Genomic DNA, 144,179 nt, shown 5'->3' on the forward strand with positions numbered 1-144,179 from the left:
GCTTACATAGCAGTCGCTATGTAGGTTTATGCGCATTTTTATTGAATGCAATTTAATAAAATATTTACGTAAATTGCATAAAAAATGCGTCTAGCCTACATAGTGACTAATTATTTGCCAAGCTGCAACGAAAACCATGAGCTAACAGCCCAGCTAGTCAATGTTAGCTATACCTTGACCTAGTGTTAATGTTGGTTAGCTACGTTCGCGCCATAAAAGTCGGAGCCACTTTCATACCCCCAACTTGCACTAACTTACAGGACATGATAAATAATTTCTGTTGTTGTCCTAATTAATAATGCTTAATTTAATTCGAGTTCTGAATTCTTTCTTTTCGTTTCATCTGGAGGGAAGCACATGTCGAAGGAACTAACTTACACGAACAAAGTTTAAACGGACCGATAATAATCAACATAATTCAGCAACAGTTCTAAGTAGAGTTAGAATGTTACGGGAACTCGATTGAAACTATGCTTGGCGTGAAATGTTGATGCTTTTTAAGGAAATGGAACACAAGACTTACCTCAAGTTCACCGCAATTGCGCAGGATCAAAAAGGGATGATTCTAAATCAGGCGTTGAGTTTCATCTCACCCAAAGTTGTGCACACGTCACTCCAGTGACGAACTGAGCATGCGTGCTTGGCGCTTGCTGCAGTAACCGTTGAAATCGGCTTCATACGGGTAAAAAGGGTCTGAGCCGAGCGCCCAGAGTTAAACATTAAAAATCACCGGTGAAAGCTGGTAAAACATTTTTTTTTTTGAATTTGTCAGTAAACTTAATTGCAGACTTAGTATGTTGCTAGCAAGACGTTGTACATGTAGGATACCATCCAATCCCATGTAAACACAGGATTGTCTTTAAAAAAAAACATCTTAAAAATTATGTTGGCCGGTAGAAAAATATCTCGGCCAGCATTTTGTTACTCTTTGGTAGACGAGCCAAACGTTAACAAAGTTGTATGTGTGGTAGCTGCTGCAGGTGTCAAAATTACTTGGCCTAATTGCGGTTGCCACGACTCAGCCGATGCCGCCACTCAGCCGTCTGCGCCGCAGGTTTTACGGAAGTGGCCCGCTCCTAATTGCTAGCTGGGCCTTTTCTGAGATTCGCGTTCGAGGGACAGTCTTACCAGTACACAGTACTTCCGTTCGGCCTGTCCCTGGCTCCCCGTATATTCACGAAATGTATGGATGCAGCACTTTCCCCCTTGAGACGAAGGGGAGTGCGAATACTGAATTACCTCGACGATTGGCTGGTCCTAGCACAATCAGAGAGTCAGGTAATAACACACAGATCTTGGATTATCAGCCATCTAGAATGCCTGGGTCTAAGAATCAATTTTGCAAAAAGTATACTATCTCCCAGCCAGAAGATTTCTTTCCTGGGAATAGTTCTAGACTCGATGCAAATGACAGCTCGTCTCTCATCAGAACGCGCGCTCACCATCCGGTGCCTTGCAACATCATTCAGGGCGGGCGCGCGCGCCCCCGTCAAGCGGTTTCAGAGGATGCTGGGTCTCATGGCCTCAGCATCGGCCGTACTCCAGCTAGGATTGTTGCATATGCGTCCTCTCCAACGCTGGCTCAAGAGCCTAGTCCCTGCTCACGCGTGGCGTTAGGGCCACCTTTTAATCAGAGCGAACCACAGCTGTATAAAAGCCCTGACACACTGGAAAGCCGCCGACTGGTACCAGTCAGGCGTGAGCCTGGGTGTGAACACAAGGAGAAAGATGATCACAACAGATGCCTCCAAAATAGGTTGGGGGGCCCTTTACGAGGGCAGGCCTGTCTCCGGCTTTTGGTCAAACCCGGAGAAGCGCCTACACATAAACTGTCTGGAGATGAAAGCGGTCGCTTTGGCTCTCAGAGCCCTGCTTCCACATCTAAAAAACGAACACGTCCTGGTCCGAACGGACAACATGACGGTAGTGTCGTACATAAATCGCCAGGGTGGACTCAGGTCGAGCTCCATGCATTCAATGGCCAGGAGACTCATCTTATGGTCCCAGCACAACTTGCGCTCGCTGAGAGCAGCGCATGTGCCAGGCGCGCTGAACCAAGGGGCAGACATGCTATCCAGAGACAAGATTCTCCCAGGAGAATGGGCTCTCAACCTGCTGACGATGGAAAATCTTCGGCGAGGCGGAGGTCGACCTCTTCGCCTCCAAGGAGAATGCACACTGCCCTCTTTTCTTCACGAAAAGCACGGATGCGCTCGCCCAGAGCTGGCCGAGCCGCCCCTTATATGCTTTTCCCCCGATCGCGATGCTGCCACAGGTCATCAGTCGGGTCAGAGAGGAGAAAAACGCAGTGCTCCTGATAGCCCCACTCTGGAAGAACCAAACATGGTTTCCAGAATTGATGCAAATGCAATCTGCACCACGGCCGATTCCACTGAGGCCAGACCTCCTCAGTCAGGCCAGCGGGATGATATTTCATCCCCGCCCCGATCTGTGGGCCCTTCATGCATGGCCCCTCAACGGGTTCGCAGGAACCTCACGAGTGGAGCGCTAAAAACCATCGCTGAGGCGCGGGCGCCCTCCACGAGACGCTTATATGCCCAGAAATGTAAAGTGTTCAGTGACTGGTGTAACGCCGAGGGCCTGAACCCTGAAACATGCGAGATTACGAACGTACTCTTTTTTTTACAAGGGCTTCTGGAGGCGGGCCGCTCCCCCTCCACGCTCAAAGTATATGTGGCGGCCATCACAGCGTCACACGACCCTGTGATGGAACGTCCATTGGGAAGAAACGACCTAATTATTCGTTTCCTAAGGGGCGCTAGGAGGATGAACCCTTCACGCCCCCCCTGAGTGCCGATCTGGGACCTAGCTATTGTCCTAGACGCTCTTAAAGGGCCCCCGTTCGAACCACTCCGAACCGTGCACCTTAAGCAGCTCTCGCTTAAAACTGCGCTCTGGCTGGCACTCGCCTCGGTCAAGAGAGTGGGCGATCTGCACGCGCTTTCGGCAAGCGCTGCCTGCTTGGAATTCGGACCTAACGACTGCAGGGTCGTCCTTAGGCCAAAACATGGGTATATTCCTAAAGTGCTCACCACTCCCTTCAGAGCACAGGTTATCTCCCTAACTGCGCTATCGTCTCCAGCAGACGAACACGACGCTAACCTACTCTGCCCCGTTAGGGCTCTCAGAGTGTATTTGGAGCGTTCTGCCCTATTCAGACAGACAGAACAACTGTTTGTATGCTTTGGCGGCCGTACGAAGGGTTCCGCCATTTCAAAGCAGAGAATCTCTCACTGGATAGTTGAGGCTATAGCTCTGGCTTATGAAGCCAAGGGACTTCAATGCCCCTGGGGAGTCAAAGCACACTCCACCAGGAGTGTGGCTTCTTCCTGGGCGTGGTCGAGCGGGATACCGATCAAGGATATTAATAGTCTTAATAGTCCCAATAGTCTTTGCCAGTGCTTAAATAATCCTGTGTGGATTGTTTGAACTACTGGTACTGCTGATTTAGCGCGAAGGGTTTGTCGTACGCAAGGATTTGTATTTGCTGGTATAGAATATCAGTGGTTTATCTGTGTTTACTTTAAGTATAGCATGCGCACAGATGGTTAACTTCCGGTTACCGTTTTGTTAAAGATTTAACAAAAGTCTGCTCGGGGAAGTTATGTTTAGCTTAACAGTTTACCGCCTCGAATAGCGAGGGACTGCTCGGGTTAAGCTAAATCCTATGGAATAGGGGAGTTAAAAGTGTTACTGAAGTGAATCTTTAATGTATTGCTTATAAAATAATTTAGTAAAACTGACAGGGAGTGAGTAAAGAAGAGCTTGTGTGTGTGTGTGAATGTGTGTGGAGCTCTGGATGTCAGTGGTTAAAATTAAGCTCTGCTCCTTGTGAACTTTGATCCCTTGCTGACTGTCACAGACTGTATGGTGGTGAGGTGAAATTGTTCACTGGAGAAGAGATAAGGAGTGTATGATGAGTCCTGAGGATAAAGTAATAAGCCTCGGGAACAAAGAGTGAATGAATAAAAATTGTCGCCATTAATTAATAAATGGACTGATATAGTGTTATATATTAATGGATAAATAAATAAGAATGCACGTGCTTAATATATTATATCTTATATCTGAAGACGTCTAAAATTTGTATCTCATTATCCCTGAAGACAAAGTGAGAAAAAAAAAATGATTCCATTGTAGATAATTAAGTTTGTGCTAAGGAAAAAATAATTTGTGCAGTGTGCTAAAAGTGAACAAGATTGAGTGACAAACAGTCATAAATAATTTACAGCAATCTTAGCACTGTAGTAATGGGAATAGTTGGTAATGGCTGAGCAAAATTGTATTCACCATGTGAGTTATTTTGAGCACAGCATGCAAATATAGGAAAAAGATTGATGTCTGATTTTATGATAGGGAAAATTATTTAATTGTATTATACTCAGAAAATCAAAAGTTAGATTTTTGATGATATTGCAAAGAAGAGATAGCTTGCTTTTTCCTGCAACGAAGAACTTGCTTTACTAAAAACAGAATGGGAGAACTGCTGTTGTCAACCAGTGATTATTATATAGTATAAAAGAACTAGGAAAAAGATGGTTAAAAGTGGAATTTAGATAAAGAGCTAATAGCTCAGGAACAAATATTTATAAAGACTAATTTGATCTATGCAGCTCTCTGAGTGTTCAAGTTTCAGATGGCTTCAGTGTCGAATGGAAGAGGTGAAAGGTCAAAGACGACTGCAGAGAGAAGAAGAAGAGTGGGTGAGGGGCTTTCAGCTCCCCTTCTGAAGATGACCACTTTCTGGACAACTCAGCATGGAGAAAGACTGATTTAATGCTGGAAAAGGTGAAACTTTCACTATTTCACTGGAGACTTTTTCCTGAGGACAAAGAGGAAAATCTTGAGATGCAAAACTGTGTCAAAATCTATCAAAAGCCCAAACTGAGAAGGGGCAGAGAAACAACAGAGCCTATATTCCAGTCTACAAGCCTTTGAGTGACAGGCTGACGACACATGCAGAGCGACAGCTAAGAAGCTTCAAAAGACTGTTAATCTAAAAACAGAAGAATTGACCGACATCCTTCCCTTACGGGCAACACAGGTGTGGCAACTCCGATGATCCCTCTAGAGACTGCTTCAAATTTAGTCATTATATTAACTTTATTCATTCTGATTATTCACTGGTCTCATAAGCAATTCTTTATATTCTCTGCTAAACTAACCCTCTCTGCTTTTCCAGTAGGTTCAAGTCCAACCATATAAAAAAGAAAATACACTGAAAGTTGGTGCTCAACTCACTAAATAGTTCAAACTGAGGCTGGATTTGGTATAGTGAGGGCTATTACATGAAACGACTATAGGGCTCTAAAGCATGAGAAAAAATATTCTGTAGCAAAGAAAAAGATAGGGAAAAAATGTAAAAGAATTATCATTATTGTTTACAAAACAATGATACTGGTCACTCCATTTTGTTTTGATAAGTTTTTAGAGATATAGATTGGAGAAAAAATTACTCCAAAAGTCCAAAATTATGAAATCGCAAAAAATGCTGTCAAAACTGGGATAATGAGATGGAAATGTTGTTGGCCATGGATCCAAGATTATGCAGAGATCTCCAATTTATTTCATAAAGCAGCTCATGAGCAAAAAAAAAAAAAGAATAGGAAAAATCAGAAAAACAAATGACAAAATGTATTTGAAAAATTACAATTGGCAGGCTTATTATTCTAAAATACTTAGTCTATTAGAATTTGTAAAAAAAAAGAAGAAAAAAAAGGATTATAACAATGGTGTTAAACTAAACCTTATGATCATTGACACTTCTCAGTAGTGTTTGACATAGCTGTGTTGACCTGATCAACCCTTGGCTAAAATTATAGGATTCCACATTTAGAGCACAACCTGCAAGAGTGTATGCTGGACAGTGTGTGTGAGAGAGACACTGAGTGTGAATGAGTGAGAGATGGTGCCTGAAGAGACACTAAGGCAAATCAATTATTTTGCCAATACAGCTGTATTTAAAATTTAACATGTGGGCCCACAGGGCAAATTCTGCCCAATAAAATAATGACCATGGATGGATTTGGTTAAATTTCCTGGTCAGGAACTGAAGTAACAATAAGAAAAAACAAAGAATGAAAAGAGAAAAATAAAAATAGAAAAAACAGTGCCACATTTGCGCAGCGCATAACATATCTGCCTTTCTTTTCAGCATATCGTGATGGAGCTGATCTTTGTCAAAAGTATGAAATATTGTCTTGTAACTTTTGTCAAAGTGGGTTGAGTATTGTCCAAGATGCCTAATAAATAGTGGGTTGATAGTGGAACTCAAGACAAAGAGATAACTGAGTTGAATTGACTAATTATAAGAGTACATTGGAAATTTATTGTGAGAAAAATGCAAAAAGTTGCAAATAATGATGAAAAGTCAAATTTATGAAAAACAAATGAGAATATATGGATTAAAGCACTGCTGTTAATGAAAGCAGAAAGGACACCACTCAGCCCACATGACCTTTCTACAGGTAACATCGAGAAGGACAATACACCAACTAACTTCAGCAACCCCCCCCCCCCCCCCCCCCCCCCAACTGAACTGAGGGATCAAGGACATGCTGACAATGAGAGAAAGAGTCCATTGCAACGAACGACTCAAGAGTCACCCTGGTGAAAGATGTAAAGATGACAAGACTAACAGAATGATCAAATCATGAATGGAAAAAGAAAACAAACTTGACCAGAAACACAGTAATGAGAGGAACTGTGCAAAGAAAAGAGAATCAACAGAGATGAGTACAAGCTCAAACAATAGTCAACATCAACCAACTTTCCTATGATTGAATGTTCAGCCCTTGAATAGATTCAGTAGCAACTTAATAATAACCCCACCATAAAAAAAAATGATTGAACAGAAAAATATATTAAAGCAACATAGAAAACAATGATAATGAAAAAAAGAAAAGGAACTAAAAGAATGTTAACAATTAATTTAAGAAATTGATATAGCATAGTGGGAATTAAGACAATTCATGAAGGAAAAATTAGAACTAAAAATAACTTTTAAAATAAATCTTATACTCAGATGAAATTTGTCAATACAAGGGTATACAAAATTAATGTAAGGCTACAGTTGAAATTGAAGCAAGTATTAACATTGGGTATTAACAAATATTAGATTTAAATTAAGAATTGATTCAATATGCAATTGATTAGTTAAAATTATATCAAGTAGTGCTCGATAGAAAGTTTATAGACTTACAAGAACTTATTGAAATCCAATAACTAACAGGCCCTTATGAACACTCTATGTGGTATCAGAGAGGGGCCAAAAAAGATGTACAAAACATTTGGCGTTCACATGAAGGACAAATTGTTGCACCAACAGCGTTTTTAAATATTCTCATTGCAGATGCGCTCGAATTTGATCACTGCGCGAGAGGGGAAGTAATTAGAAAAATTAAAAACCAGGGATATTGGTCCCCATATTTGTATGCAATGGTTGACAATTTTCTGTCCACATGTGAAATTTGTGCCAAATATAATGTTAGCAAAGGAACAGCGACACCAATAGGCCACATACCAGTACCAGAAGGACCATTCAAACACTTGGTAATGGATTATGTGGATATGATAAAGCGAGTACAAGGCAAAAGGTACATGCTTGTGATAATAGATAGATTTAGTAGATGGGTAGAGGCGGTACCATCAGCAGATGAGGGGTCAGGAACAGTGATTACATTTTTGACAAGAGAAGTAATTCCTAGATTTGGAATACCATCAGAAATAAGTTCTGATAATGGGTCGGCATTTATTCAAAAGACTGTAAAACAAGTTCTACAACAATTGCGAATAAAACAGAGATTAGGTTGCATTTATAGGCCGCAATCGCAAGGGATAGTTGAGAAATCTCAAGGTATTCTCAAGGCCAAAATTGAGAAAAACAAAAATGTCGAATGGATTAATTACATTTACTATAATCAGCAGAGATTTATTAATTACACCGATGATGCATTATCTGCATAAGGAGAACAGTTAGAGGCAACAAGTAAAATGACATGGCAAAATAGACAAGCGCTTAATTGGTTATTGGCAGACAAAGGAGGTGTATGTGTTATGTTTGGAGATCAGTGCTGTACTTTTATACCAAATAATACCGCTCCAGAAGGAAAATTTACTGAAGCTATGAATAGAATAAAAAGCTTAAGAGCAGAAGTTAAAGCAAATGCAGGAAGAGATGGGCAAATGTGGGACTGGCTTGATTTAAACTTCGGAGCACTGGGAGCATGGTTTGCAAAATTAGGAATGTTTTTGGGTGCTGCAATATTAATAGGAGGATTACTATTCTGTTGTGTACTTCCCATATTAAGATCACTAGTTGTCAAATCCACCGTGAAGCATATGGAGGTGCTAAAATGCCAAGAAAATGGAAAAATAACTTTAGAGGACAGCCAAGGTATATGCTTTCAAGACACAAATTGGATTTTACAAGCACTGGACAATGTTTCAAGTACCTCATTTGAGGACGAAAAAGATGATTGATGAGCCAGACCCTGGGTGTATGTACTAGCCTGCCCTCTCCCCAGTGGTGACCCTCTACGATGCGCAAAGTGTCTGGGTCGAAGAGAAAGTCTATGCTACAAGAAAAACTTCAATAGTATATTGCATGGTTTGATGTTTGATGTATTTTACATAACTGTGAAAACCACAGGCAAGGCTGAACAAAGTACACGCTCACGCTTATAGCAATGTTTAATTTTTGTTTGACTAGGGAGCAGAGAATCTTTTACTTTTTCCATAGAAAGAAAAGCAAAATAACTGAAAGAAATAAAAATGTATGGAGAAAGATGTTTGGTTCTTATGCTCCTCCGGAGTGTTGTGGCATAATCCAGTCATTGGAAAGGTGAATGGGTGACTAATTTAGTCACTAGATAGTATTTTTGAAGGGGCGGGATTTTGAAACTACACTCTGGAAAAGGAAAAGGAAAGTGGGGCTTCAGTAAGCCCCAGAGAGGGGAATGTTGAAGATTTTATTAGTTAGAAAATAAGTAATTTAGCTATATATTAGGACACTATTATTTCCTCTGTGTGGGTATGTGTGACTTTATGATTGACTTTGGAAGCCTGCCAGAAAGCTGAGACAACAGAGAGTGCTATTTTTATGTCACATGGTACAAAAGTATTTCTCAAAATATCTATAGAAAGTATTACCATTTTTGGAAAGGATGAAGATATATATTGAGGAGCCAGCCACTGGACTGGAGTGCTTTTCTGCAGAGGGCGCTCGGCTTTGTTTGTGAATAAAGTCTAATATTTCTGGCATCAAAGATCTCAGAGAAATCATTTAAAAAAGGACTGAAACCACTTCAGATGCTAGTAGAACTATGAGTTCGTATCTAGATTATGTATGTGCTTGTGTTACACTGAGCGCCTTCTGGCCGCTCTTTACTTTTTTCCCACATATAAAGCTCGCCTCTGCCGGCTGGTTGGATGATAACTTTGCTTTTTTAGCTCAGGCACCTGCCTCTGGCTATCATAAGGCGAAGTTCAGCACGCACAGCGTTTTGCATGGTGTTCCCATAGCGTAAGCTACTTACGCAATAGGAGAGACCTCCCGAAAGGGAACGACTCGGTTATTGACGTAACCTCGGTTCCCTGAGAGGAGGGAACGAGTATTGCGTAAGCTGCCGTGCTTGTGCTTGGTTAGTTCGCTTCAGTCGTTTTAACCTAAAGAACTCTCATGACGGGTCGCCCAATATATAGCTCTTGGCCACGCCCATCTTGGCGGGCTCTGACGCGCGCGGGCGCGAGGTGCGCTCATTGGTCGCGCATTCAGAGTCGCCCCGTCATTGGTTCGAGCAATGTTGCCGCAGCACAGCCAATGACCGAGCTCCATCGCTCATTGCTGTCTGCTGTGCAGCTGCAATGCGTTTTACATAAAGACTTCAATATTCTCGAGAAAAGGAGTTTTCCCATAGCGTAAGCTACTTACGCAATACTCGTTCCCTCATAATTAGATGCATTATGTAAAGCGTAATCCTTATATGTATTTTGGATTATGTATTTATCATTTATAGGTTATTTCTTTTATATTTTTAGGGTGACCAGTTTACCACCAGTTCAGGACTGTAGATGTACAATAGTGGTGCAAATTGTACATTTATGTATTATTGATGTAGATTGTCCTTGTCAAATAAACCTGAAATAAATAAATAAACAAACAACAAAGCTCAATTAAACAATACAATATATATTGTAATAGTGTAAGTATATATTTTACCTGTGTAACAATAATTAAATCTGATGACTCAATAAGTGCAATTCACTTTATTTCACTCAAAATTACCACAGACATAAAACAAAAGAATACACAAGTATCAATGAATTTTACTACGAACGTGACAGAATATGAAAGCTGCAGCAGATTTCATTAAAATATCTCTTAAATAAAGTCTTACGGGTTTAGAACAACAAGAGGGCGAGTGAAATCTGAAACTCTTTCCTCAGTGATGACAGGTCTAAGGCTTCTCTCAAATGTGAATCCTCATGTGCCTGTTAAAGCTTCCTTTTTGAGCGAAACTCTTTCCACACTGAGAGCATGTGTACGGCTTCTCTCCAGTATGTATTCTCATGTGGCTGTCAAGGCTTCCTTTTTTAGTGAAACTTTTTTCACATTGTCGGCAGGTGAAAGGCTTATCCCCCGTGTGAATTCTCATGTGAACTACAAGATTTCCTTGTTGATCAAAACTCTTTCCACACTGAGGGCATATGAATGGCTTTTCTCCCGTGTGAACTCTCATATGGACTTCAAGGTTTCCTTTTTTAGTGAAACTCTTATCACACTGTCGGCAGGTGAAAGGCTTCTCTCCAGTGTGAATTCTTATGTGGACTATAAGGTTTCTATTTTGATCAAAACTTTTTCCACACTGAGGGCATATGAATGGCTTTTCTCCAGTGTGAATTCTCATGTGCCTGTTAAGGCTACCTTTTTGAATAAAACTTTTTCCACACTGATCACATGTGAAAGGCTTCTCTCCATTATGAAATCTCATGTGCCTTTTAAGGGTTCCTTTTTGAACAAAACTCGTTCCACACTGAGTGCAAATGAATGGCCTTTCTCCAGTGTGAATTCTCATGTGGACTCTAAGGTTTTTGTTTCGAATAAAATTCTTTCCACACTGTTGGCAGGTGAAATGACTTTTAGCTCCTGTCTGATGAGCTCTTATTAGTGAGGAAGTTTTTTCAGTCTGTGAGCAACTAAAGTCTTTTATGAAATTATGATGTTTCTCATAATGATCTTTCTCTTCCATTTCATTCAGTTCTGGAGTCTCCCCTTTCAGCGCCATCAGGTCTACGACAAAAAGAGACCAATACAAGTTAACCCCAGTTTAATGGCACCAAGCAACATACATTAAAAACAATTAGACATGTAAAACATCAAAACAAAAAACATATAGGCTAGATCCTACCAACTTGCAGCCAAGAATAAACTACATCGGTGACAAGGGGTCACACATTAGACACAATTTCAATAAGAAGAATCGTTGACAGCTTTGTCTGGTCTACAAAGTACGTTTCACAACCAAACACACGATACAGGAGTGATTAGTGATGCAGGAAATAATGGAAGATCAAGAGATTGGATTTCTTCCTTTTAAAAATGGTAGCCATCAAGAAGCTTGCGATCCAAATTTGTCTGCGCTGAAATACAGCGAAAAAGAAAAAAGAATAAGAAGGAGAGAATGGTTGCTCGCAGAAGCCCTCCTCGCCATGAACATTCCCTTGCCCTGTATCTTGCTCTCTTATGCTGGGTACACAACAAAAGTTTTCTTACATCTTATAAAAAATCCTAAATTTAACAGTTTTTCTCCTGTAGTGTGTGGTGTGCCATGATGTGACAAAGACAGCACACCACACCACACACAAACAGACTTTCAACCAGTTCTCGACTGTGAACACAGGAAATCTCACAAAATCTTGTAAGAATTCAGAATAAGGGTAGCGGACGATATGCAGGAAGAAATTGCGATGATAGTGTTTGGAATGATTTTCACAGAAAATTCATGGGGGAAAAAGAAAAGGGTTTGGGTGAAGTCTCTCTCACACACACACATCATGTTTACTGGTACACCTATCCTTATATGGAATGGTTTTCATACTGAGCTAATTACATTTTCTAAAAGAAGAGTCATTTAAAATTGCTCACAAAATATATCACATGAAAGACACATTAGAGTGTTTTCATCTGGATACTGATTACAATTGCACTTTTTGTAATTGTGAAAGACAGTCTATAGTGCACTTATTTTTTTAATGTCTCATCAATCTGTTGGTACACTGAAAAAAAAGGAAAGCAGCTTTATTGAGAATACTAAAATAATACACTTACAATCTACTTAATGCATTTATGTTTGAGATGCAAACATAATTACATTGCATAAACTCCAAATGAAATTCAGCACAGTCATCAAAAAGTGATATGATCATGTTGCAATAAAATGTTCAAATCAATTCAGGCTCAATTTACCATCAAACAGATGGTGTTCACGCAAAATGATTTTACTGCTGTTCCATTTACTTAATTAAAATTAGCTAATACAACACAATTGTGTTGTATTTTGGCACTTAATTTCATCATGTATAATTAACCTAATTCAGTTGTTGAAACATGTAAATATTGCATCAGTGTATTTCTGAAACTACATTAAACAAGAGAGGTACATGTTTGTTTCAGCTTATTCCATTTTATTTTATCATTTTTATATGATAAAAACAAGACGTTTTGGCGTCCATGTGTTCTCAATCTGAATATTTAGCAAATGCGGGTTTCTGGGTAGTGTCATGTCAATGCTGGGAAAAAACATATTTTTAGACTTATGTTGAAATGCTGCACACAAAGTCAATTAGGCTTTTATTGAACAAAGGAAGAAGAAAAAAATGCCCGCACATTTTTTTTTTTGGTCTGTCTTTTTTGAGGTTTTTATTTATTTTTAAATTTTCGTGTGCGCGCACTGCGCGGGAGTATTTGGACGAGAGCGACCGCCCACGCGCTATATGCACGAGGACCGTTGGTCTGGAGAAGGACATCTGAGGGGATTGACTTTAAGAGGTAAGAATATCATTACAAATGTAATATTATTTTCTAAAGATTTCTGTCCATCTAACTTTAAATACAATAAATAGTTTTTTTTAAGATAATCCCACACGTTTTAAATCATGTCGACTGTTTATTTCGTCGAGTGTTGTAACATTAGCCGCTTGGTCAGGGTTTGAAAACTACGAGGTTTTCCGCCTGACCGACTCCATCAAATTTCGTCCCACTATATTCAAAGTTATCTAAAGCCATTCTATAGACCATTTCAAGGACGTAAACAATAACAAATGCGTTGGAACGCTACTGCGCATGTCTGGCCCTGAAGCACTTCCGGTGTCTCCATTTTTAAACCACGGAGCTGTCAAAACAAAATGACTAGCGCATACTTTTTAAGTCTAGCTAAACCAGAACAGTTAAGATATTTAAAAAAAATTCAAATAGACGATAGCGTGGAATTACCGGATCCTTTAAATCAGACGCTGAGGCGACAACTATTCACTCAGAACGTAAAACATTTACCTGAAGTGTCGTATCCAGACGTGTACCATTATCTGGTTGAGACCGAGTGTGTATACACTAGAGAAGCGGTCAAGGCATATCGTAGCCTAGATGCTTACAACTATTTCCTTAGTGGAAAAGTTGGAAACATTTGTTCCTACAATGTGGACGACATTTGTCTTGTATTTGGCGAAGTTGGAGCAAGTCAGACATTGTCAAAAACGTACTCTGCGTGGTTCGTTGCTAAGGTGACCGGGGAGGTTATTAGTGGGCATTGCACTTGCATGGCTGGGTAAATATGTCTATTCAAATAATAAATCACATTGCTAATCCTCTAGTAAACGAATTGTTGTATTATATTATTACCTATTGCCTATTGCATAGCCTAATTAATTATTTCATACGTTTGGAAATATTTGTGGTTAGGTTAGGTGAAGTGTGTAGCCATGTTGCTGCCATCCTGGTTGCTGTGGAACAGTGTGTTAGAGAAGGTTTGAATGCTCCATCTGTGACATCTGAGCCCTGCATGTGATCACGAATAAACAAGAAGGTGCATGCAATTCAATTCTGGCTAACGTGTTTTTGTTGTTGTTCTTGGTCTAATTCATATTAAATTAAACATTCTAATCACATCCCTTATGAAAATGAACTATGGTTTTACTGCAAATAGAAAACATGGTTATTGTAGTTAAACCATGGTAACCACAAAATGAACCATAGTTTTGCAACACTAACCATAGTTTAACCATGGCATTTATAATAAAACTGTGGTTATACAAATGAGTATCAAAAAACGAAACAAAACGTGGTTACTAGACTTTTATTTGGTTAATAACCATAGTTAATTTTCATAAGGGGTGTGTTGCTGCTTTTATATAAAAGTAGATACTCGCAGTAAATGTATAATCCCACTTTGTTTTAGATTGATCCAAAACCAGTAGCAGACATAGACTTTTCCAAGCCTGTCAGACAAAGAGCAATTCAGAGTAGGGAGCCCATCTTACACAGTGTAGTCACACCGGTCTCACCAAGCATGCTTTTTAAGTCATTGAAGGTAAGGAATTTGCAGAAACCTGATGACAATATATGCAAAACACATGTTCCTATATGGTTTGCATGGATATAGTCACATACATGAATACATATATGGATATAGTCACCATACAAGTATCTAACTATATCTGTGAAATAAATAAATACCGTAAGTACACATTTCATGTTTTTCCATACACATACAGTATATATGTGTGCATTTGTATAGATTGAATCGTCAAATAAGAACTTTTTAAGGACAAACCAGGTCATAGAAAAGTAGTTTTTATAAGCTACTAGATTGTTAATATTGTGTTACTCATTTGTTCCTGTGTAGGTATTCATTAACGAAGGAACCATATTCTAAAAAGTGTTATCATATAATGTAAACCAATTGCAATACAGATATGCAAATACTGTCCTCAACATATACATTCACTCTTTTATGTTTTTTTTTGGAAATTATCTGTATTGAGAGATGTGCTACACTGTAGGTAGTGATACAGACACTGCATCTGAGGGAGAGCAGGAGAACACAGACAGGGTTGATGTTCTGACTACAGCTGAGGCAGATTCTAGGGAGGAATCACACACAGCAGTTCCGGGTGACGCACCTTGTACCGACAGCACTGTAGATGCAACAAACTTGCCAAAGCCCCTCACACAGTTTTTTGATGAGAAGCACAGTTTATTGTCACAATATGAACTACAAAATGAGCTAGATAAAATCATGCAAACCATCCCTACTTACTTTAATGAACTGAATTGTAAGCACCTCCAAGAAAATACACTGGGGCAGTCCTCTTGTGAACAGTGGTTTGAGCAGAGACAGGGCAGAATCACCGCTAGCCACTTTAATGAAGTGTTAAGAAGCAAGACAAGTCAAGCTAGCGTGACATCTAAAATCATGGGCTACACATCCAGCAGAAATGTACCAGCCTTAGCTTGGGGAAAGAATAATGAAAAACTAGCTAGAGAAGCATTTACTTCAAACCAGATGACTTGTCATGACAGCTTGATAGTAGAAGAAATAGGGTTAGTAGTAAATCCAAAGTTTCCTCATTTAGGAGCCAGCCCAGATGGAATAGTCCATTGCAAGTGCTGCCCACGTGCAACACTTGAAATAAAATGCCCCTTAAAGTATGCAAATATGTCCATAACTGATGCTATCAAGAACAAAGATTTCTGTCTGGGAAAAAACTTTGAGCTTAAACATAACCATGCATACTATGCACAAGTTCAGGGGCAAATGGCAGTGTGTGAACTGGAAACATCTTTCTTTGTCATTTGGACAAAAGAGGACTGCCACATTCAGAAAGTAGAGTTCTCTAAAGAGTACTGGGCTCAGATCAGAACAAAACTGGACCTCTTCTACAGACAGCACATTCTCACAGAAATTTGCACACACAAACTGATGAAACAATTTCTGATCGCAGAGACTTCCTGTTTGTGTAAAAGGAGGTCTAAAACATGTGTCACACAGTGCTCTGTCTGTCACAAGGTGTTTCATCTGAGATGTGTAGGCTTAAAAAGGCACCCTGGTGAGCAATTGTTTTGTTCTGTGTGTTCACCATAATCTAAATAAATGTGAATCCATACACAACCTTCCAAGTAATTTGTTAGAATTGTTATTTTAATAATTGTAATACATTCAATCAATTGCAGGACAACAAATATTCTCATTAACACATTTTTTTTTAATAATTGTAGATAGTAGAAAAAAAAAAAAATATTTAAAGACCAAACATAAATCCAATAGAAATCTATATACAACAGATATACATAATTCTGTACACAATCATTTAATAACAAAATAAAAGGTTTTCAACCACTTGTATTTGAATTGTCTCATGTATTTTTTTTTACCGAATTAATGATTTGTCCAAATTAGATAATGCAGAACAAACCAAAAGAATTTTATCTACAGTTGCCACTGTGTCTTTTGATCTTCGCTTCACCAAGTTTATGGGGAGTGTTTGTCTTAAAATGCAGTACTTTTTAATTCGACCAATAGCTCTTTCCACGTGAATCCTCAACCTTGACATTTGACGTGACACAGACACTTCTTGTCCTGAAAGCTGCGTCTTTCCACGGGTTGAAGCTGGTATGAGTAGCTGGACTCCTTTCGCAGCAAAATACTCAGGGAAACTGAACCCTCTGTCAGCCATGACAATGTCTCCCTCTTCCAAAAGATCAATTAAACCAGATGATTTTGTGATTGTTTTGTCACTGGCTCTACCACCCCAAGACTGGGAAAGGAATGTGATTGACCCTGTTGGACTGATGCCAACCAGGAATTTGATGGTGTTGTGGGACTTATAGTTGGAGTATGTCATTGTTCTTGCACTGAGAGATGTTGGTCGGTCAATAAAAATCTCGCTGCAGTCTATGATACACCTCACTGAATTGAACGGGGGGCTTTTGAACAGGGCAGGAAGATTTTTTTTAATCTCTTCCCTAGAAGGCCAATGAATTAGAGAGCTGAAACGCTGTGTCATCACATTCAACCAGTCATGAAATATTGCAGAGATTGTTGCACAACTGCAATGAAACCTGAAGGCAAGATCTTTATGAGTGAGGCCAAGTCTCAGTTTCATTAATACCAAGTAAAACTGGAGAGGTGTTGGAGGACTCTGTGTTCTCGGACTCCAAGCAGTGGTGAGATATGTCAAAAGGGCAAAAAACACTTTGGATGAGCGAAGGCCAGTGTAGAAGTGAATGATTTGATCATTGTTTAAATCCACATCAGATTTCAGTTGTTTCCTCTCACAGGTGAGAGTTTGTACCTTTGAATCTAGGCTTCTCACTTGCTCTTTGTAAGATGTGTTCAGTTTCTGCATATCTTCAATATCACTCATAGTGAGATCTGTTCCAACACACATATCATTGAAGGACTTAACTTGTGTTACATCTATGTCCATGTCCTGCACTTCCTCAGTAGGCTGAACTCCAATGCTCATCTCAGAGACCTCTGATGCTCGTCTCAGAGACCTCTGATATCGGTCCATTTTTCTGGAGGTGTCAGGTCTATGAGGAAGCTTTGATGGTATGTAATCTGGATTTAGAGGATCATCTGATGGCTTTCCTAAAGACACAAGTAGAAAAACATTATTGGGACAGGTTATATATTTTGTACATCACTGGTTAAGGATAGATAAAGACCATGAGCACTTTTAATGTAATCATCAATAAACTAGCTAGCTAGCTATCAGTATTACCACTGCATACTGCACTGTAACACTTTAAAAAGGGTCTTGTATTAGTAATATTTTAGGGATCATGAACAAACAATTAACATTTTACAGCAAGTCTAATAACGTTACATGCAAAATTGTTCACAAGTTCATAATGTACAGCTTTGTTAGTGCCCTATGGCAAAATCGGGTTAAAGCTTTAAAACACAATAATTAAAAACAGATTTGTAATAAAAGTGTATTACTTTAATACTTAATATAAGATGATTTGACAGCTTTTATTGCTCTCTTCATTTATAAGTCGCTTTGGATAAAAGCATCTGCTAATGATTAAATGTAAATGTTTAAATTAACCAGGTTAATGAGCAATGAAAAAAATAACCATACTGTTATTGTTTAATGCATTAGTGCATGTTGGAATTAACATTAAACAAGCTTAATAAGTGATGAAAAATTATGTTTATCGTTATATTTTGTGAAATAATGCAGTTAGCTAATGTTACACAATAAAACATTATTTGTAAAGTGTTATACACTGCTGTCAGCTGAATGGATAGCTATAGATAACTAATGTACGGCTAACGTTACTTTACTAATTATAGCCCACAGAACATTTAGAAATGAAACGGAAATAAAAATCTGGCTTTTTCACTGCAAACGTATCAAAACGCTAACGTTAGCTATTTAACGTTACATGCTATCTACGTTACATATGAAAACCATGATGGAGCCAAACTGCTAGCTCAATAATTATTCACCATAGTTAAATAGTTAACGTATAGAAATACAAATTATTTAGTGACACAAATGCCGTTTAAGTTACTTACCAGAGATAAAATGTGTGCTGCATATCCTAGAGTTGCTAGTTGGTATCCAGCCTTCTCTCTTCACTGCCGCAATCCAGGCGTCACGGTGGTTTTTGGTTTTCGGAAATCTAAACGCTTTGATTTCCGAAAGCAAGTTAGTTCCGGGCCTGAGAGAACAGCCAACAACCGAACAGCACGCCCCTAATTTAAATTTTGACATGTTTTATCAAATGAAAAAGAAAATAATCGAACAATTGCCATAAAAAACGCCTCCCGTCTGTTGTTTTGAATGTGCGCGGTAACTAACCGGAAACGTCTGAGGGCCAAACACGTCACTTCCTTCCATCTACAAATAGCCGTTGAAATGGTTTATAGATTAATGTGAGGGACAGAAGAATATTAACATCCTAAAATTAAAGTTCACGGAAACTTGTCTTCCGTCTGCTGAGGATGTCAATCATTCTCCGTTCAGCTGCAGCATTCCAGCGTGCCTCATACGGTTACGACAGTCGGCACGGTAAAACCGGGTAAAACTCTCTCTGATATGATATAATCCCATTATAATGCTTGATCTGCATTTAAAGGGCTGTGGATCTGCATAAAATCACTTCGTCTTGCTGAAGTGTAATGACTTGTGGTGTCTAAACGATGTCGTCACCGCTAACGTTACGTTACTGGTGTCTCTAAGGCCTCGTTCAGACTTTCAGTCCATCACACTACATTAATTGGCATCATACGCAGAACAACTGTAATTTAATTTAAATGTAATATTTAAATGTAATAATGATCTATAAACTGTTGGATAGATATACACTAGGATGTGTTTTTTTTCCATACATTTCAATGCGCACTGTGACTCCATGGGCAAATTGCAAACAGCAATATAACTTAAATTGTTTTTAATGAATGTATTTCAAAAGTATATAGTAATTTGTATTTTATTATTAACATGTGAAGATTTTATAAAATTACTGTCCAAAGATTTTTTCAAGAATTGCTGAATTATACACTCACCTAGTTAAATATATAATTTGTCATATCTTGTGATTATATAATTTTATTGTTTTTATTTATGACTAATTGTTGCTCTTTCTCTCTTTTCAGTAACATTTGCTGTACATGTGGACTTGCAAGGCCTGTTCAGTAGTTGTAACAAGTAGGTTGAAACTATTGCAGCATTATAGGCTGAAACATAGACATTTTGGACGTAATAGTTGTTTTCCATGTGTATATTTAAACTGCCCATGCTCGTTTAGAACGTGGAATGCTCTTAAGATTCATTTGAATAGATTCCATGTGACTCAAACTAGGCAGAGACAGTCTAAAAATAGCATATTTAATTGCCATATATGTAATTGTGGAGATCTGTACTCCGAGAAAGATTATTGGGCTCATATTAATGCACATTTGAAAAAAAATGAATTGATAACGTGCATGTTTTCACATTGTAACTTTAAAACAAACATCTGTGGTACGTTTAAATCTCATAAAAACAGAAAACATAATTCTTTTTCACTTAAAGATTTTAAACCTGGGATAGTAACTACTACCACAGTAGTTTCACAGGAATCAGATGTTGAAGAGGATGATGAGGTAGAGGCATGTCATGATATAGAATCTGCTTCTGATGTCTGTTCCACAAAGGACCTACCAAATATTATCAAACACAATTTTGCAGCAGCGTTGTTAAAGCTTGAACATTTGTCCCATGTACCAAGTTCACAAATTGATGAATTTCTACAAGAGCTTTACAACCTAAATAGCACATTATCAATTCCTCTTAATACAGATGTTCTTTGTGATGCTTTTCAGGAGCATAATCTTCAAGTTGAGAAATCTGTACTGAAAGAAATAGCTACTACACTGTGCACAGTTAACCCTATACACAAAGCTATACAAAAAGGTGGCTCCCTTAGTTCTGCTTATCAGCGTAGGCAGTATTATAAGGCTAACTTTAATGTAGTTGATCCAGTTGAATGTATCTTGGATGCTAAAAACAAGAAGACTTTTCAGTACATTCCTATTCTTGATTCTCTAAAAGTGATTTTGAATAGGAAAGATATTTTAGACAACATATCACAGGATCTGAAAACACAAGAAACTGAGGCGGAAGGTCTGTATCGGTCTTTTAGAGATGGTCTTCATTTTAAGCAAAATAGCTTCTTCTCAGGACAGGACTTAAGACTGTTTGTGGGTTTATATATTGATGATTTTGAGCTCTGCAACCCCCTGGGGACATCCCGCAAAAAACACAAGCTTTGTGCAGTCTATTGGGTGCTGAGTAACCTACCTCCTGGGTCCAATTCATCATTGTCCTCCATATACTTGGCCCTACTATGTAAAACTGATGATGTCAAAACATATGGCTATAACACAGTGTTAGAACCACTCCTAAAAGACCTCAAATCCTTGGAAGAAAATGGAATTTTTATACCACAGCTAGGAAAATCACTGAAGGGTACAGTTATCACTGTTGCTGCTGACAATTTAGAAGCTCATGCTTTAGCAGGCTTTAATGAAAGTTTTTCAGGGCATTATAGTTGTCGATTTTGTACTGCAAGCAAACTAGACATTCAGTCAAAAGAGGTAAGAACAGGTGCTTTCAGCCTCAGAACAAAAGATCTCCACATTGCTCACGTGAGGTCAGCTGAAGATAATAGTACTAGTTGTTTTGGAGTGAAAAAAGCTTGCCCTCTTACTAAAGCTCTTTCACATTTTGATGTTCTAACTGGATACCCTCCAGACATTGCTCATGATATTTTTGAGGGTATTGTACCTGTTGAGCTTGCAAAGTGTCTCACATTGATAATATCAAAAAAGTACATTACTTTGAATGAAATCAACAAATCAATTTTAGATTTCCCATACAAGTGGACTGATAAGACTGATAAGCCACATGTTTTGCCTCAACATCTCTCAAGCAGAAATACAATAGGAGGTAATGCTCATGAGAACTGGAGCTTGTTACGTTTGCTTCCATTTATAATTGGTCCTCAGATTCCTGAACATGAGCCTGCATGGCAGATTCTCTTGGAATTGAAAGATATTGTAGAACTCGTTGTTGCCCCAGTTCACAATGACGAGTCTATTGCATACCTAGAATGTAAAATATCGGAGCACAGACAAAGATATAAAGAGCTATTTTCTGAAGAGAGATTGCTGCCCAAACACCACTACTTGGAGCATTACCCGCAAATAATCAGGCTGTTTGGTCCTCTTGTGGGATATTGGACAATCAGGTTTGAAGCAAAGCACAGCTTCTTTAAACGGGTCATTAGACATACCAGTTGTTTTAAAAATGTCCCACTCTCCTTGGCTACAAAACATCAGCTAATGATTGGGTACCAGCTGACATTGCCAAGTCTTGATAAGTCAGAGCTAGATGTGTCAAGCGCATCTGCAGTCCCAGGTCATATTTTGAAGGACGAAATAGCTCAGGTTGTGAGGCAGAGATATCCTCATCTATCTGAAATCCATATCACAAATAACGTTTGGAGCAAGGGTATCAACTACAGGACAGGAATGATTGTAGTTCATGGATCTGAAGGTGGATTACCTGAATTTGGTCAAATTGAACAAATTTGTGTTTTGCATCAGAAGTTGTTCTTCATTTTGAAAGAGCTGTGTGGGTGGTATAGAGAACATTACAGAGCTTACGAGCTAAGTCAGTCCCCTACGCAAGCACTTAGTCTTGTAGAAGTCAGTGAATTAACTGATGAATACCCCTTGGCTGACTATTTGGTTGGACGTGTGCAGATGGTAACACTGAAGAGATTTGTCTGTGGTAAAGGTAAGAAATAGAAACCTAAAAATATATTGAAAAACGAAATAAATTAGGGCTGGGCGATAAAACGATAATGATAGTTATCGCGATATAATTTTTCTCAATAAAACGATATCAAGAGTTCGATAAATGTTCGATAATGTTTATGCGCCAAAAGCAGAACGAAACTCATTTGAACCACGCATCACACGGACCATTAACTGCTGTGGCTCAAAGTCCAAACGGCAGCGCAGCGCGAGCTCACTGGAGCAGATGCTCTGATCGGTCTCGGTCATGAGATCTAGTGAGAAGTGCTTGAATTCAGCGAAGAACACAAATGTCTCAGTGATTTAAACCAGTTTAAAGGCAGATGAAACGGCGCTGACGAGAAACACTGTGCAACGATAAAGTCAGAAACCTTTTCCGTCTACTAAATAAGCTATGTATTAATATTAATAAAAAATATATATATTAAAAAAAAACATCCTCCCCATCAGCATTGGCGTGTTCCACCTCAACATGTCATGTCCGACGAGGATGTTGGTGGGCTGTCCATCAAGCAAGACGCGTACATACACGATCACACACTCCTTGACAGACAGGTCGGTGTCTCCATCGATAATGAAAGAGATGTACAGAGCTGATGATACTTTAACTGCGGATAGTATCTGCTATCACCCGGATGATATTGGCACATAATTTGTCATTTGCATATGTCATGTTAATCGCAACTCCGTTCTTTTTCATGACCTGCAATATAGGTTTAAATTGAGCGAAGGCAGTCAGCTCCCTGTCACGTGACAACGGAGCGCAGTGAAAGGGAGTGGGAGTGATTGACAGCTAATATTAACCAATTTAAAATCTGCTTTAAAGTTAAGAACGTAAGGATGAAGTTTGATTGGTTATGTAACGTAACGGATAGAATGGTGGTCCGGCCAACGCGTATCAGCGCACATAAGGTACACACTGTGCAGTAATTTGCGAACGTTTTGTAGAGAAATGAAAACAGGTCGCACCACAACCATTATTTGCACTCGCACAAATGCTCCAAAATATATTTTTAGGTCGCACAGATTAAATTTCAGGAGCATATGCGATCAAAATGGTCGCAATTTCGAGCCTTGCTGCACTAACTAACTGCTTGTATAGAACAAGCAGTGCTGATACTGGTGAAATAGTCAGATTCAAGGATCGGAACTGTTAGACAAACAATAGCCCAACAAGCTTATTGTCAGGTTTATGTTCTGTTCTGTTATGTGGACCCTTATTTTATGATTCTGTTCTGTTTCCTTTAGTTCCTATATATAAAAAATGTTGAAAAGTACTGTAGCCAAACTTGTTTCACCATCAACATGATTTTTTTTAGTTTTTTTTAGTTTGCCCACAGTTATATTATGTGTTCACTATTTGTTTGTTTTTCTCCTTATGCAGACAAAGACATTGGACTATGACATCTGTACTCAGAGTAATTTTAGGCAAGGACAGCTGCCAGAGAGTTGTTTTTCCAACTGGCTTGCCTGAGACAATGACCGAACTGGAGGATGTGGTAAGGAGTCAATGTAAACTTCAAGGTGCCTTTCGCCTGCAGTTCATGGACACACTTTTTGAGGACCAGTTTATGAACTTAACTTCAGTTAATGAAATAAAGAACAAAGACACAATCAAGATAATACAACTGACTGACTCCCTCACACCTCTGTCTGGCACAATGAACACTTCAGATTCTGCTTCAGGACATTCTGAACTTCCATCCTGTTCTTCCGATACTATCGTCCTCTCATCTCCAGAGTCCACAACCACACGATCCTCTTGGCCTGATACATTTAGCATTCCACATTTCTCCTTCGATGCAGAATTTAAACTTGAACAGGCCAATGGTGTCTTGAGAGAAAAAGGAACACTTCTTATTCCTGACATTAAACTCAAGTCTGACATACTCGAGGGGTTGATCCAAAAAATTGTTCAATACAAACTCTATGTCACAGACAGGGAGTTTGAACAGGTCGCAGAGGCACTCACGAAGAGGCATCCATGTTTAGCAGAGAGGGGCTCAGACACTGGCTATGGGGGCTGGAAAGTGAGTCTAAAGTACAAATTATCGAACTATCGCACACATCTCAGAAAAATTGGTTGTCCTGAAGTTACTGTAAATGCATTAAAACACAAGCCAGATGGAAAACAAAGTCCTGCCTACAATGTCAAGAAACCCAGGAGAGGTGAAGTGGACTACTGCCCTTCCTACCCCATTGGAGAGAATGACCAGACGCTGGAGACTGCAAGAGAAGAGCTCCTTTCTGATGTTAAAAAAAGAAACAACAGAGAGACCATTAAGACTAAAATGCAGCGAACATTTGCACTTAGAAGACGTGAAGTTCTTCGTGGTGCTCCTATGATCAGCGACTTCCTAACAAGATGGCCAGCTCTCTTTGATGTGACTGAGGTTTGTGACAGGTGTTTACTACTTGGTGAATATGTATTGTAATGAGGCATAGCTTATTGTTGAAACTGCTTTGTGCTTTCACGTTAATTTTCTACTTTCAGGTGAATACAGAGTTTAAAAGAATCACGACCATTCCTCTACAGTCAAAATTTCTATCACAGCTTGACCTTCACTATGAAAATTTGCTGAAGGTTTTTGAAAGGCGACCAGGACAGCAAGGCAGAATGCTGAAAGAAATGATGTCAGCGGTAATCCAAGTAAGAACAACAGATAGTTAAAGGTTTTTTTTTGTGTGTGCTGGGTTCAGGCTACGCAATGTTTTTGTCTACTATAGTCACTGTGTCTGATTATGATTTTGACTCCTAAATTCTTGCCATGTAGTAGACATGAAACATGTCAGTCTACGCGTTGCAGTGGCGGTTGTTGTGCACTATGACACTATTTGAGATGAAACAATTGATTCTTGCATCCTGACACTCATTGTAGTTTACAAATCAATACAACACCCTATGTCAAACAGATCAGGCTGATATCAAATGTTAGAAATGAGGCAGAAATATTTCATTAATATTTTCAATAAAATTCTTAGTTAATGAGACCCATTTAGCTTTTTTATTTAGTGTTGAGTATCAGTGTCTATAGCTGACCTTTTTCCGTTTCTGCTCTGACTTCTTTTTAAGGATGACATTGATGCATCTCGAGAACTTGCCATCAGAGGACTCTGCATCTATCTTAATGAAGACCCTAAAGATCTTATGCAGGAGTATGTGGTAAGTGGCTTATAGCTGCATAGACTGAACTTGTTTGTTCTAGATTTAACAGGCAAGCGGCTTCGACCTTAGACATTCAAACAAGAAAACCATTCAAGGGATAAGTCATAACACTTATTAGGCGCCATTCACATATAGCGCCTAAAAACATGTAGGAAAACACGTTTTTTTCCAAAGCGCTAGGGCGGTTGCGCTCCGGAGGCGTCTGTCATTGCTGTGCTTGGTTGTTGTCACGTGACCTATGGTGCGCTTGCGGCATTCTGAAAAGTTGAGATGTTTTTATCTCGATGCGGCGCGGACGCGCTTGGAAAAAAACGAGCGCGTCGCACCGCGACCGCGTTGCTTCCATTATGAGCGAGCATACCGTGCGCCTACATTTGAAATAACTAACTTGAGCGCGCAAAAGACGCGATATAGGACTGCCCGATTGCCCGGGGCCAGCGTGAAAGAAACTCGGGTCAGTTGACGGAACTGTCACTTGAGCGCGTCGAGTATAAATGCCTTGTCCGTCTGGGGAGGTGCGCGTGCAGTCAAGGTGTGGAGCGAGGCGAAAGTATAAACAGCTGAAGAGCCATGCATTATTTTGCCGCTATTATGAGAGTGGCTTGATGCAGCACATGAGATGCAGGTAATCATGAAAAAAAAAAATGATCTAATATACACTCATTTGACAAGCAGATTTTCTCTCAATTTTCTCAAGTTTATATCGTGCACCACTACAAATTATTATATAATTTAAATTATATCACACCGAGAGTGAGGGCGGGGCCTTTATTTTGCGGCTTTACTTCCTGCTCACTACTGCGCAGATCTAGTCCCGAAATCGCTACTGTGCAGACTCAAGTCCCAAGATGTCAGCGCCATATCGGGACACTGGCGGCTTCAGTTTTCACCATGGAAGAGAACGAAGGGGCGTCGTCCAAATTTTTTTACAGTCTATGGTCAGGACGTTCACATGCAGTGAGCTCTTTTTTTGTCTTGTCACGTAGGAATGGTGTACAAACATTTGCATGAATAAGAGCGGGATTATGTAACAATAGCCAAAGGATGACAAAAATTAACAAATGATGCTGCATTAATTGCTTTAACAGGCCAAATTTGTTTAGTTCATATAAAATCGCAGCATTTTGTGTTATATAATTGCGTAGGCTTGAAAAAATCGATTCGTGGCGTTTGAGAATCGTTTTTGACCACATATTAAAAAACGATAAATCAAAAAATCTATTTTTTTGCCCAGCCCTGCTAGACAAGTAATTGGCAATGTCACTTTGTAAAGAAAGACTACGCGCCCACCCATATACGCATCCAAACGTGCATGCCTATAGATTAAACACATAATATGTGCATGCCGTACAGCCAAAACAATCTTTGTTGCATTAATTTCCTGTTGTCACTGTAAAACTGTTTTGAAACCATCTGTATTAGATTAGTGTTTATGTACTGCAAATTATTAAAAATGCACTTGCCCAGTAAAAACTCTAAAAGCTACCCCTTATGGTTTGTGTTAGTGTTTTAATTATATACCCATCTAATCTATTAATACTTTCTTCAGGACATGGATGAGGATCTGTTTCACAGTGCCATTGAGAAGACCACCATGGGGATCTTTGTGATAAAGCACATTGCTGAGAATGAACCCCGAGATGTGGGAATTGTCCTTGAGGGTGTGATTGTGCTTCAGGACCTTGAGAATGTGGCTTTTGCAACTGCAATGTTGTTTGGTCTCATTTATTCTCTTAACCTGAAGTACCCCACAACGTTACGGTACACTTTTGAGATTTTGCAAAAAATCATCATGGAGTTGGATGGGGGTGAGCTCTCTATCAAGGCCCAAAACTTCAAATCCAAACTTCACCTGTGAGAGTTCGCAAGATGCATGAACTAACAGTTCTGAGTACTGCCTTTTCTTAGGCACTTAAAGTTTTGAGGTTTCTTCTAGACAATCAGCACAAGTTCTACACATTCAAGTTGTGCAGAGGAGTCACAGGACATTTTTTTTTATTTCATGAAATCAAATTATTTGTGCTTCAATGTTCTATTTGTTTATAAAGACACAGTCATGAATGCAGGTATGATATATAACTCATGTTCATGATCTTGTTAAAACATTTCTTAAAACATTTCTTATGAAGAGTTCACATCTTCGCTCTAAAATGGGCATGTATGCGTATTGCATAGAACAGTACGGGTTTTTACATACTACCGGTAGTTTAAGTCTTGTTGATATTTAATCACCAAAGAGATGTTATTTCATTGTCATTTCAAGATGTCATAAAAAAAAATTCAGTGCTGGACTGACCCTTTTTAGGTCTGCACATTAAATGTTTCGGAGATAACTAATTTCTCTTTGAATTGTGCAAAATTCAGTTTTCACAGAAATACGAGATGTTATATTGCTTACAATCTTATCTATCTATGATATGAATCTGATGGTCTTCATAAATGAGATTATATGTCTAGCTAGAAAATAAAGACCATCACTGCATACATCATTCAGTACTTTTTGTACGTTTTTACATGCATAATTTTGAATTGAAGTGAATGAATGAATGTTCAATAAATGAAATAAATGGTTTAAATGAATGCTTTTTTATTGTTTAGTACAAAAACACATTTAAGTAACAACATAAACCATTAAAAATGTAACAAAAAAATTATGTAAAGATAACTTGATTAGATTTTGTAGAATTAACATGATCCAGTCATGTATCTAAAATAAAAGAATAAAATTCAGCTAACATGACTGAATTATGTAATGTTAACTTAAACAGAGCATGTACACATTACTTAAATAAAATACATGTGATTAACACAAAACTATTGTACAGAAACGATGTGAATGTGTTGGATACTGTGAACCCAAACAAATTATGTGGAACCAGTGTCCATAATTCAATTGAGTAAATCCAATGACATTTTTTTTTCAGTGTATGAGATGTCTCAATTTCTAGGTGTTAAAATGAACTGCAACCTTGTCTTAAATTTGTCATCAGTCTTACTTCACACAAATAAATATAACTTTTCCAAAAGAAAAATACATGTCATCGATTTGTTTTTGTTATTAGGAAACCAAATGGAGTAACTCAAAACCCAAGTTTGCTAATTTTTAAACAGCCTTTAAAATGTATTTATACCATGGTCTGGGTGAATACTCGATTCTGATTGGCTGCAGGGTGTCCGTTAAAAAGTGATAGAGGACACCTAGTAAAGTAGTTCTGGTGAAACTGCCTGTTTACCATTCGAAATTAATAAATAAATGCACTGCCTACAACAGCTGTGAGTAACCATAGCAACATGCAGTCAAAGTATCCGTTAACAATTTGCTCTATCAAAACAAACGTCTAACGTTAGTTAGATATTACATAGCCAGCCTACTAATACAACAATGAGCGACTTCGTTATTTCTTTTAACATTTATGTAGAATATGACAACTTTGACGACTGGGATGCTGCTGAAGAAAGAAAAAATGTAAATAAAACGGAGAAACGACACAAAGAGATAACACCGGGAGAATTGAATCAAATAGAAGACGAAAAAGATGAGATCAACACGAAAAAAAATACGAAATGGGCAGTAAATACACTCAGAGACTTTATTGTTCAAAAAGAAATGGACTCCAGCTTTGAAAATTACACCGCTGCTGCTCTGAATGAGACCCTGCGGGAGTTTTACGCAGCTGTCCAGACAACCAAGGCAGGAGGAGATTACAGCGTTTCAAGCCTAAGGAGCCTGAGAGCCGGTATCAACCGCCATATAAGGGAATTCAATATTATAACTGACATCAGATTCATGACCTGTAATGCTGTGTTTAAAGCAATAATTAAGCGTTACAGAAAAAGCGGTAAAGATACCAGCGTTCACCATCCACGTATTTCTGAGTCTGATCTTGAAATCATAAAGAATTCACCTGTACTGTCTCCCGATACGCCCCTTGGCCTGGTCAGAAAAGTCTGGTTTGACATCCAGCTGTGTTTGGCTCGGCGTGGCAGGGAGGGCAACCGGAGCTCCCCATGCAGTCTTTTAAAGTCCAGAGAGACGAGGATGGGGTTGAGTTTGTCACCCTGGCTTACAATCCGCACACCAAAAACCACAACGATCCGAATGACCCAGATAAGGAAAACTTCCGAGGTTTTATGTTTGCCAGACCCGGGGATCCGCTGTGTCCGGTAAAAAGTTTCACGTCCTATGTGTCCAAATGTCCATCTGACGCAAAAGCTTTCTACCACCATCCGAAGCGCACCGTGACATCTGCTTCCGAAGTGTGGTACAGCCGGGAGCCGATGGGTATCCACTACCTCGGGAACATGATGAAAAAGATCAGCGAAGATGTATTTACAATTTATGTCAATATAAATGTATTATTAGGCCTAGTAGACCTACTTTTATTATAATTATAACTATTATCATCATCGTATTATCATAGGTGGTGGGTCTTTCGAAGGTCTACACTAACCACAGCCTCCGAAGCACCGCTGTAGGTCGACTCTCCGATGCTGGACTGGAGAGCGTCAAATAATGTCGGTGACAGGCCATCGATGCGAGAGCAGTCTGAGGGCTTACTGGGCTCCGTCAGTCCGTGAGAGACGAAGCTGGAGCAACGTACTGTGTGCATCAAGTGCCCATCATGGGCAGTACCCAGCTTTTGTGGATCCTCATTCAAAGGCCCCTATGTCTGACTGGCCGACTTTTTCAAATTGCACTATAAATGGAAACGTTGAAATTAATTGTAAATAAAAAAGCTAGCATGTAGGCAAATGACCCTCTCTTTGATCTGATTAATTTATTGCCCTCTAAAAGCGCAAATCGCTGGAGGGCAGAACTAATTGGTTTTTTGTTTGTTTGATTGTTGTTTGATTAATTGTTTTATGTGTAATAAAAAAATAACTATGCCTACCTTTGTGTTTCATGAGTTAAAAAATGCATTTTTGAACCTGAAGGGTTCTACAAGCTGAGCGGACTATAAATATCTCCGGTTGCAAAATAAACCGTCAGGCAAGTTATTATTTGTAAAAACTAGATTTAGCCTAATTAAAATATAAACTAATGTTTTAAAAATGTTTTAATTGGCAAGTGACCATGGTATAAGCGGGTTAATGCCCTCCGAGGTGTCCATTGTCAGGTTTTAATGGACTTCGGCGGAGGCAACCGTCCTCCGCTGCGCGTCGGCCGGTTCACGCCTCGCCGTCGTCCATTAAAACCTGACAATGGACACCTCGTCGGGCATTAAGCCTTACTTAGAGTCTGTAAAGTTTTTTTAAAAATCGAAAAGCCCTAAGATCTGTATCTCTGCTAAATGAATTTTTACATATATTTGTGATGCCCTTTATTTTTAAGTTTCTTTTTTCCCCTTGTTTCAAGTTGTACTTACCAAATGTGAAATGACACTCTTAACACACCTCACACCACAGGAATATCTGATAAGATAATCTGTAGAGCCATCAAGATAATTGGGGCATAGCTAGGATTGTCGGAAGGGGCCAAAAATCAGCCCGATTATCTTTTGGTGTTTACCCAGCATTATGGCTCGTTTCCACCAAGCGTTACACTACAGTACAGCATCGGTTCCCAACAGGAGCGTCTCGGCCCACAAGGGGGCCTCAGAGAGCTCTTTGGGGGTCGCGTCACTTTTCCGTAACTTTTTTGTGTTCAAAATTGACTAAATTTATATAATAAGCGAGTACATCATGAATCCATTTTCCAAACCGTGTTTTTGTCTTATCCTGAGTCACTATGGTACACCTATAATAAGTGTTTATATTGGGACTATTTTACACTGGTTCGGGTCGTACCGCTACGGTGTAGCCCAATCCCTGCGTGACTCGTCATAGACATAAACAGAGAGAAGTAGCTCCGGCTACAATGTTCTTCCGCGAAACGCATTATTCTGTTAATAAATGCATGTTTATTAATTGCTAGAGCGCCAAACGATCATATTACATTAGCTAATTTTATTCACGATCCCCTGGCTGACCAAAAAATGTGTTTTCAATAAGGTCCCAGACACCAGTCATTTTGTAATAGCCTATATTAATTATTTTTTCCCTACACACCAGTGTGAATACTGATATTTTTGTAATTGCATATCAAATAGGGACAATTAATAGGCTACTCTTAGGCTTATGTTTTTAAATTACAAATGGCCTACTGATGTTTTTGTTATAGTATTTTCAATATTATACGCTATTCTTTGTGCATAAACATATCTGGTTATAGTAATAAACATACTGTTTGTTTAAAAACAAAAAAAATGTCATCCTTGCTGCAAGCTTACAAGAGCGACAATATCATTAAAGGGGTGGTAAACTGCCCTTTTCACAATATGTAAAATAAATCTCTGATTTCCCCAGAGTGTGTGTGTGAAGTTTTAGCACAAAATGCCCCACAGATATTTTTATATAGCATGTTAAAGTTGTCACTTTTTGAGGGTTAGCAAAAATGCACCGTTTTGTGCCTGGCCCTTTAAATGCAAATGAGCTGCTTCAGAGGGCGGGGTTTCAAGAGCTCTTGTGTGTGCAGCTGGATTACCTCACACAGAGACACACTAAAATTACAGAAACTGTTCTGCCTTTAATGTTAAAACAGAGTCAGACAAAGATGGAGAGACTCAAGAAGAAGTGACAACGTGTAGAATGCAACAAGACGTCTCTGAATGGTTAGTTGATGAATTTATTTTGCTGATGTGGAGTTAACTATCAATTAGTATATTCTGTCATGATAATCTATAAATCGCTCTTATAGGAACTGTTGTGAGATGCACACAGAGTGACTTTATTGCATGTGAAAAGAAGGATGCTAAAGTTTGAGCTGACTCTCAAATGTACTCTTATACAACAACTTTTCCTCTTCACATCATGGACTGCCTGTCCCGGGGGCGGGGTTTATGCACATTTTAGAGTTGCTGATGTCACTAACCCCGGAGGAATGTCGTGTAGTTCCTACCAGCCGTTTGTTGTAGTCCTTTTCTTCAAAAGCAAACATCTCCCTTTGCTTTGAACTTTGAGCACTGTAACTTTGCAGATGTTGTTTATACTCAAACAGCAACATTTCACACTATCTAAAGTTAGAAAAGTGAAATTGTGTTTTACCACCCCTTTAAATGTGAAGGCCCTAAAATATTTTCGTGGGAAAAAGGGGGTCTCAGACAAAAAAAGGTTGGGAACCACTGCAGTACAGTACGCAATTATTTCCGTTTTGACTGTCGGAAGTTGTGAATGGTACCAAAAAAACGAACCGTACCACTTTTTTGGGACCCTTCCTTTCTTGCAGAACGTTGATTGGTTGACAGACAATCATCACTTGTGCGTGCTACAAGGGAAATGACAACACAAGAGTCGCCATTTTTTAATATACAGTTAATATACACAACACAATGCCATTGCAACAGTCTTCTTCTTGTGACAAACAGCCAAATGCCGAGAAACAAAAACAAGATCTGCTGTGTGTCCTCCATTGTTGTTTACGGTGCCGCTTTCTTCTTTGTGTGAGAATGAGGTGGATCACTACACCACGCCTATCAAGTAAGGGTACTGTTGGTGTTGGAAACACAAGCTCAATCAGGATTCACCATCCCGTAATGTACTGTACTGAACTTCACTGTACCGTTATTATTGGCTGTAGGTCGTCATTTCCAGACAAAATACATTTCACACTGCAGGAGTCTGAGTTGCAGATAGATCCAGATATTTTTAGCATGCTAAATATTTCACAGATATCAGTGTCAGATTGTCTTTGATTGTACACATTATGCGGTTTTCAGATTTGGGGCATTTGTCAGTGATTTCAACAAAACTTTCTAAGAGTGAAAATTGGGGCTAAAATATTGCCGTGTGTACCCAGTATAGGATCCTGAAAGTGGTGGATCCTGAAAGTGGGGGGAGGGGAATAGGAGGGCAGTTCTCCTCTGGCCAATGAACGAACAGTGTATGATATTTTGCAGAGTTACAGTATATGGGAACAATTTCAGCCTTCATTTAAAGCCAATCGTAGCACAGAAACGAAAAATAAATTATTAAAATTGCATCTCTCTTCTAGTGCTATTAGTTCCCTTTCGAACTATCTACCATCTTTTGGAAACCGTCCCAATGCTCATCCCCTTCAAACATAACAAAAATGGCTTAGGTCTGCGTCATGTCGTCCAGCCTGTAGCCACTTACCTCAGCAGCGCACTCTATGATCTATTTCATAAACAGAAAGGATTGGGTGGCTATGAGAGTAGCTAGATGGCATTCCAGCTGGATCTAGCGGTGGAGGAGCAATTTTTTGGTCGGGCAATTTGCACTACATCGAGGCAGTATGCGTCATCCCTGGGTGTTTGCTCGACCAATCTGAACAGTTTAACTGGGCTCAGCTTTCTTGGTCCAGTCAGTGCTAACAGTGCTCCTCCTCCTTGGGAGACGTGGATAAAGAACGACTTGGGGAGGAATTGGTCAAGATTCTACTGTCTGGCTTGAAACAACCACCTTCCGTTGGATTCTTTGAAAGGGCCTCAGCATCCAATCGGGTCAATTAGTGGACTCCCGGACAGTTGGGGAGTTAGCCAGGGAAGTGTGGGAGCATAAAAGTTCCGTTACCCCCACACTTTCGGGAGGACAGCAGAGATGGTGATGTCGATGAGTTTGGATCCCGTCCATTGCTTGGAGCTCGGGTTAGCCAAATTCAAGTTCTTTCCACACATTAAATACTGGGATGAGAAAAGGACCCAGAAGGCCTGGTGGAACTTAAAAGATTTCGTCGAGCTGTACTGTCCCAGTCATGTTCCATCCGCAGTGGCTCGGACAGCAGCCAAAATTGGACCTGTCCTTCTCCCGGAACCTCACTAAATATTGCGAGCATGAGATGCTGTGGCTGGAGACTTGTATTGACCGTCTACCAAAGGGCATGCCGAAAGAGAGAATGATGACTGTTCTGGCCTTCCTCAGCTGCATGTGGATAATCCAGAATGCCGCAGAGCATCTGGCAGAGCATTATTTTTTCACACAGCATTGTTTCAGTAGCTGAAGCTATGCAGAGACTCCTTACTCCAAGTCAGGTTCCTCCATTATTTAAGGTGGTGCTAAACGTTATTCGCTAAGAATCTTTCTCCTTCAAGTCAAGTCAAGTCATCCTCATTTATATATATTTAAGGTAACAGAGATTGGTTTGCTTTTATAGTGGCTCTTGAAAAATGTTTTTCCAGCTAAAGTTAGTTTTGATTGATTCACTTCCGTCTAAATGATCATTTGTTATTAAATTAGGGGCCGCTAAGACGACACCGTTCTCTCTAAACAGACTTTAAACGTGAACCTGTGATAGACGCTGATGGCGTTCACATGCGCATTAAGAATTGATTCTATAGTTATGTGCTTTTGAATATATGTGCGCAGGTTTGTAATTCCTTACAAACCATGCCTAAACAAACTACTTGTCTATAAATTTTGATGCAGAATTTTTATTTTATCTTATCACTTCGGGTAGGTACGCGAACCGAAAAATTCCACAACGCTTTATCTGTAGAGTGGTATAGGGATCCTCCATAGGGAGAGGCTAGTTGGCACTTAAGCACTGCATTGTCATCGGGTCCAGGCGAAAGTCCTTCGTCAGATCTGGAAACGGCCTGGATCCAGCAGGCTGCGGGAATAACCTCGGGATAAACAAAGACACTAAAATTAGTGTAGATGCCATTCTTCTTATGATGTAACGAGTACATCAGGATATGTGGGAAGTGTTCCCAGTTCCGGCTGACCTAATCTAAGCAGCCTAATATTGAATTATAGAAGGCTATAGAGTGTTATGTGAATGCTAGGTCAAAGAGATGTGTTTTTAGTCTAGCTTTGAACTGACAGACTGTGTCTGCTTCCCGGACAATGTTAGGAAGATTGTTCCAAAGTTTTGGTGCTAAATAGGAAAAGGATCTACCGCCAGCAGTCGATTTATATATTCTAGGTATTATCAACTGGCCGGAGTTTTGAGATCGCAATAGACGTGAAGGACTATAATGCGTTAAGAGCTCGCTCAAGTACTGGGGAGCTAAACCATTTAGTGCTTTGTAAGTAATCAGCAATATTTTAAAATTTATACGATGTTTAATAGGGAGCCAATGCAGTGTTGACAGAACCGGGCTAATATGGTCGTACTTCCTGGTTCTGGTAAGAACTCTAGCGGCTGCGTTTTGAACTAGCTGTAGTTTGTTTATTAAGCGTGCAGGGCAACCACCCAGTAGAGCATTACAATAATCTAGCCTTGATGTCATGAACGCATGAACTAGTTGTTCCGCATTTGTCAATGAGAGCATATGACGTAATTTAGATATATTTTTAAGATGGAAAAATGCGGTTTTACTAGGGCTGTCGCGGTGAAGGAATTTCCCTTGCGGTAATTTTGAGTGGCTCAATAGCGCGTTATGCGGTTTTACCGCCATTTATTTATTTATATTTATTTGTTGCTATATAAATACGTGTTATGATGTGGTCAGCATACACAAAAACAATGTAACCAATGTAACTGAAACTAAACAGCGTCTCTGCGCATTGAAAGACTGTCACTCAGCGCGCAGTTGTTATGCCAACGGACTGTCTTTGAGTGAGTCATTAAACCGTTCATTCAACGAAAACGTTCAAAAAAGCTGATTCCTTAAATGATAGATGTAATGAAACAAGGTGTTAATTATTTTTTAACTTTGAGCTCAACTTTTCAAGGCTCAGCTGGCCAGCAATGCTTCACTTTTGGGCAAAGCTGAAGCAATGCTTCACTTAATAGAGACCAATGGCATTGATTCAATGCGTGACTCGCTGCTTTCCCCCCACGGCTTCCTCGCGCTGTGTAATGCTGACCAGCGCTGACGCCATTCATGGTAAATACCCTTACACGTTAAAAGGATGATAGCCTACGACAAATATTTCGCTTTCCTTGGAAACGGCAACCTTTTCACGAATATACATGACTTTACTTCAAAGACAGACGCAGGTAATCGCACGCGCTCAGTCGAACACATTCACTGTCTGTTTAGGCTTAAGTCCAAATCCACGAATCCTCTGTACAAATCACCATGATAAACAGTCTTTTTATCATTATCAACTTATTTAACATTCAATACACATGGTACGAACTACGAAGGGTGGCCTTATGAAAAAAGAAAACGCGGTTCGCGGTTGCTGCGGTTACTTGCATTCCTCTGAAGTTGGCCTGTCAGTAGCGCGGCACTGCGATATTGCGGTTATCCCAACAGCCCTAGGTTTTACAGACACTAGACACGTGACTTTCAAATGAAAGATTGGTATCAAAGAGCACACCCAGGTTCCTAACTGACGACAAAGACTTAACAGAGCAGCCATCAAGTGTTAGACGGTATTCTAGGTTATTACGTGTGGAAGTTTTTTGTCCAATAATTAGAATCTGTTTTTTCAGAATTTAGTAGTAGGAAATTACTAGTCATCCAATTTTTGATATCAACTATGCATTCCGATAATTTTGTGAATTATCGGAATGCATAAAGCTTCATAAAGCTACGTTGTCAAGTCAAGTCACCTTCATTTATATAGCGCTTTTTACCAATATAGATTGTTTCAAAGCAGCTTTACAGTAATAGGAATAGGAAATAATAGGAAATTAAAGTAACAGAGATTGTTTTGACTTTACAGCAGCTCAGGAATAAAGTTATTGTCCAGCTAAAGTTTTGATTGATTCACTTCCGTTGCAAAGATCATTAGTTATTGGGCCGCTAACACGAAACAGTTCTAATAGAAAACCCTTAACGCGTTGCGGCCGCTCATTCACACAACAGTGCCTGGTGGCTCGAGAATGCAAATCTTGAAAAAACCCGCAAACCTGTGAAAACGTTGATAGCGTGCACATGCGTAATACGTGTTTAGTCTATAGGTATGGGCATTTGAATATATATATATATATATATATATATATATATGTGTGTGTGTGTGTGTGTGTGTGTGTGTGCGCAGGCATGTAGTCTTTCTTTCCAAATTGACCTCAACAAATTACTTGTCTGGCCTTAATTTATAATACAGAAATATTTATCGCTTTCATATAGCCATGTGAACTGGATTATTTTGATGGTTTATCTGTACAGAGGTAAAGGGAAGGGAAGGAGGCCTTCACAGGGGAGAGACTAGTTGACACTTCAGAACTGCGTTGTGTTCATGAAGCCATCTAACAGCTCATCGTTGAATTTCCTTCCCAGAGGACGATCCCCAACGCTGCTCACCTGCAGAATTCCAGTGAGGATAACATTTTCCTTCTATAATTATTGCATCTCACTGATGCCCTCCTGCAATGAACAAATACGCAGAAGTCTGTCTGTTTGCCCTCAACCAAAAAAGGGTTACGGCTGTATAACTGTTAGTGATATGAGTGCCAAGAGCAATGGCCAGCTCCACTGGTGCACTCTCACTCTTTCTCTGCACAGTGCTCTGCGTAGCATTGTCTAGCTCCGCCTCAGCCCCTTGCATTAACCCTTTCACATGTTTTTTTTTTTTTACCATTATTTCAATCCGCTATCAAATGATTCCACAGAATAAGCAGTGAGCTTATCGAATGACTCTCTGCGCTGGAGAGTCTGAAGGAGAGCATGTAGGTAATTTAGCACGTTTAGCTCTGTTTCACTTAAAAATTTACTGATATGGGTTTTTCTCTGGCCGATGCCGATATTTAGAAACCAGGGCAGCCGATGGATGACATATGATCAATTGTTTTGGGATGATGTGTTTGTCTGATTTTCTTTTTTCCCCTTTACCTCACAAAATCTAACAGTTAAGTAATAAGAAGTGATACAGAAAACTGCTTAAATTAAACATTCATTGAACAGTACACAAGCCACTCCAATCAGTGCACTTGTATAATTTTAATTAAAAATAATACATATGTTAAATATTAAATACACAAAACAGGCAATCAAAAAATGTAGACCTAGTTAAATACACTTTTGGATGAAAAAAAGTGCACAAAATTGTCTATCGGTCCTCTTATCAGCATGAAAAACTAGTTTTATTCAATGGATTATATAGAAGCCTCGAAAATGACCCAAGAGCGGTCCCTTTACGATCACTAAAATGCTGTCGCTTTGTCAGTTTATCACGATCTCATAAAGTTCCGTTATGATCAGTGAAACTGCCAACAATGCACAATAAATCTCTTACTTGCATCATGTCTACACTTTAGCTGCATCCCAAAAGACGCACTATGTACTAATCAGTGTAGTGTATGAATTTTTAAGGTTATTTTGTCACTCAACATCGGAGTCTGATGCCCATGCCCCTCTCCCTCCGCTGCGAGGGAATTTTCTTTTTGGAATTTTCAGTGTGAACACACTACTCACACTATTTATACTTAAAAACATCATAATAGTGCATAAGTATGAGAATTGGGATGCACCATTTGTTTGTTAATTAGAGGTTTCGCGAGCCTGCATAACTCAACACAGAATGCTCAGGCGTTTTGAGCAGTTAGAGTCTGACTAACTTAAACGCTTCTGATTGACCATTGCGTTCAAGAAATCAACAACTATATCTGTGATTGGCTACATTGTTCACCACTGCAAAAACACCCTGAAAATAGATTCATTTGACGTTCTCCATAGCACAAATAAAAATGCACAGGAGCGTTTTCCAAATCTGTTTCGCCAATATATTATTACATTATCAGCTGAGGATTCCCTTGCTTGTGTTTGAGGGTGGTTAGCATCCTCTAGCACCCCCGCAGAACCGGGCCTGGCTAAAGCTGTGTGGGGCTAAGGCACGGCTGCAGAGTATGAGTTGCTCCGTCTCACACGCAGCCTCAGAGGGACAGAAATTCTCCGGTACAGAAACAGAATTGATAAAATCTGAGTTTATCTATACAACATAGGCTACTATAATAATTTAGCAGCTGGGCTTGTTATCAGGTTTTTTTTTTTTCACACGTTCCACAACAATGCTTAGATGCGCCTGCCTATTATTCTATTATTATCCTATTATTATTCTGCCTACTTTGCAGCACAATCAGCCAATGTCGATTAAAAGTATGCCAGAAATCAGCCCGATCAATCAGTCGACATCTATTTAAAACCTCACAAAATTAACGGCAAACATTTATAAACTATAAAAACACATCAATCAACACTTTATGCAGACGTTTTGTTTCACTTTTAATTGCCCTGCATTACATGAGCACACGAGGACTAGTTGGCGAGTAAATGTTTAGATTCTGCCCAAATTATTTGTAGACATGCATGGACTATAGAAATGCCTTAACAAAATTTAATTGTAATTCTCTGACATCAGAGTTGTTGTACTAACTTGCAATAGTACAATACTAAATTGCAATAGTGTCCTTTTGTACTATTTTAGCGAATCTGATCAACACATTGTAATGAACGTCAGCTAATGTTTAATTTTTCGTGTGCAGTTTCAGGTTTGGTTTTTGTCTTTTATTTTCACAGACTGTTGTAGCACAATCATAATACCAGTTTGTAGCGTATGCGTCTGGATGAATCATGATTCGTGTAAGCCGAATCATCGTTGTTAATGAACACATTTTTGCTAAGTTTCCTTAAACTGCAAACTCTGACTCTGTCTAATAATTAACCAGCTCAGCGCCAAAAAGTCTGGGGAAGATGGCCCTTTCGACACTTTTATGGCACTCAGAGCGATGCCAGAACGGTCTACACATTCCCCCCAGCTCTAGGTCCGAGCTTGAGAGAGATATTAATCGCCCCCCGAAGAGACTGAGAAAGCTCTCTCCAAAACGCACACACAGAAACAGACATTCCTTCATTGAAATCTGTAACTTGACTAATTCTGGAAAGAATACGATATATTCCTTCATACCCAGGTGTTTTATTGCCATTTTAGTGTAATCATGACTTCTCTAGATGTGTTAGACAAACTCTGAATGACTATATTCATGCACATGAATGTAAACATGATGTATTCCTGTATGTTTGAATTTTATACTGTTTTATACTATCGAGTCTATCTAGGACTGTTAGTTATGTAGCTGAACCTAGCTGACTTCTATAAAAGTCTAAGACTATATATATATCCCTGTATGCGTAACAAACACAGAGTGGTATCAAACGACATCTCTCGACTCGGCCAAGCCATATATGTATATGAACATACCGTAAAATGTATTTTACTATGCTGTACCATATTTAGAGTGATTCTGACTAAATTCTGACACTGTCATAAACCATGCAAATGTGCCTCCCGACAGGACAAAGGAACTTTCCCGCTCAAGGTTTGCTGAATGATTATTGGTCAGTGGCACTCCACAGAGGAGTGGACTGAGTTCCTTAAAGAGAACAGTTCATCGCTCTCCCCTCTCTCTTACTTCTCCTCTCTTCGCATCATGTAACTGCTCCGCGTGATCCCCCCTCCGGGGATCTTTTCTTTTTTTTGTTTGTTTAAGTTTTTATTTTCCATTTTCGAATTGGCTTGGTTCATTTCCACCGACGAGTGAAATGAACTTAGTCTGAATTATCAACCGGCAACTTCACCTCAAACGGACATTCAAAATCGTCGCGCTTGGCTCGCTCTGGAAGAACGAGTGAACACGTGACGCTCCCAGGATCGAGACACACACGCTTTCTTCATATCAGCCACACAATAGAGCTATAAATGTGCAAGTATTTGGTTTACTAAGCTTTCATTGCAGTAAGATTTGATGTTGATTTCTTGTGGTCTCTCAGAGGGTTTTGTCCAGGTGAATTTTACAGAACTGTGATCCATACGGATCTCTCTCTCTCTCTCTCTCTCTCTCTCTCTCTCTCTCTCTCTCATTCTCCCTCTTTATTGATGCATTCTCTTTCATTGTCGTTGTAAATACATTTTATTCCTTGTAACGTTAGTAACCGGTATACGTAACTATGCCTTTATTAAATGCATTATATTCATTTATTGATTCTGTCTTTTCGCTCATATACAAGTCCCTTTAATGTATATACGATCCAAAGCTATGTGCTTTACAAATTTATTGATAGCCTAGTTAAAGAATCATTATAGAACAGGAAGGCTGTTCCTTCTGGCCAGAAAAATAGCTTCTCCTGAAAGTCTATAAAGTAGGATAATTTTGTGAGGTTTGATTGAGATCGAATGATCAGGTTTTTGCTGGACAAAAAGATGATTCGGTCACAAATTAATCCCCTTTAAGATTATCCCGACGATCGATCTATGATAGGCATAATTGATATATTAAATATTTAATTATAATCCGTTTCCATTGAGTATTGATATACAATTGAGCTAATTTTAACCTGTTGGTAAAATATAGTCTACTTATGCACTTAATTATAATCCTTTGTGTTAATTGCCTAAGTACATATATGAATGCAGATGCAGCAGTGGCGGAACTAGAGTTTTATCCAGGGGGTGGTCACTGCTACTTTCGGGGGTACACAGTACACACACACACACACACACACAGTGGAAAAGCTTGTGGAAGGAATTGGGTCACTCTGTTTGTGTCTATAAGTGTTGAACATCCAAAATATTTGCAGAAAACAAAGCTGAAGCACCAAGTAAATAAGATACCGCCTGTGTCTGTTATGAACTGCTGCATTTATTTACAAAAAAAATTAAAACAAATATATTTTATCTTTTATTAGATATAGCAGGCATCAAGCAGACATGTCCTTGAAAAAGTTAAACAATTTTATTGCCCATCAATATAAAATCTTATCCTGGGAAGATTAAATACAACATAATTCTTTCTTTATAATAATTTATAATAATTCTAATTCTAATTATTTAATTTATAATAATTTTTTGTGTGTTCATTTTTGGGTGAACTATCCTTTTAATCTGGCAAAATCATCTCAACTTAAATTCCTGAATTGGGTATGTGATTGACTGCCTGTGTCTGGTAGATGCTCTGACCTGTTGCTGGTTCTGAAGTCTGACCACACTGACTCTGACTAGCCAGTGGTGATGCAAGGGCTGGGGGGTCTGTTTGCACCTGATCTGCCTGTTAGTCCAGTCATTTTAAGCCAAAATGGGGGTCAACCTTGAACAAATTGCATTTTGTATTCTCAATATGTCCTGAGTAAGGAAAAAAAGTCCCAAAGAATCCCATTAGGGAAAGTTTAGAAAAAAACACAAATTTAGCCTATTTATACGCCTATTCATTCTTTTTCTTACGAGAATAGGGTAAAAGGTTTAACCATTAGATATCACCATGAAAATTACTGAGTTGATTACTTACATCAAGACAAACAAAAAATGTATTCCAAGTTTTTTTAAATTGTTTGTTAAGATGGACAAACGGTGCATAATTACGTATGTGGTAATTTGCATAAATACCACAACAGATCTAAACATTGGGTCTAGCCAGGTGAAAATGTCTTGTTGAATCTTGTTGACACATAACAGTAAAAGACTTAATGTTAAGGTCTGAATGGAACCCATTTAGGCTACTCATGAGCATTAATACATAGATGCAGGAAGAAGTACTTTAGAAACCAGCCTTTTTTAATTATTAAGAGATGGGGTTTGGGGCCGGGTCAGTGCGACTGTTTCTGGGGGACGAGTCTAAGGGAAGAACAGGAGACAAGGGTAAGGAGAATGCAGAAGACAAAAGGTAAGTAAAATAAAAAGTGAATCCCCAGAAACATATTTCGAAACTTTCCCCTAATGGGATTCTTAGGGACTTTGTTTCCTTACTCAGGACATAATGAGGATACAAAATTATTTGAGTTTGCTTCTGTTGCAATTTGTTCAACCTTTTTTTCATAAAATGACTGGACTATGTTTGTGCTTATTTTAAAATAACTGATATCTCTCCCTTTCTTTTCATGTTTAATTGACCCTGTTCGAAAATATGACAAATTTAAAATATGATTCCAATCATATTCACATTCTAATAATCATCCAATTACCAACATTTAATTCTTTCTCGCCAGTATAAAAAAAAATGTGGTTTTGGTCATTTTCACAATTTCATGGCACCCCAGAAATTTTGTTGTATGAATATCTGAACATACCAAAAGAAAGAACAAACCCTGTGCTTTTAAAACAAAAAAATTATGTTATTCTAGCTTCGTGCATCTTTTTTTTAATCAACACTTGAATGTTGGCAAGTTTCATAAAAAGCAACATGAGCTGAGAAAATCTCATTTTTATCAAAGACTAAATCTAGATAAGATTCATAATGATGATCAAAACACAGTAGATCGAGTCCATCAACAACAACCTACACCCATAAAGCTTCATAGTCCTATAGTGATCGCATTATGATATTGCTTGTTTCTGCTCTTCTTTGCCTGCGTTTTGATCTCCTATCCTCACATTAGCTAGGACATTTGTATACTGTAACGTACACACGGCAAGGTACTGTATATGCGTGTATTAGGCCTAATGTAGGCTATTGGGACCACCCTGATGCTAAACCTTAAAAGCTTACTTCAAATATGATGTTTTCTTATTCGGTGAAGTTCGGTATCTTGCAACCATCTCTCGTCCTCTGCTCGTCCGTTTGAAAACTGCGCGCGCAGCGCTGCCGGCGAACGTAATTAAAAAAAAAAATCAGCATCAGCAACTGCCAGTAGCAAATACAATTTTGGGGTGGCACCCGGGGTGGCCAATCGCATGTCAGGGGTGTCCAGTGCCACCCCAGACCCCCCTCTGGCTCCGCCACTGAGATGCAGGAAATTTTTATCCCTTTTTGGGAGATTTAACATGCATGATTATCTTGGTCAAGCCGTATTAATAATTATTAATTGTGATATTACTAATTTTAAAATACATATCCCCAAAGCCTGACCCACGTTTTCGTTACAGGTTGTATCCTTTACTTATTCACCATTAGCTGCTAAAATGCATTCAATAAAGGGAAAGAGTGTACATGATGTCAAATCTACACTGTGGGGTTGCTTTGCTTTGTTAGTAACAAACATAATATATTATATTCAGTTTTATTACAAATATTGAACCGCACAATGCATGAAATGGTGACCATGTTCGTTTAATGTCAACTATTTTAACATAGGGAACACTACTATTTGTATAAAACTGCATAAAACTAAATGATTGATGAATGACAAAGTATTTACAAAGTACATAGTAAAAACAATATCAATGCAAATATTTTAACAGGAATGATTGAGTAAAAAAAAACGTTCCCTGAAACAAATGAAAACTTATTGAAAATTATGATAATTATTGATGTCATTGATGTGCTTTTTTTTTCTTTCAGTAATTTTTTAGAGTGTGGTACTCCTCGAAACATGGAGTAACACACAAGGGAGTGTTGCATGGCGCACACATGTACTTTGTGAGACGCCTCTTCTTGGTCTTCCGAGAGCTGGAGAGGCAGACCTTGCAGTGGCGTCTTGTCCTGCTGCCCTGAGCGATGGTCTGCGGGACTTTGGTGGGGAAATGCCTCGCTGTTAACCGCAGAGAAGTGTCCAGAGCAGGACGGCCCCCTTTGGGTGGACACCGGGTTGTGTCAAACTCTTTCAGCAGCATCAGGTTTGTCCTGAACTCCAGGGAAGAGATGACCTTTCCTGTTGATAGTAAATTATATTTGTGGGGAGTTAGAAAGCATGTAGAGTGTAAGTATATGACCATATGGTTGTGGACTTGAACACAACACTGTAATGTGCATTGTAAATATGTGCATGAAATATAAGATATGGTTATTTTAGATGGCTGTGTAAATTTCTAACCTGACAGTTGGCGGTGAACAATGTGGCTGTTCAGCACAGAAGTGTCAAGTAGATAAAAGATGATCTTCTTGTACCACTTTGTTGTTTTTCACTCAAGAATGCCTTTTTGTTGTATTCAAGGACACAGTAAGGCTTGACCTTCCTCTCACCAGTATAAGAACATCTCTCTCATTGTGCCATTTTACCACTAGTCGTGTTCCGTTCTGTCTGCACTCAACTTGCCCTTTCGTCATTTTCCCTAGGAAAACTGGCATTCCTTTCCTGTTCTGCAGTAACGGGTTGGTGCTCCAGTAATCGCGGAGGAATCGTTTTCTGAGAACTCCCATCAGAAGAATTGCCACCAGGAACAAGTACATTTCTTTGATGGTAGTTGACACCCACCTTGCCATCTTTCCCTGCACTCCTGGAGTTCTGAGGCAAACCGGTTTGTTTCCTCCATAATTTATCCAACAAGCTCCTCTGTAAAAAACATATTGAAGCTCTGGACCTTAATGGGAGATGCTGGAGGGTTTTGCACTCCAAAATTCAAGCTGTAAAAGGTGATACAAGGTCCAGGAGGGGTAAAGTTATTGGTATCTACCCAGGTAGAGCTTTCCTACTCGGCTAAATTGGATGTTCTCTCCCTGGATACCAGTTGTGGCAGAGAGACCAACATCATCACCCTTTCCAAGAGTCTGGAGGTTGGATGGGAGCTCATCATCAGAGTCGCTCACACTCGCCTCACTGTCAAAATCTTCCTCTTCATCAGAATTAAAAAAATATTTCTCTGATCTCATCTGACCGATTTATTCCTAAACATTTTGACAATTATTTTGAGGTTCTGATATTTTGGGTCAAATATAGTTCCTCTGGTAATTGCACCGTCAATGTGTTGACGCGAGTCTGACTGAACTGAGGTAAAAGTAACGCCACAAAAATAGCGTTGACTTCGCTAAATGTAACATTTAATTTAATATTCAACAATAATATTGATCTGTCTGCATTGACACCATTATATGAGAACTGGGGCCTGTACCATGATGGTTGTTGAACAAACTCAGAGTTGACAAAACCAAACCAATCCAACCAGGCTTTGTCGGTATCATGATGCTGATCATCAACTTTCTCTGTCAACTCAGGCTTTGATCCTGAGTTTAGGAGTTTAGGTGTGACATCAGTAGCGAACAGCCAATCACATGCTGAGAAAGAGTGAAACTGAGATTAATTTCTCACGAGAGAAGCAGCGCGATTCACTTCTCTCTTCTGCAGGATATTACGAGATTGAAAAAATATTAAGAATTTAAACAAATTTACACAGCAAGAAGAAAATAGCTGTCTATGAAAGAGGACAACTAAAAGAAAAAGTCTTGCTATATCAGTGCAAGTAAAAGTTGTGAAGTTAGTTTATTCAGTTGATAAAGGTATAGTGAGAATTGAACATTTAAGCTCACATGTAGTTATTTTATAGCTTTATCTATTGATTCTAAAGCATGTTTAGATTACCTTTATATATTTATTCATTTAAACTGTGCGTAATAATAATAATTCATAAACTAAAATTGTACATGTGTGATCAATTAAGGGTGTAATAATAACATAAATAATATCTATATCATACAAAAATATTATTCCAAATAAGCATTACTAAAAGCCAGACGATTTTGTCTTTAAAAATCATTTGCTATGTAGTGACCTTTAATTTGGAGAAGAAACAGGTGGTGTCACTTTGCTCACAGCTGATTGGCCCAAGTTCGGTTTGTAACCTCTTACCTGGAACATAACCTGCCCTGGACCAGGTTAGCCGTAGAGCGTTAGTTACTATGGCGATAAAAGCCAAACCACTTTATGTTGCCTAAAAACAAGGGTTGGGGCAAACTAGGGTAAAACATACCTGGCTAGCCACCTAAACCGGCTTCATGGTATAGGCCCCTGAACTGAGCTGGACGATGACAATCAATGTTTACTCCAGAGCGGCTATAAGCTATATAAATTAACTAAATGAATAACTTTTTTACAACAAAATTGAAACATCACTGAACTTACTTAAGCTGGACTGTGACGCTATTTTCTTCTGGAAACAAAACTTTGTTACTTTGTTTTCCTGTTATCTCTGTAATGCTGCTTTGAAACAATCTGTATTGTAAATAGCGATATAAATAAATGTGACTTGACTTGTCTGTCAAGTTAGTTCACCATGTTAGATCGTACCGCAATTCAGAGAATCATATCTGCCGGATTTATAACACGTAAATTCGTACACTTCTCCCAAATTACATGAAACACGTGTTTGTGTTGGAGACTCATTGTCCATGGAAGAGAATTTATGCCATGCAAAAATTCATAAAATTACATAGGAATGATGATCCAGTTTTTAGGCCGTGTTTGGTGAGGTGCAATTACATGAAATTCGTTTTATGCGTTCCATTCCACATTCGCTTTAAGGTATTCGACGCAGGCTTTACGCAATCACAGTTAGATGGATATTAAATTCGTTTCTCTAGATTTTAAGCAGGATTTTTTAAGCAGAATTTTTGACCTCCCCAAAGAAATTGCTGTCTTACCAGGCCACCCCTGAAAAAAAGCCCGTCACTGCCCTTACAGACCTGCTGCGGCTGTTTAGATGTAAAAAATCTGCTCGCATCATATGAGCATATTAAAGGGAAAAAACAGATGCTTTAACCTGTTCCACTCTGATCGCCCGTGGGCGGGCAAAAGAGCTACGTCATTATATTTAAACTTATTTTTTTTATGTTTCTGGAGATACTATCACCCCATATATAGTATCATTTTAAATCTTAAAATCTCATCTTTACACAGAATATAATTGTATGTGTGTATATGGAACACAAATAATTAATATAAAGCTTTAAAAAACAACCGTCACAAAATCGCTCCTCCCCCAAAATGGCGATGCAGAAATGTAAATATGAATATGTATTTTTTACGTATTTCACAAAACAGGAAAATCATACATCAAAAGAAAGCTCTCATTCTAAGAAATGTGACTGTGTAGTTTGTTTTATTGTTTTAACATCATAGTTCACATTATCTCCAAAAGAATCGGGCAGTAAAATATGATTTCAGTGAAAAAACAAAGACAAACGTCTCATTTCTACTTCGATTACAGGTGCTCTAAGCTAAAATCAGCCACAAACTCTATATCATCTTTTACCTTAGGATGTTTTCTTTCAAATGAGCCCATTTGTACTTTTCTGTGAGCTCCTCTTGGTAAATAATCCACTGTTATGTCGCGGATGTCGAGAACACAAAAAGCACTCGACCGGAGAAACACGCGATCTACACATCATCATCAAAACGTGCAAGCGTCCTCTAATCATGACGATGATATACATATCAGGCACATGTTGAAAGCTGAGGTTGACAGCTTTCCAATCACATGTCAATCATGTATCTAGTCCAGTCACATGCTGAATCAGCCAACGAATCAGTGGAGTAGGTGGGCGGGATCACGACCGGTTTTTATGAATGTATGTTGTATCACGACGTTGTTGATGATAGGCGAGTAGACAGTAACAAGTGAATGACAAGTGACGAAGACGACTGACAGGAAATTTGTGGATATTTTTGTATTTTTCGAGCGTTTTGATTAAAAAATGGCATCTGGAGAGGGAAAACCAGCTAATAAGCTGTTCTCTTGCGTCGAAGCAATATTAGAAGAGCTTGAAAGAGAAAGTGACGGTGCATCGTGTAACTTTAGCGATGCTAGTTTTGACTCTGAAGTGGAAGCCGCTTTTCTTGAGGGAGAAGACCCTGCGTTTGACGGGTAAGTTCATATAATTTTGCATTTACAATGCTGTTAAGTATTTTACCATTTATATTTTTATTTTGAAATTGAAAAGTACAGTAATTGAGCCAGCTAACGTTAATTATAACTTGAGAGAATATTTGGAAACTTGATTTAGCATTTTTTTTTGACTAAATCTGTTTTGATACATACATATATGTATGTGTGTATGTATGTGCATATATATATAAATATATATATATATATATATAAAATTTACTTTGTGTTACAGCCAAGATGCATCTGAACTAGCAAACATAGATGGGCCTGAGATCCCCACACCCACCCTTCCTTCACAACATCAACATGCTGTGCGACAGCAGAGGAGAGCACAGGAGACCAAGAGATCTGCCAGTGTTGTGTTTGGTGACCCAGATTTTGATGAGTATGTATAAAAATAATCATTTGAATTGTGTTTTCATGTGCTATAGTGGTTATAAGTTTTACTTTGCTTTTTCTAATAACTTGATGAATTTACGAAAGCCGCTTTTGAAACTATGTGTATTGTGAAAAGCACAATACATTTATATTGTATTGTTCACTAAATTAATTTTGAAGTATAAAATGATTCTGTTCGAGTAAATAAGCATTTTGAAATTATTTTGAAATGCATGTTATTATTACAGTGAAAACAACCAAATGTTTACAAAACTGCTTATTTCTTTGTGATACAGTGCAGATTCTGATGAGGAATATGAGGCACCTGAGAGGGCTCAGACTTTCAGGAGGAAGACCAGAGGAAAGTCTTCTATACAGGGGATGAAATATCCAGACGAGGCACTAAAGTGGAATGATCTAAATGTGGAGGATGTAGATCCTGTTCTGCCACCTTTCCAACCGAAGAGAATTCCAGGACCACAGCTGGCTATGGACAGGTCGTATTCACCGCTGCAACTGTTCCAGCTCTTTTTTACGAACTCTGTTTTAGAGACCATTGTTAAAAATACAAATAGCTATGGTGCAATGAGATCTTCGGCAGGAAAGAAATTCCACTGGGTGCCTCTGACCGTTTCTGAGTTCCTTGCATACATCTCTCTGGTTCTCTACATGGGTCTTGTGAAGGTGAAGACCTATGCTGATTACTGGGCTAGGAAACCTATCTACAATTTTCCGTACCCACAGTCAGTGATGTCCAGATGCAGATTTCAGGCCATCTCATGGAATCTCCATCTGTGCAATCTAGAAGAGGATCTGCAAAATTCGCGGAAAAGAGGAACCCCAGATTATGACAAACTATTCAAAATCAAGCCACTTTACTCTGACATACTGACATCATGCATGACATACTTTCAACCAGGTCGACGAGTGTCAGTGGATGAAAGGATGGTGGCTTCCAAAGCACGTGTAGGCTTCAAGCAGTACATGAAGGACAAGCCTACTAAGTGGGGCTTCAAACTCTTTGTCCTTGCCGACTCAACATGTGGGTACACTTGGAACTTCTTTGTGTACGAAGGTAAAGATTCACTAGTCAAAGGCAAAGGCCTTAGCTATGATTCTGTCATGCATCTGCTGAATACTCCATTATTAGGCCAAGGCTATCAGGTTTATGTAGATCATTTCTACACTAGTCCAACCCTATTTATGGATTTGCTGAAAAAAAAAACACTGGCCTGTGGAACCATACGTCCGAACCGTCAAGGTTTTCCCAAAACCAGAGAAAATGACCTCAGCAAAAAGGCAGAAAGAGGAACGATCCGATGGCTCAGAGATGGTAAGCTGCTGTTTGTCAAATGGATGGACACAAGGGAGGTCGTAATGTGCTCCAGTATGCACAAGGCATATAGCGGTGAGAAGGTCACCAGGCGTTCAAGGAATCCCACAGGTGGGTGGTGTACACGGCAAATTCCAATTCCTGACACAGTCAAAGACTACAACAAGAAGATGAGCAATGCTTTCCAGAATTTTTTGGAGCAGACGGAACAGCTGCAAGAAGAAGATGTGCCTTGTGCATCCTGGCTGGAAAACAGGTAAAAACGCCTATGTACTGCACAAAATGTCAGGTGCCTTTGTGCTCTGTGCCAGGACGAAACTGCTTCAGGAGGTGGCATATTGAGGGACACACACTTCAGAAATGAGCACTGCTATATCGAGCTCCTTTGTAAAAAAAACACAAAACTGTCTGGTGTTAACACGGGTCTGATGGATGATGGAGGCGTATTGATATACAACAACTTTAGTTTGTGTTATGTAATGAGTTAATTAATTAGTTATTAGTTTACCAATAATTCTTGTTTTGAATGAGTATCAAATGTTTTCATAGCTTTTTATGATGTTATTTTGTTTATGTTACTTCATGTTGCAGTATTTCACAATCTGCAATTTTGCATATTTATTGTTACTTATATGCTACTTTCATATTTCTATAGTTTATCATTTTTATTTGTTTCAATTTGTACAAGTGGTTTGTTTTAGACCACATAAAATCTACAAGACTGTTTTTTAAGTGTTTGCGTGTCTCCTAAAAGGAGAATAAATTTGTTGTGCTTTTATTCACAAAACACAAACAATGTTACTTGGTCTCATTCCTTTATGCCATTTTGCATTTCTCAGATACAAAGATTAAAGCTGGATGAAAATTAATAAAATCAATTGATAATTAAGTAAAGTGCTTTGGTGTGTATTAAAAGTAGGATTTTGCCACCTAGTGGAGTCAAACAATATAATCAGCAGGTCCCCAGAGCAAACAGTACCTGAATCACAGATTTTCAAAGACAGGATTGTAAAAAAAAAAAAAAAAAAAAGGCCTATTTTTTTATGTTTATCGTAATATTTTAAAAGCATACCATGCTATTTTTTAAGTTTTGCAATCTGATTTAGTAAATTTGAAGGGTTTTCTGTACAATGACACTAGCTTTTTAAATTTCCTACACTGTTTGTGTCTAGGGTGAATATTTAAACTTGGGTGTGTTAAATTCAGGCGGAATTCCAAAATATGCCTTAGAGTGGAAGAGGTTAAATGAAGTGGAAATCATGTAGCTTTGAGAATGAAACCAACCTGTTTGTTCCTCAGTATCTTCATGTTTCACTCTGAATGTTTCTTCAATCTTCATGTCTTCACTTTCCTCTTTAATAAACGCCATCTTTGTTTGTTCCTCAGCATCTTCTTGTTTCACTCTGAATACTTGTTCAATCCTGATGTCTTCACTCTCCTCTTTAAGAAATGTCATCTTCATAATAATGTCACGTGGATCTCAGTTGCTTCCTGTGTGTTTTGACAATTAAGATGAGAATAATTAACAGAAAGAAAAATACATTCAAGCTAAATCCCTGAGTGCATCTCAATCACCTCTAGGCCTAATTCAGTAATTCAGTTCACTGGTAAGAGTCAGTCAGAGTGAGAGTTGATGGCCTTAAATGACCTGATTAACGTTAGCCAAAAACACACACACACACACACACACACACACACACAAAAAACTAACACTACGAATTAATAAAAGACCACAAATTACAAAAACACTTGATTTTTAATTATTTATTATTGATTTGTATATTAGCTATAATTTAACAGTCTACACGTTCATGAAACATTGCAGTTATTTGTGTTTCTCGTTGGATTTACAGTTTTGACCAGCATGTGCGTCAGCTTCAATGATACAAGCGCTTTGAAACAATGAATAACTTTGCAAAGCTCCGTTCCTCCAATAATGCTTGCCCAGTGGGCGATTCACTATAGGGAGCTAAATGAAATGCACCTTTTCTGTTAAGCTTTACTCATATAAAAATAACGTTCATTAATGTTAAAGCATGTTGGACTTAATAATAAGTAATTCTTTTCTCTGTAAAAATGTCTACAAGGTTTATATCGCTTTAAACACTTTAAATAAAAAACAAACCTTTCTTCATTTGAATCACAGATGCAGGAACGAGACCCGGTGCAGCCTTATGACGTCATGTCATCATACCAAAATAAAAGTCTTCCACACACTAAAATCATAGGAATTCAACACATAGAAAACTATATATTCGAATTCTTTTTAAACTCAACACTGAGTTTTTTTCATAAGCTTCAGGTTTAAATCTAAATGTAAGTGAGTGTGAACATGCGCTCATTCATAACCACAGAGCATTTGTGATATTTCCAGTCAAGGATAACTTCTTTTAATGGTCTTCATATTAGATAGGAATAGAAATAATATTTCAAACTCATTAAGAATTTGTAGATCAAAATGTAATTTGTTGTAGCAAGCAGACTGTTTTATGGAGCTTATTATATGACAAAATAATAGTATTTGAATTTGAATTGTGTCAATTTGAATTATTGACAAGTGTAATCTAAAAAAATTGAATATTTGAATAATACTGTACGATCTGAATTTACGCATTTTGAATTTTAGAAAACTGAATTTGAAGTTCCGAATTTCTTCTTCATCTTGAAAAGTTGAATCTGTATTTTATATAAACTGGTTTTAAAATACATGTCTATAAAATTCAGCCATAAAAACATTTCAATTCGTTATATTTCTAATGTTCAATCTTTGTTAAAAGAAATCAAATTTAGAACCTTTCTAAATTTTGTTAGATTACACTGGTCAGTAATTAAAATTGATACAATTCAAATTCAAATCATTGTGTCATATTATAAGCTCCATACTGTTTTGGGCTGTAATTTAAAATTGTCTATATCTATCTTATTCCATTTCAGTTTCTCCCACGAATATTAACTATCTTTGGAAAAACATGACTATAAAGGATATTACAGTGATGGTGAAATTGATATTGTCTGTCTGATTAACACTTAAATTAAAATGGTTAAAACAATTTCTTCTAAATGTTAATGAAACCAGCTGGTTTACATGTCCTCGGATTATTTTTATAAAATTTGTGCTGAAATGTCAATATAACATAAACAAGTTACCTTTTAAACTCTTAGGTTTCGACGTAAACCCCACAGATGCAGATTAAAAATCGTAGCCTAAATCGTGCGCACGATTTTCTTCTTTTTCTTGCATGTCATGTGCAGGGCTCCTAGGTTTCCTTTACTGGAAATAGATTTACAAACATAATTGTACTCCCCATAATAAAAGATAAATACCGTACTGAAGAATAAATCTTCTACAGTCTTCTACAAGGATTGGGATTGAAATGATAATTTGGTCTGTCTTTGATCTTATTGAAAATTCAATTCAATTCAATTCAAATTTATTTGTATAGCGCAATACATAATGTTTCAATACATATTCACAATACATATTGTTTCAAAGCAGCTTTACAGAAAGTGCATTTCAGAAATTTACATAGAAAAATACAGTTGGTTAATCATGTAGTAATTTAGGGCATAACATATCGCCGGCTTTGAGTCGTCTCTTCACAGGCGTCGAGTCGTCTCTTCACAGGTGTTTAGTCATCTCACCGCAGGTGTTGGGGCATCTGAAGTCTCCGTGAGAGGCTGGATACAAACTGGAGCTGACGAATGCTACTTACCTCGGGACTAGTGTCCCGAGATAACAGCAGAAAGGCAGATGGGAAATAATTAGCATAGCTGATGTTCATAATGTTAATGCATTCGATCTGATTCAACAGTGGTATAAAAGGTAAACATTATGTGAATGCTTGGTTAAAGAGATGCGTCTTTAATCTAGTTTTAAACTGGGACAGCGAGTCTGAGTCTCGTACAATATCAGGAAGGCTATTCCAGAGTTTAGGAGCTAAATACGAGAACGCCTTCCCTCCTTTAGAGGACTTAGATATCCTAGGAATGACCAGAAGCCTCGAATTTAGTGATCTTAAAGAACGCGATGGATTGTAGGGCGATGGAAGGTCCATTAAATACTCAGGAGCTAAACCATTTAGGGCTTTAAAGGTCAGTAGGAATACTTTGTAATTGATACGGAACTAAATAGGTAACCAGTGTAGAGATGATAAAATAGGTGTTATATGATCATATTTTCTTGATCTAGTAAGAACTCTAGCGGCTGCATTTTGCACTAACTGTAGCTTGTTTATTGAGGATGCAGGACAACCAGCTAATAAAGAATTACAGTAATCTAGTCTTGAGGTCATGAATGCATGAACTAGCTTTTCTGCATCAAAAACAGATAGCATGTTACGTAGCTTAGCAATGTTTCTAAGGTGGAAAAAGGCTGTTCTTGTAACATATGAAATATGATTTTCGAAAGACAAGTTGCGGTCTAGTATAACACCCAGGTCTTTTACTGTAGTGGATAAAGTAACAGGATATCCTTCTAAATTAAAGTTGTATTGCACAAGGTTTTGTGGGTTGTTTTTTGGACCAATAAGTAATACCTCCGTTTTATCTGAATTTAATAGCAGGAAATTACACGTCATCCAGCAGAAAATGTTCTCTTATGTGAGAAGTTTTGTTTAAAATACTTTTTGCAATACAAAGGAATATTGTCCACTGATTAAAATGAATATATTATATTTGTGTTCAAAAAAATTACACAAAAATTAAAAAAATAGAAAAAAACAGTTTTCAACATTGCTGATAATAATAATAATATTTTTTTCCTGGGCATCAAATTATCAAAGAATGATTTCAGAAAGATCATGTGACATTGAAGACTGGAGTAATTGATGCTGAATATTGTGCTTTGATCATAGGAATAAATTAAATTTTACAATATCTTAAACTAGTAAACAATTGTATTAAATTGTAATAATGTTTTGCAATATAACAGTTTTTACTGTATTTTTGATCAAATAAATGCAGCCTTGGTGAGCAGAAGAGACCTTTTTCCAAAACATTCTTTTTTTTAAACTTTTGACGTACTGTATGATAAACTGTTTTATTTTTGTAATTTATTTTTTAAAATAACATTTGTCACTATTTGCATTTCAATTAAAGGATATCTGGTATAAATGCCAAATTTTGAACGGTAGTATGCATGCACTCTTGTCATTTTTGCGTCTGGACAGGACTTTTATTTTGGTCTGGTGATGTGACGTCACAGGTTTGCGCCGCTGTCCTGCATCTGTTGCGATTCGGCTGAAGAAAGGTTTGTGTTTTAAAACAATTTAGTTGTTTAAATCGAACCGTCCTACCTCCAAGAAACATCGAGGAAATAGATTTAAAAAACAGGGCAAACTCTGGAAAAGGATGGGGAGCAGAAAGAGAATTAACTTTAACAATAAATCAATCATTGAAAAGGTGTATTATTTATTATGGACGCATGATTTATAATTCAGCATCAGGAGTCTAGATATGATACCGTATAGAGCTTTTAGAATATGCTTAGCAGCAACTAAAACAACATCGGTCAATGCACTATTAGTAGAGGCAAATGCCATTGAGTTTGAGGAGAGTTAAATTGTCTTTCTGTCTAAAGAGTTATACTAGAAATCATATAGCTAAAGATGTTTTAAATAATTGCTGGGAATACTTAAATAACAAGGGGAGTGGATATGGATGGAATATAAACAAATTAGCAAAGAAATATCAGATTGAAACAAAGAATGTAGTGTATCACCTATGGTGAGGGGTCCCAACATGGATAAATCCTGTTTTTACAATTGATTTAGAGATATTAGATAAGAAAAGGGAATGAGAGGAAATGGTTAAGCTTAAATATTATGTAAATAAGCACATACAGGAAATATTCTATTCAAGTATGCACATTATGCTGATGGATCTAAAGACCGAGAGACAGTGCTTACAGGAGTAGGGATATATTTCAGATTTTAAGATATCATTATATAAAAGATTGTGTAGAGGAAGTCAAGTCAAGTCATCCTCATTTATATAGCGCTTTTAACAATGTAGATTGTTTCAAAGCAGCTTTACAGAGATAAAGATATAATTTAAGGTAACAGAGATTGGTTTAGTTTTATAGTGGTTCTTGAAAAATGTTTTTTCCAGCTAAAGTTAGTTTTGATTGATTCACTAAATGATCATTTGTTATTAAATTAGGGGCCGCTAAGACGACACCGTTCTCTCTAAACAGACTTTAAACGTGAACCTGTGATAGACGCTGATGGCGTTCACATGCGCATTAAGAATTGATTCTATAGTTATGTGCGTTTGAATATATGTGCGCAGGTTTGTAATTCCTTACAAACCATGCCTAAACAAACTACTTGTCTATAAATTTTGATGCAGAATTTTTATTTTATCTTATCACTTTGGGTAGGTACGCGAACCGAAAAATTCCACAATGCTTTATCTGTAGAGTGGTATAGGGATCCTCCATAGGGAGAGGCTAGTTGGCACTTAAGCACTGCATTGTCATCGGGTCCAGGCGAAAGTCCTTCGTCAGATCTGGAAACGGCCTGGATCCGGCAGGCTGCGGGAAAACCTTGGGATAAACAAAGACACTAAAATTAGCGTAGATGCCATTCTTCTTATGATGTAACGAGTACATCAGGATATGAGGGAAGTGTTCCCAGTTCCGGCTGACCTAATCTATGCAGCCTAATATTGAATTATAGAAGTCTATAGAGTGTTATGTGAATGCTAGGTCAAAGAGATGTGTTTTTAGTCTAGCTTTGAACTTACAGACTGTGTCTGCTTCCCGGACAATGTTAGGAAGATTGTTCCAAAGTTTTGGTGCTAAATAGGAAAAGGATCTACCGCCAGCAGTCGATATATATTCTAGGTATAATCAACTGGCCGGAGTTTTGAGATCGCAATAGACGTGAAGGACTATAATGCGTTTAGGAAGTAAAACAGAGTAGTGGTATGCGCTGATTCTGCTTCTGTGTTAACATCACTATCTACTCATTCTTCTAGAGAAGATTTGATGTGTGAATTATTTACATTATTATGGCGTACAAAGAAAAGGAGTGGTACTTGTATTATGCTGGGTGTCATCACATGTAGGAATATATGGTAATGAATCTGCTGATGAATTAGCAAAAAAAACAATTTTAAAAGGGTAGTACATTTTAATGTTGCTTTAAGTAAAGGTGAAATTAAAACTATTAAGGAGAATATTACTAAAGAATGATAGGAAATATGGAATAGATAATAAGGGAAGGCATTTATATAATATAAAAACATGATGGATACTAAAATAAGTATAAATTGTAGAAATGGGAAAGAAGAGGTCATAATTAGTAGGATGAGACCCCTGGATCTTGTGCCAGGTAGGACCTGGGAAGATGGAATAGGATGGAGCATTGAGTAATTATAAAAGTAGGAAGATATGAATAAAGTAAATCATGACTGCACAACAGCAAAAGTAGATGGTAATACGCCCACAGGATCCAAAGCGCCAAAAACTGAACCAAACCCTCCAATCAATTGTATAATTCTTGCAAGTGATGCAAAGTTAATTATTTATTATTAAAATGTTTGAAATGGTTTAACTAATAGTTTACCCCTGGTCACTTAATGCGTTTTTACTGATCGGATAGATATCCGATTGCTGAAGAGAAACCACCTCCTGGAGTTGGTTTGAATGATCATTATTTTTCTAAAGCGCATCTTCACATGAGTAACAGAAAAGGTGCGTCTCATTTTGTCTCTATGTAGTGAATCAGTTTATTGTAAACACGAATTCGGTCACTAACGAGAGGAACGAAGCTTTCGAGATTCCGAGTCAATTGAAACTAATGATTCGTGCAATGATTCACTGATTCGAATAGATCGAATCACCACACGACCATTAAAGGGTAACTAAACACTAAAACAACTTTTTTTAGTTAATGATCTGTAAGAATGGAGCTTCATAAATGCTGTTCATTGATTCCAGTAAATTATTTGACATTTAGGTTTAAAGTGTTTTAATTCTACAATATATGGTTTAAAAACGTCTGACTGCTGCCCTCTTCAGGTTGAACGGTGGCTACTGCAGTTGAATTTTCCTGGATGTTTGCGGCGGTTCGTGACGTAGCGGTTGCAGGTGACGTAGGCAGGTTCCATACAAAGAGATGCATCTCAGGTGCACGCCCCCCTCCGCTGGGCTCTGCCCACTTTTCCAGCATTTTTCAAATATTGCCAGTGGGTGACCAGGGGTTTAGTTAATCTTTAACTCTGATTGACTCTCTTATCAGTGCGCTGAACTAGGGAGCCGAATGAGACGCACCCAGAGACTTAGCTTGGGTTTATTTTTCTTTGTTAATTATTCTCATCTTAATCATGATGATATGTCACTCTAAACACACAGAAAAACTCCTGGTGAACCAACAAGATCCATGTGACACTATTATAAAGATGGCATTTATTAAAGAGGAGAGTGAAGACATGAAGATTGAAGAAACATTCAGTGTGAAACAAGAAGATACTGAGGAACAAACAGGTTGGTTTCATTCTCAAAGCAGAACTCATTCATTTTATTCTTTTTAAAGTCCCCATGAAATCAAAATGGAAGTTTTTTGGCTTTTAGTGTGAATATATGTTGCCTCACTGTTATCTATAATCTAGTGTGCTTCAATACAATGACAAAATTCACGTTTTGAAGATATCCTAAGCATTCATTCGAAACTTACAGTCTCTCACTTCCGTCAATTTGGATAAATGACTTTGATGACATCACTCTGCACTTCAGCTTTAAATCAGATTTTCTGTCCTATCAAATGCTTTCTAGATTCTGAAGTGTCCCGCCCATTATAAATGGAAGCTACGGCTGAAATCGCTCACTTGTTACTACATGGTGAATGGCATAGTGTAGGGGAGCCAATAGGGGATAGGGAATGATTCAGGCCTAGATAATGGATAGCGGATAGTGGATCATATGGACGAGTCGGCACAGACCACAAATCGTATTAGGGATGGGGCCGATCCGATCCAGTATCGGTATCGGCTCCGATACTGCCATTTTTGCCGGATCGGGTATCGGTCAGACGAGGCCGATCTAAATCCGATATTGTGTGTTTACTATTGTGTTAATGTTAAGCCCCACAAAAGCATTATAAAGCACCATTAAGTGTTCGTGCACTATATTATAAGTGTTCTGAAGCCATTCTATAGTACAATGTGAGATAGAAATTAATATTTAAGTAAATAAATTCAAGATCACGTAAACTTTTCCCTCCGCTGCGGCTGTCAATCATTCTTGATTCAGCATTCAACAGCGCGGCGCATTCGGTTATGACGGTCAACTCGATGAAACTCTCCAAGATGATTCAATTACTATTATTATACTTGATCTGTAGATAAAGCTATGGTTTCGGATAAAATGACTATCTTGCTGGACTTGCTGTACCTTAATCATGTTACTTTTTACCGTGTGTCTGTTAGATCACAACACTGGAGAGCACTATAATTGTTCTTCACAGTAACTGAAATTTAAAACTGTTAAAAGAAAAGGCTGAATAAACTATTGCGTAGATAGATACTGTATAATACACTACGCATCAATATGTCTTTCCTTTGTGCTTGGAACTTTTCAATGCGGACTCGAAGCGGTGCGCGCTGTGAGTCTGTGTTGCTTCAAGCGCATTATTCTGCGCTCGGGATGCGCATAAGCACTTTGTGCCGCACTGTATTGGAGTCTTTCATAATCATATCATAATACTTTTGCGCAATGAAAGATTATTAAATGTCGCATCTATCATATGTTGCTGCCTCAATAAACAGCTGTGCTATACATATAAAAAATGTCTTAATTTTATAGTAGCTAGACTATGTATATACAATAATTGATCTTTTTGATTTTTGTTATCTTGTTTTTCATGAATGTATTTTACAACAATACAAACAGCAATGTGTAACGTTTTACCAGATTTAGTGCTGGTGCCTACACTTATTGTCTCTTATTTGTTCCCCGCTAAATAATGTTTTTTTCACTATGTTCAGATTTGATACAATTATTGTGCACTCGTGAATTTTCTAGACTAAATTTCTAATTTCTAGAGTTCTAATCTAGTGTATAATATAATTTTTGTCATAGGTTATGATAAAAAAAATTTTATTTGTTGTTTTTCTTTATAATGAAGTTGTCTGTATTAAGTAGATTGTGTTTAACATTGTTTACCAGTTCAACACAGAGTTCTAGAAATTCTACTTGATTTAAAAAAAAAACTGCGCTGGTATCGGATCCGTATTAGTCGATACTCAGAATATTTGGTATGGGATTGGATCGGTTCAGAAATATGGTATCGTTGCATCCCTAAATGTAATAAATATTGAAATGACAATCAATTTGAAACACTTACAGTTGCATATTTATTTTCAGAATGGGATTTTTCCTGTTAATCCTGTTTTTCTGACTTCCTTTTCTAACCTTATACTTACCTCAAGTTGCCTTTTGGGACATATGCATACATGCGTACATATCATACTTGCCTGTTGAGAGGAGTTTATTGCAACATCATATAAAATCAACAATTATAATAATAATAATATTAAAGCAAACACAGCTCTGGTATCGGAATAGTATCGGTATCGGCCGATATCCAAATTCAGGTATCGGGATCGGATCGGAAGTGAAAAAATGCGGATCGGTGCATCCCTAAATCGTATCCAACCTATTTGAGTTCTGCACAGAATTCTATATTCTAAAGCAATATCCAGAGATTAGGAGGAGATACTTATAGGGGCGGTTTCCCGGACAGGGTCTAAATTAAGCCTGGAGTAGGCCTTAATCTAGAATAGTTAATCGTGTCTTAAAAAATGGCTTTCTGTAACACAGATTAAGTACAGATTAGTTACACCTGGACTATGGAGCCCTGAACTAAAATAAACCAGATTAATTTAAAACCAACTGTACTAATCTGAATTAGCATGACAGAGGTAGCCTATAAAACATGGAATGAACCAAGAAAAGCTAAAAATTGCATGGAACTGAGAAGCAAATACAAGGAAAACAATGGCATCAGAAATTTTTTTGTACTAAACAAGAGAAAATTATTTTTAAGCAAGCTAAATAAACATCAGATATGGACCAGCACACATCAGCTATGGAAGAAAAGAAAAGAAATGCCTGGAAGTCTGTTTGTAATTAATTATATATATATATAATTAATTACAAACAGACTTCCAGGCATTTCTTTTGAAATTGAACCATTTGAACTCACTCTCGTGCTTTCCCTCGACCCCCACTCCCTCCCACTCGTGGAGAGATCTCCCAAACTCACACAAGAATCGAAATACTTTATATAGGCCTACACGAAGTGAATGCCTGCAATCATTCAGTCATTGACGAATGCACAAAATGTGCAAATTAATAAAAACATTATGAACATTACGAAACGATACACAATTGTAGTTTAAGTTCGCGCTGAAACTATATTTACTTTATAAAATATATATATAACCCATTAAACCTGCTGAGAAACGAGGAGAGAACCTCTGAGTGAACTAAAACGAGCAGTTCCACGCGCATGCCCGGGAAACTCATGAATATTCATGTAGGCTCCGCCCACTGCCTCTACAGATGCACAAGTCAGTTTTGCTCCACATTTAACGAGATATATGGTGCAAAAGGGAGAGCGTGCGAAACTTGTCACTTGAAAGATTCGTAACATCTTTAGTTGATTGGAACTTCATAATTATTGCCCTGATGGTCAAAATGGGGATTTTCAATTCTTTAGCTATTTTCTTACAGCCACTTTCTATTTTGTGATGCTCAACAATCTTTTAATGCCCATCAGAACTATATTCTTTGGTTTTACTCATTGTGGTGGATGATTGAGGGAATTTGGCCTTTGTGTTTCCTCATATTTAAACTCCTGTGAAACAAGAAGTCATTCTTGAAAAGTCAAGAAGACAATTTTTATGTTCCTAGTCACCCTGGTGTGCTAAAAAAAAAAGGTAAATATTAATGGAAATATACTTCAGAAATATTTCACTCGTAAAAAAATTCTAGGGGTGCCAATAATTGTGGCCAACGTGCTTTGGAGAAAAACATTTATTTCATAATGTGATTTCCCCCCCACTTTCAATTATTTTACTTCAATGAAAGGTTAGATTTTTGCAATTTGTTTTAAATGGAAGATCAAAAGAAATTTTTTGATCATATTTACCAGGGGTGCCATTAATTCTGACCACAACTGTATATATATACTAGTAATACACGTGTCTTCTTTGAAACACATTGTTAATCTGAAGTTAAACCTGCCTCCTGGTAGGTTTAATTTAAGACTCAATTTAGTCTTGGGGTAACTCTAATCTTCCTCCAGGAAATCAGTTTATTAAACTCTGGACTAAACTAAATCTAGGACTATTTAAAGCCATGACAGAGAAAGCAGATTTCTGTTAAACTGGTTTAAAGGGCCATTTTAGTCTAGCACTAGGCTTAATCTCTGTCCGGGAAACCGCCCCTTAGAGATTAGGAGGAAACTGTGGCTTTACTGAGCTCAGCGGCTCTGGCCAAGCTGTGGTGTAAATGAAACGCTACTAGCCATTTAAAAAAAAGAGTGGCTGTTCGATATGTCCTGCCCTGTCTTTCTGTTTCAGTGGAAATTATGTCAACACATTGAATAAAGCTGTGCGTTTCAAGACACTTCAGTGGGCCTTTAAAATGTCAAGCTTTACAGAAATGAATGATTTTTTTTTTTTAAGTATCATACGAGTGTCTTGGATCATTCTATAATTAGGGGTATATTTGGAAATTGACAATGTGAAGAAAACAAGTTTACTTCTTTCAAAAACACAAACAGGACCATACATGAAACCCTTAAAATCAAATACCCTATTTTCCGGACTATAAGTCGCATTTATTTATTTGTTGTTCAAGCACCCATCTGTGGACTCGTTCCTCCAGCTCTGGCCATCTTGCTTTCAGCCCGCGATTAGCTTTCTTTTAGTTTTTATCATTACAGTGAATGGGGTCGCACACAGGCAGGAAGCGCCGAGTTGCGTCTAGAACAACTCGAGGTATCGCACGCCAGACGCACATTTTCTCAGTTTATGGCCAGCAATATTGTTATGTTTAAGGACATTATGGAATTAAGATCATGTCTGTACTATGTTATGATTGTACTGTACAATTGAATACAATCGTTGCTAAGTCTGCAGTCTGAACACATTTTACCTCAGAGCGTCCGTTAACTGAATGAATTGAGAATATCACCTGGAAATCCGATGCAATTTTCATTCAACCAGCTGATTTCTGTAAATGAATGTAAACTAAATGTGTATTGCATCACAGGGTTAAGTCAGTATATTAGGGCTGTGAGTCTTTGGGTAGGCAAAGACATAACAATAGTGGTAGACTACTGCAAAGGAAAATTAGGACCACAAGGTACAGCAATTCTTTTGTGCCTACAGCAATTAGATTGTACAACAATCAGCTAGCATTTAACTAGCTTATTTATTCACACATGCTTGTCATATTTCTATAATGTTTGTTGTTTTGTCTATCTTGTCTGTGTTTTTCTTATGTTTCTATGTTTAAATGTTTTAATGCTTTTGTATTTAATGCTTTTGTATCTATGTTTTTATTTGTATGCAGCAGGTTTTTTAAAAGTGGAGTGTGTAATGGTGACCACATGAATTTCCTACTTGTGGATAATAAAGTTTACCTTGACCTTAACCTTGGCAGCGAATCGATTCGATTCATAGGTTTTCGATTTGATTCAAGAACGATTTTTGCAAAGTCAGAAAGATTCGATTCAATGCGATTCACATTAAAATTCGATTCGATTCTTCATTTTTTATATGCATTCATACGATTATTTTAATGTTTCTCCCAATGGGTCTTAGTCAGGGTGTGAATTACACAGTGGTCTTCAGGGGTCAGAGAATGGGGACAAAAAACAAAACAAAAAAACACTGACATTTTGTCTATTGTTAATGTTAGTTCATGTTAGTTTTTAATGAATCTATTATTATACAAAATATTTCCAAAGCCTATAAATTAGTATTTGTAGAAATGTAAGCCAAGATTTAAAAAGGCTCTAAAAGTATTGTTAGTTCATCATGCTAACTATTTTGTAGGATAGTGTTAATGGATACACAACCTTAAAGTGTTCCTGCTACATTAAACATCCTTCCATGGTGAGACTAAAAATATTATGAACTTTCCCAACTAAACCTTAACTAAACTTTTCCTCATCGAATAGTAAGTATTTTTCAAGTTCAATAATTTATTGCCATGTCAACAAGTTGATAGGAATTTGTCTTGGTACAACTCTCAGACATAAATAACCTAAAGGGCAGACATCATAAGTACACCAACAATGTACACCAACAGTCCCCAGCAACAATAAGACATTAGACCAAAACCCTGCAAACATTCAAAAAGACAATACCCCACGGCAAAGAAAGTGCACAGTGCATACAGTTAATAAGATGATGCTAGCAGTCAGTGCAAATTCAGATATCTGATAGCCAGAGGGAAAGTGCTGTCTCTGAAACGTGATGTGGAAGTCTTAATGCTCATATATCTTCTACCTGAAGGGAGGAGATTAAAGAGATAGTGAGCAGGGTGAGAGTGATCCGCTATGATGTTTTTAGCTTTTCTGATTATTCTAGTGGAGAAGAGTGAAGAAAATGAAGGGAGGCTACAGCCTATGATTTTTGATGCTCTGCGTACTACTCTTTCCATCTGTGATGGCCGACAACGTGGCCACACAGCAAGGCGGTAACTAACCCATGCAAAATCATGCATCTTTTTCTTTTGTTTGTTTGTTATTTTGGTTATCCTTTAATACATTACGTCATTCCATATTTTGTTACAGATCACCCTTGTATACATTTCATAATAACGACAGACACAGATTTGGTTCATTACATTCACTTTATTTATCATTTTCACTGTTATCATACATGACTAGGTTGGGTGCACACTTTCTAGTTATTGGTGGTATATTGTGTTAATATTATTTTCTTTGAGTTTAAGTTACCTGCATGTGGAAAGTGGAGTTGTGGCGCTGCCTGGGACGTAGAGCTCCGGTGAAGGTCCATTCCATTAAAGGACGGGCTGGCGTCAGTGGCTGCCATTTTATGCTGTTGGGTTAATCCATGTTGCCAATTAGCAGGGGGGGGGGATGATTGATTATATGTTAGTTTTGTTTATTATTCTATTTACATTTTGGTTATTATAATTACTGGAGTAAGTTATTTTATGATCTCTTTATTGATAAATTTGAAGTTTATTACTTTATTTAGTGTAATTGTGTTAAGTGATGATTGTGGTGTCCCTTGTGTGTGTTTAATGGACTAGTCCTGTGTATATATAAGTTCCCCATGTGTGTCATTAGGGAGGTCATGTTGGTTTGGTTAGTTTGATTTGATTTCTGTTAAGTTTGATCCTGTTCAGTTGACCCTTTTTCTTTATGGGCCCAGACCTGACTTTATTTTTATTCAGTTTTTCAATTATTTTGATTTTGTAACTTTCTTTTTTTGTATTTAAATAAATAATTTTTGGTTGGGAATCCTGTGTCCTTTGCCCTTGACTACTCGGTCCCTCACATATGGTGTCAGAAGTGGGGTCTGCAGAGGACGCAGGTTTCCTATTTTTTGGTTTTTTCCTTTTTTTTTGTCCTCCCTGTTTTTTTTGGAGCCATGAGTCGACCTGGAAGAAGAGGGGCACAAAGGATGATGCCAAGGGAAGTACAGGAAGGAGAGGTGGAGACCATAGAGGATGGTGAGGAGATTGTGCCAGAGGAGTCTGGAGGGCAGGAGCCAACGCTGGCAGATTTGACGAGTTTGTTCCGGGCCCACATGGCGCAGATGGATGCTCGGGAGGCCGGGAGGGCCCAAGAACAAAGGGAACAAGAACGACGATTTAAGGCATTGCAGCACCAGTTTGGTTTACTTCAGATGGAGGTACAAGCTCGTATTCCTACTCCACCCACCCCTGATCCACGTTCTATGAATCCAAGTCCAGAGGAAGGGCAGGATGGTGACCCTGATCTTGATCAACCATTTCCGGCAAGGAGGGAAAGAGTACTTCACCACGTGGACCAAGACAGAGGTCAGTCCTGGATCAAAGAACCCAGATTAGAAAAGTTAAGTGACTCTGATGACATAGAACATTTTCTGATAACCTTTGAGAGGATTGCTGCAGCATGTGGTTGGCCTAAGGCTGACTGGGCGTTCCGACTGATTCCCCTACTGACCGGTAAGGCCCGAGCGGCATATGTGCTTATGGACATTGATGATTCGCTGGATTATATGAGTGTTAAGTCGGCTATTCTCAGAAAGTACGACATTAATTCAGAAACTTATCGACAAAGATTTCGTTCTCTGGAGGTTGAATCATCTGAGAGTCCCAATGAACTGTATGCCAGGCTGAAGGAGCTGTATGGGAAATGGATTCGACCTAAAGGTAAAGCTACTGACGAAATTGGAGAAATAATTATTCTTGAGCAGTATCTGCGAATGCTCTCTCCTGAGCTTCAGGTATGGATCCGGGAGCGGGGCCCTGATACTGCTGCTGAGGCTGCATCACTGGCGAATGTGTTCGTTGCTGCTCGAGGAAGGAACCAGCCATGGAGTTGGCGGGGTGGGAGAGATTCTCGAAAGCCCCATGTCTTTCATCCGCCCCCTCACTACCACTCTGGTAAGCCTCCTGTAGCAGGGAAAGCTGAAGCGGTGTTTCTCAAATCACCTAAGAAAGTGCCTATTTGTTACCTGTGTGGCCAAGAGGGTCATACCAAACCTGTTTGCCCGAAGAACGTTAAGCTCTCTCAAGTCTGTTATGTGCCCAGAAGTAATGCAGCTCCGGTGAAGCCCGGATTGTCCGTAAAGATGACCACTGTGGAAGTGAACGGTAAAGAACTTCCTGCTCTGGTTGATACTGGCAGCGACCAGACGTTGGTACACCGACAGTTTGTTTCACCTGCCTTGATTAATTCTACTGACCAGAGATTGATATGCTGTGTCCATGGCGATGAGAAACTGTTACCTACCGCGGGTCTTTACATCAAAGTACAGGGACAGACTTATCTCATGGACGTGGGAGTTGCAGAAAATTTACCGTATCCTGTGATTCTGGGGCATGATCTACCAGTACTTTTGGATTTACTGCAGTCAGAACAGCTTTGTAATGTTGTGGTAACCAGGGCCAAAAAGAAACCGAAAGAGGAACTGACACAAACACTCAGTACTTTGCCTTTCTTTGATGTGGATATTGAAGTAGAACCTTCAAAGTCACGGAAGTCCCGTAGTGAAAAACGATGAGACAAACTTGCATATAATGTTTCCAAGACACCGACTAACCCCTCGGGTGACTTGTTTCAAAGTTTCCAGGTGCCTACTAACATGGTCCAGTTACAGCAGGAGGACGTCAGTCTAGCTCCGTACCTCAAGAAAGGGGAACAGGAAGCTACAGCCAATGCGGATGACACTGACTCTGCCGAAAGGTATTTGTTTCAAAAAGGTATTCTTTATCGTCAGTTCGAATCAACAAACCAGCTTGTCGTGCCACAATGTGTCCGAGAGGTAATCCTCCAGTTGGGTCATTCGATTCCCTGGGCTGGCCACTTAGGGAAACACAAGACCTTGGCCCGTATCAAGAGACACTTCTATTGGCCAGGATTAAGGAGGGATGTGACTCGATACTGTAAAAGTTGTCCTGAGTGTCAGAAAGTCTCAATGAGAAGTCCTTCCAGAGCTCCATTACAACCTTTACCTGTTGTGGGTACACCCTTTGAGAGACTGGGGATGGATATTGTAGGTCCTGTAGAAAGGAGTCGAGCTGGAAATAGATTTATGCTTGTTATCACTGATTATGCAACTAGATATCCTGAGGTGTTCCCGATGAAGTCCATTAAAGCCAAGTACGTAGCAACATGCTTAATACAACTTTTTTCCCGAGTTGGATTCCCCTGTCAGATCCTTACTGATCAGGGCACTAACTTTATGTCAACTCTCTTGAAGCAGGTATATCAGCTTTTGGGTATTGAGAGTTTACGTTCCACTCCTTATCATCCGCAAACCGATGGCCTCACAGAGCGTTTCAATCAAACACTCAAGCAAATGCTTCGCAAGTTCGTCAGTGAGTCAGGCAAGGATTGGGACCAGTGGTTGCCCTATCTCTTGTTCGCATACAGAGAAGTTCCTCAGGCCTCGACGGGGTTCTCTCCCTTTGAGTTATTATATGGACGTGAGGTGAGAGGCCCTTTGACCCTGCTTCGGGAGCTGTGGGAAGGCACACAAGGTAACGAGGATTCGGTAAACGTGATCTCTTATGTGATTCAGATGAGGGAACGGTTGGGAACGATGGCAAAACTGGCTCAAAGTCACCTGGCTGAGGCACAGAGATCTCAGAAGTCATGGTATGATCGGTCTGCATGTGAACGAAGTTTTAACCCTGGCCAGCAAGTGTTGGTGATGTTACCAAGTCAGGAAAGCAAATTATTGGCAAAATGGCAAGGTCCATTTGAGATCCAACGGAAGCTGGGACGCACCACCTATGAAATTTCTACACCCGGCTTGGGACAGCAGAGTAAAATCTTGCACGTTAATTTGCTGAAAGAGTGGATTCCTCGTCCTGAAAAGGAGTCACAAGTCTTGATGATTCAACAGGTGAGGGAGGAGGAGGAACTAGAGGAGCAATATTTGCCTCAACCGGTCACGGAATGTGTTGATCTGGAGCATTTGCCCAAGGATCGCCAATCCCAAGTGAGAGCCATTTGTCACTCTGATCTTTTTTCTGAGTATCCGGGAGCCACAACATTGATCGAACATGAGATTGTGTTGAAAAATGATGCTGTTGTCAAAAGAATGAGTTATCGAATACCTGAGCGATTACAAGTCTCTTTGAAGGAAGAGATTGATTTGATGCTGACGTTGGGAATCATCGAACCGTCTAAGAGTGAGTGGTGCCACCCAGTGGTTTTAGTCCCCAAAAAGGATGGAACCTTACGGTTCTGCATTGATTTCCGATACTTGAACTCTGTTTCCAAGTTTGATTCCTATCCAACACCCCGTATAAGCGACCTTATTGACCGTTTAGGTCGAAGCCAGTATCTGACCACCATCGACCTCGCCAAAGGATATTGGCAAATTCCTCTCACTCCTCAATCCAGAGAGTTGACTGCCTTTAGAACACCCTGGGGACTATTCCATTTTAAGGTTCTTCCTTTTGGCCTGCATGGGGCTCCAGCCACTTTTCAGAGGCTCATGGACCAGATATTACATGGTTTGTCTTTTACGGCCGCTTATCTAGATGACATTGTTATCTATAGTGACACTTGGGAACAGCACCTACAACATCTACAAGAAGTTCTGCGGCGACTACAGCAAGCTGGTCTTACCATCAATCCACTCAAATGTGCTATAGCACGGACTGAAATTGAATATCTGGGCTATGTCATTGGTAAAGGGGTGGTCAGACCCCAGGTAAAAAAGATTCAAGTGATTCAACAGTGTCCTCTACCCCAAACACGGAAAGAACTGAGATCGTTCCTTGGTATGGCAGGTTTTTATAACCGATTCATTCCTAATTTTTCTGGCAGAGCAGCAGCCTTGACGGATATGGTGGGTTCCAGATGCCCTAGTCAACTTCAGTGGTCAGAGGGAGCAAAGCTGGCTTTCCAAGACATCCAGACTGCCCTGGGTGGGGACCCTGTGTTGCATAATCCTGATTTTAAGGAACCCTTTATTGTGCAAACAGATGCTTCCGAACGAGGCATTGGGGCGGTGCTACTGCAAGGGACAGGTGACGGACGACAACTGGTGGCTTGTATTAGCCGTAAACTTTTCCCGCGAGAAGTCCGGTATTCTACCATCGAAAAGGAGTGCTTGGCTGTGAAATGGGCTCTGGATTCCCTGAAATATTATCTGCTGGGGAGAGAGTTTATTGTGGAAACTGACCATAAGGCTCTACAGTGGTTGAAAAGGATGAAGGACACTAACAGCAGGATTACTCGGTGGTACTTGGCCATGCAGCCCTTCCGATTCATCGTCCAGTATGTTCCCGGAAAGGACAATGTTACAGCTGACTTCCTCTCTCGCTGTGTTGGGGAGATTTCTGAAGTGGGGGGGAATGTGATGGCCGACAACGTGGCCACACAGCAAGGCGGTAACTAACCCATGCAAAATCATGCATCTTTTTCTTTTGTTTGTTTGTTATTTTGGTTATCCTTTAATACATTACGTCATTCCATATTTTGTTACAGATCACCCTTGTATACATTTCATAATAACGACAGACACAGATTTGGTTCATTACATTCACTTTATTTATCATTTTCACTGTTATCATACATGACTAGGTTGGGTGCACACTTTCTAGTTATTGGTGGTATATTGTGTTAATATTATTTTCTTTGAGTTTAAGTTACCTGCATGTGGAAAGTGGAGTTGTGGCGCTGCCTGGGACGTAGAGCTCCGGTGAAGGTCCATTCCATTAAAGGACGGGCTGGCGTCAGTGGCTGCCATTTTATGCTGTTGGGTTAATCCATGTTGCCAATTAGCAGGGGGGGGGGATGATTGATTATATGTTAGTTTTGTTTATTATTCTATTTACATTTTGGTTATTATAATTACTGGAGTAAGTTATTTTATGATCTCTTTATTGATAAATTTGAAGTTTATTACTTTATTTAGTGTAATTGTGTTAAGTGATGATTGTGGTGTCCCTTGTGTGTGTTTAATGGACTAGTCCTGTGTATATATAAGTTCCCCATGTGTGTCATTAGGGAGGTCATGTTGGTTTGGTTAGTTTGATTTGATTTCTGTTAAGTTTGATCCTGTTCAGTTGACCCTTTTTCTTTATGGGCCCAGACCTGACTTTATTTTTATTCAGTTTTTCAATTATTTTGATTTTGTAACTTTCTTTTTTTGTATTTAAATAAATAATTTTTGGTTGGGAATCCTGTGTCCTTTGCCCTTGACTACTCGGTCCCTCACACCATCCTAGTTTTGTCCGGAGCGGTTGTATGACCAAACCAGACAAGCATGGAAAAAGTTGACCTATAAAAGTGAGTCATGGCAACTCTGCTGACTCCAAACTTTTTGAGCTGCTGCAGAAAGTGGATTCGCTGATGAGCTTTACTGATCCTAATATTAGTGTTGAGCTCCCATGATAAGGACCACCTGGATTGTGGTACCAAGGAACTGGAAGGAAATGACCCTCTCCACCTCCACCCCATTTATGAGAGTGTAGAGAGTGTAGGGGGGAGACTAGGGATCCTTCTAAAATCCACTAGAAGTTCCTTGGTTTTTTTTGAGATGTTAAGTGTCAAGTTAAAGCCTTCGCACCATTTAACCATCCCCTCCACTTCTCTGCGGTAGTCAGACTCATCTCCACTAGTAATAAGACCAACTACAGAAATATCGTCAGCAAACTTAAACAACAGAACTGAACTGCTGTGTGATTGACAGAATTGTGTGTATAAAGAATACAAAAGTGGGAAAAGGACACAGCCCTGTGGGGCGCCAGTGTTCAGAAACTTTGACTGTGAGACGTAATCACCCATTTTAACCACCTGCTTCCTATCGCATACAAAGTTGAAAATCCATTTGCAAAGTGATGTTCTAACACATAGTTCCTGTAAAGTGTTAATCAACTTCACAGGAACGATGGTGTTGAACGCAGAGCTAAAGTCCACAAAGAGGACACGTGCATTTGTAGATTAGGGCTGGACAATAATTCAATATCAATATATATCGCGATATTTTTTTTTTCGATAACGGTGATATGATTTTTAAACACATTTTCGATGTTTCAATATACATAGCAGCATTTGTCACTGACTGACGTTAGGCGCGCAGCCTTCAGAAAGAGCAGAACACAATTGGCTACTTTCCTGATGACGTACACCACAGACACACAGCCACTGCTCAGAGCAGCGGATCTCCAACGCGGCAAGTTTCAGCCACAGAATGAGCGCCCCTGACCGCAATGCTAATCTGACTGAGCGAGCTTCCACAAGTGAGGAGAAAGCAGACGAAATAGTTGATAAGAGAGGAAAGACTAATTCAGTGGTATAAATTCAGTGGCGTTTCAGTGTTTCAGCGTGCTGCAAAATGTGCCGGAGTGTGACTGCGACTAGCGTCCGACTAGCAGCGGGAACACATCAGACGAGGATCAGGAGATAGACTGTGCCGATGCGCGCGTCCGCGGCCAGGAACGTCGCGTCCACACTCTAAAAATAGCTCACCGAAAGTTCTAATGAGCAGGTATCGCTCCCTGTGAATGTCCTGACGCGCGCACACACACGCACACGACGCGCAGAATCCAGTTGTCTTTCTTTAGCGCTTGAATAATAACACACACATTTATGCCAAAATGTCCGTTTTGTCAATTGTATCCTCACAAGAACAGTCTAAATGAGTCCAAGTGAGAACCAAATTACTCACTGATCTTGTCTAAAGAACGTGTGTAGCTTTAATAAGGATTAAAAGGATTAAGCTATATTTCATTTATAATTTATGCAGTTCAGTTTTGTGTACCAAATGTTGCACAAATGTTATGGCAAATGTAAATTTTAAAACAGAAATGCATTGCCATTTTACATATTACATTGTAATTTTGCATATTACATTACAAACTGAATATTGCTACCTTTATGCTTTCGTAGTCTTGTAGCAGGTATTGAGAAGAGAATATTATTGTTATGATGGGTTATTTCATTGCTTCATGTAGTTTGTTATGGTGCAGTAGCGAAAGACTCCAGCAGATTTCATAGACTTGGCAAATTCATTTTTCAGAAGATTGTAGGAACAGACATCTGTTATGGGGGTTCTTGGCAGTTTTTCTGAGGCTTTTATATTGTTCATATCGATATCGGAATTATATCGTATCGACCGAAATTAAGAAATATATCGTGATATAAAATTTGGCCATATCGTCCAGCCCTAATGTATATTTAGACTCCAGATGTTGGAGAATAGAGTGCAAACAATTCCTCATGGAATACTCTTGTTCTCTTTATACTGAACATTTTCCTTATGATTCTGAGAGAAAACGCGCCGGGTGTCTACTTGTGCGATAGTAACGATTACGAATGCAACTTTAATGCGCATCTGATTGATGGATAAACCACGCACTCTTATTTCAGAGTAATTATTGTAGATCTGCAGTTTCCTTCGTACATTTAGTTTAAGGACATTAAGTTAAATTTCATTCATCATTCATGATTCATCGGAAGCGTGTGCATTTTAGACACCTATTATGCGTTTGCTCTTTCCATGTAATAAATGCGCACCCTTGAATAAGTGGGGTTTTACTTCAACTGCTCAGGACGGGTATGACCCATTTCCGTAAAGCTTCATTATCTTATCTTAAAGAAAATAATGGCGACGTTTCCACGCAATGCTTGAGCGGTTTGACTCAAGACTTGCTCTCTCGATAGAGAGCTGTCATCTGCTCATGTGAACATCAGTGGCTGTCCTGAGGAGAGCTCAAACATGGACTGCTCAAACATCTGTAGATGAGAGCTACAGTATATGGGACAGAGCGCGAGCGAAATCCAGTGAAAGATGGTAAAGAGTGCAGCGAGTATCTGAAGGAGAGCTGTGAGGACGAGAAATGACGCAGCACAACGCCTCCATTAATTCGCGTATGTAGTCATTTAATGTTTATATATTTTAAAGCACTGAATCGCTATAGAATCGCAAATTATTCGATTCTTAGCATTTTAAATCGAATATTGACCGAAATAAACGATTCACGATTCAAAATACATGTTTCATGATCAATGCATATGCATCGTCAGGATTTGTAATAGATGCATTGTGAAAACGAAAGTATCGTTACACCCCTACAGTATATACATTAAGACGATTTGAGACAAATAAATGTAAATTTAATATAAAACTATGTAAATAGCGTTCTGTGGCGCGGCAGGATTTGAGCCGTTGCTGGGTGCCGCAGACAGAGCACCGCCGGTGTGTGTACACTCATAGAATAATGTGTTCGAATTTTAAAGATGTGGTGCTGCGCTTCTCGTCCGGTGTAGGACCCCCTTTAGAGTAACCTCTGCTTTTTGCCAGTCCCTCACAAGTTTCTCACTCACTCCAAACTTTCTTTCTGCTGCTCGATTACCGTTTTCGGCTGCATATTTTACAGTCTGCAGTTTGTAATCTGCAGAATAGGATTTTCTTTTTGGGGGAATTTTGTTTGTGTTCAGTCTTTCTCAGTTGTCTTTAATTTAATGTTTCAGTTAACAGGTTTTCAGTTTTCAGTTGTTGAAAATACGGTACTTATTCCATTAGCCAAACTCAGGGTTACCTCTGGGTTTTTAATTTTTTCTCTCTCCAAAAAGCAGATTTTAGATATATTCCAGTCAACTATGTTCCTGACAAAATAAGTATTTGTTCATTGCTTGGAAAAAAATACCTAGAATTTAAATAGCCACCTGATTGACAGATTATGTATTCACTTACCTAAATAAAAATTGTAATCAATGAGACTTACAGGTCCTTCTCAAAAAAATTGCATATTGTGATAGTTCATTATTTTCCATAATGTAATGAAAAAAAAACTTTCATATATTTTAGATTCATTGCACACCAACTGAAATATTTCAGGTCTTTTATTGTTTTAATACTGATGATTTTGGCATACAGCTCATGAAAACCCAAAATTCCTATCTCAAAAAATTAGCATATCATGAAAAGGGTCTCTAAACGAGCTATTAACCTAATCATCTGAATCAACTAAATAACTCTAAACACCTGAAAAGGATTCCTGAGGCTTTTAAAAACTCTTTTAAAAACTCCCAGCCTGTTTCATTACTCAAAACCGCAATCATGGGTAAGACTGCCGACCTGACTGCTGTCCAGAAGGCCATCATTGACACCCTCAAGCAAGAGGGTAAGACACAGAAAGAAATTTCTGAACAAATAAGCTGTTCCCAGAGTGCTGTATCAAGGCACCTCAGTGGGAAGTCTGTGGGAAGGAAAAAGTGTGGCAAAAAACGCTGCACAACGAGAAGAGGTGACGTGACCCTGAGGAAGATTGTGGAGAAGGACCGATTCCAGACCTTGGGGGACCTGCGGAAGCAGTGGACTGAGTCTGGAGTAGAAACATCCAGAGCCACCGTGCACAGGCGTGTGCAGGAAATGGGCCACAGGCGCCGCATTCCCCAGGTCAAGCCACTTTTGAACCAGAAACAGCGGCAGAAGTGCCTGACCTGGGCTACAGAGAAGCAGCACTGGACTGTTGCTCAGTGGTCCAAAGTACTTTTTTCGGATGAAAGCAAATTTTGCATTTCATTCTGAAATCAAGGTGCCAGAGTCTGGAGGAAGACTGGGGAGAAGGAAATGCCAAAATGCCTGAAGTCCAGTGTCAAGTACCCACAGTCAGTGATGGTCTGGGGTGCCATGTCAGCTGCTGGTGTTGGTCCACTGTGTTTTATCAAGGGCAGGGTCAATGCAGCTAGCTATCAGGAGATTTTGGAGCACTTCATGCTTCCATCTGCTGAAAAGCTTTATGGAGATGAAGATTTCATTTTTCAGCACGACCTGGCACCTGCTCACAGTGCCAAAACCACTGGTAAATGGTTTACTGACCATGGTATTACTGTGCTCAATTGGCCTGCCAACTCTCCTGACCTGAACCCCATAGAGAATCTGTGGGATATTGTGAAGAGAAAGTTGAGAGACGCAAGACCCAACACTCTGGATGAGCTTAAGGCCGCTATCGAAGCATCCTGGGCCTCCATAACACCTCAGCAGTGCCACAGGCTGATTGCCTCCATGCCACGCCGCATTGAAGCAGTAATTTCTGCAAAAGGATTCCCGACCAAGTATTGAGTGCATAACTGAACATAATTATTTGAAATATGAAATATGCTAATTTTTTGAGATAGGAATTTTGGGTTTTCATGAGCTGTATGCCAAAATCATCAGTATTAAAACAATAAAAGACCTTAAATTATTTCAGTTGGTGTGCAATGAATCTAAAATATATGAAAGTTTAATTTTTATCATTACATTTTTGAAAATAATGAACTTGATCACAGTATGCTAATTTTTTGAGAAGGACCTGTATATTTAGAGATATAAAACCTCTCTGTTTTCACAAAAGTTGTTAAATGGTCCTCGCATTTTCTTTTCCACAAATTTTTTTTTATATGCTGGTTTGGAAGAAAAATACCTTGGGGGGAAAACAACGTGTTGTACAGTCGGCAACTTAGTATTATTGAAAATTAAAAACACATAATTGACAAAGGTAACACATGAGAGAATAAAGAAATAAGCAAGAAACAATAGATCACAGGTTATACTTTAAACAACAACAACAACAATTTTTTGTATTTGTTATTGACAGGTTCTTGAATGAAAAAATGTCCATGTTTAATGTTCATTGATAAGTCGTGAAAAAAAAATAGATCCAACATGTTAACTTCCAAGCGATTTAACACCAAGATGGCTCATATTTGATATCTGTTTGTGTGAGAGTGGGAAAGGAGAGAAAGAGACATAACAGTTTAATGCTTAAAGTTGTGATGCTGAGAGCTCCTCCCATATTTATTTGAACACGACGTGACGTCACTTGCTTTGGGGAAGGAATTAACCTGAGAACATCCTAAAACAAGTACCACAGCACATCTCATATGTTTCACTGACTTCAAGGATATATATCTTCATCATACTTGAAAAGCACAATTGACCAATGATGTTGTTGTCCTCCCACTGAATTTGGGAATGTAATTGATCTTCACGCATGGCAGAATTCACCTAAAAGCTGAAGATTTGGGTGTTATTGCATTGACACTGAAAAATCAGAATGGTTGAACATTCACAACTTGCAACACAGGATAATGTTTTTCCTTATGAAGTTGTGATTTGATGGATCCTCATAGTTGAAGGCAATGCAGGAAGTCTTTGTGGCATTTCCTTGATGTTCTTGTCCAATTCTGTAGCTTCACTGCTACACTGGACTTTACTAATACGTTGAAGAGGTGTTTAGCAGTTGGAATGTCCTTCCCTTCGCAGATCAGTCTGTCTGCTATACTTTCTAAAAGGCCACCTACCACCTACATATCAGGGCCTTCCCTGAATCCATACTTGTATAGTTCTCTACTAAACAGAAAGAAGTTGCCTTTATGCTGATACTGGGTACACTGTCATCCATTTCTTCAGCGATTGGACGACACAGATGGATGGGATTCTTTTAGGTGGTCAAGAACTGGGGAGAGGTATGCCCTTTATTGCAGGTGGTCCCTTTCCTTTGCTTGAAGAGACTGTAGTGAAGCATAGAGGCTCCACACATCCACCAATGTAGAGAACCAGGGCTCTACGCTTGCCTTTATTCTTAGGAGCGCCTTCTGATCAATGACTGAAATTAACCTTCCCATTATGAGGCAATATTTGACTTTTTACTGTGCGTTCACACCGGATGCGAATAGCACGTCAAATTCGCGTCTACCGCGTCTAGTTTGACGCTTGACCACTTTGTGTAAAAACAAAAGTTTGAAGCGAAATTTATGCGCGTCAGAATCGAAACCCGTTGGCGGCCATCTTTTTATGTTGATCGAGCATTCATCGGAGAGTCACCCCTCTGTATTTGCTCCGGAGAGCAGAACGGCAGCGTAGGGGTAATCGTCGCCGTATTTGTGTCCATCAGACCCTTCGAAAGCGAACCCAGTGTGGCAAGTTTCACCATTGTCTCGCTCCAGGAGCTGCGCCTGGATGACGGCGGCTTTCAGCGGTACTTCCGCCTGTCCCGCGCCCAGCTTGATGACCTGTTGTCCCGCATCGGAGCGAGGAGCACCCTCGCCCTCATCCACCTAATCTGTCATTTATTTTTGTTTTGATGATAAATGGAGCCAGCCTCCAAAAGTGATTAATCTGTCCTGTGATTTTTCTCTCTCTCTCGAACAACACTGTCCAGACACGAACTTATGCAGTATGTTGGTTGTCTTTACATTAATAATATTTCATATATCTAGATATGGAATAAATAGCATTCAATACAAAATGAATATGTCTCATATATTGAAATCAAGTTTTATGTGATAAAATATTTGCTTTGTTGTGCATTAGAACCAGTCATATTACAAAATAATTTATTTGAAGCCTCCAGACTTCATAAGCCGCTAACCTTATTAAATGTAATCTTTTATGTCAAATTCATGAATTTATATTTATAAATTGAGTTAGAATAATAAATAATAGAATAAACAATCAGGAAGAGTATGTAACCAATCATTATCAACAAAATTCATCTGTGCACTGCAGAGGTGGCATAGAATAGCAATATTTCACACTGCACGCAGATGCGGTCCAGCAATGCGTTCCAGGTGCGGTGCGTATACAGCAGTGCAGAGATTGTTTCCGCTCTGAGTCTATTTCTGCTGTGCTGTACGCGCTGAATTAAAGTGACAGCACATGGTTCGTGGTCAGAATGAACACGGATTGACATAAAACATAGTAATCTCTCCATATATGCATTTAATTAAATTATACTACTAATTACACAATGGATGTACTCGTCTCTTCGTGGAGGTGGAAAAACAAGTTGTTTGTGACTCACAATATTTCTTGTAAAAAAGATTTAAATGCAAAACAAAAGGTATGAGAGAGCTGTTTTTGTCAATTGCATCTTTTATTTTAAATTTGTTTGAGATGTTAACAAGAGTAGGCCTACATGTTTAAATGTTTTGCCACTTGCTTGAGCAACTTAATATATAAATCTATATAGAAGTAATGAATTGAATAATACGTTTTTTTAAGTGTATTGAGTTTAAACATGAACACGTCTGTGAAAGAGAGTAGACCTATAACTACTGTGTACAAATAGAATCGCAATGCTAAAACTTTTTTATATTATTTTATAAAAGTCAATGATGATAAAAAAATATTGATTTGAAATAAAAATAGAGAATAAATGTTGTGTTTGTGGCACAGCCGTAGATCAGTTGCGCACTGCAAACGCATTATATGTGAAAGCACAAGCATACACACTACACACGGAGTATGTGTGAAACAGGCGTCAGAAGTGGCTTGAATACATTTAAAGTCCGAATTTATTCAGCAAATGTTTCCATCTCCCATTATTCGCATTAACTCTTTTCCACACATGTCAAAAATACCTCAAGCGAGTTTAATTTTAAGGATTAAGGTTTTATCTTAATATCCATCTCCTGTTTCTGATGTGATACTTCAAAATGTGCATAAAAACAGGGTGATGGAAATATAGCTAATATTAGCTATTGAGACGTACTACAGAAAGCAACGAGTTGACAATGTTTAGGAGAGAAATGGAGATTACATTAAACAACTCGTTCAGCAGTTTAGTGGGTATGGGATGGTTTTGATGCTAATCTAAATAAAAGTGTTCCCCACAAGATTTTGTAAGACTGTGGTGAGTGGACCTCGGTCCCTGCGCAAGAAAATTTTGTTCAGATTAAGTTCAGTGTGCAAATTTAACAAAGAAATATTTTTGTGAATTGATTTGTACCTGAACTTTAAATGTGACAAAGTGCCCAATTCGCTTGGAAATGTGCAGCGCGAACAGACTTAAGTCACAGCCTTTTGCTATTTGATTAGAGGATAAAGCCATATTGCTGATCAAAACATAATAGATATTTTATGCGAGAAGTTTAAATATAGTTTCGGTTCATTATGAAACCCAGGTGGGACAGATTAGACTATGGGGGACTGCCACAATCTAGTTAATGAATTGGAAACACTGAAATGTCTTGATGTCTGTTGCTTATTTAAAACTAGGGTTTAAAACCATATAAAACTAGGGTTAACTTGTATTTGTCTTTTTCTGCTGTAGACACGATGGCGCTGAAAGAGGAGAGTCAAGAACTGAATCAAATGGAAGAGGAAGGTCATGATTTCATAACTGGAGAAAAATCTTTTAATTTCTCACAGACTGAAAAAACTAACAGGCATATAATTATTCACTCTGAAGAGAAGCCTTTCAAATGTAAACAGTGTGAAAGGAGTTTCCGATTCAATAAATACCTTAAGAATCACATGAGAATGCATACTAAAGTGAAGCCTTTCACATGCCATCACTGTGGAAAGGGTTTCTGTCATAAAGCAAGTCTCAAGAATCATACGAGAGTTCACACTGGAGAGAAACCTTACACATGCCCTCAGTGTGGAATGAATTTCTCATATAAACCAACTCTTAATGCCCACATGAAAAGTCACACGGGAGAGAACCCTTACGTCTGCAAACTGTGTGGGAAGAGCTTCTCACAAAAAGGAAATCTTAAGTATCACACGCGAATTCACACTGGAGAGAAGCCTTTTACGTGCTCTCACTGTGGAAAGAGTTTCAGTCATAAAGTAAGCCTCAAGTCTCACATGAGAATTCACACTGGAGAGAAGCCTTACACCTGTACCCACTGCAAAATGAATTTTACATATAGAGAATCCCTTGATATCCACATGAGGGGTCACACTGGAGAGAACCCTTACATCTGCAAACTGTGTGGGAAGAGCTTCTCACAAAAAGGAAATCTTAAGTATCACATGAGAATTCACACTGGAGAGAAGCCTTTTACGTGCTCTCACTGTGGAAAGAGTTTCAGACATAAAGTGACCCTTACCAAGCACATGAGGATTCACTCAAGAGAGAACTGTTTTAAATGTAATCGGTGTGGAAGTAGTTTCACAGATAGAAATCACCTTAAGAAGCATGTAATAACTCACATCGGCGAGAAGCCTTTCATGTGCGATCACTGTGGAAAGGGTTTCACACTTAAAGGAAACCTTAAGACTCACATGAGAATTCACACTGGAGAGAAGCCTTATGTGTGCCAACACTGTGGAAAGCGTTTCAGATTTAAAGGAAATCTTGACACTCACATGAGACTTCACACTAGAGACAGTTGTTTCACGTGTCTTCACTGTAAAAAGAGATTCACGTGTCAAAGAGACCTGAAACATCACTTGCAAACTCATTCAGGAAAGAAACAGAAGTGTGCCAAGAGGTTTAGAAAAAGTAGCATTTTCAAAAAACACATGAGCATTCACTCTGGAAAAAGGCTATTTAATTGCAGTAAGTGTAACAAAAGATTTGTTTTGCCGTCACACTTACAAATACACCTGAAAAGTCATGCAGATGTCAGACCCTATTTGTGTTCTTTGTGTGGAAAGAGATTTAAATGGCTCAGAAGTTTAAAATGTCACCAGAAAATGCGTATCTGTGTGAAATCAAGGCAACTTTCACACCACAAATAAATGTGGGGAGATGATGGTTCAGATTATTTTCTGCTTTCTCTTTTTTTTCTTCTTCTTAATAAAATGTAACATGAATATGTAAATTGAATTGCAGAGTTTATGAAACAGATAAACACAACTTTTAGAATCTGAAAATGGATTGGATTCATTTGTATTGATATTTTGTGCATGTTCAGTACTCCCTTTAGTAATAAATGAGAGACATAACTGTGTTATTCCAGTGGTCCTTTTTTTATTTTTTATTTAATCATAGTTTTCCATACCATGAAGCAAATGCAGTTTTCTTAACTTTCAATAAATAAACAAATATACACACAATCAAACAACAAATATAATAATAATTAAAGCTGCAAGCAGCATTTATCGGGGTTCAAGCATTTAAGGCCTTTAAGCACATAAGCATTTAAGACATTTAGTTTTATTTGGCAAGCATTTAACTACTGACATGATGGAAAAGACCATTTACAGCCAATACTGGCAAATTACCATAGGAAATATGTTTATTAAAGGTTTAACAGTTAAAGTGATACCTATGGGTCTGATCTCCATTTTAATTAATCATTTTAAATAAGTAATAAGTAACAAAATGTAAGCAAATATGCGTAGCATGGTCAAATATGATTAACTATGTTCTTGCATGATTTACCATAGTTTACCATGATTTACCATGTTCCATAATTATTTACCATAGTTTACCACGATTTACCATGGACTAGCATGGTTTACCATGATTTCAGCGTTCTAGTATGGTTTACCCTGTTCTAGCATGATTTACCATAGTTTACCATGATTTACCATGTTACATTTTTTTTACCATGATTCTAGCATGATTTACCATAGTTTACCATTATTGACCACATTGTAGTATGATTTACCATGCATCTAGCATAATTTACCATACTTTACCATGTTCTAGTATGACTTACCATGAATCTAGCATGATTTACCATACTTTACCATGATATTCCATGTTCTAGTATGCTTTACATGATTTACCCTGTTCTAGCATGATTTACCAAACTTTACCATGATTTACCACACTCTAGTATGATTTACCATGCATCTAGCATGATTTGTCACAGTTTACCATGATTTGCCATGTTCTAGTATGATTTACTATGATTTACAATGTTTTAGCATGGTTTACCCTGATTTAGCACATTAGCACTCCTGGATTTACCAGGAGTCTAGCATGATTCACCTTGATACACCACATTCTAGTATTATTCACTATGATTTACCATAATTTAGCACATTGCTAGCAATTATATGAAGTATCAGTACAAATGAAGTGATAAGCTCTGACAAAATATGATTGTGTTATAATAGTTATTGTTATATATAGAAATATATTTGTTTAAAAAAAATGAACGTAACTTTATAAAACTGAACGTAACTTTTTCAGAAACTATCAAAAATATGCCATTACAAAAGAAGAAAAACAATGAAAAATGAAAAAAATGAACTTGAATGAAAAAAAAATGAAAAATGAGTCGCACAAATTTAACAGGCTCTTCAAATACGCTTCATTCTTTGTTAATGTTTTTCAAAGATTCGTTTTCGCAAATCGTGGATTCTGAATGCATTGCCACAGATTTCGCTTACGCTTCGCAGTTTTTCGTTTGCTGTTTTGGGACAAACCTCTCGTGGGGCCCACCCTAACCACCTTAACAGAGATCTACTCTGATTGGATAGTGAGCTTTTGATGGACAGGTGCTCTCTGACCTGGAAGTACATACGTCACTCAGTGGCGCCCATATCGGAAAGCTCTCGCGGTAATAAAACATGCAAAACTATAATAACCTTGTAGGGCAGTTGAAGACCACTTATTGTCTCACTTTCATCTAAAATTGATTTCCCCCAGTTTCTGCACTAAAGCAAACCAGGGTTTGTATGTTAAGTCTGTAAGGCATGCTTAAACAAACAAATGTTTTATTTTGTTTTCAATAGATACGGAGTTGAAAGAATTTGAAGTACACAAGTTTGACGTTTATCATTGGACACTTCGATATATTAAGTAGTTAAGATGTGCAACCAACAGTACAACACAAGTTGGCTAAATGTGCACTGTTGTTTACATGTTTATGTAAGAAACAACCTCTCAATAACATTGTTATATATAGAGTAACAATTGTAGTAACAGCATTCAAAAACTGTTGAGTTATTAGCTTACAGGTGAACATAATACATCTGTACAACAGTGATGTATGCATAAAACAAGGGGGAAAAAAGTAAGCTTTACAAACATTTTTTGTTGTAATCTGTGTAGTACAGTAACATTAAGTGTTTTCATTAAACAAATAAAAGTTAAAGATCAAGAACATGAGCAATCATGTAAAATTGGATCAAAAAATAGTAAATTGGATAAATGTGAACTGTTGTTTTCATACATATTTACGTAAGAAACAATATAATAACTATCAGCGTTTATACTGTAATAACTTATTAGAGATTAAAGTAATAAATATGAACATTAATGTATTAAAAACAAATACAGCTTCATAAACATGTTTGTAATGTGTTTGGAAAAAGCAATTTTCCAGCAAATTTTGTTTAAATTGTAAAAAAAAAAAAAAAAAAAGTTACTAGAATGTTAGTGTAAATAAAAATAGTTTATAAACATGTGATGCATTGTGTGTGTTAGTGTGTGTGTGTGTGTGTGTGTGTGTGTGTGTGTGTGTGTGTGTGTGTGTGTGTGTGTGTGTGTGTGTGTGTGTGTGTGTGTGTGTGTGTGTGTGTGTGTGTGTGTGTTGTTAGATTGCTTTGTGTTTTTTGTCATGTTCTCATGTGTGTCTGGTGTTTGAGTGTTTTCTTCTGGGATGTCTATTATTGCTGAAGTCAGTTCTTCATCACTGTTGCAGATGTCTGGTGCGCTTTGTCTGGGTGTGTGTAGATCTATTATCTGATTACTGTTTGTGAATGTGAGTGTGAGTGGACTGTTTGAAATGAAGTACTCCTCAATGTCCTGACTGTTCATAGTGCTGTTGTGGCAAAAATTCTGTTAAACATCATCACTGCGTAAGAGACACTCAGAGTCAAATTAATAAAAAGAAAAGTATTTATTCTTGCAAGAATAGGTTCAGTCTAGTACACTGAAGTTACGCTGTGCAAGAGAGTGACACACAACAGGAAGATATGAGACAGCCTTTATACTGTTTTCAAGGTTCCTCCTCACCCGCTATACCTTTCACCCACCCAGATAAGGTCCTTACTGGTGTTCAGTTTCTACTTAAAGACACAAACTGGTACTGAAATAAACTGGCCAAAACTGACCGTCCCTAAGGTCAGAGGTCCTGTCCCATATGTTCCTGAAACGTCACGCACAAGCACGTACACACATATACTTTTATACATTGAATAGATTCTTTCTCTTATGATATCTGTTTGGGATCAATGAATATTAAAATTTCCACAACAATTCCCCCCTTTTTATCATTCAGATTACCCAATCATAATAATAAAATAATAGAACAAATTTTAAGTCATATCATCACACTTATACTCTTCATCTCTGGTTACCATTACAAATCTTGAAACCCACATGGCATTTCAACAGGCTAATAAATAAAAAGAAATAAAATTAGAATAAAATCCCTAATTTCGACCCCTCTCCTTGTACGTCATCACATAGCGGATAACCACAGCTTTTAACCTTCTGTTCATATCAAAAACATTCATAAAAAAGAAAGAAAAAGAAATGGAAACCATAAAATTGAACACATGTCACAGTAGCTCCCACTACTTGTATCATCATATTTCGTTCATCCAATTGAACAGACTCCCAGCTTTAACCAGTCTCTGTACTGAGCTGGAAACGCACATTATAATTCATGGTAAACATAACAATATTGATAATCCTATCGCTGAAATTGGTAGTACAGTACCCCCAACCCCCCAAAGATTAACCAATCTTATCCATTTACCATCAGTCCACGCCCATTTCCATACATCACCTCCATTTTCCTAACCATGTTTTCTTAACTTTTAACTCGATTCAGCCAATGGTTTTACTTAGTAAGCTCTATTTAACACCATATTTAATAAAATCTATCCAGAAAAGGTTTTATATTTTTTATCCATTCTTTTAACCAATGTAGTTGTTCAAAAGTAACTCAAATATTTCCATTACGGACCATCTTTTAGCTTATTACCATACATATTATCCCATGATCGGCCTTTCTTACCCTTAATGGACAGCCTAATCAAGTTTCTTCAATAATAATCCCTATAATTTACCTGAAATATTTTCTAATGAATCCTTAACCAATCAAATCATTTGATCTAAGCCCTATTTTGATTCAATCAAATAAAATAATCAAAATCATCACAAAAACAGATTCTTTTGCTAAACTCAAACCATTAGTTGGTGCATCTTCCTCCAGGTGTGTTGGTCACCTCGTTTGCCCCATGGACATTCCGTCTTCACCAGGGTGACACTTTGCGAGTCGTTGCCGTAGTCTTTCCCTCGCCGGTGAGGGAGGCTGTTACTAGCACGAGCCTTTGACCCCTCACGTTGTACTCATATTTGATTGTTGAGGCCTGTCGGTGTAGTCTAAGTTGAGAGGCTTCGACCCAGGTGTCCCACTCTCCAACCATTTTCTGATCATTACCAGATTTGCCCCTTAGATCACGATGCAACCCTACTGGAGTGAACCATCTCCTGCTTTGACCTGTGAATGGAGACCTTAAGTATTTTGTTAGTGACCGCTTGTCTTGCCGCTCGTGCCTATTGGTGTGACTATTCCTGTGGAATTTTCACCATTTGTTCACCTTGCTGATGATATGCATAAAGAATTTCAAGTTTATTCTCAACATTTGTCCAATTCAACTCTGTTTCTTCTCATTTTACAAATCATCTTATCACTAAATAATTTCTTCCTCACTTAATAGCACTCGGGGTCCTTTTACCCTGAAAACCACTTTGCTCATGTCCACAACACAATATTTATAGATTTGGAACAGAATTAGTTCTGTTTTCTGCAATCCTTCCTGACATTCTGCAAAAGGAAAATCTTAAGTTATGCGCTGCGCAGGTGTGGCCTTGTTTCTTTCTGCCACAATAACAATCCAGGCCAGGATAGTTAGTCAAATTCATCCATAACCATTATTTTATTGGGCACATTCTGCCCTGCATCAAAAGTCTGCATGCTCTGTAAAGAAAAACAAATGTTGAGGTTATTTTCAGATAGTAAAGTACACGTAGTTTCTTTTGTCTGCTGTGCTGCCACGGCCTTCGCTGCTGCATCTGCCCTGGCGTCTCCTGTTGAAACAGTCCTGCAATTTTGTTATCAGCGTGTGCGGCACACTTACAGACAGCAATTTTGTTAGGGAGAAGAATGGCTTCTTGCCAGGCTTTTACCCTATTAAGCCCCTTGTCCTCCCAACATATACCGTCCCTTAATAAACCAAATTTTGTCAATTGTTATCAAAATTGTTACCATCCCCCCTTTTGATGCATGAATCATCTCGTGCATCAATCTAACATAATGGTGTTTGGATAAAGTTTGCCATCAACACTAACCCAAATGTTGTCCCAAAGCCAAAATTCCTCCAGACATCTTTCTCTGCCTCTGAAACAAAAATATGACTTAAAGCCACAAACACATCTTCTTATCAGAGTATTTGGAGGGCAACGGCCCTCAGTCTTACAGTATATCCTGCTTTTCAGGCCTGTTGTTTGGTCTCTTAATCCCGTCATCTACAAACATTGTTTCTGAAAATTCTGTTTCAATTGTTTCTGTCAGGTCAGGTCGTGCTGTACAGACTTGGTCAATGTCAGTCAAACAACATTTTCCCCCTTTTGTTCACAATATTCATAAATGTGAAGGACTCTCTGGATAATTTGATATTGACTTAGCCAATATGTCACTTTGTTATTGCCTGCAAATCTAAAACATTTTAGTTTATCTCAACCCATGATGGACATCTCTCTACAACTTCACAAATCCAATTTACATAAATGCTTTTAATCCATAGATTGATTCATAATTACCAGTAGCAGACAGAGCTGGATAACTAATCCATTTAAAGCTCGTCCCATTTTCTGCATCATCTTGTCATCAGATTGACTCAAAACTATTAGCTTCCTTAAAACTTGTCATTTGCCTTAACCCATCTGTAATGATAAAACCCTCATTCCAGAGGTTAATGACACAATATACACACTATTCAGACGCAGTATTCGTACCCCAAACTAACACATACAAGACATAGAGTGCAGTCACCATCACACACACTCATATTAGACACATATTTTAACTGTTCATTTTTAATGTTCGCTTTTCATTATATCATCTCTAAAAAGATTTAAATTTTAATTAAGATTTTAAACTTCACATTTTACTGTAGCTTTTACCTAATTTTACATGGTCTCTTAACCAGTTACAAAGCATGTCTGTTCATTATCAATTTCTTAGAAAAGTCAGCTGGGTTGTTTTGGTTCATTATCACATCAGACTTTATCTACCATCTTTTAACTCTATCCCAGCTTAAGGCATCTTTGCCAGAAATTACATGAGTTTTCAAATAAACATAGTTTTACAGTTGTCCTTTGCCCACGTCAGGGAATCTAGACATTACAAATTTCCACTCAGATTGAGTCTCTGTCGCACTGGCTGTTTCAGCCACAGTACACATCAGATTTAGATAAGCGAACTGTTTCATTACAGCCAATAGCAGACTTATCTTTTGAAAGCAAAACATCAGCTTCTAGCTCTTTCATGGTCAACTTTTCAAGCTGTTTGTTTACTCAGATGCCTTTCAACACATTTTACATTTAGCAACTGTTAATTCAGTAGCCTACTACTTCTGCTTATTTGTTCTTACATAAAAATAATTATTCTAGTTCTCAATAACGTTTCACATTTCTCAATCTCAATTACCATAGTTTAATATTTCACTTAAATTTTTCCTAGGAGTTTATCAATCTCCAATCGGGATTCACTTTTGACGAGGCAAGCACTCTCTGCTTGTGATACATTTTGATACACACATCTTTTGCAGTTATCATTTTCCCTGAGATTAGTCTCTCTATATAACCTAAACCCTTTTTAAAATGTTTAATTAACACACAATCATCCTTTTAGTTACTTTTATATATTTTATCACATTTGTTGGAGTCATTATCTGTAATTTTACATTAACCTGTATTCATCAGTTCACTTATAAAAATTACTATTATAGATCTTTTCTTTAAAAGGATTCACTTTAAGACTTCAATCTTTTGACCTTGTTTTTATCTCTTACTCTTTCTCAGACGAAAACTTTAATATCGTTATATAAACACTGATCTACTTTCAAACCCACATTATTACCAGAAATGTGCCACTATCACATTTTAAAACACCTTCCCAATGGGCATTTAAAGTTACATGTTAGATGGTCCTGCTGACCACAATTAAAGCACTCTCTGTCGGCTCCAACTTACTGCACACCCTTGAAGCAGTGTGTGTCCCAAACAGGAATGTAAACAGAGCCACTGATTAAGCAGTTCTCTGTATTCTTTTACAGTCCACCAGTGGCGGATTTAATCACAATAGCCAAATCATAATCTTCATCATTATCATTGGCCGCACATTAATTTTAATAAGCTGCATCGAAATGCTCAAAATATTCTAAGTTGTTTTCACAAAGTTTTCGTTTAACTTTAGTCATACTTGTCCAGGGAAATTATCCTGACCCATAATTTCATTTATAAAACAGACAATATCTTTTGCTTCAATGACTTAATATCAACAAAATATCCAACATTATACATTATTGATTTCTAGAATCTTTGGTCAAAGTTGTCTTTACATTTTACTAATTTGGTATTATCATCAACAACCCTAATTACAGAACAAGTACTTTTATCTAACATCCGGAAACCGGGCTGAATAAGCAAACCCTGTTTCTGTACCCCCAGCATAGCTGGACCCTAGGTTCAAAACACAGTGGTTATCAAACTAAAACTAAACCTAATTTCAATCATTATTTTACCATTAAAATATAGAATTTTTCCCCATTTTGCTTAATGAAACATTCCTTATCTTTATATCACATTAATCCCCGTTAATCATACTCAATGCCTTATTTTTATTCTGAAACTCATTTTTCATACAGTTAATTTGACTTCCATAAATTCTGTCAGATATTTTATTTTCATCACATATAGTTTTCTACTATATTCCTTCTCAATCTTTCCCTACATGTCAGTTCCTTCTGCATCCTCTGTTCTACATGCTAATTCTTTCTTTTCTCTACATGCCAGTTCCTTCATTATCTAACCAGTACATGATTGTTTGCTAACAATCCCCACACACATATCTCACACACCAACCTTTTTGTTTTTCACTTTCCTCTTCCATCAAGTCTCTCACTTACAGTTCCCTCTATTTCACACACACAGCCTTATTGCTGCTTGCTACTTCAATCCTTATCATGTAAATTTAAGTTCTCAGACATCTAATGTCATGCATCCATTTACTGGATGAAGAAGTAAAACCCTATTTCTCTCGACAGTTCTTTTTATCTGCCCCTTTAAGACAACAATCCATTGTTTGTCCACATTGCTTACACATGTTGAACACAGCCATAACTACCTTTTTTGTTTCTCACTGCCCTGTTCAACGGATTCTCGCACTACTTTCAGTCTAGTTGTGCTCAGTGTTCCCTCCCTGGGGAAATCATGGTATTTTCTCAGTTTTTTCAATATCTAAAACATAAATTTTCCCCCATAATTTTCTCATTTGATAGAAAAACCGGTGTATCAAATTTTGCATGCTTACCTTGAGACTTCCCCATATTGGCTGCTTCTCTGTTCTCTGTGGATTTCTCTTCAACGCGCGTTTTCCTGATCTGTTAGGCGTCCCCAACAGACCCGATTTTTCCTTTTAACCCAAATCGGTCGGGTTGCACTATTAGTGCCCTCCTAATTAAGGTTTACCAAAAACTGTTCTGGTTCCCCCTAATTAGCCTCAGTACCTAAAAACAATTTGCTCCGTCGTGGAACAACTAATTTTCAGGTTACCTATCTGTTTGAAATCTCTTGATCTGTTACAGACCTCAATTAATCTCAGATAATTTTCTCTCGTATCTGTTTGAAACCTCTTGATCTATATATAGATCTCAATTAATCTCAGATTACGTTCCACAGAAACAGCCCTCAGCCAATATGGTTCACTCACATTTCATACCCTGAAACAAAATACTTTTCCCCAAAAGAAAATATTTTAGACGTCTCTTACCAGAGATATGTTGGTTGCCACGGGTTCGCTTTCTTTTGATTCCAGTGGAGCCCCTCCCGGACCCGATAGCGGTCGGCCCCTCTCTCTCAAGCTTACAAGGTAGAGCTGGAACTGCTCAGTCCACGTGGCGAAACACCGCCCGCTCTCAGGTCCAGAAGGCACTTCCAAGGAACCCCACTCTGACACCAAAATTGTTGTGGCAAAAATTCTGTTAAACATCATCACTGCGTAAGAGACACTCAGAGTCAAATTAATAAAAAGAAAAGTATTTATTCTTGCAAGAATAGGTTCAGTCTAGTACACAGAAGTTACGCTGTGCAAGAGAGTGACACACAACAGGAAGATATGAGACAGCCTTTATACTGTTTTCAAGGTTCCTCCTCACCCGCTATACCTTTCACCCACTCAGATAAGGTCCTTACTGCTGTTCAGTTTCTACTTAAAGACACAAACTGGTACTGAAATAAACTGGCCAAAACTGACCGTCCCTAAGGTCAGAGGTCCTGTCCCATATGTTCCTGAAAAGTCACGCACAAGCACGTACACACATATACTTTTATACATTGAATAGGTTCTTTCTCTTATGATACCTGTTTGGGATCAATGACTATTAAAATTTCCACAACAGTGCTTACGTCCTTTTCTTTTTTGATAAAGTTTGTCAGAAGTGAATTTGTCATAGATAGAGATACTTCTTCATTTTCTCGTTCAATTGTAACAAATCCACTGCATTTAGTTACATAACTGGTTCCTTTACGCGGTATTTTGCATGTAGGGCAACGGTGGAAACGGTCGTTTTTCATCAAGGCATGTTGGGTGGTATGACACTTGGGGCTGTTTTTTCATGTTGATTGCTGCACCGGTGATGTCTGCTGTTATTGTGTGTAGTGTGGGTGGAGGAGTTTGGGTGTCTTCAGTAGTAGTAGGCATTGCAATTTTTTTGTGAATTGGTGTTATGGTGGTTGCACGTGTAGTGGTGAGTGAGATCTTGTTATTAAATTTTTTGTTGGATAAAATAGTAAAGTTGTAAGCTTTGCCAACATCGACAAGGTTTATTTGCGTGTCCCATAAGGACAATGTGATAGTGCCAGTTGTGTCTGCCAGGCAGCAGATCTTTAGTTCACAGTCATTTTCTCCTATGGTGACTGTCGTGTTGGAAATGTCCATTGTGTAGACCTTTAAAAAAAAGCTTCAGTGAGTTTCTTCTGATGCCCTGTTGAGAAAAAAAATACATTGGGTTGTGATTATGTGAGGTGTGCATAGGTTTATGTCTCGTTTAATAAAAATATATATATATATATTTCTGTTTTTGTGCACAACAACTTCCGGATGACGGCGCTCCCGCCACATGGCAATTAACGTTTACTTCCTCTGGAGTCGCTGAGTAAGGTAGGCTAAAAATATTGGCAACTTCATGAACAAGTAGCCTTTGTAACTCGATGAAATGCATGCAAATGTGTATTAGTCAAGTATGTTGCTGGGATATTGTCATGACTGCCTTATGCATCTTTTTTTAACTTTTTGTGACATTGAACGTCATTGCTTTGGTGTTTCCGTTTGTCTCAATCATCATCTCGGGGTTGTATTCACTGTAATAACCGTCTCGCTCTACATTATCCCGCTTATTATATGGCTACTTACCAAATAAATCACTCATTTGTCACAAAATATTGATTTTAAAAAGGAGTTTTTTTATTTACATACGATTGTATTGCTTCCGCTAAAGAAAATAGTTTGTTCCGTCTCGACGGTTGGAATCCTGCGTCCATAACAACGTAAACTTCAGTTTAATTATCCAGACTTCTTTCAGCGGATTGATATCTGTCCTCCAGACTCTGAATGAACAGAACTGCATCCATGGCAATGCTCTGTTATGCATGGCAACGGTATTACCAATGTTCTGTTACTAGAATGCCTTAGAATTCAACCAAGCCATGTAATTCGCCTTATTCACCCTGAACGTTCCACCAAGCCTGAGGGGTACACTTACCACTTCAAGTAGTTCTCACAACGCGATTTAGCCTCACTGCTGTGTTCCCCAATGCACGTCATCACACAGGAAAAAATCAAACAGAGGACAAACGTTTCACCGTTTCCCCAAAGAACATGGACTACGTCGACAATAGTTAATAAACATCAGAAGGGATCCTGGTCGTAATTTTAAGGTAAGTTTTATTATATGTCTGGTGCTGTGAGGCTGAGCCGTCTCCATAACTACCTTGTATCGTTAGGAGCTAGCTAGGCTAGATCTAGCAAGTTTTAGTAGATAGATTAACCCTCTGAGGGTCTAAGGTGTTTTTGGAATCCTTGAGATGTTTTGACATGCCCTGACATTTGTGCTTTTTTCAGTTGCTTATAAACATATTAATTGCAAATGTGTAATTACACTATATTTAGCACAAATAGGGCTACCATAATATGTGAGCAAGATTTATGTACATGTTTGTATTTTTGAGAGAATATTGTTTATGCATGGTTATTGAAAAAACTAAAACTAAAAGTGTCTGAAATAAGGCCACAAAACACACACTAAATATGTGTCCACAAGACTTTTGACTAATGAGTGTTGCCTAGAATTTTTGCTTCAAAATGATCTGAAAATCATCCTGCCTAATCATTTACACAAAACAATACATTGATTTACATTTTCTGAGACACCTTTTGTTTGGAAAGGCAATATGCGTGGAGGCGTGTTCACACCTGCATAATGAGCTGCATATTAATTAGCCTTTCACACAGGTGTGTCACAGGATCCCAAAGAATGCGACCTCGGACAAAAGAAATTATATATATACAGGTCCTTCTAAAAAAATTAGCATATTGTGAGAAAGTTCATTATTTTCCATAATGTAATGATAAAAATTTAACTTTCATATATTTTAGATTCATTGCACACCAACTGAAATATTTCAGGTATTTTATTGTTTTAATACTGATGATTTTGGCATACAGCTCATGAAACCCAAAATTCCTATCTAAAAAAATTAGCATATTTCATCCGACCAATAAAAGAGGTGTTTTTAATACAAAAAAGTCAACCTTCAAATAATTATGTTCAGTTATGCACTCAATACTTGGTCGGGAATCTTTTTGCAGAAATGCCTGCTTCAATGCGGCGTGGCATGGAGGCAATCAGCCTGTGGCACTGCTGAGGTGTTATGGAGGCCCAGGATGCTTCGATAGCGGCCTTAAGATCATCCAGAGTGTTGGGTCTTGCGTCTCTCAACTTTCTCTTCACAATATCCCACAGATTCTCTATGGCAGGCCAATTGAGCACAGTAATACCATGGTCAGTAAACCATTTACCAGTGGTTTTGGCACTGTTAGCAGGTGCCAGGTCGTGCTGAAAAATGAAATCTTCATCTCCATAAAGCTATTCAGCAGATGGAAGCATGAAGTGCTCCAAAATCTCCTGATAGCTAGCTGCATTGACCCTGCCCTTGATAAAACACAGTGGACCAACACCAGCAGCTGACATGGCACCCCAGACCATCACTGACTGTGGGTACTTGACACTGGACTTCAGGCATTTTGGCATTTCCTTCTCCCAAGTCTTCCTCCAGACTCTGGCACCTTGATTTCCGAATGACATGCAAAATTTGCTTTCATCCGAAAAAAGTACTTTGGACCACTGAGCAACAGTCCAGTGCTGCTTCTCTGTAGCCCAGGTCAGGCGCTTCTGCCGCTGTTTCTGGTTCAAAAGTGGCTTGACCTGGGGAATGCGGCGCCTGTGGCCCATTTCCTGCACACGCCTGTGCACGGTGGCTCTGGATGTTTCTACTCCAGACTCAGTCCACTGCTTCCGCAGGTCCCCCAAGGTCTGGAATCGGTCCTTCTCCACAATCTTCCTCAGGGTCCGGTCACCTCTTCTCGTTGTGCAGCGTTTTTTGCCACACTTTTTCCTTCCCACAGACTTCCCACTGAGGTGCCTTGATACAGCACTCTGGGAACAGCCTATTTGTTCAGAAATTTCTTTCTGTGTCTTACCCTCTTGCTTGAGGGTGTCAATGATGGCCTTCTGGACAGCAGTCAGGTCGGCAGTCTTACCCATGATTGCGGTTTTGAGTAATGAAACAGGCTGGGAGTTTTTAAAAGCCTCAGGAATCTTTTGCAGGTGTTTAGAGTTAATTAGTTGATTCAGATGATTAGGTTAATAGCTCGTTTAGAGACCCTTTTCATGATATGCACATTTTTTGAGATAGGAATTTTGGGTTTTCATGAGCTGTATGCCAAAATCATCAGTATTAAAACAATAAAAGACCTGAAATATTTCAGTTGGTGTGCAATGAATCTAAAATATATGAAAGTTTAATTTTTATCATTACATTATGGAAAATAATGAACTTTATCACGATATGCAAGGGGGGGGGTTGGGGGTGCGTGCAACCTGAGACCCGCAGTGACAGCTGCTGTCAAACTAGCTAAAATGGAGTGGCGCAAGTAGCTTTGCAACAGAGCGGTCATTTGACGTCGAGAACTTTTCTCCCCGACCTTCACCTGAAGTGGAGGAGGGTGAATTGTCTGTGGACACCAGCTCAAACTGCGGTCTTAACTCCCGCATCGCGATCGGCATCCGATTATTCTTATATTCAGTCATTTTTAGGTAATTTTTTTCCAGGATTATTATTACTATTACGTTCATTATATTTTGCTGCTATGTGAAAAAAATAATCAGCAAATCGCGCCGGCGCGTTTGTCGACACCAGAGGATTACCTTTAGCCTAATAAGAAGGAACATAAATTGTGATTAAAAATATATGCTCACTCACATCATGACGCCGCTGCGGTGGTGGAGTTCATGCAGGAAGAGGTATGAAGAGCAGCGTTTGGCAGCGCGAGCTGTGTGGAGAAGCCCATTTCCACCTCCATTGCGTTGGAGAAGCAATCCCACGTAAAATGCAGGTTGCACACTGGAGCAATAGGCGAGATTAACTACCTAGGCTACACGAAATAATCTAAATAACTATATAAATGCTATGCTAACTAGATGCTAATATACATCTATCCTGATCGTTTTCAATACGATCGTAATTCCAACTCCTGACTCGCTACAGTAGTTTTGACGGAACCAGATGCTTTTATACCAGGGGCTGCCAAGGGCGTGGTGAGCTCTTACCAAGAGTGACGTCAGAGAGTATTCTACGTCAGAGAGTACCCCTACTGCAGGAGCTTTCCGTTTAACCTGAAGAGGGCAGCACTCAGACATTTTTACACCATATATTTGAAAATTAAAACACTTTAAACCCAAATGTCAAAACATTTACTCGAATCAATGAACAGCATTTATGAAGGTCCATTCTTACAGATAATTAACTAAAAAAAGTTGTTTTAGTGTTTAGTTACCCTTTAAGGTAAGCATAAAATTGCTGGAACGTTATCTTAAGGTTAGCATAACGTTGCTGGAATGTTATCCTAAGGTTAGCATAACATTGCTGGTACAATATCTTAAGGTTAGCATAACGTTGCTAGAATGTTATCCTAATGTTAGCATTCCATTGCTGGAACGTTATATTAAGGTTAGTATAATGTTCATGGAACTTTCTTTCCCCCAAAATTTTATTAACAATATAACATTCAAATAACGTTTATTTGGAACATTTCAAGAACATTAAAATGTCCACTTTCTGTTCCCTTTCGAGAGGTCTCTCCTATTGCGTAAGTAGCTTACGCTATGGGAAAACTCCTTTTCTCGAGAATATTGAAGATATTCTTCAATATTCGCGCCCGCGCGCGTCAGTGCCCGCCAAGATGGGCGTGGCCAAGAGCTATATATTGGGCGCCCCGTCATGAGAGTTCTTTAGATTTAATCTCCTTCAGCGAACACCTTCTTCGCTGGATCCTCCGGATTATTGAAGCTTCGCCGTCGAAAAGCATACCAGCGGGATTTGCTACGAGGACGTCGGCACCTTCAGCCGCCTTCTAACGCGATCCTACTGAGCCATCCGGCGTACTGCTCACGCAAGTATTTACATCTGTTCGCTCTGCGACACTTGTAAAAGAGCAAATTTTCCAAGGCGTTGTTTCAAATGCCTTCCTGCGCGTCGTGCAGAGACCTTCTCCCGGACGGGGATCGTCACATCATCTGCGCTCGCTGCCTGGGCCGGGACCACGCAGAAGCTGCTTTGACCAAGGGCGGATGCCCCGAATGTGACGACCTGGGTCTCTCCGCACTGCGGGCTCGCCTCGCTTCTTTCGCCGTGAGCGAGCCCATCGCCGCCATCCCTCTGTTCGAGCCGCGCACTAAGAAAAAGCGACGCTCACAGAGGCTTCCTGAACCTGAGCTCAGTGACGTCACGCCGAGCCAGTCTCCGCGTGCTTCACCGCCGCTCTTGCCTTCCCCACCGCCGGTTCAGTTCACCCAGCCGGACCCACACCCCTCTAGCAGAGCGGTGGGCCTTGTGACTTTCGGCGCGTCCGAGGACGACGGGGGAATGGATGACAGCTTGTCAATCGACGCTGCATCGGACGACTGGCCGGGCTCCACTCTCGACCCCGCCCCGTCGACGCTAGCTAGCGCGAGCGGGGGCTCCACCATGGATAGCGAGATTATCCGCGTTCTCTCTAAGGCCGTGGAAGACCTCGGGCTCGATTGGTCTTCTCCCGAAGAACCAACCCGGAGCCGACTGGATGAGTGGTTTCTGCAGGGGCGCCAGCAGGCCCCTCGGCAAAGGCCTTCTCCCTTCTTCCCGGAAGTTCACGACGAACTCACCAAGTCGTGGAAAGCCCCCCACTCTGCGCGCCTAAAGCCTTCTTTTTCTTCCTCGCTCTCCTCTGTGGACGGCGCGAAGGAAAGAGGCTACGAGGGAACACCGCCCCTCGAGGAGGCCGTGGCCAATCATCTCTGCCCGCCCTCCACCACCGGATGGAAAGCCAAAGCTTCCCACCCCTCGAAGCCCTGCCACACTACTTCAGCTCTCGCCGGTCGCGCCTACGCCGCCGCCGGCCAAGCTGCATCAGCGCTTCACTCTATGGCGGTACTTCAAGTGTTCCAAGCCAAGCTTCTCCGCTCTATGGACGAGTCTGGCCCCGAAGCCTTTAAGGACCTACGCAGCGCGACTGACATAGCCCTGCGAGCCACGAAGGCCACCGCCCAGTCTATCGGCCGTGCCATGGCTAATTTGACTGTTCTCGAGCGCCATCTGTGGTTGACTCTGACTGAGATGAAGGACGCGGATAAGGCGCCATTTCTCGACGCGCCTATCTCCACCAGCGGGCTGTTTGGACCGGCGGTTAAGGGTTTCGCCGAACGCTTCACTGAGGCCCAGAATGCTTCACAAGCTATGCGGCATTTCCTGCCCAAGCGCTCCAGCTCATCGCAGAGCAGACAGAGGCCGCCGCAGCCGCAGCGGGCTAGAACAGCCCCCACCGCCTCTCAGCCCGCGCCTCAGGCTGACGCTCGACGCCGCTCGCGCTCTCACAACCGCAAGCCGCCTTCTGAGCGACGGGGTCCTCGGCCCAAGATTGTGCTGAACCCCGAGCCTCGAAAGCCGTCCTAGCCACAAGAATGAAAAGAGAGAGTGCGTGTCTCGCAAAAGCCGGACCACTCTCTCTGCAAAAGCTCAAGCATTACCCAGTCCCCTTACAGGCGGCTGGATATGTTCATACAGCAGTCAATGGGCCAGTCACAGAGCTCGCTCACCTGCAAACAAACGCCGTTTTTACGGCGACGCACAGAAAACACAAAAAGAGTCTTTTTCTGCCTGTGTCACTAAGGGTTCACATGTCCACAAAGTGTGCATTCCCAGATACTGTCAAAACAGTGCCAAATTCATTCCCAGCTCAAGCTGCGCACCCCATGAATGTAGATCACGTGCCTACGGTCATGTACGCACCACTACACACAAGCACTGTTCACACAGTTATAAATTCATCCCCAGTAAAAGCGGGAAACATTATAAAAGTGACGCGTGTGCCTACCACTGTTTATGCACCCCCACTTATAAACACTGTCCTTACAGTGTCAAACACAACCCCAGCCCAGGCTGCGAGTTTTACAGACACAGCGCGCGCTGCTGTAATCACACACGCGCCCATTCACTCAGCTGCTCAGCGCGCGCCCGCGCCTCTGAGAGCTATGAGCTCAGGCGATTCGCTGGCCGGGTCCCTGCGTCACAGCGGCCCGCCCCTAGCCTGTATTCAGCCCATATCTGTACACGCAGCGGCATGGGAAAATATTCCAGATATGCCGAAATGGGTATTGAATATAGTAAAGCACGGATACTCGCTCCAGTTCGCTCGCAGACCACCACGTTTTACGACTGTGGTCGAGACGAAAGTGAGAAAAGAGTGCTCACATGTTCTACGCACCGAGGTGCGAAAACTAATAGAAAAGGGCGCTGTGGAAACTGTTCCCCCCTCTCTGAGCGAGGCAGGTTTTTACAGACGCTATTTTCTCGTCCCGAAAAAGGATGGCGGTCTCCGCCCCATCCTAGATCTCAGACACCTGAACAAAGCACTAATGATTCGCTCGTTCAGAATGTTAACAACCAAGCATATCCTCGCGCAAGTACGCCCAGGAGATTGGTTTCTCTCAGTGGATCTGAAAGATGCTTACTTTCACATTCCAATAGCGCCTCATCACAGGCCGTTTCTGAGATTCGCTTTCGAGGGACAGTCGTAACAGTACACAGTACTTCCGTTCGGCCTGTCCCTGGCTCCCCGTACATTCACGAAATGTATGGATGCAGCACTTTCCCCCCTAAGGCGAAGGGGAGTGCGAATACTGAATTATCTCGACGATTGGCTGATTCTAGCACAATCAGAGAGTCAGTTAATAACACACAGATCTTGGATTATCAGCCATTTAGAATGCCTGGGTCTAAGAATCAATTTTGCAAAAAGCATACTATCTCCCAGCCAGAGGATTTCTTTCCTGGGAATAGTTCTAGACTCGATGCAAATGACAGCGCGTCTCTCATCAGAGCGCGCGCTCACCATCCGGCGCCTTGCAACATCATTCAGGGCGGGCGCGCTCGCCCCCGTCAAGCGGTTTCAGAGGATGCTCGGTCTCATGGCCTCAGCATCGGCCGTACTCCAGCTAGGATTGTTGCATATGCGCCCTCTCCAACGCTGGCTCAAGAGCCGCGTCCCTACTCACGCGTGGCGTTCGGGCCACCATTTAATCAGAGCGAACCACGGCTGTATAAAAGCCCTGACGCACTGGAAAGCCGCCGACTGGTACCAGTCAGGCGTGAGTCTGGGTGTGAACACAAGGAGAAAGATGATAACGACAGATGCCTCCAAAATAGGTTGGGGGGCCCTTTACGAGGGCAGGCCTGTCTCCGGCTTTTGGTCAAACCCGGAGAAGCGCCTACACATAAACTGTCTGGAAATGAAAGCGGTCGCTTTGGCTCTCAGAGCCCTGCTCCCACAGCTGAGAAACGAACACGTCTTGGTCCGAACGGACAACATGACGGTAGTATCGTACATAAATCGCCAGGGTGGACTCAGGTCGAGCTCCATGCATTCAATGGCCTGGAGACTCATTTTATGGTCCCAGCACAACTTGCGCTCGCTGAGAGCAGCGCATGTGCCAGGTGCCCTGAACCAGGGGGCGGACATGCTATCCAGAGACAAAATTCTCCCAGGAGAATGGGCTCTCAACCCGCTGACGATTCACTGGTTATGGAAAACCTTTGGCAAAGCGGAGATCGACCTCTTCGCCTCCAAGGAGAACGCGCACTGCCCTCTTTTCTTCACGAAAAGCATGGATGCGCTCGCCCAGAGCTGGCCGAGCCGTCCCTTATATGCCTTTCCCCCGATCGCGATGCTACCGCAGGTCATCAGTCGGGTCAGAGAGGAGAAAAACGCAGTGCTGCTGATAGCCCCACTCTGGAAGAACCAAACATGGTTTCCAGATCTGATGCAAATGCAATCTGCACCACGGCCGATTCCACTGAGGCCAGACCTCCTCAGTCAGGCCAACGGGATGATATTTCATCCCCGCCCCGATCTGTGGGCCCTTCATGCATGGCCCCTCAACGGGTTCCCAGGAACCTCACGAGCGGAGCACTAAAAACCATCGCTGAGGCGCGGGCGCCCTCCACGAGACGCTTATATGCCCAGAAATGGAAAGTGTTCAGTGTCTGGTGTAATGCCAAGGGCCTGAACCCTGAAACATGCGAGATTACGAACGTACTCGTTTTTCTACAAGGGCTTCTGGAGGCGGGCCGCGCCCCCTCCACGCTCAAAGTATATGTGGCGGCCATCACAGCATCACACGACCCTGTAATGGAACGTCCATTGGGAAGAAACGACCTAATTATTCGTTTCCTAAGGGGCGCTAGGAGGATGAACCCTTCACGCCCCCCCTCAGTGCCGATCTGGGACCTAGCTACTGTCCTAGACGCTCTTAAAGGGCCTCCGTTCGAACCACTCCGAACCGTGCACCTTAAACAGCTCTCGCTCAAGACTGCGCTCTTGCTGGCACTCGCCTCGGTCAAGAGAGTGGGCGACCTGCACGCGCTTTCGACAAGCGCTGCCTGCCTAGAATTCGGACCTAACGACTGCAGGGTCGTCCTTAGACCGAAACATGGGTATATTCCTAAAGTGCTCACCACTCCCTTCAGAGCACAGGTTATCTCCCTAACTGCGCTATCGTCCCCAGCAGACGAACACGACGCTAATCTACTCTGCCCCGTTAGGGCTCTCAGAGTGTATTTGGAGCGTTCTGCCCTATTCAGACAGACAGAACAACTGTTTGTATGCTTTGGCGGCCGTACGAAAGGTTCCGCCGTTTCAAAGCAGAGAATCTCTCACTGGATAGTTGAAGCTATAGCGCTGGCTTATGAAGCTAAGGGACTTCAATGCCCCTGGGGAGTCAAAGCACACTCCACCAGGAGTGTGGCTTCTTCCTGGGCATGGTCGAGCGGGATACCGATCGAGGATATTTGTGCGGCGGCAGGCTGGGCCTCACCGTCCACATTTATCAGGTTCTACAACCTACAGGTCCCGACACTGCATTCCAATGTACTATCAGCATGATGCTAGTTGAACTACGAGTTCGTATCTAGATTATGTATGTGCTTGTGTCACACTGAGCGCCTTCTAGCCCATCTTGGCGGGCTCTGACGCGCGCGGGCGCGAAGCGCGCTCATTGGTCGCGCATTCAGAGTCGCCCCGTCATTGGTTCGAGCAAGTTGCCGCAGCACACAGCCAATGACCGAGCTGCCTTCGTTCATTGCTGTCAGCTGTGCAGCTGCAATGCGTTTTACATAAAGACTTCAATATTCTCGAGAAAAGGAGTTTTCCCATAGCGTAAGCTACTTACGCAATACTCGTTCCCTCCTCTCAGGGAACCGAGGTTACGTTAGTAACCGAGTCGTTATGTTATCATGTTCTTTTAAGGGTTAGAATATTAAGAATAATAATATTTCTCCATTATTCTTTCAACTTTATTTTTTTACACAACCATGTGAATTACAAGTGTCCACTTTTTATTAGATAACTGCACAATTTTACAGCACATCAAAAAACTGAAAATTATTACCATTTTCTTAATTTAATTACATTTAATGTGAAATGCTACATTAGAGCTAAAAAAAATATAATAATAATAACATTTTAATGAACAGGAAACAGTTGTTCTGGTGCCAAACTAGCACTGTGGTCCGGTCAGTGGTCCACTCTCCTCATGGTGTGGTCCGTCAGTGGTCCACTCTCTTTGGTGTGGTCCACTCTCTTCATGGTGTGGTCCGGTCAGTGGTCCACTCTCTTCATGGTGTGGTCCGGTCAGTGGTCCACTCTCTTCATGGTGTGGTCCGGTCAGTGGTCCACTCTCTTCATGGTGTGGTCCGGTCAGTGGTCCACTCTCTTCATGGTGTGGTCCGGTCAGTGGTCCACTCTCTTCATGGTGTGGTCCGGTCAGTGGTCCACTCTCTTCATGGTGTGGTCCGGTCAGTGGTCCACTCTCTTCATGGTGTGGTCCAGTCTGTGGTCGACTCTCTTCATGGTGTGGTCCGGTCAGTGGTCCACTCTCTTCATGGTGTGTGGTGTGGTCCAGTCTGTGGTCGACTCTCTTCATGAAGTGGTCCGGTCAGTGGTTCACTCTCTTCATGGTGTGTGGTGTGGTCCAGTCTGTGGTCCACTCTCTTCATGGTCTCGTCCGGTCAGTGGTCCACTCTCTTCATGGTGTGGTCCAGTCTGTGGGCCACTCTCTTCATCCTCCGTCTGTTAAGAGAACAGATTGACCGATGTTACTAATGGTGATTTATCATATCATAAACATTTAATAATAATAGTCTACTCCATAAAAGTTAACCCTTAAGTTATTTAGGCTGTGCTTTGTGAGCACAGCCTATAAATATTAAATCACACAAGATTCAAATATAGCTTACAAAAGTAATGGAATTACAATGGAAAGGTTCAATTACACATTGTAAAGGATTACACCTGAAAATGAAAAGAAAACATGCAGGAATGTTACTCACCCTTGATTCCCGATGAGGAGCGTACTTCAAGGTGTCTGAAATATATTCCTCTAATACCTTGACGGGCACCTTCGGGTACATCTTTTGGCAAGCCTCTAAAAAGAAGTTTACATAATGGTTTAGTGGAACCACAGTAAAAATGTTGGGAAAACATGGACTTAAAAAAATAAAATAAAAAAATAATGTCATGACATCTTTAACAAACATAAGTCCCATTTTTGCGTTCAGATTAAGTAATTTCTATGATACATAATAAAACACTTGGTTAATCTTTGTAACGTTAACCTCCTCAGGTGACATAGACACTAGTGTTGTCACGATACCAAAATTATTGTTTCGATACCGATACCAAGTCAAGAATTGCGATTTCGATACTTTTCCGATACTTTTTCAAAGCGGTTCAAAGGAGTCATTAGTTCGCAAATTGGACGTGTCGTTATCGGACGTGTGCGCGTTGTGTGATTATCCCGGCGGTTAGGACATCCCACAAGATTTGAGTCATCACAGAAAACATTTCATCACTGGATAGTTTTTTTCGTTTATTTAAAGTGTGGTTTATGTCAGTTGAATGTGAGGAACGCTTTTCAGAGAAGATCAAGCCAACGTATTTTAGCACAATTCACACCCAGCGGTAATTCAGGAAAACAAATCTCCGAATGCTCCACATGAAACTTTAGTCTTCCGACCTTACCATCGTGTCGATTTATTTTGATTAATATTTAGTTTTAGTTTAACTAAATTAAATTAGTAATTAGTTTTGAGACAGTAGCCTTACTTTCGCCTGGCTCCGCAGAGAGAGAGAGAGTGTGCGCGCGCGCGACCGGGTCTCGGTCTCTCTCTCTCTTTCAGTTAAACATGCGGCCTGTCACACGCGCAGCAGTTCATCTAAGTTACAATTACTCACCGATCAAATAAGACTTTGGCGGGACAAAAATTCGCTGCAGCTTCTTTGCTGCGTGCGTGAGGAGAAAAAAGTATCGATACTAATAAATTTAGGAATCGTGACGTTTTTAATTTCCGAGAATCGCTATACTTTTGAAGTATCGGTGCACCGTGCAACACTAATAGACACCTGTCAAACTTTGTTGTTGTGATTAACGTACATGCAATACAGAGAGGTTTTCCCTCACCACTAACAAGATTTAGCAAGATTCCGTGAAAAAGTTGCAGCTTTAATCTTCCTTTTACGCCCCGAAGAAGATATCACTGGTTCATCAAGTTCGTTGAAATCATCCTTGATCAATTTTAGTCAGCTTTGACCCAAACTCCTCTCAGCTGCGTCTTTTTAAAGTGACTTGTAGCTTGTCACCTGACCTGAATACTGAGCACTGATTCGCTATAACATACTTTTCGAGTTGTGTTCACAACAACATGGGTGCTTGTCGTTTCTGCTGTAAAACAGTTGCGATGCCTTGACAGTTTAAAATACTGGCTTTTGTGACAAAGGGTTCAGTCAATCTTCTCAGGCGTCTATTTCAGCTGAGAAAAGTTACGTGAGGATGTGGAGAGTGTCAAAATAAAGGTAACATATATCGATATTTTATGTGTGGCATCGATGCATCGTATCAGTAGATGTTTGATCGATCCATATCGATGTATTGTTACACCCCTAGAGTAAATGCAGTGAGTCTTACAAAATGTAATACTTACGAATGATCACACTGCAAATATTAAGCTTTTGGAAACTGATTTTCCCCTTCCTTCCCTTCATACTATACTGTCTCCAAACACAGTTGAGCGCGATTGCTCTTAATACCCTCTGGACGGCGTCTCCAGGCGTTTTGCCTCCAAGAAGGCCAAGGTGATGGACCTGTAATAAAAAAAGCATTTATTAGTTTGGGACAGATAGATACTTCCATTCCTAATCCATGTATAACTGTGGACACTAGCATTTCAATTGCTGAAAAGTAAGCCTGTGACTAGTGAGAAAATATGTATTTTAATTCCACTTATTTGTATTCAGAACAGAACAAGATAAAATAAGCAAATGTGGCATTATTTTATAAACAACTTTTATTATAAAAGGCAAATGTAAATATATTTATTAAAAGTAAAACTGAAACCGGAAACCTCTTTTCTTCAGCATGGATCTAAATGTTTTTAACTTTGTGCTGCAACATTAAGTTTCTAAACTATCAAATTTTGTGCTGCAACATTTAGTTTTAAAACTATTATTTATGTAAATGGGGCTTCAAGTTAACTCGTGCCCCAACATCCATGTAAAATGGATTCCTTCATATGCGCAAAAATGTATTGTACAACTTTAAATTGAGCCATTTTTCTTTTTCTTTTTTTTGGTTGACTTTAGATTGATGATGAATAGGCTATCAAGTTTGCAATGCAAACTGATATGTTTTGTTCGTGTTCATATTTATGTGCACTTTGCAAAAGTTTTGCATGATTTCAAAGTAAAGTACATTATAGATGTCAAAGCACATTTCAAGTGATAAAACCCACACAATTATAATCTGCTGTTAAATGTACTTACAGTTTTTTTCCTGTATTCACCATCTTGCATTTTAGAGCATAAATCATTCAGTTCCTGCGTAGTACCGCAAGGATTCAGCAGGAACTCAGAAATGTCTCCTGTTGGCTGGCCACCGCTTCTTAAAAGACTTTCAATCGCTGACAGCTTTTGGTCCATTTTGTCCAGCCAAATAAAAATGTCCCTTTCAAATTTCTTCAACTCTGTGTTGTCTGAAATGTGCAGTTCACATGTTAACATGCAAAAAGCAAACAGGGTGAAATAACCATCTACATTCAACTGATTTAAAATAATTTCTATATTTAAAGCTGGAGTCCATAATTTTTGACACTCTAGTTATTAATAAACATGTGTTTATTAACAGAAAAATATGTCCTGCAAAAGGACATTGTCTGTGTGTTTATATCTATAGCGAGTCAGGCAGGTACTGGGCTACTCCACAGCTGCGACCTGACCAGTCTAAAGTAGTCCCCATATTAACACTTATTACAGGTGTACCGTAGTTTTTCAGGATAAGATAAAAACAAAGTGTACTCGCTCATTATATAAATTTTGAACACAAAAACACATATACCACACAGATACAGAACAACAAACAACAGCTGGACATGTTATATATCATATGACATGTTATACATTGTATAAAACTGTACAGTATGTATGACAGTTCTTTTGTACATTTTAATTTAATATGACTTAATATATAACATAACAATTGCAGGAAATTATTATTATTAGAATATTACAATGATTTCTAAAGGATCTGCTTTGATCACAGGAATAAATTACATTTGAAATATACTAAAATTGAAAAGACTTTTTACATTTTTAAGTTGTAATATTATTTCACGATATCACTGTATTTTTGATCAAATAAATGCAACATTTGTGAGCAGAAGAGACTTCTTTCAAAAACAATCTTACTGGCACCAAAGTTTTGAATGAAAGAAAAAAACAAAACTTGTACTCACACAAATTGGTTTCCCCGCCTGATGCAGGAAGATCTACGGCCACATCAGCTGAAAATGAGAAATACAATAACAAGTTGAATGAATATATTATACATTTACAAGATCATAATACATCACACAGATAAAATCTGTTTATTTTAATGTACAAATAAGTATTATGTTTGTATTTGTACTCAACATCAGAAATATACATGAACACACCATTGCATTTTTACTAACTTGAGATATTAAGCTAAAAATTCTTACATAATAAATGTTTGTTGACATTTCAAAGGTGTCTAATTCCAGAATTTTAGAAAAAGGGGGTTTCATAAACCTTTAATAGTCACTATCATTAAAAAGAATAAACCAACTATTTTCAGATAATTAAATAAATATATTCATCAAATAGTAACTAACAGTGTCACATTACTACACGTGAAAATAGTATTATGATCTTATTCCACCTTCATGTTGAGTTTCCCTGTCAGACATGGGTGTTTCTGGATCTTGGGCACTTAGAAGACCTGAAAAACAAGATTCCAAAAACATGGTTCATTCTTTTAATGTATTTATTTTTATTTTTATAAATGGTGGTGTAATAGTAACACTCATTTTGTTGAGTGGTGACACAGCTCAAAATATATGCATGTATTTACTGACAAGCCAATTAAGTAACAGAACACAATGTTTTATTATCAAAGGATTCTCTGTATTCTCTGTTTTGCCGACAGGAAAGATTGAGTGAACTTATACCTACTCATTCTTCTTTCTCCAAAATATTCTGGTCTTGGGGTGACTGAAACAAAATTAAAAACCTTTAAATAAATGTTTAATTGACCATTTAAAGCAGCTATGTAATTGGGTAACAAAAAGGTTTTAAACAATTAACTCTCATTTACGTGTGCTTACAATGCGTGACATCTTTGATAGTGGGGGGTCTTCATCATCATCACCTAGTTAACAGTATATGTTATTGTTACAACATCTCATACCAAAAAGGGGCTACAGAGGAAACTGAAAACTCAAAAAGTTTTCTTTTAATGCGTTCTGGGGAAAATGGGCCAAACATATCGGACGCCCTGATTTCTACATATCGGCATCAGCATCGGACAGAGAAAAACCCATATCGGTCGACCTTTAAAAGCAACCATAAAAACAATATTTAAATTATCCTCTGTCAAATTTTCAGAAAAGTAATTACCACTATCCAGCTTTCTCATATATCTAGCTGGAGGTCGTACTAGTCTCCGTGGAGGTTCCTCATCGCTCTCCAGGTTTGATGTCACTGTCGCCTGGTTGGCGTTCAGTCTGGCTTCCTCATAGCTATCTGGAAAGAGCATGGCAGCTTAGTTTGACCAGTAAGAGAACAGTATAAACCATGTATGTGACATATATTAGAAAAATTCTAATACACATCCTAAATACCTGCAGACACCAGAACCACTGCAACATGTTTAGACCACAAGGTAGTATCTGGAGTGGCTCTTTTCTTTGCTTTGGCAGTAAAAATCTTTCTTGGCCAGTAGCAAAATATACCCTGTTAAGAGCAGATCTTCATATTAACCCTTCAAAATGGACATTAGCTGAAAAAAAATGGATTTAATAAAGGTTGTTCATACAAAAAAAGCCCACTATGTTAGTCAATAGTGCCAGTAGTATCCATTTGGTTACAAAAATTCTTTAAAATATCTTCCTTTGTGTTCAGCAGAACAAGGACATTTATTCAGGTTTGGAACAACCTGAGGGTGAATAAATTACAGAATTTTAATTTAAGTGTACTACTGCGATATAGTACTATTTTACCTCTTTTGTTACTTCAAGCCAGTTGGAAGCCACAACATCAACTGTGTTGTCTTGGGGAAACTTAATCACAGCGTATTTCTGCAAGAGAAACCATACTGAGGGTTTGGAGCCCAAGAGGCATAAGTGCAATTAAAGTGATCTGCTCTCAGAACATCTTTGGCTCCAACCCCTTGATAAGTGAGATACTGCACAGATTATACACAAATATAAAGCTCAGTGTCACCAGTTCCTTATAGCAATGTTTTTATTCCGCTCTCACCATTAACTTTTCACAATTTACCAATTAACAAATTACAAAAATTGAAAAAAATGTGCAAATTAAAATGTTCATAATTTAAGAACCCTCATGCTTCATGACCGTCTTCTATGTAATGAATAAACAGATAATTTTAAGAATACTCGGACTCCTATTTGACCCAAAATGACAGCAGGGAGAAGCTCCATAAAGAGAAAAAAGTACCATTAAAATACTCCATTAAAGGGAAAGTTCACTAAAAATGACAATGAGCCGCACCCAGAAGCCATCCTATAGTGTATTTAGACAAATAAAAAATGTCCTGGCTCTTCCAAGCTTTATATTGGCAAAACCGACGCATTTACTGCCATTATAAAGCTTGTAAGAGCCAGGACATTTTTTATTCGTCTGAATACACCTAGGATGGCTTCAGGGTGAGTAAAACATGGGCTAATTGTCATTTTTGGGTGAACTATCCCTTTAAAGTGTACATTATACCAAGTCTTCTAAAGCCACATGACAGTTTTGCTTGAGCAACAGACTAAAGCCAGTAAGGAGCAAACCAAGTCCAAAAACCAAGATGTTTATTCAGTGATTTTGACAGACAACATATAGGGAAAGATTCCCATAGCACAAAGCAACCAGTCTCCACTTTGAGTATGTTGGTTCTTTGCCTCTACTAACCTAAATCAAATCTTGGCTTGGTTATTATTAGCTAATAATACAAACCTTGCTATTGCTCTTAAATCTCTCATCCAGTAATATGGTTAATTACTTTAATATATAAACACGAATGAGACTTCAGAGAAATGGTGAAGAGTGAGGTTTCAGAAACAAATGGCTAAAACTCTGATTTGTTGCTCTTCAAAAAGCTACTCTAAAACTTAAGATATGGGGTGCCCAATCCTGCTCCTTCCATCGACTGTCCTGCACAGTTCATCTCCAACCCTAATCTAACACACTTGAAGCAACCAATTAAGGTCTTCAGGATCGCTTGAAAATTAAAGGCAGGTGTGTTTGATTAGGGTTGGAGATGAAATGTGCAGGATAGTTGATCGGCAGGAGCAGGATTGGGCACCCCTGCTTTAGATCGTTTAGAATATAATGTACAAATATGGATTGCTTCCTTTTTCCTGTTCTTAATTTTTTTTTCTTTTTGCAGTCTACAGAAGAAAAAAGTTATACAGATTTGGAGCCTCATAAGTTGTGAGTAAATTATAAGATTTAAAATTTTCAGGCAAATGATTCCCTAAACAATTTTGTGAATACAGCATAGCCTAATTATTTGTTGATACTAAACGTAAAAATCTGCATTCAGATGTAACACTCTAATGTGTAAAAGGTGAAAAAGATTTTAGATAATTGCTCAAAATGAATGGAGCACTGTAAGGACAATCTGGACATCATCTTCTGCATGACTTAAAAATGCCTTTCTGACCAATAGCCTTTGAGACAATTCTTTCATTCTGCTGTGCCTCACTTGGGCCTTGTAAACACCAATTAACCTGGAGTCACAAGGCTGCATGAAGAGCTGCTCAAGATTGTCATAGACACAACAAAGAACCATTCTATCCACTTCCCCTGTTGTATCCACCACAGAAATGACCGAACAAAAACATTGTTGGGTTTTTGTGTTTTCACCACAGCTGCAGGCTTGTTATTCAGTTCCTCTCTGTGCTGGTCAATTTCACCAAGACGTTTTATAATTTGTGACAGAGGGTTTCTACCTTCCTCTACAAAGTGAACCAACAGATCTCTTGCAAAAGAGGTGTACTGTTTCACTAGTTGTGGGCACACTAGGATGACCAATGCCACACTGAACAGCATACAATGCTTGTAAAGTTCATCAGAGAGAACACCTTTCAACACAGTTTTGCCTGTGTAAAGGGCAAACTGTCGCAGTTCAGTAGCTTTCCACCGATCAATGTCTTCTAGGCCGCGTGGTTTCCTTGCAAAAAGGTCTGGGATGAATGGTCTCAAACCAAGAAGCCTGGCACTAATCTCCCTTACTTGGCCAGAAGATAATCTGGTTCTAAGCTTCCCACGCAACCACAAAACAGTTTTCGCATCACTCCAAGACAGAACTGATGCATGTAGTCTGCAGGAAATTGCTGAATCATGTCTATTTGTTGGATGCAAAAAGGAGACACACCAGATGATAGGTGGCGCTCTTCCTGAAGCTGCTCACGGAAAGACACGTCTGTTCTCAGAGTAATATTAGTTTTCTCTGGGTATATAACCCGACTGCCATCCCAGAAGCCTTTCTGTGTGTACTTATCACAACCGAAATAACCTGAGTATTGCTTTATGCATCTGACAAATGCTTTCGCAGGTGCATCACAACTGATACAGCGCAGATGAACTCTTAAACGACCCCTGTCAGTCTCCAATCTATTCAGTAAAAGGTCATGCACTACATCTGTTAAAAAATCCAGATTTTTAGGCTTTGACACCAAAACCGAGAGCAAGAGGAAAAACAATGGAAGGAGCCAAATTGATTTTGCACAAAACGGGCCACAGTGACTGACTGCTACTTTTGAAAAGTGGTAGGCCATCAATATTCAATGAAATGTCTAGACAATCTAACTAGGTAACATCATCACTGGGGTACATATTTAAATGTCTACACACCTATTCTTTGCAACCAAAGTAGAAGTATTGCATTCCAGATTTCATGTCCAAGTTCACATTTTCACACATTCCAAGTAATGTTCTTGCAGTTCTTGGGAGCTCTGGATGATGTTCACCGAGGATTTTAAGAAGATCATCCACTGCATTTTGTTTTACCTGAAATTCATTAGCCCACTGTGCAAGTCTAACTCCTAAAGAAGGCATGTCATTTAAGTCTTTATCATCAGAATTTGAATCTGAACAAGAATTTGCACAAGGCCCCTGCATTTCAACGTCACACTCAAATTCACTCTGTTCCCTCAATGGGCTGTGCTTGCTGAAGGGGCTCACTAAAGCTCTACAGACTAGTAGAGCTGCTGCGGTCTACATGAGAGAAATCAGATTTCTGCTGATCTCTTTTCACTCTTCTCCAGAGTGTGTTGTATTTTTGTTTTGCAGACATTGTTAATAACTTCCCTTACAAAAAGAAAGATCAAAAACATACCATGTCAGATTCCATCTGGACACCGGTCTCTCTGTGGATGAGAAAAAAGAGAAATTGTAAACATAAGTACAGAGCACCTTTGAATGCTATGTATTAATGAGGGATGTTAACAATTAATCTACAATTAACTAATTGTTGATAATACATTGAATCGTTAAAATTTATCGACTATGCTCAACCGCAAAACAAACTAAGCAGACATGAGGAAAATTGAAGATCGAGTCACATTTATGTTTGGGACCATTTTACAGTTAGAGTGACACCCTTGAGTTAAACTCAAAACTTAGTTTGTGTGTGCATTCGCAGCCTTTAGTTTTATGCAAATTTAATGTGTTGCTAAAAATAAGAACAAAATGTAAAAAAAAAAGAAGTTGTCAACAGAAAAATGTCACCACTGGATAGGTTTTTTTCGTTTATTGAAAGTGTGGCTTATGTCACCTGAATGTGCGGAAGAGAAGAGACAAGTTTTTGTTTTTATAGCACAATTCAGTGAATTCATCCTAGCGAATGCTCCACGTGAAACTTCGGTGTTCTGACCTTTTACTATAGAGACTGTCAATTGATTTTGATTAATATGAGCGACGGAGAGAGAGCAAGACAGTGCTTAGTTTAAAGACAGTGAGAGTGCGCGCGGCCTCTGCGAATACGCCCTGTCACAAGTCACCGTTCGAATAAAGCTTTGGCGGCGCCAAAAAAAATTAAATGGAGGAAAAACGCTGCTGTACGAATTTAATATAGACTGGTTCTTATAAAATATTAAAAAGTTATAGTAATAATGTCTATTTGTCTTTAGAGGTTTGATTAACATTAAGAGACAGCATAGCAGCAGGCCACTGCAGTCAATTTAAGACCTAACTTAATGCACAGATGACACACATTTTGTTTTCAACCAACTGTGTTGAAGTGAAAACCTACACGATGGTCATTTTGACACTGTATTTATGTGGAAGCTTTGAAAGAGATCTGAATTTGGGATCACACGCAAAATGACACGACACGATGAAGGCCTGGCTCGGCAACTTTGAGTCGGCCTGTATTTCCCTGTGGTTGTTTATCAGAACGCCGCATTGAATCGTTATTAATTGCTTACTGCGCTTAATAACTATTGGTAACATCCATTATTCATTTTCTCTTTCATGCATGTTTATGATTCTAAAGTGTGAAAGGTAACGTTACCCTGAAATACAAAAGAAACAGATAAGTCTCTAATGATGACAGAGTTATCGTTGCTATATGATATCAAATATCGTATAGCCAAATTCGTATTAAAATAATTCACATTATTAAAAAAAGATCTAATGTTACAGGTACGGCTCTCCTCATGAAATGGCGCCAAACGCGTTGGATAAGCGTCAGTAGGAACTTAGGGTACCAATTTAAATGCATTATTCAGGGCTGCCAACTCTCACGCATTGAGCGTGAGACTCACACAATTGACCCAATTCTCACGCTCTCACGCCACACCCCCAATTTCTCACGCTGAAGTGTCAACCCGGTCGGTCAAATGCCTGAAAGATGAGTTTATCTATATCTGTTGAGCCACTCGTGATCGACTAGTTATACCGCAAATTAGTAAAAATATCCGGTACTCTATCTAGAGCGAGCGTGCATTGGAGACAGATATTGTGCTTCAAACCGCGCGCGCACGGTAGTGAGGTAAGCGAGCAGACCCAAAATCAACTGGACCTACCATTAATTGATCGAAGCAGTGCAGAATCACGCAAACCCTCACAAAATGGTGTCTGCTGCACACAAGCGGTTTGGTTTATGAGATCTTCATTTTAAGTGGGCGGAGCTTTTCCCATACAGCGCGTGCACAGATTTTAAGTTGATTCAATTCTCAGTTGTGGATTATTAAAATAAATAAATATATAAATTAAATAAATAAAGGGCATATAATTTCGGCGTGGCGCAGTTTTATGCCTTAACTGTTTGTTTTGTAACAGTTTTGTTTTTGCAGTTGACCTACACTTGCAGGATGTAATAGGATATGCAGACTCAACTTAATTTCAGTTATTTTATTAATTGTTTTGTTGAATGCAATAACTGTCACAGTGTTAGGTTTGTGTTCCCCAGGTGTCCACTAGATGTCCTCCTTCCCCACGGTGTCATCCACTTTATGAACTGCATTCCCCACAATCCGTGTCTGTACCCATCACTGCATCATTGCACTCAGCTGTTCCCCATTATCATTGTTAGTTCTGTGTTATATATACCCTGCCTGTTTAGTGTTTGTTACGGAGTCCAGCCCCGAGCCGTCACCGCTGACGCCGTCCAGCCCAGAGCCCTCACCGCAGGCGCAGTCCAGCCCAGAGCTCTCACCGCTGGCGCCGTCCAACCCAGTGCCCTCTCGCTCTCATGGACGGAGGAGGAGAAAGAGACACAGTCCATCTGCCCAGCCAGAGACCGCTCACATCACGTCTGCTGATCCAGAGACCGCTCACGTCACGTCTGCTGATCCAGAGACTGTTCACGTTCCGTCTGCCCAGTCAGAGACTGTTCACGTTCCGTCTGCCCAGACAGAGACTGTTCACGTTCCGTCTGCCCAGCGAGAGACTGTTCACGTTCCGTCTGCCCAGCGAGAGACTGTTCACGTCACATCTGCCCAGCGAGAGACTGTTCACGTCACGTCTGCCCAGCGAGAGACTGTTCACGTCACGTCTGCCCAGCGAGAGACTGTTCACGTCACGTCTGCCCAGCGAGAGACTGTTCACGTCACGTCTGCCCAGCGAGAGACTGTTCACGTCACGTCTGCCCAGCGAGAGACTGTTCACGTCACATCTGCCCAGCGAGAGACTGTTCACGTCACGTCTGCCCAGCGAGAGACTGTTCACGCCACGCCTGCCCAGCGAGAGACTGTTCACGTCACGTCTGCCCAACGAGAGACTGTTCACGGTCCGTCCGCCTTCCTGGACCTGGACTATCTGGAGCGTCTGGCTCGGATCCTGGACATGCCCGTGTCTGCTGTTCCAGAGCCGGAACCAGTGTCTGCTGTTCCAGAGCCGGAGGCAGAGCCAATGGCCGTTCCAGAGCCGGAGGCAGAGCCAGTGCCCGTTCCAGAGCCGGAGGCAGAACCATTGCCGGTTCCAGAGCCGGAGGCAGAGCCATTGCCGGTTCCAGAGCCGGAGGCAGAGCCAATGCCTGTTCCAGAGCCGGAGGCAGAGCCAGTACCCGTTCCAGAGCCGGAGGCAGAGCCAGTGCCGTCTGCCTTCTTGGATCTGGACTATCTGGAGCGTCTGGTTCGGATCCTAGACATGCCCATGTCTGCTGTTCCAGAGCCGGAGGCAGAGCCAGTGCCTGTTCTAGAGCCGGAGGCAGAGCCAAGGCCTGTTCCAGAGCTGGAGACAATGTCTGTTCCAGAGCCAGCGCCTGTTCCAGCGCCAGAGCCAGTGTTTGTTTCTGTGTTTGTGTCTGTCCTTGTGACCATTTCTGTTCTAGTGACTGTTCCTGAGCCGGTGTTTGCAGTTCCTGAGCCGGTGGCTGCTGCTCCGGAGGCAGAGCCAGTGCCTGTTCCAGAGCCGGAGGCAGAGCCAGTGCCTGTTCCAGAGCCGGAGACAGAGCCAGTGCCTGTTCCAGAGCCAGTGTCCGTTCCAGAGCCGGAGGCAGAGCCAGTGCCTGTTCCAGAGCCAGTGTCTGTTCCAGAGCCGGAGGCAGAGCCAGTGCCTGTTCCAGAGCCAGTGCCTGTTCCAGAGCCGGAGACAGAGCCAGTGCCTGTTCCAGAGCCAGTGTCTGTTCCAGAGCCGGAGGCAGAGCCAATGCCTGTTCCAGAGCCGGAGGCAGAGCCATTGCCCGTTCCAGAGTCGGAGGCAGAGCCAATGCTTGATCCAGAGCCGGAGCCAGTGCCAATGCCTGTTTATAGATATAGATTGTTATAGATTGTTTATAGATAATCAGTAGGTTACAACAAATGGTTGCATCAAGCAATTACCAGGGAAAAACCGAGACTTAATTAAAATCTATTTGAACTTCCGGTTCGCCCAGATTTGCCTATTTTACTGCAATGAAATCAGCTATAATCAGTGAAATATATGCTACATTTAGTTATCAAAATATAAACATTGTAAATGGCAATAAATATTTAATGTAAGAAACGACAGCACTTTATACTAACATTCTATTCTCTTATTTAAAAAAAGCAGTTTAACTACTTCTACTGTTCTCATTTGTTAGTCGCTTTGGATAAAAACGTCTGCTAAATTAATAAATGTAAATGTAAAACAAACCTCACACTTACCATTTCATGTGTTGATCGAGATGGTCTTCATTTCTTGCTGTCTGGTCGAGGTGGTTGGTTGATTTTGTGTGCGCTTGAGCGTTTGCAAATGGTAATCAAATGAACACAATTGGAAATACACTTTTTTGAATCATTGTTGTTGTACAATTTCTTTTTATTTTAATGAGTAGTAATTTCCACATAAATTAAGACAAAAACAAGTAGCATATTAATTTTCTTTCCCCACCCTTTCTGTCTTTATAGCTATTAAAGGGATGGTTCTGAGTAAAATCAACCTAGGGTCATTTGCACCATGACCTCGAGCCAAACCACCCCCAGAAGCCTTTTTTCCCTTTATTTGAACAATATTAAAATTACAGCTTATTTACAGTTATCAGCCGCATGGCTTAGTGCAGGCGCTAACGGATCCAGGTTTGTATCTCGTAAATTACCCCACTAATAATGCCCAGAATGGTACCAAACTTCTACAGTAGTACAAATAGGTCCTGTACTCATAAAACGAGGCATTGGAAAGTTTGTAAGTACATCAGGAGTTTATTTAAGTAACACTTGCTGACGGTTCATGCTCCTGCTAAACCGGATGCCGACGTCACTTCGTTGAGTTGAGAAAATCACGTAAAAGTCCTGGCAGAAACCGATGCATTTGCAATGCCTCGCTTTTGAGTACAGAACCTATTTGTACTACTTTAGAAGTTTGGTCCCATTCTGGGCATTATTAGTGGGGTAATTTACGAGATACATATGGAGCTGTTAGCACCTGGCCATTCGGCTGATATCTCTGAATAAGCTAGGCTACTGCTCTTTTAATGCATCATGGAGTGTTGAAAGAGTAGAAAGTTTTTTGTCAACATTATGAGAACGTTCATAAAGCAGAAATAACGTGATAAAGACGTTCCAAGAACCTTGTTCTAAGAACTTTTTCTATCAACATTATGAGAACGTTCATCAATCACATATAATGTGATAAAGACGTTCCAAGAACCTTGTTCTCAGAACGTTTTATATCAACATTATGAGAACGTTCATCAAGCAAAAATAACGTGATAAAGACATTTCAAAAACCTTGTTCTAAGAACGTTTTCTGTCAACATTATGAGAACGTTCATCAAGCACAAATACCGTGATAAAGACATTCCAAGAACCTTGTACTAAGAAAGTTTTCTATCAACATTATGAGAATGTTCATCAATCACAAATAACTTGATAAAGACGTTCCAAGAACCTTGTTCTAAGAACGTTTTATATCAACATTATGAGAACGTTCATCAAGCACAAATACCGTGATAAAGACGTTCCAAGAACCTTTTTCTAAGAACCTTTTCTATCAACGTTATGAGAACGTTCATCAATCACAAATAACGTGGTACAGACGTTCCAAGAACCTTGTTCTAAGAACGTTTTCTATTAACATTATGAGAACATTCATCAAGCACAAATAACGTCATAAAGACATTCCAACAACGTTCTAAGAACGTTTTCTCTCAACGTTATAAGAACGTTAATAACGTTATATAAAGGTTCCGAAAACATTATTTTAATAACGTTTTGTACTAACATTTACACAACTTTTAAAGAACGTTAGTGAATGTTCTGGGAACGTTCCCTGTTAGCTGGGAATGACTTACTACATCAGCTGGATCCGTTGCTCCTCGTCATGAAACTGCCAGCACTTCTGGTACATTTTCCAGGGTTATTAGATAGTATTATTCCTCACAGAGTAGGGATACGCTGTGTACACAGTGGTAGTAATATACTTCCTAAACATGATGTGTTTTATAATCCAGCTGGTGGGCGTTGGCATGTTTGAATGGCTTGCCTTAGATCATTTGCGTTTGAATACCGCGCGCTCTCCGTGGGCGTGGCACATTAACACCTAATCAGGTATAATGAGCTGGAAAGAAAAAGACTGACTTTTTGAGAAAAATCTCTCTCTTTTCATACAGATTACATAAACTGAGAATATTTGTTTTTTTATATAAATTAATTCATTTAAAAGAAGAGAGTTCAAGCTTCATTATGGAAAAACACTCGTGTCTGTATGACAAGTATTCGCGGAATTACAGTTAATTTTCGGACACGTTTCAGAATGGACTTCACTGACAGAGAGAAGGCAAAACTAGCATCATGTTTATTTTTCTTTATTTGACTAAAAGCACAATACTTCGTTTATATTGTGAGTATACACAAAAAAATAGAAACTTAACAGGATTGAATGATGTATAACACTAACAAGTAAGATCAAAATCAACAGAGTATTTTGAGTCTCTTTTGCATTGATAAGAAAAAAAGCGAGACTATCGCGCCGGCTCGATAGCCAACCTCAGAGGGTTAATCCTCAAATGTAAGTCGCTTTGGATAAAAGCATCTGCTAAATGACTAAATGTAAATTGTAAATGTAAGTTTTCTAAGGACCCCCAAGCTTATGCCAGGCTGCGGCCTTGTCTTTCCCATCACCAAAGATCCTCTGCCTTCAACTGGTTCTCTCTCATCAAAACAACATCAGCAAAGATCAACTGGAGCCTCAACAAATTGCATCAGGACAGTTTAATTCAAATAGGCGACACATGCAAGTATCAAACTTAGTCTCATTATTTGAGGGCTTGAGACGAAGAACCATATAAGTCCATATTTTCAAATTTTGAATAATATTTTTTTTTTAATTTGGACTCTGAATATTATATTATTATTATTTTTTTGACTTGAAGATAGACAACAAAAGCTTCACAATTCTAATGAGATAAGATTTTTTAGTATCAATCTTAAAAATAAAAAGTTAGAGTAATTTACATTTCTGGAATGTGGAATAACAGTATAAGTTTAAATTGTTCCTCTGTTTGGTGATCAGCCAGGTCTTCCATCCCTCGTAGAGGCTGTGCCTCCCTTTTGTTGGGACACACCATGGATCAGCAGCTAAAATCATGATTCAACAAGAAATTCAATAAAGATTATTCTTTCACGCACATATCCCCAACACTGTTAATCTCAGAAAACCAACTGTTTAGTTTTTTACCTGTCACTTTCAACCACATCATGCCTATGATTAGCAAGCCAGGTGGACGCTTTAATGTTGCATCAGGGAGCTGCCTGAAGTCCGGACATTTCATCTCAATGACTTTGAATGGATGCTGCTGCCTGGCTACACGGATCATCTCGGCGACATCGCTGGGGGTGTGGAGTGTGGACACCTTACGCCTCTTGTCCAGCGTGGCAAAGGAACGGTCACAGGGAAGGAAAGAGTGACCAGACACCATGAACTTCTGCTCTATCTGACTGAAGTACCCTCTAGATACGAGCAGGGCCATGAGGTTTAGGACTCGGCAGTTGTTGTTCTGCCCACAGCATCGGTCACTGTAGATGATGAGCTTCCGTTTCTTTGCCTGGACTAGGGGAGCGAAGGATGTTTCTGCCCACTTCAAAAGACAGCTTGCCACCTCGATGGAACCTCTGTGAGCGATGCCCTCATGCCAGAGGCACATTGTAGGAGGATCGTCAGTGCCCATCTCCTGGATACAGAGGTTGTAGTTGGCCAGCTGCCGTTGATAGTACACGTTGGAGTGTGTAAGGTTTGGTGTGAACACTACCCCCTGCATGTCGATACAAATGACATGGCAGTCATCATTGGCTTTGGCCCACTCTGTGTCAGCCTGCAACTGGGTGTACGCTTTTTCATCTTTCCGATGGTGAAGCTCACTCTCGGCTGCGATCTTCAACCTTTCTCCATCTGTTGTAGCAGCTGTTATTTTTGAGAACAGGGCGTCACATTTTGCACAAGTGTCACTTCTTGGCTGCCCAAAACTGAGGTTCTGCTGCTTGAAGAGGTCCCTATAGAGCCAGAACTTTGCAGTTGATGTTGGATTGTGTTCCTTGTACAGGCGGAACATGCGGAGCAGGTTTAAATCAGGGCTCAGGTACTCCCTCTCCACATCTCCCTTCATCCGTGAGTAGTGATTCGGTTGGCATGGGATGCTCAAGACATGCTCTCTTATCCCCTCTCTCACTGCAAGATGAATGCTATGAGGCCTAAAAAATAAACAACACAACTCATGAACAAGGGAAATATAATAAACTATGCTGGCCTGATAGGGGGGGGGGGGGGGGGTCCCGTCCCGTCCCGTCCCCACCAAAGCTGAGACCAAACCTACGCCCATGGTTTACATGCACACCTTTTGTTTAAATCTAACTGAATTTATTCTGATTTGTGAATCTGAATGTAGTGTTTACATGGATGCTAAACATGTGATTGATTGATGTGTGCGTTTTAGCATTGCAATCTGGGAGTTGTTGTCTTTCATCCCCATAAATCAAAAATACATTTTCTGGCTTTTCTCAGTCTAGAAGGCTCCAAATTAAAAAATAATTTCACATTTCTACTACATAAATGACCCATTTTAAATACACATTAATCTTTCCAGAGCTGAAGTATCCCTTTAAGATCCACATGTTGTAATGATACAAAGAATAATCATACATTACATTTGCATAGCACTTTACCTGATGATATCGATCTCAAAGTGCAAAAATATGTTTCCTGACTGGACAACAACAGTGAGCTGAATCCTAACCATTACGGTACGTGCACACTGGCGTTATAAGGTGGCAAGGCACCCAACGCCCTATAATGCCAGCGTCCAGTGCACCATTAGACCAGGGAATGTTGTAGGGCAATGGATGCTGACAATGGTGCAGCTTTAAAAACTAACAGGATGAGAGCATGAGGTCCTTCAAGAATTTTTTTTTTTTTACTTACCTGTTCTTATATTTTCCTCTGAAGTCCTCTAATGGAGACCTGACTTTAGCTACCTGCTCTGTTCCCTCAGACTGACTGTCTAACTTTTCTTGAATAACCATTTCAAAGATACCAGTAAGTAACTTTAAATAAATATGTTATGGACAATGTATCTAATTAAAATCATGCATGTAATAAAAAGTTAACAAACGGAAAACACTAGGCTATATAAAACTTGCCTGTAGGCGACTGTTGGTCAGTTGAAAGACTGACATAAATGTGAGCTTACAAACAGCAAGTCTTTGGCCTCCTTGTTGCACATGGTACTTGAAGGTGTACTTCCTCTTAGTAATCTCAGTGTCAGGCCCACGTGGTCGTCTGCGACTCACCTTGTGCTAGAAGTAAAAAGACATGAAGTAAAAAGACATTTACCATAGCGTAGCAGGCTAGCCGTAGTGTAGAGCTGTCAAGTTAAGGTCATTAAGTATGTGAGTAGGCTTGGTTAGGATAATAAATAAGCCATGTGTATGCCTTTTAGGGCACCAAAGCGCTGTGGTCTGTAATGCACTTGGTGGCCTACTTGATGCCGATCATCCTTCATCCATCCTCACAGAATTTACAGTGATCAGGCACATGTGCAGTCTTAGTGAATTCACTAACTTAGTATTCAATTCACTGGTTATTTCATGGGCCTACATTGTGATGCATTGCATACTGTTGACATGATATGGTCATGAATTGTTTAAGTTAGCCTACCTTCTCCAAACCAGAGAGAATGATAGCCAGCTGCCTCTCATAAGAGACAGCATAAAACTCTGTGAAGAGCTGGAGTTTTCTTTGTTCTGTTAGGCTTGAACACTGCCTGGGCACACATTGCCCTTAACAAAAACTAAGTCACATTAGCGTTTTTTTTTTTTTTTTAGCTATAGAACACTAGAGCTATTAACAGCTATTAAGGTTACTAGCTAGAATATATAACAGCTTACACAATCAATGCATTTTTTTATTATTACCTTTTAGATATTTATTTATTTATTTTATCTATTAAATAATGAGTAACAAACAAACATAGCATACAATATTACAAAACAAAGTGTTGGATTAAATGGTAACAGGGGATCCAAAAAATATATCAAAATATTTTAAACACGTCAATGACTTTTATATATATATATATATATATATATATATATAGGCTATATATTTTTTTTTTTACCAATGTCAGTGAAGAAATAAAGCAATCAAAGTCTAATTTTCTCAGTTTTCATTTCGACCCATTCATGACATGATTCGCTAAACAGTTCGAGCTGTATGAACATTAGTAACGTTAGACGCCCAGCAATATGCCCCCTGACTGTAACCAGCTATGTTACAAAGTAACTGGCTAGCCAGACATCAAACGCAGCTAAAATGTTTCTATTAATTTATCCGTGGTTATAAGGTGTAGCCTACAGCATTCATTTCGACCCATTCAAGAATTGATCCGTTAAACAGAGTGAGCTATTTGAATCAACTCTAGTAGAGACCGCCCAGTAGCCTACACGCCCCTCTGACTGTAACAGGTAACGTTAAGTAGATACTTTGTATACGGTTCTTTCACTCACCTCTTTCGGTGGACTTTTTCCTCGTTTTTGCTCTCCTCTCCACATATGGTTTCCCAGCATCCCTCAAAGACTTCCTTGCTCTGTCCTTCCATTCATTCATGTTCGCTCTCCTTTTTTTGCCGAGGTTTTGCCTTTTAATGTCCGCAGCGGACATGAAAGCACCCAGCGTCTCCATTTTTCGTTAGTGGACATAAACGTTTTTTCCGCGTGAGACTATTTTAAAATTTAAAACAAAGAGTTTTGGTCGCGCGAACACACCCCCAAAGTGATTCTGTATAGAAAGTGGCACGCATACATTCAAGTCACATGGTTATCTCAATTTTTGTTTTTTTGGACTTAAATGTTCAGTCTAGTTAAAGTCTTGTTCATATCACACGTAAAGTTGTCTCTGTCTCAAGCTCATATCTGGAGTCACTAATCATATCGATCTTGACTACTTGCTCTTACTAGTACTTAGTAAGAAAGACATTTCCCATGCCCCGGAAATGTACATTTCTATTAATTAATTAATAACCAATATTGAGGGTTCACAGGATGAACTGAGTAATTTGTAATGTTAATGTAGCTACATCAAGTTAATCAGATTAACTGACACACATATTCATAATCAATTATAACAAGTTATGATTGGTTATTAATATTTCATAGAGCTAATTTGCTACACATTCTTTTTTGTAAACGAGTTCAACCCAAGGACTCTTTGGTGACGTGGATGATTACGTTACTGACTGAGCCCACCCTGACAATTTGATTGGTCCGAACAGCTTTGGTTCGAGCATACCTGCTTCACAACGGATCAAGTCCAGACCGAACTCCCCCTCCCCTCAAAAGTTGTGGGCGGGGCTAAGTTCGGCTGGCATCCAGGCTAATTTGTACCTAAAAACAAATACACACGAACCTGGCACAAAGCGATTTATGTGCAGGTGAAATAACTCCATGGATTTTGTGCCACATGCACAGCGGTACAAGGGCAGAATGACCCCTAGCTTGGTCACCTCTCCTACTTTCCTGAACAGCTGTACACCTGGAGGATCCTGGATGCACTCTATGTGGCATTGCTGGGTACACTGGATCTCTTGCATCCTCTCCTGGTCCAAAAGCCTGAATCACTGCATGAAGTGCCACACATCCAGCCTGACAAATAGCTGGTCCCACTCTTGCCTTTGTTCGTGGAAGAGCAGCAGTCCCGGTCCACGTAAAGGACTTCAGAAGGAGCTTCTCCAGCTCTGCGGTAGCGCTCCACAAGTCCAGAGCACATGGGAAGTACTCCATCACCCTCGGCCTCCGTAAGGACACACATGAGGACCTACCCAAAATCATTGCCCACGTCTTTGACCCATGATGCGGTTCCATCCGCCTCAACAGCAAGCTTCTTAGTGACCTGAAATTGGATTTAAAAAAGCGTTAATGTGGAAAGACTGCATAGCCTGTGCCTTTGTGGCATATCTCTACTAATATTGAAGTTGTGAGTTTGTGTCCTCTTACCTTTTTCGTAGAGCCCATCTTTAGGATGGAGCAACAGATGGAGGTCTGCCTAGCCTTTAGTTCAGAGAGACGTGCCTGTGCATGTTTTGCATATGCTGACAGCAGCCATGCCGGACAAGGCACACGCACAATCTTCTGTATATGGGCAGCGAGATGGCTGGGGTCTGTGGCATGGGTCATGAACTTAAAAAAGCACAGAGAGGTATTCAGCTGACTGGGCAACCCACTGTTCTCTGTACCTGACTCACAGTTGCCTATACAGGGCAGTGGAACTGTTCCTCAGTGTGCGTCCCCGCATCATCCTGATCACCTCCTTATCACAGGACAGCCTGCATGATTAAGAAATGAAAGAACACAGTGTGATATAACATAATATTGATCATGTAAAACCATTTCATCATGTTCAAACCTTCAAACATTTGTTAAAAACAAATAGTCTGCCAACCGGAAGGTCAAAACCGCAGGAAACTTCTCACAGTATTTTTTTGAAGGACCGACATTTAAGGTACTAAGTAATACCAGCAGGTGACATCTAAGACCCGCCTGATGGTTTTGTACATTACACAAGTTGTCAACTGGAGGCCAAGAGGACAACAGGTGGGCTGTGTGCAAAGCAGCCTGTATGCCCACATGCGGTAGGGGACCCACAAAAACAGGTGTAAAAGAATGCATCAGGTGAGGAAGGAGGCTAAGAGTACAGAGGACGGGGACCAGGAGGAGACCACCAAAGGTGCAGATTTTTGGTCAGTGCCAACCTCCCAGATTTGTCTCTGGTGGAAAAAGCCTTGCTGAGCCACAAATGCTGCTCTTTTGGCAGGGTCTGTCTCCAGCCTTCAGGCAGCTGCAGCTGTAGGAGGAAGAGAGAGAAAGGGAAATGATGAGGGTATGTTTCTTCTGCTACTGATTTTGACTAACCATTTGAGCATTTGATAGTGACTTCTTCCGTGGGCACTGGCTGTTGGCAGGGATGGTACAAGATTTGTCGGTGCAGAGGGCAGGGGTTTCAGCGGCCCGGAGCTTGAGTCACATCATTTTCATGGTACAAAAGAAACAGGAAATGAGACGCATAGAAAAAGCACCATTACAATCTATTGTAATGATACACATAGCACTTTTAACAACTAACAAGCAGCCGCAGCTCGTCTGTATGGCCCAAAATATTCATCCAAACATAGACGTCTATATAAACTGAATTAATAAAAAATTATAAATGTGTTCAGCATTCTGCAATATTTTTTTTCAGAATTTTCTAAACTATTTTAAGTCGTAAAGTGAGCAGGATATATTAAAATGTAGCACATTGATTCGGCAGGCATGTATTATGATACTAAGTGGGGCAGCCGGACTCGGGAGCCCTCCCCAGCTCTACAGTGCCCCACAAATTTCCAATGTAAATATGTGGTGAAAAATGGAACTGCAGCACACTCTCATAGAGAGCCATTAGGGCAGATTTCTGGCTGCCCGGCTTATTTTCACGTGACGTTACATAAACCTCGCTCCAGAACACAACGCTATCAGTCCGCTTCAGCTATGTGTCTGCATCAGGTCAGTAACTAGTTGTCATGTCTGTTCTTCCAATGTGGAGTAGCGTATCAAATTAATGAAAGTATAAACCCTTTAGTTTAAACTTGCTCATGTGAATGGCTTTTATATACAGTAGTTCTCTTGTTTTTGTTTCATGTTTTTTCTGAGGTTAGACATTACAGGCCTACATAACTTGCAACATTCTAAAACATTCGGACACACTAAATACAATAAAGCTGCAATACTTAACTTTTGGTGCTCTAGCGGTTAATAAACAAAACTGCATGCGTCTTGCGGAAGAATATTGTAGCCGGAGCTACTTCTCGCTGTTTATGTCTATGACGAGTCACACAGGTACTGGACTACTCCGCAGCAGTACGACCCGAACCAGTCTAAAATAGTCCGAATATAAACACTTATTATAGGTGGACCATAGTGATTCAGGATAAGACAAAAACACGGTTTGGAAAATAGATTCATGATGTACTCGCTCATTTTATAATTTTTGTCCCTGAGTTCAATATGCGCAACCCCCTTTTTCCTGAGCATGTTACTGGCCAGGACTTTCGGTCCCTGGAACGAGCTTCTCATCTATTACAATCCTCTATAATAAACATGGCATCATAAAGCTTGTTTTTTTCACAGATGATTGCTTTTAAAATATATTATTTGGGGTTTAAACCATTTGCCCAAATATAAGGAAAAAATATCAGGTACAGTACCTTTAAGGCAATTCTAGATGGCATTCATCGTGTGTACTAAAGTCTGTCAATCATCATTAGAGCGTCACCCTCCGGCTGAATAACACAATGACATTAGAATTCTGCCAAAAGTGTGTCTGATGTATTTAGCGATTAGAGCTAGTTTATGATAAACATTTTGTAAGCTTTATATTCTAAGACCCAGAATCTGCCTGTGGCCGGGAGCCGCTACTGCTAACAAGTAAGATTAATGTAGATCATTACTAATATGTAAGATTAATATAGCCACAATTAGATATTAGTACTAATATGTTGCAGCTGTAAGCAAATGATGTGATGATAAAAAGATGATCACAAACAAAAGTGTGTGTGGTGATAAAAAGATAAATGCACAAAGCTGACAGCAGGTTAGAAGGAAAATGGCAGCGGCTATAGAAAAAACCTGTAGAGAATAAAAAGACCCCAATTATTTTTATTAAATGCACAAAATGAGCATAGAAATCCATGTTAGCTGGCACGACCAGAAGGTGTAGTACACATCCTACCTTACTGATTCCAAAACCACCCATCTGAAGTTTGATAATAATCATTTAAAAAAACAGGTTAAGTAACATACAAAAAAACAGTATTCTTTAATTAAAGGAGAATTGGTAATAATAACCTGGAACATCTACCTGTGCAGCTGGAGCAAGTACATCGTCATCAGATGGTTCCTCTCCTGCAGAAGCTGAGCTAGAGCCAGCAACTGATATTATCAAGCAGCTTAACACTAATAAACAGGGAAATAACAGAATCAATTATGCAAACTTTATTAGATTTTAGGATTCAAATTCTACTGTGAAGTAGCTCTAAAGTGACAATGATCTCATTTTTGACTTCGCCGACAAATAGCCTCCGTCTTTTGAACGGGGGAATATGAAGGGTAGAACTGGCGTCCAGAGGGCTGGCTGGCCATGAACATAGTCTTAGAGCCCCCTGTGGCCGTACATCAGGCCGCCCGCTTGCGTTTGGGGTAAGAGGGAGTGCTGTTTGGGGGTTTCTTGCCCAAAGCTGTGGCGAATTACATTTTCCTCCAGGGCTTAGCAGGAGGGGCCGGCAGTGACATGCCGTGGGATTTATTAGGCCTGCATTCCTTCCGGAAATGCCACCTCACAATTTAATTCGATGATGATTCAGAGGGCTGTGATGCTAAAACGATTATCGATGCATCTTTTTTTTTTTTTACTACTTGGTACTATTAAAATAAAGTATTTATAATGACCCATAAAGAATTTACTTACAATCTATTTTATTAATTAAACAAATGGAAGTGATTTGGCAAGTCAAATGTAAGGTTACATTTGCCAGCATATGTCCCTACATTGCAAAGAACCAACAGGAAAAGAAATGTGTCTCTGTACTAGCAGTACTTGTAGTAAATGAATACATGTATATAAACATCCTCTTGTTATGTGCAGTAAGCAATATAATCCTTCAGACAAAAAAAAAACATTTTGCTTTAGCAATATCACAAACAGCTTTCATAAAAAAATATAGAATGATGTGTCAGCAGCTCTCATACAAAAACAACACTTGTGGACATATTCTGAATAATTAGTAACATACAAAGCTGCTCTTGTACACAATTAAATAATAAAGAGTCTAAGACTTATGACTTCAAATTGTTGCTGTATTCCACAATCAAAAACAGCTCATACAAAAAAAGTAAATGAACATCTGCAGAGAGCACAGTCAAAATGTAACTTTTTGTGACTGGCTTTGCACTAGTATACACTGTGACTGGAGTACAGTAAACCTACATATAACGTACGTATATCAGATCTGTTTACAGCATATTGATTTGAAAACTAAATACAGAAAGCAGCTCTCATACAAAAATACAAAATAGTCCACAATGAAATTATGCCAATTTTCCATCTGTTAGCTTTTAACAAAGAGTGCCGTTCGGATTTCCCACTCAGCCATCATGCGTCTCTGTTATGCGCACACGACAGACTGACCGATCCAGAATCGTCCATGTCCACATCGCGACACATCTAAGAATCGCTTTTTCCCCCACCCCTACCAACGCTATTGCATTAAGAGACAGTAAAAGAGATTAAGAGATCTTGCTTTAAGAGACGGCATTAAGAGATTCAAAGAGAGCCTGGCCAGGCTCTATCGGTGCTCCAGCAAAACGGTGCTTTTAACTGTCGGGGAGACCTGATAGATTAAGCCACAGTGCACGATCTCCAACCACTGAGAGATGACTTAGAACTCTCTCCTTCCAGAGAGCGAGTGACGGAGTAGGGGTGGGAGATATTGACAAAAATGAATATCTCGATTATTTTTTTCAATATCTCGATATCGATATTCAGACGATATTTTTGCAATCCTTCAAAGAAATGTGTGCAAACTGGTAAAGAAGGTCCAGTTGGTCTTTTGACTTGCTGCATTTGACCTATTATTGTATAGAATTACTAGTACATAAAGATATGAGACATTATTGATTTAAAGACTCCTAAACTTTTTAAAGTAATAAAATATTATTCAATAGTCATTTATTATTCCAAGTCTTTATTGTTCTTTTATATTTTTAGTAGGGGTGTAACGGTTCACAAAATTCATGGTTTGTTTTGATACGATACAGTGGTGTCACGGTTCGGTACGTTTTCGATACAGCAAAAATAAAGAAATGCCATAGAAATTTCCTATTTATTAATAGAAAAATTATTTTTAAATAATTGTGAGTTTTCCTACATCTTGAAACTTTTAGTTTTATAAATGAGGGTAATCTTTGAAGGATGAACAAATAATGTATTGGTCATCACATTAAAAATAAAATTTAAATAACATATAACATTTGAGTTTTGAAGTGCTGGAAAAAGATGTGTGACGTACTTGAAAGCATTTTAATATTCCTGCCAAACTTCCATGGTTACAAGTTAGTGTTACTACATTAAATCCATGGTGAATGATCTGTGGACTTAAAACCTATAACTAGTTCATTCATGGAACAATGTTTCTCCTGGTTTCCACATCAGCACTGCTTGATCAGTTAATAATGGAGAAGTTGTAATGCTGCACTAGATCTCGTAGCGATGTTATTCCTTAAGTGGCGAATTCAAATGCTTTGTTTACTGGATCTCTTATGTAGTAACGGTGTTGCTTCAAGATCGGAACGCGCTGCACTGATATTTGTCCGAAATGATAAATGGTCCGTAAAGCACAAAATAATGAGTTTCGTTCCGCTTTCATTACATTTTCAAGTTGATGTTGCGCAACATTGTGGTGTTCGCTCCAGCGCGGATTTTGGTCGGCAGGAAAAATGGTCCAACCACCGGAATGGTTCGGTTTGTTATGCGTACGGAACCGATCTCTTGGGGAAATGTATTCCATGTTTTGGACTCATACAACGCAATTTTCTAATGATGCAATCACGAAGCTCGACACTCGAGGACACCACAGACATTTATGAAAAACTTTTTAACTTAAGATCATTTTTCCACAAACAACGCATATTTTGCCTTCTCTTTACGATTTTGGATTGTTGCCTCAACCTAAACGTCATAACACACAGGTAAGAACTTCGTAGTTGTATATTGCAAATTAGTAACTTTAGCAGCTTACTCTCGTGCAATTGAGGAACGATCGTGATTTTGTACAAAAAATAAAATACAGTCAAACAAACCCCTACAGTATTAAAATCGCTACATATAATTGTTTAGAAGGTTATAGTTTGCGTTATTTGTTTTCTCTTTAACTTCCTTCAGCTCTTTTCATGTTTGGGGGGTCGGATTGTACAAATTATGAATTATTCGATATCCCAATTTTGCATATCGTCCAGACAACAATTTGGATATTATCGTCTAAACGAAATATCGCCCACCTCTATGACGGAGTCCCTTTCTCCAGTTGTTCCCCCATGTCAACCAAGTGCTCGGCCTGATAAGCAGGAAGGAGACATTGAGGGCTCTTACAGCCAAGGCCTAAGCTTTATAAGAAGCATGGTGGGCTGACGCAAAAAAGCAATCCATTTTGCTGAAGAGAACAGGTTTGGGAGGGATGAGCAGCCTAGCTTGGGAGGGGTTAAGATGCCTGGCGATAGAGGGCTCAATGGCGAGGGGGTCAACCATGCTGAGAGAGGCCATATCCTTAACGTGAAGCAGGTCTCCCGAGCAATGCTTCATGTATTTTGCAGGGAGGACAGGGAAAAGCTGCTTTTCTAGGGCCAGGAGGGGGTCCCAGGAGTTTCCCATCATAGACATCCTGCTCTTGGTCCTAGGCACTTTGTAGGGCCGGCCATTCAATGCTGAGGTGATCGGCCACTCGCTCTCAAACCTCAAATAGGACAATTGGGGTAAAGCAGCTGGAGCGTTCATCTGAGGTGTCACAGATGACGGGATGGCATCCTCATCTTCCAAACCGTCGAGAAGGCCAGCATCGTCCCTGGAGTTTGATGGCTCGTCCATAAATGGGAGTTCAACAGTTAAGACATCCTTGAAAAAAGCCGGGTTGCTTTGGTCGGCCCAGCTCATCTTTGTCGTCCTTTTCCCCTTCACCATCAGAGTTGGACAGAACTTAATCAGTGTTCTGTGTAATGACCCCTTTAGCCTGTGGTTCCGGAGCTTCTTAGGGAGTGCCAGGCAATGGCTACAATTCTAAGGAAAATAAGGCCTATGCACACCACACGGAAGGGATGGGAATCCCTAGTGACGATGATGGCGCCGCACACGACTGGTAATCTGACAGGAGGGCAGCCGTAGAACTGAGGAAACAAGTGAGGAGAGAGGGCGGGCAGCCTGATAATGAGTGTGAGCGTGTAGGTGAGCTAACCTGGCTAATAGGACAAACACGTTTGGGGGAGGCTGATCCAGAAGATTTGCCCTCCTATAGACAAGTGGTGAAATCTGTAATACCACAAGCTGAGAGTAAATATATAAGCAAAATAGCAAAGAAAAGAGAAAACCAAAAAAGAAAGCAACCAAAAAGAAAATCAGTTAGCAGCTCTGAAGAGAGTGATTTCTCTGTCCCAATTGATAATGTGTCTGGTGAAGAGAGCTCTGAGGATGAGAGAAGTGATCCAGGAAACACAGATCTGTCCATGGGTGACTTTGTCATAGTTAACTTTGCAACCAAACACAGGAGTGTCCGTTACATTGGCATGGTTGAGAAAGTTGAGGATGACGAAGTAGTTGCATAATTTCTTAGAAGAATCCAGGGAAACACGAAAGAGTGGGAGAGACCCAAGTTTGCTATAAAGGAAAATTATGTGGCACATGTTCCTAAAAGTTATGTGGTGAAGAAGCTGCCTCAACCTAAAAGGCCTGGAGGAACCACACGGAGAGAGCAACTCCTCATCTTTCCCTGTAACCTTCAGGGCTGGAATGTAGAGTAGGCCTAGTTGTAGAGTATGACAGCAGGTTGATGTTCTAATCCAGGTGGGTCTAGTCTTGTGTTCTGAGTCCTAGACTGCTCTAGCTGGCTCTAAGGGTCCTGTGTTCTGACCCCCAGACTGTGTTCTAATCTAACTGATTCTATCTGTCATTTGAATGTTAATTAAAAAAATTGAATTATATTATGTTTTTAATGTATTTGATTTTGTTCAGAGTTACTTTCAAGTGTTTAGAAAAGAAATGTGCTTAATTGACCAATCCCCATGATTTTGTTACTAGTCTGACATTAGTTCTGGAATGTTTGGTTGTCAAGCTAGCTGTCAGGATTCTAACTGTTACAACATGTGTTGTTATGGTAGTTTCAGAGTGGAAAAAGTAAGTGGATCAGTTTACTCCAATTACACCACCGAAAAATAAACACGTCTCTTAATTTACTTACCCTCATGCCTCATTTTCAGATAAAAATTCTTAGAAAAGTAGTCTGAGTGTGAAAGAATGTGAAAGCTCTTAAAAGCACATATACAGTGATTGTGACATTAATCCATACGACCATATATGAACTCTCTTTTTCTAAATATACACATTTGCGTTTATCTGAAGAATGACAGGTACATTTGGGACACTATGAGAGTGGATAAATAAGGCAAATTTCAAGTATCCCTTTAACATAGTAACCAAAAGCCTAATCGATGTAACATTGTTCTTTTTCCTTTTACAGATCAATGCAGAGTTTATTTGTATCACAAGCAAAAACCTCAAGCAAGAATTTTTCACAGCACTTGATCAACATACAGCTCGATTTCTGGAAATTTTTTAAACCAAGAAAGGGGCAGTTGGAAAAAAGACTTTCTGAGTTTCTTGAGCAAAGTCTATGGTAAGCTTGTCAATGCTTATTTCTTAAATTAAATTCTGTAACTGTTATTTCAAAAAAATTCATTCTATGTTATAAAACTTTTTTTCAGGGCACTGTCATTACTTCATTTTAAAATAGTTTATTCTCACTAATTTTAATTTTAAAGTGGTTTTCCAGGGCCCAGACATCTTTGCTAATCGCACAGCAGTTCTTCGTGGAACTCCCCTCATTTTTGGAGAAGAAACCTCTGACTTTTTCAAAAAAAAATTGGCAAGTACCATTCTCTGTATATTTCATTCTAAATAATCCCCCACACATACATCACATAAAGGCATTCAATTATGCTTCATTCAACTATCCCAGAAACAGACCAGACACACAAACTCTTCAAATGTAATTGTACATTTTCTTGTGTGTATGTTCTGCCGTCATCGAACTGTTCATTGTTTTCCAATGTCTAATTTTGACACAATACTTTAACAACCATCGTTTATCTGTTAACAGAAGGTGGTGGTCCTGATTCTTTAAGTTACATGTACATTTGTGAGATTTCCTATTTGTAATGTAACCAGAATTTTAATATTGCTGTTCTTTTTTTTAATTAGGACTGTGTTGTGACACACCAGATTTCCATCGGGATTATGACTGGGATAACTGAAGACAGCCAGGGTTCTTCACAAGCACTGCATTTAGAGGCTTCACACAAGGCAATTATCCTAGGAGTCATTGTGATGGATAATCTTGAAAACCTTCCGGATGCCATGTGCCTACTCTTTTTGGGCTGAAATATGTGCTCAATTTGGAGTACCCTCTACAGCTCAAGAACACCTTTGATTCTTTTCAAAGTGTTTCTTTCTCTTGGACACAAATCCCTGAAACCAAAACTACAGTCACTTAAAAACATACTGCTCATGTAAGTAAAGGTTGTTTCAGATTGTTTTAAAGTGACAGTCCACCCAAAACTGAAAATTCTGTCGTAATTACACTCCCTCATCTCGTTCCAAACCCGTAAGAGAAAGGGTCTAGTCTTAAAACAAATCATAAAGACATCTTAATAATCTTTTTGGATCTTTTAAGTTTTGTTATCTGGAGTTTCAACAGAGGGACATAAACCGCTCAGGGTTAATTTAAAATTTTTGTATTTGTGCTTCAAAGACTATCCAAACTTAAAGGTTTGGTACGAGATGAGGGAGATTAAATTGTGACACAATTTTCAATGTTGGGCTATCCCTTTACCATCCCTTTCAGCTTGTGGTTGCACAACATTTCTAAAATGCCCAAAAAACGTTCTAAATTGTCATTGTTTTTCTTGTTTTATAACAGTTGTTCAATGCTTTTGTTTAAAATATTTTCACAATGCAAGTTTTTTGTTTTTTAGTGTATATCCTAATGTTGATGCTTGATGAACTGTTGATGAACTGTTCTGTTCATTTCAGGTCAAATATTGTCAAATTCATTCATCAGTCATATTTAGCTTTTTTGTTGTTTTAGTTGCACTTGCACTGCACATTTGAGTTGCTTTAGGGTTAATAACAATGTGCTTTTTGTGATTAAAACTGTTAGTTACATTAACAAAAAACTATGTTTCATATTTAGGGGTGTCTGAATGACATTGTTTGGTTTCCATTACACGAGAGTAGATGTTAAAACTTCATGCTGATTTGTACTCGGCTTTCGCCAAGATAAGCACCAACTAAGACGTTGCTTTACAGTAACCTATGCTTCTTTCCATATGGTGATGTGAATCTCCTTCTGTCTGGTGTTAATAGCTGCAGTGTATTTGCACACACAACAGCTGCAACCAGAGTGCGGTCCCCCCATAACAACTCTCTGGATTGAGCTGAGTAGGGTACATCTCTAGGGTCTTCAAGTGGGCACCTTCCGTCCTCAGTGTTTCGTCGACTAGCCCACGACACCTCAAGAGGGCTCGACAGTGACTCTGGCATCCCAGAGCCACCCCCCTCCGTCCCCCACTCAACTCAGCCCAGCTTACTGACCTTTACATCCTTCCTGCTGCTGAGGTTGCTCCTTCCTCATGGTTCGCATGTGACCTAACCACAATCTCTCCGCAACCCGACCAACCCGTTTGACTAAGGCTATCGAGCCCCACTGACGTCTTTAAAGCAGGTCAGTGGCAACGGTTCCGTATGGCATACTACCGCGAAACACATTATCTGTCCAAACACCAATCCTCATTCACGCAAAATACACAAGAACATTATATTACAATGCAAACTATACAAATAAACCAACAGACTCTTCGAGTTTTCAAGAATTCTTTGAAACCGTAGCGTGGCGGCAAGTACACAGTAGGGGTGTAACGATATTCGAACCTAAACGAAGAACCGCGATACAGAACCCACGATTCGAATCGCGATACTCTCATGGCGTACCGAACACGCCCCGCCCCCCCCCCCCCCCCCCCCCCCCCTGGAAAACTGTTCCTCAGTTACAGAATAAACGTGAATGGACACCTGAAGGTATGTTGAAAAATACAGTATACTTACTGAAAGGCATCATAACTCGTGTAATCGCTCAATCAGAGTTTCAGCAGCGTAAAGACGTCAATAAAACTGCATAGCTTGTCACTAGCATTATATTTACCTCAGCAGGCAAGTGATTCAGTGTCCACAACTTGTTGGTTCCTCTAGAGAAATGAACTCTTGCACTAAATAAATGCACTATATTATCCTATATATTATATTTTACTTAACCTGTTAATTATATCTTGATTATTTAATGTACGTTTAAAATATCTTTCATGAAAATGACAGCAACTGTGTAAATTATTATATTTCAATAACAAATTAGAGTAAAGTTATTGCAAAAACTGCCTTATGTTCAGTTTACATGTTTTCATACAATGTGTTGAGTGTTGATTATTATATCTAAAAAATAAATAGCATCTGAATTTAGGCTCTGTTGTTAACCTTTAATGTTATAGTAATGTGCGGCTCCCTATATAGTTTACAGCATTAGCAGATTTTTAATCCTTGCAAAACGTTTAATTGTAATTGAATTAATTTAAAGACAAAGACACGATTTTTTCATTAAACCACTGTTTAAATTTTTTTTTTAGCTTTCTAAACCGAACCGAACCGAGACGTCAAAACCGTGGGAAAACCGAACCGTCAGTTTTGTGTATCGTTACACCCCTAGTACACAGCCAGCCAGAATCTTTCCGTCTCAACCACAGCCAGTTGCTGCTCCTCTCTGCTGCTTCAAATAAGTTCTTTACTGTGCGACGCAACTCTTGGCCACTGAATCCGACGTCTCCGAGGAACCGGGTTGTAGAGTGTGCCACGAATCCTCCACAACCCACTTCCACTGGATAAACCCGGACTCTCCATCCTCGCTGTTCTGCTTCAGTGGCCAGCTGAGCATACCGCAGTTTCTTACTCTCATATGCCTCATCTACAGCATCCTCCCATGGCACTGTTAACTCTATCAGTTGAACAATGCGTGCTGATCCAGACCACAAAACAATATCTGGTCGGAGGTTAGTGGTGGCAATCTCAAGTGGCAAAATAAGCCGTTGATCAAGATCAGCCAGCATTTCCAGTCCCTAGCAGCTTCCAGTTGTCCTGGGCGAGAATTGGTTTTAACACCTTTTCTTGGTGGTTGCTCGCCTGGGCGGAGGAATATTGTCTTCTGTGTGTAATGTTTTGCTAGAACAGATGGCAACTTATTGGTCATGTTACGCTTATCTTCCAATGCTGAAGCCAAACATCGCAGTACTTGGTCATGGCGCAAAGTAAACCGACCATGGCTAAGAGCCACCTTACATCCTGTCAAAATGTGCCTTAATGTGGCAGATGATGAACACAAAGGACAAGAGGGATCCTCTCCTACCCAGAGGTTTAGGTTCTGTGGTGATGTGAGAACATCATATGTTGACCTAATAAGGAAACTGATTCTACTCTCTTCCATTAACCAAAGGTCTTGCCAGCCCATCTTGCGTTGTTCCACACTCTCCCATCTCATCCACTCTCCCTGCTTGGCCTGGGAAATGGCCTTTATACACCTCATCCTCTCCTCCTGCTTTCGCACCTCGTTGACTACCAGCGTCCTCCTTTGAGCTGGGGCTGCCTTGTGCCATTGAGGAGCTAAACTGAGCCCAAAACCCCCTCTTCCATGCTGTGCCTGTCCCACAATATCACCAATTTGAAGGGCAGCCTTTGCCTCTTCCACAGATTTCTTTGCTGACCACTTTCTACCAGTTTTTAACACAGGTCCTGCCTTCTTTACACATTTGTCGCGTGACTCTACTAAGGAAATTTCCAGTCTGACCGTGGCACACTTAACCTCCTCGGTTAAAGCAGAGACTGGCAGCTGCAATATTCCTTTACTATAAAGTCCCACTCTGCTGAGGCAGAGTGGAACTCCCAACCATTTCCTGATATATGAACTTATTAACGCTTCCAGCTTATCCACTGTTGTCAAAGAAACCTCGTACAAAGTCAGTGGCGACAGCAATCTCTGCAGTAGACCAAACTGAAAGCACCAGAGTTTTAGTTTGTCTGGTAGAGCGCAGCTGTTTATGCTCTTCAACCCTTCCACTGCTTGTCGTCTATCTTCTCCCAATCAAACTGTGTCCTTTAGATCCCCATCGTACCATCTCCCAAGACTCTTAACTGGCTTCTCAGAAACTGTTGGTATTGCCTCACCATTAATAAAGAATGTTTTATCTACTAACTTGCCTTTAATTATCGAGATGCTCCTTGATTTAGAGGGCTTAAATTGCATTCGTGCCCATTCAATGTTATCGGTTAACTTACCCAATAACCGATTAGTGCAGGCTATCGTTGTAGTCATGGTTGTCATGTCATCCATGTATGCTCTGATTGGTGGTAGTCGCATCCCAGAAGCCAAGCGCTCTCCTCCTACCACCCATTTTGATGCCCTAATGATTACTTCCATTGCCATGGTAAAAGCCAGTGTAGAAATGGTGCATCCTGCCATTATCCCAACCTCTAAGCATTGCCATGTAGTGCTGAATTCTGGAGTTAAGAAACTAAACTCCAAAATAGGCTTTCACTAAATTTGTTATCGACATCGGTACCCTGAAAAAATCAAATGCTGCCCAAAGAAACTCATGTGGCACTGAACCATATGCATTAGCCAAATCCAGGAATGTCACATGGAGCTCCTTCCTCTCCTTATTAGCTGATTGAATTCGTTGCCAGATAACATTGATGTGTTTTAAGCATCCTCAGAACCCTGGAATGCCCGCTTTTTGAACTGAAGTGTTGATGAAGCCATTCTTTAATAGGTAGGTTGACAATCTCTGAGCAATAATGCTGAAGAAAATCTTACCTTCGACGTTTAATAGTGAAATAGGACGAAACTGACTGATGCTTGTAGCATCTTTTTCTTTGGGTATAAAGATTCCACCTGCTCGGCGCCATGCTCTAGGTACAACCTGCTTTTCCCATGCCACTTTTATCAATTTCCACAGAAGTGCATAAAGACAATTGATGAGTTCAGTTGTTGCTTTCTGTCTTAACTTAATTTGTTTAGTTCAGCTTACTTAAAAAATGTAAGGCAATCGGTTTTCAAATTTTTTCCTAGTAATGCGAACTCTAATAAGAAGTTAACACAAATTGAGCGTCAGCATCAGTTCTGGCAGGCCAAGTAGTCAATATGCTGCTAACGCTATTGGCACAACACGGTCTCATCAGCGATCTGCTCAGCTGAGCTGCATCAGCGCATCAGCTGTTCATCTTCCCTCGCTGCTAATGATTACGCTCAAATCAGGGCACCCTATTTAAACAGATTCAGTTCGCTCCTAACTGCTTGCTGCTCGCTCTCTGCAATCCACCACCTCCCCAGCTCCTCCTGGTCGTGTATAACGTGGCATTTGCTATTCTGTCATCGTTGCTGCTCTGTTCATATGGGGGAATAGTTCTGCTCTCCCAGTGCTAAACTGTGAGCGTTCCCTAATGCTGCTGCTGTCCTCTGACTCTCTGCTATTTCATGGTGCTCATGAATGGATAGGAGACTCATCCGTCCCCTAATGCTGCTGCTGTCCCCAGACTCCGCTAAATTCATGGTGCTCATGAATGGTCAGGAGACTCATCCGTCCCCTAATGCTGCTGCTATCCCCTGACTCTCTGCTAAATTCATGGTGCTCATGAATGGTCAGGAGACTCATCCGTCCCCTAATACTGCTGCTGTCCCCTGACTCTGCTAAATTCATGGTGCTCATGAATGGTCAGGAGACTCATCTGAACTGAAACATATTGACCACTAATCGTATTTATTCATAAAGTTTTCTAAGCATTTTAATTGTCTAATTCCATCTCTTGTCTTATCCACAAGAGTTTGCCAGGTATGGTTTGTTTGGGGGGAATAGTTCTGCTCTCCCAGTGCTAAACTGTGAGCGTTCCCTAATGCTGCTGCTGTCCTCTGACTCTCTGCTATTTCATGGTGCTCATGAAAGGTCAGAGGACTCCCTGAACAGAGCCATAACGCCAAATTTCAATTATCAACTGAATTGCAATTTATTCAATACAAATTTCCTAATCATTTCTATTGTCTTGTGTGTTCTTGACTTAAATGGACCTGACAGAAATTGACCGTCAGCGTCAGTTCTGGCAGGCCAAGTAGTCAATATGCTGCTAACGCTATTGGCACAACACGGTCTCATCAGCGATCTGCTCAGCTGAGCTGCATCAGAGCATCAGCTGTTCATCTTCCCTCGCTGCTAATGATTACGCTCAAATCAGGGCACCCTATTTAAACAGATTCAGTTCGCTCCTAACTGCTTGCTGCTCGCTCTCTGCAATCCACCACCTCCCCAGCTCCTCCTTGTCGTGTATAACGTGGCATTTGCTATTCTATCATCGTTGCTGCTCTGTTCATATGGGGGAATAGTTCTGCTCTCCCAGTGTTAAACTGTGAGCATTTCCTAATGCTGCTGCTGTCCTCTGACTCTCTGCTATTTCATGGTGCTCATGAAAGGTCAGAGGACTCCCTGAACAGAGCCATACTGCCAAATTTCAATTATCAACTGAATTGCAATTTATTCAATACAAATTTCCTAATCATTTCTATTGTCTTGTGTGTTCTTGACTTAAATGGACCTGACAGAACTAATGATTTTGAGTCAACTTTTCTTGAGTATACTTGATTAACAATCTATACAATATTTGTCTATACAAATGTTAAGTTTTGCCAACTAAAAATTAATACGATACGAAGTTTTAAGGCAATCTGTTTCCTCACTTTTTCTAAGAAAAGTCAACTTGTTACATGTTACAGTGTTGGCTCTCTCTTCATCAGATGCCATGTTTTGGGAGCTGTGCTTTTGAATGTGATGTGCACAGATTGGAATGGGATAAGATTCGCAAATTGGATTGGGATGAGATTTTCTGCTCAGTACCTCGTACAAAACTATTACATATTGCCAGAGAGGAGTGCAACTGCTACACATCGTTATTTAGACTGCTTTTGGTGCCGCTTTTGAAATTTTTGCAATAAATGATTGTGATTTCACCTGTCTGTTATGTTTTTCTTTATAACTGTATATATTTTTTAAGAGATGGTTATGGGTAGCTCAAAATATCTTTTTAATTCTATATTGTTACTAAAAGTAACTTTTATATTTTCTCTAAAATGGTTATGTTTGGGGTAGGGTCAAGGGATCTAAAATGAATCTATAACCTGGTAAAAGCCCAATTATACAAATATCTTTATGATATAAAAGATTTGTAAATATTTTACATGTCTTCAGCTGTTAATACATAATATATTTATGTTTAAATGTTGTCAATACGTCCATATTGTACCTTTCAGCATCTATCAAACATAAAATTTACTTTTTACTTTTGCACCTGTAAATGTTACATATTAATTTAATACCTACATATTAACAATAAAACCAGGCTGTGAAAACATGTTTTGGACGAATTTTTGAACTAGTGAAGACCAGTAAATAGCCTCACTAGTCGGTTGTCATAATATTGAAATATTATGTATTATATTATATTAAATTATAATATATTATATTTATTATAATATATTAATATATGATATTCAGTGTTGGGGAGTAACGGAATACATGTACCGGCGTTACGTATTCAGAATACAAATTATGAGTAACTGTATTCCGTTACAGTTACAATTTAAATAGTTGGTATTTAGAATACAGTTACATTGTTGAAATCAATGGATTACATGACGATACTTTTCTGTTTCATGAGTTTATTCACTCTCTAAATAAATTAAGGCAACTCCTTGTTTTTCCCAGAAGCCCAATATGAAAACGAAAAAAAAAGCGATTTGATCAGTCACAATCGAGTCGGAAGAGGAGAAGTGGGAGCTAGATATGGAGCCGGAACAACAGAGCCAGGGCAAGAATGCGTTTCTATCTTGGAAATTCAAACAGCATTTCACATTAAAGAAAGAGAAAGGAGAACAAATATAACTGTTTATAAGTTATTAGTTTTTAATAGTTATTAAATATAAGTTTTTTTTTTATTAGCCAGGGGTAGTCGTCTGTGGTATTTTTACTGGTCACCTTGCTATTTTATAGTTGTATCAGGTAGGCTACTAGCTACAGGGCTGTAACGATATGCGATATGAAACCGAAATCGCGACACTCAGATCCATGAACCTGTGTCTCGTGTGAGAAGGCAGAATCGCGACACACTCCTTCCAACTTCCAGAGTTATCCTTCTCGTCCAGATCTAATGCTAACACATCTTTAAATTACTATTAGTATTATTTGAAGTTAACATTAGGCTATAAAATATGTAGACCTACACCACAAAACTAGTTGCGGAATAATTATTTAAAATTTAGCAATTGCGTTGGACGTGACACTTGCAGTCAAAACTTGAAATATAAATTCTCAGAAAATGCATTTAATACGAATATATCGAAACTTCTGTTTGTATATCCATACACCCTTAGTAAAGGAGTCCAGACATTAGAAAAAATCTGTCTACACATGCGTTTTATATTTAATATGAGGGAAATAAAAAATACAAATATTTAACTTTTAGGCCAAATATTTTTTAGTAGGCTACTTCTGTGAATTAGGCTACTGCGCAAAGCAAAAGTTATACCGACCGGATGAAGAAGGGTTGGCTCTCCACAGAACATAAAATAATCATTTTATTTTATTTTTCTTGTTAGCATTTATGAGGAAAAAACAATGTTACGGACGTGACCACTCTGAAAGTGGCACTAAGAGACTGCTTTAAAACTTTCACAGAGACATCAAACAGATGCACAAAGCCTTTCTTTAAAGTGAATTTCGATTTGTATTAATTCTATGTTAATTTTAATCAATGTTTCATCAACCAATTGCCTGGAATAAATAAATAAGTTGTAAATATAGCAGACAATAGATATCACGGCACGGTGGCGCCGGTGCGTGAACTGGGGCTAGTCTCATCGATGAACCGAAACTTAGCGTATAAGGTAGGCTATAGCCTACTTGCCTCACAGACATGTCTACTTTTAAACAGAACAATTCAAAACGAAAGAAAACAGACTGCTCTCTGTTTATGTAATCCGTATGAAATGTGCATTTCTCTCCGGCGTGTTCACTAGGCTGCTGCGAAGATCGCGAGTCAGCATCGTCAACTTCATCTTTGCAGCCGACACTAACATATTCAGTCATTAGGCTACTTTTGCCAGTTCTTTGTGACAGCTTTTAGGTCCTTTATTGGCAGTGCCACCTTTACATGTTACATGAACGCGTCACCACCTCATCACCGCACCGCACCGCAACATACAGTCTTTGTTCTTCTATAGCAAATTATAATATATTGCACTTTCAGGGAGACATGGGCCTAACACATTCAGCCAGTTGGAACAGAAAAACACACCAGAATAGGTCTGTTTAGCAAGCAGGATTTGATGGCCGCATTCCTACACTTATAAAATGCAATTCAATGTGGAAGTAATCCAAGTATTCAGAATACGTTACTCAGATTGAGTAACGTAACGGAATACGTTACAAATTACATTTTTGGGCATGTATTCTGTATTCTGTAACGAAATACGTTTTGAAAGTATCCTTCCCAACACTGATGATATTATATATTAAGTATATAATTGTATATATGGGAAGACGTTTGGCCCTCACAACAAGTATAGCCAAACCTGTACACACAAACATGCACACACTTCTGTCATTGGTATGCGTTTGTGGTTTGTGGTCAGTTTCTTCCTCTACACCTGTTCTCAGTGTTTATGACCAATATTTCAGTAAACAGAGTAAATGATTTTAATACCTCAAAAGTATAGATATTTATCAAACTAGGACATAGTGTGTAGCTCACGTCTTGTGTTTGTTATTAAAGGGAATCCAATTTGGTCAATGCTCAAACATAGAAAGGAACATTATATTAATGTGACAAAGTAAAAAAAAATGTGCACAAGTTTTTGTAAGATTTGTAGAGTACAAACAGTACCCAAAACAACAAAAGTACAGCTAGCGGGCTGAATAGGAAGTATAAGGCAACCACAAATGCACCATAATAAACTGTCTTTTACCTGATTGGTTTAAAACTAGGGCAGTCTGCTGTAGTCTGCGGTTTTAAGAGTGATTAACGTCAAGACATATCATCAGTTCCCATATTACCAGGGAATTGAACCCACAACCTTAATATGGACAGTGCCACGCTCTACTGTTTGATCTGCAATAATGCTAGATTTCTGTTCAGTTCAGATCTAGGAACCTTTCCTTATAGAGCTTTGTCCCTTTTTGTTTACTGTAATATGGTGTATTAAATAGTCCACAGTAGACTCATCACACATTTTACATTTTTTCAACAACAGGGATACAAATACTAAGTAACTCTGTTCCTTAATTCTAAACAGTATCCAACGTGATAGAGCAAATGATGACTTGTATTGAAACTAGGGTTTAATTATATAATATAATTAATTATAATAATATATTATTAATATGATAATTGTAAATGTTTGTGTTTTGAACACAGATACATGTGCTGGTGCTCTGTTTGTTCAATGAACTTAAATTAAGAAACAAATTTATTAAGTTGGCTCAACAAAAATATTTGTTTAAATGAATTTGCATCGTTTTTATTGTACCAACCTAAACTAATTACGTGGAAATGTTTTCCTTAATTTAATTAAGTTAATTGAACTAACTACTTTTTTGAGTGGTTTCTTTCATCATTATATGCAATGTACAGAATGAACAAACAAGAAAAGACTGTCACTACTGACATTAGTATCCTTATTACTCACTGAGTGAAGCAACTAAACTCACACCACAACTCTCATGTTGCTTCCCCACAGGCTATGCACAAGAACTACGTTTTAGCACAATGGAAACCACAGAATTCAAAACATTACAGAAACTCATCTAAATGTCAAACATAACGGAACAATACACAGTGAACTTTTTTAAATCAATATTTTAAATATGATTTATAAAGCAACCTTTAGTGGTTAGGTCTAGCATATTAGTTAGCTAGTGATAGGTCTAGCATATTGAACACAGTCGACTTTGCAGCCTTGGCTAAATGAAGTATACATGAGACTAGATAGTGATCTGAGATGTGTTCGCTCTGTTGTAGAATTTCAACGG

General features: G+C 39.5%; 3 protein-coding genes across 3 annotated transcripts; 2 read left to right on the top strand and 1 right to left on the bottom strand.

Annotated features, from left to right (window-relative positions):
- Positions 1-10,344: 10,344 nt before the first annotated feature.
- On the bottom strand, positions 10,345-52,882 carry LOC143742495 (uncharacterized). The gene is made up of 3 exons (XM_077235377.1): positions 52,809-52,882; positions 51,968-52,174; positions 10,345-11,311 (listed from the first exon to the last, which is right to left on the bottom strand). Exons 2-3 carry the CDS (start codon positions 52,143-52,145, stop codon positions 10,491-10,493), a joined length of 999 nt encoding a protein of 332 aa, XP_077091492.1. The 5' UTR covers positions 52,146-52,174; positions 52,809-52,882; the 3' UTR covers positions 10,345-10,490.
- Positions 23,802-27,609, top strand: LOC143742458 (sterile alpha motif domain-containing protein 3-like). Its single transcript, XM_077235325.1, has 4 exons — positions 23,802-24,787; positions 24,889-25,044; positions 25,468-25,557; positions 27,110-27,609. The coding sequence occupies exons 1-4, from the start codon at positions 23,873-23,875 to the stop codon at positions 27,416-27,418; spliced, it is 1,470 nt and encodes a 489-aa protein (XP_077091440.1). The 5' UTR covers positions 23,802-23,872; the 3' UTR covers positions 27,419-27,609.
- Positions 52,883-55,854: 2,972 nt separating the features above from the next.
- Positions 55,855-82,077, top strand: LOC143742455 (uncharacterized). Its single transcript, XM_077235322.1, has 3 exons — positions 55,855-55,931; positions 59,040-59,171; positions 80,445-82,077. The coding sequence occupies exons 2-3, from the start codon at positions 59,087-59,089 to the stop codon at positions 81,860-81,862; spliced, it is 1,503 nt and encodes a 500-aa protein (XP_077091437.1). The 5' UTR covers positions 55,855-55,931; positions 59,040-59,086; the 3' UTR covers positions 81,863-82,077.
- The last annotated feature ends 62,102 nt before the right edge of the window (positions 82,078-144,179 follow it).

Source organism: Siphateles boraxobius, unplaced genomic scaffold (genome assembly GCF_051911475.1).
Source record: "Siphateles boraxobius isolate OS27281-9 unplaced genomic scaffold, OSU_SipBor_1 19, whole genome shotgun sequence".
In the NCBI taxonomy this organism is placed as follows: Eukaryota; Metazoa; Chordata; class Actinopteri; order Cypriniformes; family Leuciscidae; genus Siphateles; species Siphateles boraxobius.

Bases quoted from the DNA above. Each gene is read 5' to 3' on its own strand.
- LOC143742495 (XM_077235377.1), bottom strand. From the start codon at position 52,145: ATGAAGATGACATTTCTTAAAGAGGAGAGTGAAGACATCAGGATTGAA. The intron at 11,312-51,967 runs GTTGGTTTCATT...TTTTTGTCGTAG, and splicing joins AGATACTGAGGAACAAACAG to ACCTGATGGCGCTGAAAGGG.
- LOC143742455 (XM_077235322.1), top strand. From the start codon at position 59,087: ATGGCATTTATTAAAGAGGAGAGTGAAGACATGAAGATTGAAGAAACA. The intron at 59,172-80,444 runs GTTGGTTTCATT...TTTCTGCTGTAG, and splicing joins AGATACTGAGGAACAAACAG to ACACGATGGCGCTGAAAGAG.
- LOC143742458 (XM_077235325.1), top strand. From the start codon at position 23,873: ATGACCGAACTGGAGGATGTGGTAAGGAGTCAATGTAAACTTCAAGGT. The intron at 24,788-24,888 runs GTTTGTGACAGG...TTCTACTTTCAG, and splicing joins CTCTCTTTGATGTGACTGAG to GTGAATACAGAGTTTAAAAG. The intron at 25,045-25,467 runs GTAAGAACAACA...CTTCTTTTTAAG, and splicing joins TGATGTCAGCGGTAATCCAA to GATGACATTGATGCATCTCG.